We start from the raw sequence: 144,179 nt of genomic DNA on the forward strand, positions 1-144,179 counted from the left end.
ACAAAGCTTGTCATGAGAAAGCAATGAAACCAACAGAGTACGAAAATAAAAATATGTGCTCTGCAGTACATACGGACTGCCAAACAGCTACCTGCAAATGACTGTGATTCACAATTCGAGGATGACAGTAAACAACCATATGAGAGCACTGCATTTCACACATCCAGCCTCACTACTGCCACCTACAGGGGAGTGACTGCGGAAGAACTGTAAGAAACACCTCAAACTTAACTTGTGTGTTTTCGAAGCAGATCTGAGCAGAAAGCTATTGAAGGGGACCAGGTGGGAAGAAAGACAGAAAGATACAGACAGAGAGAGAAAAGAGAGAAAGCTACAGAATGAGAGAGAAAAGTCAAAGGAGGAGGCCCAAGGCTCCATGTGAAAGAGCTCGCAATGATCAGAGGCACAAGTTCTCAAAGGAGACTCGCTCCCTTTAGAGTGATTCTTGAAAGGTGGCTACATGGTATTACAGCATGCTTGTTTACAGCTTGTTTTCATCTGCACACGTTCTAGGAGTTTTATAAATCTTACAAACATCTTTCCTAGAGTAACAGCAGTTGTTAGTCAGGAACCACCCATACATACTTTTGTGTTGTTTTTGAGTTCAGCCAACATCATTACAATACAAGCGTCACATTTGCATGGGGATATTATGGGCGATCGAGTAGCGGTTATTGAGGCGAAACACTCTTTTCAAGCGCATGTATTGTAATTGCAGCACCTTAACAAACCATAACGCCCGCAGCAAGCCTTGATTGACGTGTTCAGCGTAGCGCTGCATTGCAATCGACTGGGAGCCCGTGTACTAAACACACTGGAAATCACTCAATGTCTTGGTGGCATGAATTCAATGAGACAATAGAGGAAAAACTGGTCCCTTACGTTCTCAAAATTTCATGACAGCGGGTATCCTCCTCCTGAAACTTCAAAAGTAATGTGATTGAAACAAATGAGAGCACACAAAGACGGATGCATTCAAGCAAACTTTCTCTTGTGTTCTGCCACATAATAACTCCTCATTAGCCATCATGTTCTGTGTGGGATCTTAGAGACTTAATCTAAAATAAAAATTAAAAAAAGGTTTTGCTAAACATGAGAACTGATAAGCAGAAAATTAATTGTAAATCAAATTCACCTCACGACCTAAATCTGGTCGATTAAGTAAAGGTGATTAAGTAAAAAAAAAAAAAAAAAAAAAAAACGCATGCATTTTCTATATTTTAGATTTTCTAAGTGTGTGGCAAATGTATTATATACTATAATATCAAAAGTTTGTGTTCAGTCAACATTTTTTTAAAGAAATTAATGTTTATTCAGCAAGGATGCATTAAATTGATCAGAAGTGACAGTAAAAACGTTTATAATGTTACAAAACGTTTTCTTTCTATTAAGCAGAAAATCATAAACAAAAACATATATCAAGCTTTCCACAAAAAAATAAGGCAGCACAACTGTTTTCAACATTATTCATTATAAGAAATTGACCACCAAATCAGCATATTAGAATGTTTTTCTGAAGGATCATGTGATACTGAAGACTGGAGTAATGGCTGCTGAATATATATAGAGTGTGTGTGTGTGTGTGTGTGTGTGTGTGTGTGTGTGTGTGTGTGTGTGTGTGTGTGTGTGTGTGTGTGTGTGTGTGTGTGTGTGTGTGTGTGTGTGTGTGTGTAAAAATTGTTATAAATAGTTCATACTAGTTATTTCATATAAAACATATGATAAATTCTGAGATAATGCACAATTATCAGTTCAAAAATATTTAAGGGAAACTGAAGAGGTGCCAGTGAATCATTTCCCAGAATTAATCTAAAAGTCCAAATGATCTTTGCATGGTTTCTTGAAAGATTAGTGATTTAGAAGCATAAAAGATCAAGAGTTCACTAATGGTTCTGGGAAAAATTCGAGTAAGAAATGCAAATGTTACAAGCGGCACCCCTAGAGGACAACCTTTATTTTTTTGTCACACCTTTGCTGGCCTTTGATCAAATGAAAGAAAAGCGTTCATGTGAGCTTAATTACTCAAGCTATTTTTAATAACTCATACCCTTACATCAAATAATGAAACTTATAAAAGGTAAATTTCTGGCCATGCATAAACGTACAAACAATATCAGCCATTCTGACATCTTAAAGGGGTCATCGGATGCCCATTTTCCACAAGTTGGTATGATTGTTTGGGGTCTTCATATAAAGTTTGTAACATACTTTGGTTAAAATTCCTCAATGGTTGTGTAAAACAACACCCTTTTACCTCCTCAAAAACCGCTCCGTTCACAGCGACTCATTTCAGTGCATGTCTCTTTAAATGATAATGAGCAACTGCTAACCCCACCCCTCTTGTGGGGGGTGTCAACACAAGACACAAAGTGCTGCCTTGGTGGACAGTATACAAATGGCTGAGGGCAGAAATATGCTAATACGGGACAGACCGTCAGTGGTCGTGGGCGGAGTATGAGCAATATGACATCACATTGCTCATAAAATTCAAACGGCTTGATTATTGAGAGTGTTTAGGCTTTTTGAGGATAAAAAAAAGGAGGGAATGGATTTTTTTCATTGTATGGTGATTGTGTCCCCACACTGCAAACACACACTTATATGCAAACACCATATAAAAGTTAATTTTGCATCAGATGACCGCTTTACGGAGACACCAATTATAGAAATTATGCTTCCGACTCAGAACTCAGGATGTTGCACAATGCGCCAGTTAATTGAGAACATTTCCGCTATAATATAAGGAATGCTTCTGCTAATGCCACAATAATAACCCCAGCCTAAAACTAATCACCTAATCATCTTTAGAAAAGCCTTCTATAGCGTTTCAACTTTTCATTATCTGTTACAACTGAGCCGGCACAATACAGCCGTCCAATCAAAACAAACACGTCTTACAAGCATCGGAAGGAAGGAAGGAAGGAAGGAAGGAAGGAAGGAGAGAGAGAGAGAGAGAGAGAGAGAGAGAGAGAGAGAGAGAGAGAGAGAGAGAGAGAGAGAGAGAGAGAGAGAGAGAGAGAGAGAGAGAGAGAGAGAGAGAGAGAGAGAGAGAGAGAGAGAGAGAGAGATTAAGGAACACTATGAAGGATAGTCTTCAGGCTAGCACATCTCATTATCACCATGTTCTTGGGATGGAGGCCACAGCAGTTCGGTCCAGAAATAGATCAACGAAATGGCACAACCCATCTGTCCCACCTACAATGCAATGCTCAGGATTATATTCTACAATTTCCTCTGGCTTTAGAGTTTAACATGTAACTAACCATGACTGTGCAGAGGAAAGGGATAATGATTTGATTCCCTCACCAGCTTTGATATTGTTCCCCCCCTCCATCTATTCTCTTCAGTTGCGCAATAAAAGTCATACACTACATTACAAAGAAGCTTCAGCCAGACTGAAAACACACACACACACACTGTCAGTGGAGAGTATTGTGATATCCCCTAAGAGCCCCAGACGTGCTCTCAATATGTCAAATCTTCCTGAGAATGAGGGCGATCCATACCATTAAAACTGTCACAGACAAAATCTAGTCCAAGCTCAACATCTATTGTGAACGTAGACAGCGGTGAGTAGACTTCATCCGAATGAAATGGGTACTGCAAGATTTATACTGTGCGCCCAACCAATTAGACATCTGAAATATGCATCTGAGAAAATAAATATTAATATTACATGTCTCTTTAAGGGATGTCTCTATATGGCTGAAACACAAAATGAAGAATGCAAATATCTTACAAAAAGCATAGATGAGCAAAGAGTAACCTAGCACAGGGGTCTACAACAGGGGGTCTGCTGTTGGTGCGGCAGGGGGTCTGCCAATTATCGTTTGATCTCAAAATAACTTGAAGTAAAATACATTTTTAATGTTAGAGCTCAAACAATAATTGGTATATAATTTATAAATTATGAGCAACTTTTAACAATATATGTGACAATGGGTCACTAAGGGACCTGAAAAAGTTTAATACTCTTGAAGAATTTAAAGTTTGGGACGAGCATCACAGCCACTAGATGATAGAAAAAATGGATTGATTGATAATAATAAAGGGTTAGTTAGTTTACCCAAAAATTAAAATTCTGTCATCATTTACTCACTCTCAAGTTGTTCAAAATCTATGTGGAGTTTCTTTCTTCTGCTGAACACAAAGGAAACATTTTTTAAGAACGTTTGTAATCAAACCGTTGCAGGACACCAAGCATCACCATTGACTTAGTATTTCTTTCCATACTATGGAAGTCAATGGTCCCCCACAACTGTTTGGTTCCTGACATTCCTAAAATATCATCATTTGTGTTCAGCAGAAGAAAGACATTCATACAGGTTTGGAACAACTTCCGGGTTCACTAAATGACGACTGAATTTTCATTTTTGGGTGAACTATCCCTTTAAGGACTAGTGGCCAAAGCAAACCAAACGTTTCTACTAGTGTTGTGATACAGTAATTACCTAATCACCAGTCTCTAGGATGGAACCAACTTCGAAGCTGGACTATGCCGTCTCCTGGCACTTCTTGGTCGGCACTAAAGGGCGCATTTGGAGATGCACCCGCATACTGCTGGACACTCTGGGCTCTCCACACACATAAATCACTGTGACTCTCTCAATGGGCTCCTAAAGGAGCTGCAGCATTGCGATGCAGCGCACGGCGCGCGAGATACTTCTCCTGGTGTGCACATCATTAGAAGGCTCCTCTGCAATCAAGGAAAGCGCGTGAGATAAAATGCCTTCATCAGTCGTCTCGCCGAAAAGAAACGACGTCACGTTTTCACTTGAGGTATTGCAGAGGACCGATTAGGAGGGAATTACTATTGACAAGCAAAACTGTCTAAGCTATACTTAGAGTCCCTCTGAAACACGCAAAAGCATTGTAGGCTACGGTGGTGGAGGCGTAGCCTAAACGTATATTAATTTGTTTCTGTATGCTTTTAATCTTATTTATTGTTTCATATTAAGGTAGACCGCTGTGCAAAGAACCGTACGTGGCGAAAAGCATTTCTGGATTGAGATGAAATATCTTGAATGTCTTGTAGACCACCTGTTTGCTGTGGTAGACAGCTTATGCACCACTCGCCCCCCCCCCCCATCCCCTCCCTATTAAATTATTACAACTTGCATCGATCAAATAAGTAAAATACGAACACAGTAAAAAAAAAAAAGAACGAAAAAAAAGTAGACTAGGCTACTGTAAAACTGGCAACTGTATTTGGCGGATAAATAGTAGGATAATAATAGGCCTACTACATAAATAAATGAAAAATACAGCCTATTTAGTTTAGCCTACATGTCTTAACTGTATACTATATCATTAAATTGTATGTGTGTTAAATTGAATGGAAGGTCACATGATGACTAAGATAACACAACACAACTGGCCAATCCAACTGTGACCAATAACAAATACAAAGCACAGTGCAAATAACACTAAAACAAAGACGTAAAATTACCATAGAATACATAACTTTTATAAATACAATTCAAACAACCATCAAATTCCATTTCAAATTATGCAATAATTCAAACTTTTAATTAAACAATATATTGCCTCTAACATAGATCACTACAAATTATAGCCCTATTGTTTAGTGTATTTTGCAGAATATTATATATAGCCTATAATATTCTGCATAATACACTAAACAATATGGCTATAATTTGTAGTGATCTATTTATAAACTATGTTAGAGGCAATACACATATATCGTTTATATATATATATATATATATATATATATATATATATATATATATATATATATATAGCTATATATACAACTCTCCCATTAGAGTCATATGTAAATGGATCATTTGGGGATGTTTTATTCATTAAATGGAAAACGCGTGATTTATTTAACTAAACTTTCAGGCATGCACCACTCCATCTCGCCAACACATGCGCTACAATATTTATTTGTTTGGTGCATCAAGCTTTAATTAAATTAAACACGCGCATGCTCCCACGCCAAATTCCCTCCTGCCAAATCCCCAGAACCCTGGCCTCCACCTCCACACAGTGGCCCCTCGGAGGAACCCTTTTTTACAGCTCTGATTTAAGACCTCTCTTGGACCCTATCCGATCTCGCGCGCAGTGCCAATCCTCGTACCCATCGCTAACATGCACGCGCACATGCGCGTTCGCTCAATTCCAAAGAGTATCCCATTACCAACACTTGATCTTTCCAAATACAAGTTTTTTTTAACGATGTCATAATGATGCGTGCATACAATGCGGCGTCGCGAGGAATAATTTCCAGTCAAACCACCTGTTCTCACCCACCGTATAGACTACATAATGGACGCATTGATGAGGACAGATGGAGATGTTCATCTCTCTAACCTGATATTGCACCCACAACCTTTTTCAACGTTAGTCTGGCCTCAGTATCTCAAGGAATTGCACGACAATGCATAGCTTTTCTCAACGTGGGTTGAGTGAGGAATTACCGTCATTGATGGTGGATCAGAGATCTGAACTTACCAATGTGAATAATTGAATCGGGAAGCACGGGTTCCCACTCCAGACTCCAAAATGTGATCAGAAACAATACTGCCGGAAAAACTTTCATCTCTCCTCTGTCAAAATCTATCCTCTATAGGTTCAGAAAGATGTCGAAGCGACGGTAGTTTTAAATCCTGTGCAGAAAGGCAGCTTGTCCTCCTTTCAAACTGTCAGCCGATGCTTTTTTTTTCTGTTGAAGGCGAATTCTTCAGTAACCCGGTTTGGAGAGCACCCATCAAAACATCCTGATGCTCAAGATCTCCAAGCAAATCCGAATCAATACCAGGCAAAGTTAAAATGTGCCTCATTAATTGTAGGGGTTTCTATTCTCCCGTCTAGGCGAATAAATCGGGGTTCCGTGCGCTAAACACGACGCATCTCACAGCATCACTCACCCACCGCACGACTGAACAGAACTTCCTTTTGCGCTGATGCAGAAAAGCGCCACACTCACAAGCATGAATACAGTTGAAGATTTGTTTGCACTGAGCCCTTATTCCAATGCAGTACTGCGGAGACTTTTCTGCGACAGAGACCGAACGGCTCTACATGCGGTTTCTCAAGCTGTGATGAGTGGGAGGAAGCCCCCAGGATACATGCGACTACACGGGCAGCAGCATCAGTACCCGGCGCTGTCCAGAACTGAATTAACAGAGGAAAGAGAGACGAGGAGAGAGAGAGAGAGATCCACAGTGGGGTGGGCGGAGGTAGTTTATGATAATGGAGAGAGGACTCATCTGTGAGACTGTGGCTCCTCCCCTGTCCAGCAATTGCCAATCATCTAGTCTGCAACAACCGGTTTTCTAAAACAACATTTTACTGATAGAGATAATGGTTAGTTGTGTCTAAAAGATGAAAAAGAGTAGAATAGTTTTTAATAGTTTTGATCAGTCCTCTTAAAAACTGCAATCAATGTAAGCCCCCTAAAAAAATCTGTGATTATGCAACAGGACTCCAGACAAAAAAGAAAAAAAACGAATATGCAGCTATTGGCTCCTAAAATGAAATAGAAAGAAGATTTAGGCTATAAGAAAGAAGATTTAGGCTATCAAAAAAAAAAAAAAGACAATTTAACTTTTTGTCCTACTGATTGTAATTGTGTTGTATAAATTGCACGTAATTAAAACCAATATACACATTTCGAAATGTTTATGGTTTCAACATGTCACTTAAACAAAGTTACAACCAAGTCGAAGTGTACATATCAGAATAACGGTCCCTGGTCATTTTGAATCAGACATACTGTAACTGAAAAATGATTTGTGATTCATTGAATGATTCACTTACTGAGGCTGATTTGGGATTTTTTTGTTTTTTTACTAATTCTTTGAAGAATCAGACATCAATGCGCTGTTTTCATTGCTGCGTGAAAGAAGCACTGGCGGTCACCCTAACGAAATTACATTGATGAAACTCCACAAAAACAAATAATGATTCCCTAACTAGATCGTAAATCATTCGTAAATGTACTCTTTGTTGTAGTTGGAACCGTTTAGTGGAGCCCTGCGTTCAGTAGCTCATATTTGGATTCAGGGTTGAGCCCCCCAAAGACTGAAAACCTAGAATCACTGCTGATGACAGCCACAAACTGGATTTGCACTGCTCATTGAGCACAGAGGTATAAAGACTACCCTCCATATCCATCAAACGCTCCCTGCTCCGTTGGGATAATTTGTGTCTGCTTAATAGCACTGTGTCATGGGCCGTCTCCACTTTGCAAGATAAAACAGTTCAGATAAAAGTAGTTCAGAGTTCAATTTGTACTAGTAGTCACCACATTAAATCCTCTTGTTTATTTATCCGTGACCTTCAGGTGACGTGCCGACTGTTCTACCTCAAAGAGACTTCCTTGAGCTTTCAGTCCTGAAGACAAAAGTAAAGATGAGACAGGCAAACAACGCTATATACAAAGTCAACATCCTAAAAGATTGTTTTATCAAGTGACATTCAACATTTTGTCAGACTTGTCACAACCTATAAAATGACGACTTTGTGTAGTTTGACTCCAATGACCCGTTTATCCATTCAATGACACTGTTGATTTTGGTGTGACCCGGGGAACCCAGAGGATTATGGGAGACAGGAACACATAGCTGTTGTCTGTACGCTTCAAAATCCAGAGAGTGAGAGCAATGGCTCATTAAACACGGAGATTGGATCAGGCGTGTGACAAAAGGGGAGGAGCAGAATATCAATGTACCCCAGTAGAACAGTACAGAGGTCAACCGTAGCAAGACTTCAGTCTAAAACTGCACAGATACAAGCAGTCAGCCACTTGATATGCCATTTACTTAATTCATACTAAGGCACCACAGCTTTCCATTAGAGAAGCATGTAATGGCATGAGGGATTGTACTTGATGGGTGTCGATTCACCTTTGACTAGCCATCCTCTCTTCTTTTAGCCCCAGACATGTATAAATATTGATAAGCCACTTAATAGATGCCACGTAAACTGCATGGGAATGAAAGTGGTCCTGTGAAGGCTACATTGTCAACCCTACACTGAACAGGTGCAGCATTCTGTCAAATCTTTCTTCACCAACTACAAAATGTCTTATTGTATGCAAAAAATAAACAAATAAATACCCAGAGTAACTCATTTCCATTCTTTTAGACTTTCCACCTGGGCTCATTTCTAAAACACAGCTCTTGCAGCCACAGCTCACCAACACAGTGTTTTCTGGAAATGAATTATGCATTAGCAAGCAAACAGAACGAGCACGAGGTTATCTGTGCGCAATGTCACGGCCCAAGTTTGACGGAGCAAAGTTCGGGTTGAGAGTCAGATGTGGGGCACTTCAGAAGATGTTGTGTAGCTTGTTTTGGCATCGGTGGCTGTCCTGATATCCTCACCAAAATATTTATAGGTCTCCCGGCATCAGAGGATTCATTTTTAGATTTGTGCATAAGAGAAGAGACCCAAAGTTTCCAAAGTTTCATTAATAATAAAACACCTTTTAACTCGGAAAAATATTGCAAAGCTCCAGGGAACTTCCGGAACCGATTCAAACAACAGCCGGAGCGAATAAGGTGGGAACGGCGTAAGATAATTAAACATGATAGTTCCTTTAAACACTAGCTTTATGGTAACAAGCTAGTCAGTAGATTTACTTTGCCATTCATAATAAGTGACACAGACTTTAATATTTGAAGTGAAACCCAGAGCTGGCTATAGCATGCACTATGAATACTAATTTAGAAACAGATTATTGTAACATTAAGTTGAGAACTTCAAGTTTGATAGACTGCATGAAAATCAGTTTCAAAAGCCACAGTGTCAGAATGAAAAGAGAGCACTTCAACTTCTATATGTTACAGTCCATGCATTATTTATAGCTCCACCTGTGTGAGAAACCCTGCGAGCCGTCAGGCCGCCTAATAGCTGATCACTGGCTCAAATAAAGGCCAAGAAATAAAACACACAATTGCAACTTTTTATTCTGCACACTTGGCTGAAATTCGTTCCCATTACTAAATAGCATTAACTGCTCATAAATGGAGCGAAATAGCTTTGTGATTTGTGGCTGTTATGTGTAATTTGCTGCCTGGGCATTAAAGTTGGTGGATCAATTTTTAGCTAGTCGCTCCCTCCAGAAAATGTGATTTCATTGACAAAACCTGCAAGCTAGAGCCTGGTCTTTGCTGGACTACGATGACTAGTGTTTCGAAAGACACCATAAAGTAAGCTGTGCTCTATAAATAAGAGGCTATTCACTCACGGTGGTAAAGGAGCCGTGTGCTGGACAAGGGGAGGGCCGCTGAAAGACAGTGCTGATCTGCTGCACACGACTCAGGGAGCTGTTCTTTTTATGATGGTGCTGAATTCCAGGAAGTCAGTTTAGATGGTATAGCCTGTTAAAAGTCAATGCTTTGGTCAAGACCTGCATCTGCTGAATCATATATCCATTTTTACGTGATGCCTGACACTGAATTGTGTAGCTGACTAACTATTGTTGTCTTTTGTGCAAAGAGAAAACTCAAACACAAAGCAGTACCTCTTGACAAACAGCAGAGGGCTCCCTTCTATTTGAGCAGCCTGACACTTCACTTGAATAAAAGGCTTTGAAGTGAAGATTTGCAGAGGAAAATGAAAGGATGCAATGCTTAGATTTGCTGATTTGAAACAAAAAAATATGACTGCTCTACACATAAAAGCATGCTGTCTAAACGTATATGATTTCCTGGTAATTGACTCCCCATGGGAAGAGAGGTAACATTTTAGATAATGACATTACTAAAATATCGACAGGTTTGCTCGTACAGGGACTCAGCATGTCCATAAAGGGACGGCGTTGCAGTGCTCGGTTTTGTGCTGCGCTTGGGTCAATGCGTAGGTGGAGAGGACTGAATAAAGATGAGTTTCGGGTTATTTACAGTTGCCGCACCAGAACTCAGACACGCTTTAGATCAATCACTCTCTGTCCTCAGAGAACGAGAGAGAAAGACCCCAATCACACAATGTCACGCCAGCTTCGGTGTCCGTCTATTGTTACCTCACACGCACAGGCGCACATCCTCAGGTCAAAAAAAAAAAAAAAAAAGAATCTGTGCAAGCCAATGATAAGTTATGGCCTGTGACACAAAAGAAAGACTTTTGTTTCACTGGAAACAACAGCATTGGTTTAGTTTCCTCAAGCGCATGATCAATCTAAGCTCTTATATTTACCCTTCCCGCCATAAATTAAACCAAATGTCTCCAGTCAAAAAGTTGGCTTGCATTTTTCAAGGGCACCAAGAAGTGTGTTTAAGTGCTGAGCTAGGACACAACGCAGCCCCTTTGTGACAGACTCGTTTCCCCCATGGGGTCCGCCAACCGCCGGGCCAAAGGGGGCCAACAGACGCAATACACCTCCTTGGCACTGCCCTTCAGTGGAGTTTGTGTCGTATGATTAATGGAACACCTTGCTATGGTGGACTCCGGTCCTTGCGCAAGCTGCCTGGAGTTAGGCTCCGACTCAGTGCGGGAGAACCAACTAATCTCGCACGCATGTTGTGGAAGCCCGGGATAATGAAGCTGGCGAGACTCAAATCCAAAAATAAAAGTACACTACCAAACTAGCAACAAGCAAAAGATGGCAATTTCTTGTCATCTCGAAGATGCGGGAGGGAAAGTCACTATGTCCAATTTCCATTTCACCCATGAGAATAATTGACTATTCCTGCTCTGAGTGTATAAATCCATCAATCCCCTCGTGATCTTGGATCTGAGGCAGGCTTTTCGCTGAGCTGTTTTCTCCGAATTTGTTCGTGAATTGTGTCTTGCCACTGTGTCTCTCACAGTCAAAACGTTCCACCCTCCCCATCAGCAGGGTGACAGAGTACTTGGAGAAATTGGGTCACTCATTCCCGTATCCCGAAATTGCAGCATTTTTTGAGGATAAAGACGCAAATACCATGATAATTTATTTTGGCTCTTCGACAAGATGAAGACAGTAAGCGATAAAGCGAGGCCATTGCAGGAGGTGAGGTCTGATGCGCGTTACCAAAAAAAAAAAAAAAAGGCTCTAGGGTTGCTGGAGTGAGACTATAGTATCACTGCAGGCCTTAACCCCTCTCCCTTTCATTCAGGTGATAAAGGGAGGCTGAATAATTGGTTTTCTGGCTGACTGACCCTGAAAACAGAAAAAAAGTGAGTTGAAATGAAGTGAACTGTCTGGGGGTGGATGGATTGAAATGCTGAGTACTCGAGAGTTGATAAGAGCCATTTGCATGGACAAAATGTCCATGGAGGATTGAAGTGAGACAGCAGAGCAAGAAAGAGAGAAAGGGGCCTGAAACGGGAAGAAAGAGCTTGGAGTCTTCAGGCTTCCAGAAGGCCTCTGGTATCGCGAGGGTGGCAGAGAAGAAAGCGGACGCCGGATTCACCAAACTCACGGAAGTTCTCTGTTTCCGGAAGGCTGGAAAGAGTTAGACGTGTTTGTTACTAGAGAAAACAAGTTTAAGAGGAGAGGCTGAGGGACCTTCTCAGAGAAATGATTAGCAGTAGGGACTTAATTGAAGCAGGTGGGCGTCAGCGTGATGCCATTTGCTCTGTATATCACAGCAATGCAGATTACGAGTAAACACAAGAGTCCACGGGTCATCACTATCACTAGGCACAGGTGCTCTCTGCCGTAATGTTTCTCTGGAAATACGGCAACTGCTTGACACCTGAGAGGCACTGTGCTGCACAAGTAGCACTGAAAAATAATGCTGGCAAACATATTATATATTGTGTTGGCAAAAAGTAATTTTCAGCAGATATTGCTCGAGTCTTCAGTGTCATATCATCCTTCAGAAATCATTCTAATATGCGTATTTGGTGCTAAAGAAACAATTTTTTTTCAATTTTGAAAACTTTTTTCCCGCTTAATATTTTCATGGAAACTGTGATGCAGTTTTTTTTCAGGTTCTTTTGATGAACAAAGTTCAAAAGAACAGCGTTTATTTGAAATCGAAATATTTTGTAACTTTAAAATGATCTTTACTGTCATTTGATAACTGAATGCATTTTTGCTAAATAAACGTTTTCATTTTTATTAATAAAATAAAGTACTGAACGGTAGAGTACATCTGCACATAATGAACAAGTGAACCAAGTGATGTGCTAGCCAGAAATATAGGGAGTTATGTAACACACTAAAACCTGAACAATGAATAATGCATTCAAATTATACAATATTGTATTATAATAGTGCACTCAACAATAGTTTTATCTCAAGAGATAACATTTTCACAGTACAGGGGCCCGTACCATGATCGTAGTTGAACAATTTCAGGGTTACAGGATTAGTTTCGAGTTGACAAAATCATCAGGGTTTGTTGGTACCATGACACTGATCATCAACTTTCACTGTCAACTCAGGCTTTGATCCTGAGCTAAGGAGTTTAGGTGTGACATCAGTAGCGAACAGCCAATCACATGCTATGGAACAGTAAAACTGCGATTCACTTCTCTCTTCTGCAGAATATTATGAGATTGAAAAATATTAAGAATTTAAACTAATTTACACAACAAGAAGAAAAGAGCAATGAAAGGACAACTAAAATAAAAAAAAATCTTGCTATATCAGTGGAAGTAAAAGTTGTGTTTATATTAAATACAGGTATAGAGAGAATTGAAAATTAAGCTCACATGTATTCATTTTTATAGCTTTATCCATTGATTCTACAGCTTATACTACCCTTATATATTAAGTGCTTAATAATAATAAACTAAAGTTGTAAATTTTTGTGTAATGGATTAAAGGTATAATAAATAGTATCTACATCATTAAAAAATATTATTATAAATAAGCATTGCTATAAGATACCATTTTGTCTTTAAAGATTATTTGCTATGTAGTGACCTTTAATTTGGAGTAGAAACCGGGGAAGTGACTATTGCAACACTTTGCACACAGCTGATTGGTTCGATTTCGGTTTGAGATATCTTACCGGGAACAATAACCTGTTGCAGAGCAGGTTAGCCATGGAGCACAAGTTACTATGCCGATAAACATTGCCAAAAGCCAAATCACTTTCATGGCGCCTAAAACCCAGGGTTGGCAGTGGCACAAACTAAACGGATTCATGGCATAGGCCCCAGATTTCACGTTTTTATTAAATAAAAAATTTCGCACTTTATCAACAACATTTACGTTATTTTTGTTGACCAAAATCAGATGTAATTTAGTAAGATGTATTGGCCCGTATCTCTCCCAACAACACCACAGTGCCCTGCGGTCTACAGTTTTGGGTAATATGCAATGCAGCTTTGCAGGTGTTAAGAATGTTGCCGAATCAATGTGTTGGTGTTGCTGCAGGCAATGATTTTTCACTGAGTCCTCAATGTGAGCAAAACCAAGAAAAGCATATTCACAGCTGTAGCATGTTGCTGATGGAAGATGCAAATGAATGCGGCGCCACGGGAGGGAAAACAATTCACGAATGTATCCCAACATGCACCTCTACGCATAAGCACGCTCATACTTTCAGAGTTCGACATGCTTCTCCTATGCTGTTATCTGATATAAGAATGCTTTAGCACTCAGTCTGACAAGGCCCTGGACCGAAAAATTGATAAACACAAAGTAAATTAATGGGGGCAACTGGAGAAAGAAAAAACGGCAGCTGCACATCGGGGAAGGAGTGAAAGATAGATAGAGAATAAGAGTCATTTGACTCTCTTGCTCTCTATGAGAAACCTGCTGATAATCGCTGAGAGCAAATGAGCCCCAAGTCCCTGCTGTCCTCCCATGACGGAACAGTGGCGGCTGTGCCGGTGCTATACGTCTGATTATTCCTTATATCCCTGGGTCATTTCCAATTTAAGAAGCACGCTATCAAAGCAAGTCGATATTACATGCCGTACCCCCATGAAAATCACTGAATTCCTGTTAGAGGAAGAAGCTGACGATAACAAGAATCTTTATTCGCTCTCTTTGCCTCATCCGGGAAGGAAAGGAATAATAACCCCATTTATCCATCATTACCGGCACCCTCCATTTGTTTTAGATGAGTTTGTGCAGAGAGCTGTTGGAACATGGAGCGAATGAGGGATTGTAGACCAGCAGAGGTGACTGTGAAAAGGAAAGAAAAAGAACATTTGATCAACAAACCACACGATGCGTCATAGCAGATGACGCTAATAATGATTGAGAAGCTGCTCGCCAACTATGGCAACATATCGTAGAAAGAAACAACACTGTCTTTACCACCCAGGAGCTGTGTGGGCTGCTCTCGCTCATCTCCCACTGCTTTGTTTCATTCCACAGTTGTTGGAGAGAAAGCAACACCCTGTGGGAAAAGTAAGCTGGCAAGCATGTCTCTTCTTGCTTCCAAGAATGGCTCAGCATGCCAGTGTGTCTGGGCAGGGTGAGAGTAGAGGGCATCGCTCCGGGCACCATAGGGAGATGGGCATGCCAGTGGGGTGCAGCGGGCAGCAGTCACAGTTGTTGGCCCACTACGACCTTCCGTGAGTTTGGGGGGCATCAACTCAGCGCGAGTACTCTCATTGGCAGGCCACAGGCCGGAAGCGTTTTAGACATAGACAAGTTCAGCGATATCAGAAGTAGCATCTGGTGATTCCCAGCCCAACACTTATGACGTTCTTTCTTCCATGGAATACAAAAGGAGAAATTGAGAGGAATGTAGGTCGCTCTTTTCCACACAACAAACGTGAATAGAAATGTGAAACCTCGTCTTCTAAAGGGTACCTATTCTGCTTTAAGAGTTTGAACATAAATGTGTGTTGGCAGTGACCCCATAAATCATAAGCACCGTCTCAGAACAAGCCGCTCACAGATTCTGGGCGAAGTGATGTCACTTTGCACAGGCCCCTGCCATAACTGTTGATGGACACTGCCGTATTAGCATAGACCCGCCCTGAGTGAGTGTACACAGTCCGCCATAGTTTCAACGCCGGAGCAGCTGTTGACAAGAATGTCTCCTAAGCGATTGAGGTGTTTTGTTGTTGGATGTAAGAGTGAACAGCAGTCGTCATTTAATCCCGACATCTGAGCCACTGAAGACGCAGTGGATTGCTTCGTTTTTTGAAGGGAATGCACCACCCAATCTACATAAATGGTTTATGTTTGCTCATTTTACATCAGACTGCTTTGTGAACGAGGGTCAGTACAAAGCAGGTTTTGCTACAAAGTTGTTACTCGAGGATGGAACTGTTCGTGATCCCGCTTAGTCTCCGGAGTGAACTTGGTCAGGCAGTAATGAAGGGGAGAACGCGCACTTTATTACAGTTCAAGTAAAGTCATCTTCATTTATATAGCGCTTTAAACAATGTAGATTGTTTCAAAGCAGCTTTAGAGTAATAAACGGATAATTTAAGGTAACAGAGATTGTTTTGGCTTTATAACGGTTCTTGAATAAAAAGTCAAGTCATCTTCATGTATATAGTTCATCAGAGTGTATCAGAGTTGTTTTATGGATATAAAGTTTACCAGTTTGTTAAGCACCCCCTGAAAAGGTCTGTATATATTTGTTTACTGTTAGTTGTAACGAGTGTTTTTGTGTACATACACAGCGTATGTTAATAATGAAAGGGAGAGAGAGAGTTTATGGATAAGACTTTAATACGCACTTCTTGTACTGTATTTATTCAGCTCTTATGGTGATTTTCTGGAGTAAAATGGACGCTTCATCTTTTGTGTGAAGTACAATAAATTTCTTAAAACGCATCAGTAAATTGTTGGCCATCATTCGGACAAGGTCCACTACAGCAGGCTTGTACTAATAGTGGATAAGAGCAAGATGACAAATAAATTATAACTGTAATTAAACAAACTATACCAGTTCTATCTCCATACAGCATATATTCTTTGGCATTATTGTCCTACGTCGGGTCAAAACGAACACCGCTACTGACAGTTTCTGTTCTGCCATTTTCATTCCGTGAGATGAGATTGTCCCGCCACTGTAGCGCGAGCTCTTGAAGCTCCGCCCTCTTCTTAAAAGGGGGCCGAAGGAAGCAGCTCATTTGCTTTTAAAGGGACACACACAAAAATGTCACGTTTTTGCTCAACCCCCAAAATTTAAACATTCTGTAAAAAATTATCTGTGGGGTATTTTGAGCTAAAACGTAATAGTATACTGTGTGTATATGCCTACATGAAAACACACCAGGTTCTGAATCAACTGCTCAAATGTATGAAAACACTAAAAAAATGTATTGGGCAAACTATCCCTTTAAGTTACACCTTAAAGAAATTAAGAACTATTGACCAAAAAAAAAATAAACATGAAAAAAGAGGAACTTTCAAAAAGAAAACATGGAAAATCAGCCCTGGAAACAGTGGAAACAATTTTGAGGAATTTCACACGCAGATGTCATACATAACTGCGTCAAATTTATGAAGACACAGATGAGCAGTGACAGAAAAATACACATCTGTGCATCAAAGTCAGCCCACTCCCACATCAAGACAAAAAAAACACTTGTCATGCAGAGTTCTACAGTACCGGCTTTCCTCCCTGCGGAGCAGTGCAATTACTTTTGCCCAGAAGTTGACGGTCTCCCTCTGCCCTCTTTTTTAGCTGGGGAAAACTTGTTATGGATGACTAAGGAGCAACGATATGTGCTGTGAAACCTGGACAGTTGAATTGGACTGTGAAGCCTGAACAGAAATCAGACAAAGGGAGTGATTTAGACAGGGACCATGTGAAGTTCACACAGCCTTTTGAGCCATATAATCTGATGCAATACACTAAAGCAAACACAGTAAGCAATTTCCAGAGGACGTTTTGAGAAGGATGACATCCATTTTACCTTTTCACCAAGAAGCAAGGGCAGGCCAGAGAAAGGGCTCGCTTTAGACCGCTGCAGGCCATCAAAGCAATAGCATTTTCCTGCCTAGTTTCCTGAGATGATGATTGTACACAGTAATATTGCTTACAGTGTACTCTCCTCTTCCATTAAAAATGATGTCAAACATCAAGGAGCATGTGTACTGATGGTGCAGTGCTGGCAAAACAGTTGACGAAAAGCATAGAAGTGAAAAACATCCTACTAATGATAAAAACTAGGCCTTACATGCATCACAACTTTTTTCTTTTAAATATCTGTCTTTAATGAGTGAATATATTACATTCAGTGAAAATCAGAACTTTATAATGAAAGTTACCAGCGAGAGAAAAGACAGATAAAAGTTATTTCAAATCTTACTATGGTTTAAATCTCTTGAAAGTGCCATTGTTATGCGAACCCTGTACATATGTAAGAAATTATGTAAGAGATGATTTCGGCATATCATCAGAATCCGTAACAAAGACAATTTTATACGCATCGATACAGACAGACAGACAAATAAAAGCCTAAGGTGATCGTCGTGTCACAATATCACATAATAAATAAGGCCAAATAAATATCTATTCAACATTAAAGGATTCAGTTCAGAAATGTGATGGCACATATAGTCAAGTTAATGATTGAGTCACTCGAGATCCACGAGTTCCCTCTCTTGCACTGACTCTACCCATGATCTCGCATATTCAAGTCAGTTTAAACGTCCGTCCTTCAAGCATCATGGCTCAAACGTGTGGTTTAAAGTCATGTGTCAAAGACACAAGGGAGGCTCAGGATGGAACAAGGACAATTCCTGCCTCTGGGAACACACATTTAACATTCACCAGTCACAAACGGGCACCCACACAGAATTTAAACCGTATTGCTGACCGCAGTTCTCGAGGACTGAATTGTCTTAAATTGGCTGTCTTACAGCAATCTGCTCTCCTAAGGTCACTCAAATACAGGGTCCAAAATTAACCCAAGGATGAATGAATTAAGCAGATTTACTGGCAATAAACAAATCTTATTGACCTTTTTTGCACTTTTAAAATATATAACGTGTATGTGTGTGTATGCAAACACTTGTTTACTGAATGTTAATTCTGGACCCTGAACACAAACACGTTTCAGTTTTTTGAGTGCCTTTTCAGTATCGGAGCGTGTAATGGTGAGACCACATTAAAGCCTTTCTCTCCCTGAGCCTGATCACATAGAGAGCTGGAAGTAGGTCTGGGAGGAAGAAGGAGATAGAGAGTGATGATGCTCCCAACAGATTGCAGAAATTGGAGCAGTGGACCTCAGGGAGCAGACCTGCTGGATGGATGGGACTGCGTTTCTTCAGGGTTTCCTTCTCCTCCATGCGTCCTTGCTTGAGCTCCTGATCCGCAAAGCCGGGTCAACACTGTCCCAATGTTACCTCAACGTTGTCCCAACGCTGCCAAAATGAGGCCATTCCTCATTTCAACCGCCTCTCCTAAGACTGTGCTCCGTATGAGGCTGTCCATGGCAGTTTTAGATTTATTGAAGTTATCGACATGTTTAATTAAATTTATCTGCCATCTATTTTTAAAAGAAAATTCTAACTCTCACCTATGTCAAATGTAATAATGTAGTTAATTCCTTTGGAAGGAGGTCTCTATTTCTTTTGACAATTAAAGGGCATTTCTTTCTTAAAGTCCAGCTGTGTTTACTACTCGGGGCTTTTGCTAAATTATTCCACTAATGCTGTCAAATCTATTTTATCTTAGATTCAGTGCAGAAAACTTTTCTGGTCTTTTTTTGCAGCAAAAGGATAGTATAAAAAAAGAGAAAGATTAGGTTGCAATTAGAAGAGGCTAATGAGTGCTAAACTCCCTAAAAGGGGTCTGACGTGGGTAATTCTCAACCGGCAGCAAGTGTTTCAATGCCCTCTCTTCGACTGAGGATTGATTTGGCAATATGCGCATGGGTCTTCAGTGTCATGTTTGCGGGTGCAAAACAACGTGCTGGGCTATTTGTGTGACTTATTATTATAAACATCACCACGAATTGGGCGTAATAAAAAAATCCAGTCTTTAATTGTAAGACTAAGAATTGGAGTAAAAATGTTTTTTGAATACTTAAATGTTTAATAAGGAATCTCAGGGTCCAAAATTAACTTTTTGGTGGGTGAATTGAGAAAAAATATTTTGCACCGTCATAAGCTGTATTATCTTCCACAAAAACATGATTTTGTTCAGCATATTTTGATTATGACTGGTTTAATATAAGTAACATTGAAAAAAGATAACCTTAATGACCCCAAACTTTTTATTGGTACATGTGGTTTATTTATATAAATAGATACAAGTGGTTTATGTTTCTCAATGTTACTCGTATTAAACCATATATATATATATATATATATATAAAAACTTTCACTCAGCAAGGATGCATTAAATTGATCAAAAGTGATGATACAGACAGGTATAAATGTTACAAAATATTTCTGTTTCCATTTAAACGAACGCTGTTCTTTTTAATTTTTTATTAAACAAAGAAACCTGAAAAAATGTATCACGTATCCACAAAAATATTAAGCAGCACAACGGTTTTAAACATTGATAATAATAAGAAATGTTACTTGAGCAACAAATCAGCAATTTAGAATAATTTCTGAAGGATCATGTGATCCTGAACACTGGCAATTCAGCTTCGCGATCAATAAATTATATTTTAAAACAGAAAAGAGTTATTTTAAATTGTAATATTTCACTGTTTCCAATTTTTAATAAAATAAATGCAGCCTTGGTGAGCATTCAAGACTTATAAAAATTATTTTTAAAAATCTTTCCAACCCAATAGACCGTTTAATAAACCGTTCGTACAGTATGTCTGTCATTTAAATTGATCATTTAAAGCAGCGAAAGGTCAGATGAGCATTCTTACAATTCAATTTAAAACATGTAATGTTATAGTTCCCAATAGAGTTTCCGGCCAACTGGTTAAATTAACCAATTTGTACATGAATCTGGGGCTTGGCGAGTGTTAATGTTGGACCCTGAATTTCTTTCAAAGATATAAGGGAACGCAAATGGATTTGTGATGGTGTTATGAGTAAAACTCTCACATTAGTGGACCGTCAATCTAAAGTACTTATCGGAGCAGCATTTCTTCAGAAGGTTTAAGTAGTGCAGACAATGGATTGGTTTTGACACTTAATAAAGATGACGAGTTTAACTCCACAAAGGATAATACGAGTCTCGGTGTGCGGTCCAAGTTCGTTTGAGGTTTTAGAGGAAAAATTGCCTTGAAGGTAACTGAGTGCATGTGGGTCTGAAGGTACTCGTTGTCACTGAGGAGCTGCACCAAGAGTTCATATCCATCTGAGGCTCGTGTCACTGTGCGTGTGTGTGTGTGTGTGTGTGTACACGTGTGTGTTTTTAACCTTCTTGCGGAGCAAGAGCCTGCAGATCAGCTGTATGGATAGAGTGCTGTAGGAAGACGTTCTTTCGGCTGTACATGTGTAAAGACAGAGGGCCACGGGGCGGCTGACCCAGACGGCCGGTAAAGGAGGACTGAAGCCTGGGAATAGGCCCCCGCTCGCTCCGCAGCCCCCGCTCGCTGTCCGAGGAAAGGCTGCGTGAGGGACTGGCCTTGCTGGGGAGGCTCACGCTGCTGCCGGCCACCGCCCGTGGGATCTGAGACGGCCCCAGGTGCTCCGTCTTCCGTAGCCCAGGTACCTCAGACATGGACTGCCCACCTTCAGCTCTTCGTACCAGCTCCCGCACGCCTCCTCCCCCATTGCTGCAAGGCCTCTCTTCACATGGTCGACTGAGCTGGTCTGCAGCGAGCGATCGCGACACCCTTCGCTCCCTTGTGAGGCTGCTGTTGCTGTTGCTGCTGGGAATGTTGATGTTTTGGCCTGTAGGTCGACTTGGATGGATTGCCTGTTGAAACAAAAGATGGGAAAGTGAGAGAAAATTAAGCCACTCAATTTGCTGACATTTTGACAAAGCTTCCTTGGCGGTCTAGAACCTTTTCTAATTGTTTCCAGACCAACTGGAACTCTGCCTTTTTTAGGAAGAGGAGGCCAAAGACACACATTGTGGGGAGGTGGCTTGAGAAAAAGCCTGCGCTGAGGAGTTTGAGCCACCTGTTCATTTCTCACACAACACTGCTTCTTCCTTACATAACTGGCCCTCTATTACTCACAATGCTGAATGAGTACAGGGGAAATATTGCGCATGAAAAAGAAATTAGCTGCAAACTCAAGAGTGATTGTTTGATTCACGCTGTAACTCAACGTGTAACTCAGACTGAGCTGGCAGCCAGAAAGTATTACTTGATGCTAATCGGCATTTCACAAAGTGAGAAAACCTAATTAAGTGTGATGTGGCTAATGTGGGAACTTCAGCTGTGACGTGAAATTGAATTTAAAATAGAGTCTGTAATTGAATTCGTACATTATGGGGCAGTTGAAAGGCGTTGAGAGACTCACATGCCAATGCAGGTGAGAAAGGGGACATGTGTCCCACGTGTCCTAATCTTATTTTATCATTTACGGATAAAAATGTCTTTGTTTACCTTCATACTACACTTACACTTCAAAGTAATGCCAGGACGCAACATTGTTTCCTTAAAACAAGCTCACAAACAATTCTGCAGTTCCAGTTCGCGAATAGCACAACCAAATCTGATTTAAACTGTTTTTTAAAGTAACACGCTTTGTATTCCTCCATTTGCAATGTTAAAATAGTGGGATTATAATAGGACATTTTTCTTAATGTTAACTAGTAAGTATTCTTTCAGTTATAAATCATATCGTCTGTCTGAATATATTTTGTCTAAAGCAGTTTATTCCCTTTATTCTGTAATGTTTACTATTATTATTACTGAACATTTTCAAATACATAAATAGTGTGCCTTTTTATTTTTGGTCTTGGCCTTACTGTTATAATTTGTATTTTTACGGGGGGGGGTTTTTTCTGTTATGGAACAGCATGTACGATTTACAAATAATTGACTATTTTGTACAGTTTTTGTTTATACTTTCTAGCCAATTTTCACTTAAAATATTCTGAACCACTCATTTGTACCTACAAAAAAACACACCTTTTCATCTGTCATTGGGCAAGTTTACAGACACCATGATAAGAAGAGTGTTTGGGAATCGCAGCTTGAATTTTCAATGTCTGTGTCCTCTCAAGAACGCGCTGCAGCATTCACAGTACAAATTCAGGCCCTAGCAGACATAAATGCATCAGATGGTGACAGAGAAAGAGAAGTTTGGTACCTGCACTGGAAAAAGGCCAGAAATGCGCACACACACATACACAACTACAGAGTCATCTGGAGGAAAAACAGCAACCGGAGTAAATCAGACTGATTTAACGGTCGTAATCCATTTGGGTCTTTATTAGCCTGTGAAGAAGCTGGTCCTGTGCTAATGGCACGCTTCTGTTAAAAGCCCTCCGGCTGATTATATGCAGTAGGCTGGAAGTAGCAGGATTCAGCCTGCTCATTTTCCACACTTCAGCACACCTACATACACATACGCGCTCACACACACGCCCGCAACACAAGCAACTGTTGCAAAGAGCCACGCCGTCTAAGTCGCAGGCAACGGACAGTAATCCTTGTGTATTATGTATAGTACTGGACTGATAACTGAGCGCAGACTACAGATATCTAGTTATGTATTACATTTAAAAAATCCACTCAAGCAAGCACGGCTCACTCTCGTATTCTCCGAAAAAATTATATGTTTGGGGAGAGAAAACAATTCCACGGCACTTCTTGTCAGTCTCGACAGACAAGAATGTATTTCTTTGTTGTTTTGCTTTATTCTCGCAATCATGTAAAATAAATAGACAATATGAATCTCAGAGGTTTTCTCAAATAAACATGATAAAAAAGGAACACCGCAGTTTCAACTCTGAATTTGTGTGGTGGGATCGTATTTAGAAGAGTATGCTCGTCTATTCATCTTTCAAGAGAAAACTTGCGTTAAATACACCGAGACGCACCTTTGTAATCGCTCTCAGACAACAACACGATGGTAAACAATTAAGCGCATTTTGGAGCACAGCATGCAGCTCTCTTTTGTCACCGTCTTCCAGGCTCTATATTCAGCCAATGAGGGGCACAGGCGCATGTTGTCTGCTTGCACATCCTGAAACTCCATCCGTCTGAGCCCAAGTTAAGATGATAAAGAGTGGCTTTCAGAGAGAGAGAGAGAGAGAGAGAGAGAGAGAAAGTGAGATAGGATGAAGTGCCACAGTCTGAGGGTGCTTAAAGACAAATGGCTGTCCTCCTCGCCAGCGGCTGATTACAAACCGCCCCTGAATGCTTTTAATGAGCTCATGGGCTACCACGACTGCGACTCTTCCTCAGCACCTCACGCCATGCTTTTTTCAGCTCTGAACGGATGTGCAAAAATACTTATTTTCATTATTTAAAACAAATCTATTATTAAAGTCAATGGAGCCGTCTACATGATCTAGTTGTGATTTGGTGTGCTCTTTTGTAGTAAAGAGTATAAATGTAAAAAGTCACAATATTAGTGTTACTAAATTGGCTGTAAGTTTCCAGGATAATTTAATTTGTAAATAAGATTGTCTATTGGTATCAGAATCGTTAAAAAGAAGACCGCAATGTTGTACAGGACACAGCGTCCGAAAAAAACTGCATGTACGCTGCTGTTCAAAAGTTTGGAGTCAGTAAGATTTAAAAAAAATGTTTTTGAAAGAAGTCTCTTATGCTCACCAGGACTGACTTAACCAAAAATACAGTAAAAATAGTAATATTGTGGAAAACCTTTATTATGCTGATTTGATACTCAAAAGACTTGTCGTCTTCTTCAATAATTTCAATAAAAGTAAAAGTAACTTGAAATCGAAATCTTTTGTAACATTGTTAATGTATTTACTGTCACTTTGATCAATTTAATGCATCAGTGCTGAATATATATATATTTTTTTTATCTTAAAAAAAAAATATATATATTCTGATCCAAACGTTTGAATGCAAGTTTATATGGACTAATAGCTAAATGTAAATTAATAATCAAATCAATTATCAGCCATGAATTAATATGGGCACAATATTCTGTGTATCCCCATTGAAAACTGAAGTTTGAATCTAAAAATGGCATGAACTGATAGATATTCAACAAAAACTCAGGCTAAGCAACCTTGTATTGAACAAAACTATCAGAGTTCATTAAAAATGAATTGCCTATGACACAAATATAGTACACAGAAAATGATCTGAATTCTGACAGTATAGCTGCCCTGACAAATCTTGTTCAAGTTGATAGATTTGTTACATAAGCGTTTTTGACAGACTTTTTGACAGCACATTAAAGCATAAGGCACTCTCAGCGTAATACAAATCTCTTCTGAAAAATTACAACTCCTTGCTTATCCTCCAACGAACCAACAGAAAAAAAAAATCTAGATAACCTAGTTGAACTCACAAACCGACTAATCGTTCAGCGGGCGGTTAACAGAGCATCCTGACCCATCCATTGAGCACTGCTCCTCTGCAATGGGTTTAAGAGAAAGAAATGTCAGCTACAAAAAGAGACCACAGATTAATGTGAGCTGAAACTCTTATCGATTGAGAAAGACTGATCGATATTTGAGGGTTAAAAAAAGAGGCTCCCCAAAAATATAAAAACAAAATGGATGGTGGCACAGAAGAAAAAAGAAACAGAGATAGTGAAGATGTGAAAGAGAAACATGAGGAGTTGAAAGACAATGTAAAAGCAGGCGTGCGGGGTGGGGCGCTCTGTTCAGCGAGTTTCGTGTGAGCCTTCTTCCTAGATGATGAGGCATGATGGAGGCTGGATTTGATGTGTGGAGTAACTGAGCACACTTCAAAGACTTTCCCCCCTATTGAGCCCCTCCAACAGCTGTCAGCTTTAGGGAAGATAAGATTCTTTACAGTCCTTGTCTTGTTCTCTCTGACAGCACAGGACCTGGATAAACAATAACGGGAAATATATATCAAGAAGCGGAGGGGAAAAAAATCCAAGTGAGAGCGAAAAGATAAAGGGAGGAAAGAGACCAACAACAAAAAAAAATCATAAATTGAGTTTCTATCAGATATGGTGGCAGATGTCTTCAGAAGCTGATGAGATTGTTGCAACCGCCTGGGTGTCATCGTAAAGCCGCATCTGCCTGTTTAAGGACCGTCAGCTCCATGAAGTAAGTTTGTGTGTGGCTTCCCACAAAAACATGTGTCACATAACTTAAGTGTCATGAGCTGACTTTGAATCAACATGACGAAACACACAAAGCAATTGAGGAAACCTACCAGCACCTCGCGTTCCAGCTGGTTCTATTCAACCAGCCTCTCCAGATCAAAACTTTCGCAGAGATTTGCTGTCCCAGAGTGCAACGGACAAAAATAACAGTCTTTTGTAAGGATCTCTGAACTGAGCATCCCATAAGCAACCTGGCACGATGCATGATTTTCACTCCATCTAGGGCGACGGTGGCGTAAAGGCTGAACATGATTCATGGTGCTAAAGGTTTGAGTGCCCTCAGACTGTATTGCTTTCTGTATCTTGTCCGCTGGCATCCATTTGTTCCGGTGTCACTGTGGAGAGGTGAACTGTCATCATCTCATGGCTGCTAATGTCAGGCCGGGCTGAGGACTCAAGCTAAAATCGATGTGAGGACCTGTTCTGCGTGGCCCAGTCCCAGACTGTTATGTCAGGTGTGAAAGTATATGAGGACACATGCTCAAGCCAAACAAGTCACCTGTGATGACACAGAAGAGGAAGTCCTATCACACTAACAGGATTGTGTGTGTGTGTGTGTGTGTGATTCAGAATTTAGAACGCCTAAATAAAGTCTTGATAAAGCTGTTTAAAAGGTTTGAAAAAGTTTACAATGCCACTTATAGAAAGTTTTTTTCATATTTTAATCAAATTTAATTAAATAACTTTTGCAAACCAGCGAGGAAGAATGCAGTATTTCTCTAAATGAAATACCTAATAATGAATTTCTTTGAACTACGGTTTCCAGAAGTAAAAACTCCCATTCATTCTCTCCATAGGGGAATACATTTTTTTTACGATAACTCAACCCACACTATTTCAACTTATTTCTTAAATAATCATATTTTTAACAGTGGAATTATTGGTGAAAAACATTACCCATGATTAAAAACATAAATAAATCTGCACCAGAGAATCGAACACGTGCAAATCATTAGCACACTCCCACTTTTATGACACATTGCAGATTGACAAGTCAATCTCCCTACAATCTCAAACTACTTCGATGTTTATTTATGCATATTTTGCAATAAACAAAATATATTGTTTTTATATACAGTACATCTTTAAATTTCTCCATTTCTCTATTCCTCCATGAATAATTTGCCGTTCATGCTACTTCATAGGATTGTTGTTCTTTCCCTCATTAAAGCTATTACGTACACAGTCATGCATCTCTGTGTTTTTGTCAGATTTTTATATTCATCCCAAGTTTGTAATGTTGTAATTCACCTCATAGGAGGTTGGTTTGGCTCATGGATTATAACTTAACAAATTCTTTAAAAAAAAAACTTAAATGAAATCCCTATGGGACAAATCAATGGAAAATATTATATACTTCTGGAACCAAGGCCACAGCGTATGAGGGAATGTGTATGGGCACGTGTATGGACACTCTTTAGTCAATTCCTTTCCGGTCATTTAAAATCGCCTGTAGGTCAATTCAAATTCCAAGCCAATTCTTTGAATCTGAATCTTGAATATTTAGTATTGATTTGAATATCAAAGTACATTGAGGTATAGAATGCAAAAGCTTGCTGGTGTGATACGGCTTAATCGAAAGTTTCACAACATCATCAACAGGCTTTACTCGAAAATCTTCTTCCTCAAAGTGGAAGATTTTCAAGTCTGCCAAAGCAGACAACTGTAATTATTTTTTAATGAGGCAATTCAAGTTTGAATATTTCATGAAGAAAGATAAATGTTCTCAGTACCATCTCTATTTACCAATGTTTTTTTTGGATGAGTGCCGTGTTTGGATACAGGATTGAATAAAAGCCACTTCATGGCAAGCATTACTGGAGTGTGGGCTTGTGCTTTCCCCTCTAAAACACCTGTGAAAACTGTTGTCTGACCCACTACATTTCCCTGAGGCCCTCATCTCTTATCAGTTGTACACGGACTGCTGGAGGGCTTGCCTACTTCACAGCACCTCATTTCTCACACCAGTACATCCTACATCCGCGTCAGACACACACACTCATTCGTTCTTTCTCTCTTTAAAGGCCGTAGGGCCATCACAAAGCCTACACTGACTGGACAAAAAATGCATCTTTAAAATCCAGCCTGAATTCAGACTGTCTTGTATTGTTTACTCTTCCTGTGGCAATTTTGAAGAAAGCTTTCCTTCCTGCTCAGCTGCAACGGTGGGTGGGTTGGGACATGCAAAAAGTTTACAGATTTCATTGTGCAGTTTTAGTCATCATTATAGTACCCCGTGAGCTCGCACAACTTTAGCCAAATTTGTTTTTGTTATTGTCACTATAAATGACTAAAAATACCAAAGAGCTGATATTAAGTTTCCATTAAGTAACTTCACAAAAGCAATAGTGCTGTTGGTCTAAATATGAAGAATTAAAGTGAATTAGGAGAGGAAGAATTTTGCAAACTCGTCAAATCATCTAAATCGACAACGTGTATGTTAGACCCTATACCGACTAAGCTGCTGAAAGAGATGCTTCCAGATGTCATAGATCCTCTTCTTAATATCATTCATTCATCTTTGTCTCTAGGATACGTACCAAAAACCTTTAAGCTAGCTATGATTAAACCGCTTGTTAAAAAAACGCAACTTGATCCTACAAAACTAGTCAATTACAGGCCGATCTCTAATCTGCCTTTTCTGTCATAGATATTAAAAAAAACAGTATCCTCACAACTGTGTTCTTTTCTTGAAAGAAATGATATCTGCGAGGATTTTCAGTCCGGATTTAGACCGTACCATAGTACCGAGACAGCTCTCGTTAGAGTCACAAATGATTTGCTCTTATCATCCAATCGTGGTTGTATCTCTCTATTAGTGTTACTGGATCTTAGTGCTGCATTTGACACCATTGACCACAACATCCTTTTAAATAGACTCGAACATTATGTTGGCATAAGTGGAATTGCACTAGCATGGTTTAAATCAGACTTATCTGACCGTTATCAGTTTGTAGCAGTAAATGAAGAGATGTCTTATCAATCACAAGTTCAGTATGGCGTACCACAAGGCTCAGTACTAGGACCGCTGCTGTTCACTCTGTACATGCTACCATTAGGATATATCATTAGGAAACATGGAATTAGCTTTCACTGTTATGCCGACGATACTCAGCTGTATATTTCTTCAAAACCTAACGAAACCTACCAATTCACAAAATAAACGGAATGCATAGCTGATATAAAAAATTGGATGACTAGTAATTTCCTACTACTAAATTCAGAAAAAACAGAGATTCTAATTATTGGACAAAAAAAAACTTCCACACGTAATAACCTAGAGTACTGTCTAACACTTGATGGCTGTTCTGTTAAGTCTTCGTCATCGGTTAGGAACCTGGGTGTGCTCTTTGATACACATCTTTCATTTGAAAGTCATGTGTCTAGTATCTGTAAAACAGCTTTCTTCCATCTTAAAAATATATCTAAATTACGTCATATGCTCTCAATGAATAATGCAGTACAATTAGTTCATGCGTTTATGACCTCAAGGCTAGATTATTGTAATGCTCTACTGGGTGGTTGCCCTGCACGCTTAATAAACAAACTACAGCTGGTCCAAAACGCAGCAGCTAGAGTTCTTACCAAAACCAAGAAGTATGACCATATTAGCCCCGTTCTGTCAACACTGCATTGGCTGCCTATTAAACATCGTATACATTTTTAAATATTGCTGATCACTTACAAAGCACAAAATGGTTTAGCTCCGCAGTACTTGAGCGAGCTCTTAACGCATTATAGTCCTTCACGTCTATTGCGATCTCAAAATTCCGGCCAGTTAATAATACCTAGAATATCAAAATCGACTGCTGGCGGTAGATCCTTTTCCTATTTAGCAGCAAAACTTTGGAACAGTCTTCCTACCATTGTCCGGGAAGCAGACACACTCTGTCAGTTCAAATCTAGACTAAAAACACATCTCTTCGGCCTAGCATACACATAACACATTATAGACTTCTATAATTCAATGTTAGGCTGCATAGTTTAGAACAGCCGGGACCGGGAACACTTTCCGTAAATCCTGATGTACTTGGTACATCATAAGAAGGATGGCGTCTACGCTAATATTAGTCTCTCTGTCTATCCCGAGGTTTACCGCTGTCCACCGGAACCAGGCCGTATAAAGATCTGATGAAGGACCAGCGCCAGGACACGACGACGCCGCTGACCTGAAGTGTCAACCAGTCTCTCCTCCTCTCCACTCCGACTTCAACCAACCGGAACTGGACAAATACTCTGATTAATTCTGAACTTCTGACCTGTAATGCTCCTGAATCATAATCATACACTGTTCACTCATTGGCCAGAGGAGAACTGGCCCCCGACTGAGCCTGGGTTCTCCCAAAGTTTTTTTCTCCATTCTGTCACCTGATGGAGTTTTGGTTCCTTGCCGCTGTTGCCTTACCTTCTGGCTTGCTTAGTTGGGGACATTTAATATTCAACAATATTATAGATCTGCCTTAAAGGTGGACGATGATGAAATTGTTTTTTGTATTATTTTCATGTTATCACTGTGAAGCTGCTTTGATACAATCTGTATTGTAAAAAGCGCTATGACTTGACTTGAAGAGTTAATAACGAGTTCTGGCTATCTATTTTTTCTCTCTCTCCGCCAATAAAAACATTCCATACATAATAAGCCAAAGCATCAATCTTTTGCATGGTGCCAAGCACTCTATATAGGAAAGCAGAGAACACTCTGTCCTTCGTGGCTCTCCTGAGCAGAGCTGTCAAATGTCACTCGCCGTCAGGTGACGGTGAGTGAAAGGAAAGACGACCCTGTGGACTCTATTCTCATATCAAACTCATCTTGAGGGCTCTAAAGTCAGAGCCCCTGCCGCCGGCTACTCACACACACGTCAGTCCGGTTCAACACAAGGCCCTTATTAATTACCACTAGTGTACCTACTGAGAGACCCTTGAGATGAGCAGGACAGAGAAAAAGAAATTAGGACAGGTGTTCCTCATGCATCTGCATGCACTTCACCTTATCTCTGATTCAATTTAAACTGCATTAAATTAAAAGTAGTTCTGCTGAAAATGTCAACAAGTTGGTTCGAAGAAAAAAAATAGAAGTGATAGTTTTTTTTATTTAATTAATTTAAGTTAGAAATATAGTAAATATTTGCAAAAAAAAGTATAAAAAGTACAAATGTAAAACCATTTACACTGGTTCAATGCAATGTACATGAATTTATTATTACATCATATAAGCAACGCAAGCATATACTGTTCAATGGTCTGAAGAATGAATGCTTTGACCAATTAAAAGGACCAATGAATCAATATCGTTGTCAATCCAAAGATTCACAACAGATTACTCAGTGTATAGTACGAGTGTATTGTGAAAGTGTGTGGGTGGCTTGTCTCATTGAAGACGCTCCACATTAAAAACAAAGAAATTTTTTTCTTATCAGATTTTCCTGTTCTGCATATTAATTCTCTGTATTTGTCGGCAAAACATTGCAACGTTGCACCTCGAGGCATTTGTGAATGTGCAGATTGCAAAGGACTTGTTCATTAATATTTATGCTTTAGCTATTTTCATTAACATTGCAGTAAATTGTTATATGAGATTTAGAGGGCTTTGGCCCTCAGTATCTAAGAGCTGATATATTCACAGAACACAGCAGAAGAACCCCAACGCTTATCTGCCGGGGTCCCATCGTATTAAGCTAGAGAGCAGGAAAGACCCTGGCCTTTACAGAAGTGGTGCTTGTGGTGTATGAGTGTGTCACGCCTCACCCTGAGCCTCTAATAGATCCAGGAGAGGCAACTCACAGTGCACCTGCCCTACTTTAGTGTGAATAATGAACCTGAGGTGTCCTGAATCTGTCCACTGGTGGGGGGAGTGGAGGAGAGGTGCAGATCTGCTCTCTCAGCTGGCCATGGCCGCTCACTATAGAGTGGTGATGGATATGCAGTCTCATATCTGGGCACAGAGCCAGGCCGAGCCTGGACACATGAGAGTGCACACACACACACACACACACACAGGTAACAGTCCGCAAGATGCTGTATCAGTTAGCAATGCTGAGTGTGGGATGGGGTGCCACGGATAGGGTGCCACATCTAGCCACAGGAATGAGGCACACAGAAGTCCTTCTCAACACTAAAGTGGTGTTCCTGGAAGCGTGCCGATAGCTTCATTTCCCGTGACGGGAATATGCAAAGTTGATCAAATCATGCCGTATCAAAGGAGGACGTTCTGTTAAAATTCTAATGATTGCCTTCATTTCCCTCATTCCCTCAGAGACCCTCGACTGGTTCTCAAGGACAGATTATGGACTGGGCCGATGGGGCCTCTGACTGCCAGTGGGCTTCGAGCTGAGATAAATGCTGAAACAAGCCACTACAGATGTCAAATTGAGACAGATAGATGAAAGGTGCTCGAACGTGTGCCGGTGAAGGTTGGCAGAATGTGAAAATGAAGAAATTAGAAAATTCCTCACTCCACCACCAGCATTAACACCTTCTGAACACCTTATACTGATTGTGATACACTTAAAGTAATTGCAACTTTATTTTTTGTATTTGTGATATCACACAATTGCCTATTTATTTTTCATATTTGTTATACACTTAAAGTAATTGCAACTTTATTTTTTGTATTTGTGATATCATACAATTGCCTATTTATTTTTCATATTTGTTATACAATTACTCATTACGCGGTCATTACAGAGAGCTTCAGACTTACTTGTGGCAAATGTGATTAAAAATGCCAAAAAACGAATTGTTTTAACAAATAAACATTAATATATATATTTGCTCATTGTGTAGCATAGTGAAGTCGAAAATTTAATGTTGAATTGATTGTAAGGGGAAATTTGTTTGGGAGTAAAAAAGGGGAGTCAAATCAACAAAATATTTGACTATAGGCAGAAATATTCTTGCAAAATAAGAGTGTCAATCAGGGTCACAAAAGCAAGCCTCAATAAGGACCACAACAACGACAACATTAAATAGAAACTAAACTGCTACCAAGCAAAACTGTATTAAGTAATCATGTAGTTTTTGAACCAAGCTGGAGTCCTGATATCTTGCAATTTCAAAAACGGGCCTCCAGTGAGGCTTGTTCTCCAGACCCTCACCTCGCTTGTTCAAAACTGTAAACGTTCTGTCATTTCCTACAGTAAGCAGCAGAGACATCCTGGGGTAAAGAACTTCCTCAGCAGCTCTGCCCACTTCGACAAACAGTGTTCTGCAGTGATATATTGGGCTAATGATGTGCTCGAGGACAATGAATAAAATACTGACGCAATAAAACCTTGCACGTTCATTTACCTTCCTTGTGTGTCTATAATGTGAACTTAATAAGCAACTCTCCGTGAAGAAATAAATCCAAATCTCTGTGGTTGTTTTTTTTTGTTTGTTATTTTACTAGAAACATAATTAGAGGAAGAGTGTATCTAATATAGTCCAGATGAAAATAGGCCCTGAGCAGTTGGAGAATGATGCTGAGAGGAAATGCACAAACATTTTATGTTTCAATGAGCATTGAGATCTTCTCGCATGCGGTGATTAAACATGGTGTAGGTGTATGGTGCAGATATAAACCATTTGTCATTCTGTATCCCCTGACATAATCTCCCATAAACATACCCACCATTAAATGACGATCAAGAATCAGATTTTCCATCTTTCATACTACTTATGCATATACTGTAATGCTCCTTAATCGGTTCTTATCACATATCTTACATAATTACCTGGAATCTCCAAGAGAAAATGTATTTGCTTTATTTCGATATAGGCCAACAATATTTTAATTGCTTTTGAGTATTTGTGCTTTATGGGATACATCATGGCTCGGTTTCAAAACCTTGTGACCCATCTCGCCGAGTATATAGGGAGCTGCCTTCTAAGGGAGCATCTTAAACTGATATGAAGCGATCTATATAATGTATAACTGACTCCCTATTGATTTAAATACAGGCAATGTGAGATTAACATGTGAGATTGGTGCCTTAAATTTTGGCCAAAATAAGGTACCTTAGTAGGGAGCATGATTGCAGTTGCCTGCCTTGAAGTGCCTTTGATGCCTATGGAGGAAACTCACTAGTATTTGAAACGGAAGTTATAATGTACGGTGTACTGCCAGTAAATGTTTATTCTCAGCTACAATCAAATTTAGTCAAGATTGGTCCACAAGTGAATTTAACGATACAACTCTTAATTTAATTTCCAACCAATTTGCCAACTTTTGGCAAAATCGCCTTTTAATTCAATATTCATGTTTACGGTAAAGAAAAATGATGTAATTTCAAACAATATTAAATAACTAAAAAAATTAAGTTACTAACATTTAGTATTCTGAACAGCTGCTTTTAATAAAAAACAACAATTAATCAACTAAGACACATTTTTTGTCCAGAACAACAATCGGAATTGATTTAAAAGTCAAATAGATTTATAGTTGAGCTCTATGTGCAGTTTTTACAATAATCCCAAAAAAAGCCAACTCAAAGGTAACTAGGCCAAGCACAAAGCAGAAAACGCTCCAGGTGTTATCCACAGCTGCAAATCTTTTTCTCCAGCCCAAAGTGTTCAGAGTGCCTAGAGATAAAGCATACTGCAATGCCCTGGACAGGTCAGTAAAAGCAGAGTTCTCACAGAGACACACACTTCGGCCACAATTACAGTTCGCTTCAAGCGTCTCTCTCTCACTCTCCCTCTCTCTCTCATTCAGCCACAGTGCTTTTCTTTGCTCTAGTCTCACTGCAGTCTGCAGTCCAGAAAATAATAGAGTGCTAATTAATTTCTAAATCCATCCTATTCTCAGAGATGAACAAACCTAAAATCTTGCGTTTGATGAATGTGCCGATTGCAGTGGTTTTCAATTACGATCCTCAAAAAAGCCCCATCATCAACGCATTGTCGTCAGTTAATCGGCACGCAAGTACTGTACGACATCTTTGTTCCACATTTCTGATTTAAACTAATGAGTTCTTGATTTTCTGAGTTATAAATAACAATGATTAACTGAATATTTAATAGGAAACCAAAAAAAATCTGATGTTTTCATATTTCATCCCAACATTTCAATTATGCAAATGAGCAGAAAATCATCTACTTTAGCCAACAAGTTTCTGAGGAAACAAACTGGCTTCTGAGAACATCATGTAAAAGCATAACTAACAGAGATTTGTTTATAAGGCTTAGGCAAATCTACACTATTGTAACAGAGGACAATGGGAGTGTACATTTTACAGTTTATTTTTAAGCACAGGGGTGAATAAAAATAGATAAATTAGTTTATACATTTTAAAATATTTGTGGTAATAAATAAATGTTATATAAAACCAATATCTAAAAATAAATGATCAAAAGTGAGAGTAAAGACTTCTACAGTACTTTGTTTCTTAAAAAATAAAAATTCAAAGAATCCTTAAAAAAATTTATTATGTATCCACAAGAATATTAAAGGTACAATATGTAAGAATTTTGTAATAAAATATCCAAAAATCACTTGCACAGTGCGATATATTTCCTGCAGTTGTGTACTTACAATATCCAAAAAGTTTCCAAAGATTTTTTATTTCATAGAAATTCCAACTTAATTAAATTTTCCGTCCCGAAATCCCTGTTCACTTATCGCCTGTCAATGACGTAATATCCACGTTATCCCTGGTTTCCGCTCGTAGAACTGCCATAGTAACCATGGCAACAGACGTGGATAACTGTGTAGTGCGTAACGTCTAGCTCAGTGTTTCTCAACCCTGTCCTGAAGGACCCCCAACACTGCACATGGGTTATCACATGGGTTAATGAGCTGATGAGTTGAAACAGGTGTGTTTGATTAGGGAGACAAAGAAAACGTGCAGTGTTGGGGGTCCTTCAGGACAGGGTTGAGAAACACTGGTCTAGCTGCACGCTGTTGCTGTTTCGTTCAAACATTACGGACCATGGCAAGCAGACTTTGGGAATAAAGGAGAACTAAAACAAGGATCAATATCAGTACATAAAACTAATCAAGGTTATTTAGTTCAACATGATGAAATGTAAGAATATGATCTGTATGTTATTCTAATGTTAATCTAGCTTACTGCTAGTCTCATATAGCCAACAAACTAACACATAGAATAACATTATAACTTTCACTTCACTCAAATGCAGTTTAGTGTGATAGTGTAGACCAAGTGAAACAGTGCTGCGTTTCCTCACAAGTTTAATTCGTCAAATAAACTGACCTGTGTGAGTAGTAGCCTAATTCAGCACTTGTGGGTAGTTCGGTAGAATGAAATGTCCTTATTCCTTTATATCCGCGAGACTCGAGGGACTGCGTTGATGGCGTTGATATGTCTCTTATTAGCAATCGCGCAATGCTTCATACCACAGTCATTCATTCATTAGACTTTACTGTCCACCTTAGTGGAAATTTGTCTTCGACTTCTCCGAACAAATATGTATCAGTGACACGACAGTTAAAATTACATTAAAATATACACAATTAAGAATACAACGCTACCACCATCAACATACACAACAGAAAATGGAAAACAGCGCAGCCAATTGAAATAAGGTAGGTTTCGATCTACACTAGACGCATATAAAAATGATGATAAAAATACAGTCATGATAAAAACAAATGTATTTACTCATCCATAAACATTATTAGATCCATCGGCTTGACGACAAGTTCCATAATTCCGCAGGAAATTTTGCGACATCAAGCTACACCTTTGTTATTGTAAGAGGTCAGTGACCCCTAACAGCGATTTTTTTTTACATATTGTATCTTAAGCAGCACAACCATTTTTATTTGGACAAAATAAATGCAGCCTTGGTGAACATTAAAAACTATGAGGCATACAGTGCGAAAACAATTACAGATGTAACATTTTTCAAAAGCACATCTGGGCACATAAAAAAAAAGTTCAGACTACGCAAATACACTATCCTGAACCGCAATCAAATCGAGCTTCAAAACACCTTGACGTGTATGGGACGGTGTGCTTGGAAGAAAAAAAACGCAGATGCACCGAGAGAAAACGGCGTGTCCATATCAGCAGTTCTTCATACATGACTGCTCTCTGAAGATACTGGCAAGCATTTAGAGCAGTATGGAGCGAGCAGCAGGTCGTGTTCTATAAATGGAAAGACTAGATTATGGTTGAAGGCAGGAACCAAGCACCCACCATAATCCTTTAAACCTGACATGTAAATGTACAGTTCCTTCACAAACTAATCAAAATTAATTCGGGACAGAAGTGTAACAAGCAGCACCTCTCTGCATACAATCTAAACTGCAAAAGGATCACGGCCGAGCTCGGCTGCCAAACTAGAGCAGAGCTGAGGGAAGCGGTTTGGAGACATCACAGCATGGTTAGGCTACAGATGGCTGCGTGAGATTTTAATAGGATCCATATGGAGACAGGTATCCAGCACAGCCGTTTGTTTAAAACTCGGAGATGCACACTACAACTCTGGGTGAGAATGTACTTGGGATTTTGATGGACTAGCGAGGGAAAGAGAGAGATGGCACTGGTGGAAAGGCTCGTTTTTTTCTTGAGGCAGTGTTAATATGCTCCAGGAAGTTAGAAACATGGCTGCGTGGTTTCAAGTATAACCTCACTGTTAAATAAATGAGCTACTCGAGGGACCAACAAGGTGGTCTTGGCAATTTAGAAATAATGATAAAACAGTGCACAAAATGCTGAAGTCATAAATAAGAAGCATTAAAAAGTTTTGTGCAAGGATTGCACAAAGACTAATAACTGAATGTACCGGATTCGTTCCACATGCATGTGATTGCACAAGCAATTTCAGGGATCATCAGTGAGGAGTTATCCCACTTCATTAGTCTTGTGAAGTTAAAGAGATAGTTCAGCTAAATATTAAAATTCAGTCAGAATTTACTCACCTCAAAATGCTGTTATTTTTTTCTAGGCAAATAATGGCATCACTTTCCTTTTGGGGTTTCAATCAAAAGATAATCTAAGATAAGGTCTATATATGGCAAATGTCCAGGGCAAAACGGCTCATTTCAAATTGCCCGTCTCACGAGACTGTAATGGACTTCATTTAAAACAACCAATATGAAATCAATTACATCAATGGCCATCCTTTGAATGATTTATGCAGGGAAACTACAGAGAACCACTTTTTATTAAAGAAAATAAAATCAACGCAGGCCCTTGACGCTTCAATTGAGGGTTATTAAAAGTAATATCCCTGGTAAGACAAAATATGTATAATGTTAGTACAGAGAGTATAGAAACCCATCTGTCACTTGCTTTAATGATAATATTCTCTTTAATTCATCCAACAGCAGCTGCCCAATAAACAGAGGTGCTGGTGGGAAAGATAAATTATTATTATAACGGATTTTTTTTAATACACTGTTTGGTCTCACAGTAATTCTTTTTCATTACTCTTTTCACCTATTTTAAAACTATGAAATAAAATATGCATGGAGCTTATACGCAATAAAAAAAAAAGAAAAAAAAGAAAGAGAAACAAATTCAGTCAAGTGTGCCCAAATGTCCAAACATTTGACTGGTAATGTGTGCGTGCGTCAACAGAAAATAAGCCAATATTTCTGACACTAATATTTCATAACACACCAATCGCACACACAAAAAGAAGCTATTATCGGAGATGACTGACACATGATATTTGATATAATATACATGTATCTGAAACCATTAGACTCAACAAACAGGCATTCATACTTCACTTGTCCAAACTCTTTTAAATATTCATTATGCACGACTGCAAGTCACTTTTCTCCCTTTAAGTCAGCTATTACATCAATGCCACAACCATATTTGTCATGCTTTCACTTGGGTTGACAAAATCTGTCAGTCATCTTCACCAGGGCAACCCTCTGAAACATGGTACAGCATAACTGCAAGATCATAACTCATCTTTTTGCTTCTCTTAGTACAGTACAAAAAACGTTCTACCTATGTAATTCCAAACGCCAAGTTTTTGAAATCATAAACGTAATTCCATTACATGTGCCCTTGAGCTTTGACAGCGGAAGTATCGTAAAAGTCTAAAGATCGTAAAGTATTTTAAGCAGCACTAATTTCACCGGTTTGGTATTTTACCTGTGGAGAAGGGGACATGCAGTGGATCAATACAGGGAAAATATTGGCATCTCTCCTTAAAACACTTCCTGAATTTATGGAACAGTGCCCACATACCTTCAAGCTAACTTTACAATACATCTTTCCATCCAGTGACACTTCATACCTCACCAAAACAACACTGACAGCAGATTTATGCACTTTACTGGTACCACATTACGCCATTAGCTCGATTGTATTACGTGTACAAAATGTTCATATTTTCTCAGACTACCATTAACAGCTAAAACCACACATTAGAGAAATGCAAAAGCAAAGCTGACAGGTCTGACTTTTTCCTGCACCTACTGTGCACCCACTACACGATGCAGATATAGCAGACAGAAATAAATATAGGTGTGATTTGCAGCTTATTGACATTTTTTCCCTGTAACAGCGTTGGAGGTTTGCTCTATAAATATGTATATGCAAGTCCTCCTCGATTTCACCCGTATCGCTCGCAAATCTGGGGTTTAAATGACTGTCCGACGTCTCCATCGGCGGATATTCGCATCCGCCGTTTTTCTATCTGTCATGTTTTACCGCAATGCTCAATGTCAAGCTTACACAGCAGGTTGGTGATTTGCATTTTTTTTGTGACAAACTCAACAAAAGCGAAAGCAGTTCCCACCAAAACGCCACCTGATTTGGGTAAATAGAAAAAAAGAAAAAAGAGAGATGATTCTGCAAGTGTGGATTAAAGTAAAGCAAGCAATCAACATGCCCCCAACAGAGACGATTAGGACAGAGCTGATAAGATTAGTACGCAACAATCACCGTAATTTCATATACAGCTCCACAGCAATTAAGACATTTGCGTGTGATTATTTGTTGATGCAATTTAAAAGCTCTGTGGTTTCCCTCAATTAGCCAAGGTGAGGATTGGTGGATGAAGCCGCTTGCCTTTGATTAGAGACAGAGCAGCTCTACACAGAAATACACCCTACCTGCATTGTGCTGCCGGCGCGGGCTGCTTCTGTTTACTGCACCCATGGGAAGAGAAAGGGGAGAGGGGAGAACAAAACAACATGGAGACAGATGAACATGATGTGTACAAATGACAGAAAGGAAATTCAGTGAAGTGGAGTGAAAAATCAAAAGCTTCACATGCTAAAAAAAAAAACAATGGCTTGTGGGGGTTTGCAGATACGATGCATTAGCGCTTATGTGGGTATAAACAGAAGATGTAAAAATTATTTGGATAAAAATTAGACCGTGATGATGGTAGCGATGGGGTGGGGGGTGAGGAGGGGGTGTAGAATGAGAGCGAAAAGGCTGGAATGGATATAATTCAGTCACGGTGTTTCTCAGTGCATTTAATTTATACACTGAACAAAATGTCAGGTACAAGAGTTCAACAAAAAAAGGCTTGAGCAATTTTCAACAACCAGGCAGTAATTCACGATAAGATATCTGCAACAATGAAAGGTATTGAGTTTGGGAATTGAATTATGATAATTTGAAATGGCAAATATTTTAAAAGGGGACTCCAACAGCACTAATCTGCACTAAATAAAGGCAAATGCATTTTACCAATTTCCGTAGACCTAATTAGATGCTACAGGGAGCAAATTATATTTAAATCTATATGAGAAAGCAAAGAGAGAAAGAAACAAAATTGATAATTCCTACATTCGTTCATCTTGTTATCTAAATTGTTTTACAGGTTAATAAAACAGTAATGAGCAAAGCAGGAGTTTGGGAACGTGTTTGAAAACATGTTACAGGAGTCTGACAGTGAGATGGAGAGGCTGGGAAGTGAGGCAGGAGATGCTAGAGGAGGCCGTGGGTGGGTGACTGTCACATTGTGGTATGGATGGAGAGAGAGAAACTTGAGAGAAAATATCACTGCCAAGAATAACAAGGGAACTTGAAACAACTGCAAAAAATGGTAATCTGTCCCGAGCCTTAATAAAAGAACGCAGAGGTGAGGCTGGTCCATAAATTATTTCCCGTACTATCGCATGAAATCCAGATGAAGATGGTGTGAACCCTGCTACTCCAGTAAATTAATATATTCATTGATTTCTGGAGTCTGTAGGAAATGGTAAGGCCCGTATTGCAGCGTTACATTGCAGGACTGAGTGTCCTTCAACCAATAACATATGCTGAACACAACATGCGTGCAGAAGAATTAATTGAGGGCGTAACTGGTTCAGTCGATCTAGTCTGCAACAATTAAATTGGTAATAACAAACAATGAAAATAACTGCCAGTGAAGTTCACTGATTATTTGTGACACCACTTTAAACTAGCAATTCCATTAGACATACCCCACGATGATATATTTGATGATATTGTAAGAATATAATGATAAAATCTCTTACATTGGACATGGAAGGTGAGTAATCAAAGATTCAAACATTCTGTCATCATTCACTCATCCTTATGTCGCTCCAAACCTGTATGACTTTCTTTGTTCTTTGGAACACAAAGGACGATAAATTAATGAATATCACATTTGTTGAATTCATTGGCAGTACATTGTGACTCACTTTAATGTTTAAAGGACCCAAGTGTGCCAGCAAAAAAGTTCATGTGGTTTCCTGATAATTTTCCAAGTGCTCCAGGTGGTTTCAATTCTACTCAAAATATTTATCCTCAAATGGCAATTTTAGTGAAAAACAACCCGGTATATAGAAGATTTTTATAGTGGCCACCATGGTTATCCTATTCGGAATCCAGAACACTCCAGGCCAATAGGTGGCAGAAATGGGTCTTCTATGTTGGTTTGCCATTTACCATTAAAACAACAGAATATACAAATCAATGTTAATTACATTATTTATCTTTGTGTTCCACAGAAAGTAAGTAAGTTTGGGACGACTTGTTCATAAATCATTTACTCGTAATTAGAGTGAGTGAGTGAGCGAGTAAGAAAGAACGAAATCATAACTCAACTATTAAATCACGTCATTCAATTAAACCCCCCCCCCAGTGGTTGAGGTTTGGTAACTTTGGTTACTTAAAAGGTTCTGCAGCTTTCAAACTGTGAATTTTATTTTTAAATCGATCAAAATAGTTGTTAGCTGCAGCCCTAAACATATCCTCAAATCAGCACACAATGAAGAGACTGCAAATCAGCCGTGTCATATTCATATTGCAAAGGGTTGGACATATAACCAGAGACTCATAAATATTCTGAAGGGTATTCGCACAAAATCAAATCTGTTTCCTGGGCAGCCAGAGCTGAGGAATGTGACTTTTCTTCCTCTGGCAGACGAAATCAACGGCATGGTTGGAGAGCAACTTTGATGAAAATAAATGTGCTTTTCTAATCCCTATTACTGCTGAATGTCACTGTTTATATAATTATGTATTAACTTCTTTATTGTGCCGCAACGTTCCTGCCTCTCCCGGCCATCTGTCCATAGTGAGGTGTTGCATGTGCATTCTATTATAGCAACCCTGAAGGGGGCCGAATAGGCTGGGCCTGCACTCACCTTCTGCTAATGGTGGAGAACACCCTGCGGGCAGTCTCCAGTCGGCCCTGTCCACAGGGACTCAGACCTTCTGTCAGGGCTTAGGATCACAGTTTTTACCTTGACAAAGTTATCATGGACATGTTTATACAGCCCAGCGGAGCAAAAAACAACAAACTAAGAGGTCTGCAGAAAGGACGGAAAAGGTGGCCTCCTTTCCACAGAAAGCCAGTGAGTATTTATAAATAAGAGTGACATTTAAAACAAAGCTGCACGATTCTGGATATATTGAGAAACAAGATTTTTTTGTTTCAAATAAAGATTGCGATTCTACCATGACTCTGAACAGACAACTAAACAAAATAACATGTAATTTACTAGGTTTTCTGTCAAAAAGTGAATTGCTGTAGTCAATTTACAAATGTTTAATTAATTTGAATGAATAATAAAAAATTCATAAAAAATCAGTTTAAATGAATGATTCAATGACTCACTTGTTTCATGACTGGATTAATCAGCATTTTTTAACGAATCTCTTGAATGAATGATTCAATGACAAATAAAAAATTTTAACAGTCACTTGTTGCCACCTACTGTAATCGATACAATTGGTTTTTGAAGCGCCGAGTTTCTTTCAAAAGGTTATTTGCTCTATTTTGATCGCTATAGTAAACATCAGTGTTTATATCCAAACTATAAACTTTTATCCCAGTACTTCACAGAAATAATGTTACTATGTGGTTGAAAAGACTGTTTGTGAAGCTGTTTAATACCCATACATGACAACTGCTCTCGCTGGCTCAGCGGCAACACAGATCTGAATGTTCCGATGTGATTTTGTCAAAGGATTAATAGACACAGGAGAATTTTTGTCAATTAGGAATAAGATCGTGTGGGTGTTTGTATCGAGATCGCAATCTTTTAACAATTAATCGTGCATCTCTAACGTTACGCAATTCGGACTTGCCTTGATGCCCTCTTGAAACTTACTTTCTAACATTTCGGACACACCCACGGCGTTCGTGAGCTCCAACTACTTCCCACTGGTGAATGTTCTCACGCTACAGAAGCACCCACACACTCTCACTCTCACTCCACCTGATGCTTCTTCAACAGAAAGCCCAGATGGAGAGCCATTCTAATGACTCTCTCTCTCTATTAACCTCACCAGAACTCTAAATCTATATATCCCTTTTGTGTTACACCTAATCTATTCTCTTTTTGGCTGACTTTCAAGAGAACGTCTCTTGCTCTCCCACCATCCCTTCCCCCCCAACTCTTTCTTTTTCACACGATCCCACTGTGACTACTGTATTGGTTCTCTAGAGTTGATACTCAAGATGTGGTTATTTATTTATTTATTTGTTGGTCATATTCAACCCTAAATAAACTGTAACTGCCTTATGTTGTACTTGGGTTTATGAGAGGTTGTCTACTCAAAAAATTATAATTTGGTTATAATTTACTAACCTTCATGATGGCTTAAGCCTGTATGATTTTTTCTGTATCTTTTTTCCATGAAATAAAAAAGGTGTCAAATCATTCTGCCTAACATCTTATTTTAACCTCCAAGTTTAAAATAAGTTTAAAATATCATGAGGGTGAATAAAATAAGACAAAATCTAATATTTGGGGGATAAACTATCTCTTTAAATCATTTGTTCATATGGCAATGCGTGTTATACATGCAGTGCAGTAAATATGCACAAAACATTTTTTGTAATGAATGGAACTTTTAAAAAAATGTCACCAAAAGTATTATTGTTTTGGTTTAGTACATTAGTATTGATGAAATATATGTATAATTTAATAAACCAAGATCTGTCATTCAAAAATAATATCTAAAAAAAATCAACAACATGTGGAAAAATAACAACACCCATGTAGTATTTAGCTATAAATGAAAGGGGTGTACAATTTTTTTTCTATCAAACAATACATGGACACTTTTGTATATTTAAGCTACAAATTGTAAAATTTGTAGCAAGTAGCATTTGTTCAATTATATAAATAATAAGACTATTATATGAATAAATAATAATAAGATCTACATTAATGAAAAGACTATCACAATACATGTATGTGTTCGTCATCATTTATAATATAAAATATAATGTAGTTACTGTAAAAACGGTCATGGAATCTGAAACAAAACCATTAAATCCCTTACAATTCTCTACAATTCTCATCCTAGTCTTCTCTTCGTCACTGAATTCACATCTCTCTACTTTCCCCCCGCAGGTGAGTTGAGTCTGGATACAGGATGTGACTAGCAACAAAGCTTCTCTGAGACTGTGATTCCTTCTGAAAGATGAGATCTCATTAGTCCGCACGAGAACCAGCAGAGAACAAGACATGGGACCTTGGCCCACCTGACTACGTCCTGGCCTCCGTCCAGCTCACTAATCTCAATCTCATTCTGCGCGTAACGCCACAGAGAGGCACTTAATTACGAGTCGAATCGCGCTTCAAATGCTCGCCCGCCATCGCATGAACGCAAACTCCCAGGGGTGTTTATCACTGAAAGGAAACTACAACGCATCGGTCTAGACGCCACACACTACAGATGATGATCGGACTAATGGCTAACACAAACGAAAGCATGCTGAACTCGTTAATAAAAGAAACGAACAAACAAGGGAAGGGTTTGGCACTAACATAAAAGACCAAACTGGTAAGGGACAGTGTTCTGCTAATTAAACACTAACGCCAGAACAAAAGCATGAAACAACTCATTCCATGGCCTGCGGATCTCACGCAGCCCGCGTTCGCTGGAACATCGTCAGTCGTATCCCAGGAGTTTCTATTCCTGTTAACAAATAGGTCAATATTGCCTGGTAATTCAGAACAGATACTCTCTTTTTGTGCCATTTTTTTTTTGTTCGCTCTGTACGACTGACACAATTGTACACATCAATATAAACAGACAAAGAGGATCAAAGCGTCAGAGGCTCGTTGCTTCTCTGCAGAAAGCTTCTCCACCTGAGTAAACACAGAGCTTTCATCTTCCTATTCCGGTAGCCCTGGGCACATGGAGTGCCGGGTACAGTTCTTTCCACCGTCTAGGTGGATTACAATGCTGCACACACAGTCCACGTACGCTCTGCGTGCTTCCTCGACTGTTACTTTAAAGCTTTGCGATTTAATAAGTTATGGATATCGAACAGACAGACACAATAGGTTGAATTTGAAGTGCTGGCGCTGGCTGAGAACGGAGATGAGTAATGCGTGATGGACAGTTAGAGAACTCCAACTAAAAAACACAAAGAGATAATATGCAAAACAAGTGTCAGTCGTACAGATGGTGTTTCAAAGCAATCTTCAAGTGGCATTTGTGAGCGTGGCCATCCAAAAGGGACGGTTGGTGCATTTCCAAGAGTAGAAAATCCAGTCGTGCACAATGATAACCTGTGTTGATTTTTTTGGGGGGGAAGAAAAGGAACTCAGATAAACAGACAACGGGATAAAACAAAGGGAGAGAGTGGCTGGTTACAGAGTTACAGAGAGAAGGACCAGTTGTCCAAACCCTGGGTGGCAGAACAGCATGCCATGCTTCAGTGGAAACACCACGAACAACCACAACACACAGTGAGAAAACTCACATGGTCTCCTGCAAGAGGAAACGGCGGCGGTGAGGACTCGAGCATTGCCCTGAAAGCAAAACATATATCTTTGAAATCATACACACGGACAACAGGCAACTTCTATCTGGGATCATTAATTCAGCTCACCTACTTACCGTGCCTCATTAATGCACTGGCACGGGGTTTATCTGTTTATCTAACTCCTCACCAGGTCACTAAATACACTGAAGATGCTTTACACCACGGACAAAATCAGAGACAGATAAGGCAGTAAAAGTTGGCAGGTCAAGGTAAAACCATCATGAGGAATGACATCCGCTTTTCGGAAGTCTAATAACCCCTGGCCATTTCCGCTCGGAGAGATGAGGGCAGGCCCAGACTGCAGGGTTCCCACAGTTCACATTTGCCTCAGCCATCAGCGTAACGTTCCTGGCCGGTGGCACTACTTCAGACAGAGTTATGAGAGCTGCGGACTGGAAGTGGAAGATATTTCATGCAACTAAGCATGGATTCAGAAACCCAAAAATGACCATGAGAACCAAGGTCTGCACTGCATCAAATGATGAAATGGAAGCCAGAATGTTTGTAGCAGTTTTGTTGAAAATATATTAATGCAGTAAGTGTTTCGTCATTCAATGTCTAAAAGAAGGACGTAGATTCTGGCTGTCATTCAAAATTTTTATCAAATCAATTGATATAGTCAGTAGGGTTGGATATCAATAAACATTCAATTTGATTCAAATTCACAAGCTGTTGATTTGATTTCAGATTTTAATTTGATCAATTATGGTATTATTTTTCTTACGTGATATGATATTCTTTCCCAGCTAATGCAGTAAAATATTATAAAACATTAACTTGTTATTTTTATTTATTATTATTATAAATGACAATATAAGTGTACATTATTTTTTTTAAATAACAAAAGGGCCCAAACTATTCAGTTCAATTGTTCATTATTTGTTATTATAATTCAGAGAAAACTAATTTGAACGCTGACTATTGAGTTTCTGAGTTTTTTCAAACGATTCATTAAACAGACAAGAGTCAGTCTGTTCCAATTATTGGAAAACATGAATAACATGATTAATTGTGTTAATTGTTTTATCGGCTTGTTTTTTTCCCAATCAAATCAAATTGAAACAAAAAAGCCAGCAACAAATGGCAAACAATATCTCTTCAAACTTCATTGATCACTTACAAAAGAAAGGTAACGATTACTGCTCAGCTGGTGTGTCGTTCTATGAGGCTCAGTGCTCACACTCTGACCCATGCAGAGAGAAAAGCAAGCAGGCTTGAGCAATGAAGTTGGGAGTTTAGCATAACAGGTCCCCCACACAGTGTGATCAGATGGGCCGCAGCATGACTCTGAGAGACAGGGCGACCCCCTCATGCGCAAATGAAGTAAATAAATAAGCATACCAAAATGAATTGGAAAAATAAAGAGATGCCTGAAACGTTTTCGGTGCTCATGAAACAGGCTTGAAATGCAAAAAGCCTCTCAGCAGGGTTGGCTGGAGAGCTGAAAAACAGAGCAGTGGGAGATGTCCGGTATGTTCCATTAACAGGTGTCCTCCAGCTATACGGAGCTGACCACTGATCAATCTCCCTCGCTGTTATAGATCCAACTGTTTGGGCAAGCATCAAAAACGACTTATTCTGGCTGCAAGGGTTTCCATTTGGCTAAATATTCAAGCAATTTAATAAGAACTGTCACTTCAATAAAAAAGATTTATGACTGGAAGGGAAATAACACAAAACAGAAGCTAATCCATAAAACTTCATATCTCGGCTACGGAAGGGAGGAATGCCAGAGTAAATGAGCTCTTAAGTGCTTTTTCATTTAAATGGCTGAACGGCAGTGTGGAGGGCAGAGCTTAATATTAACAGGCTTAGACTGGCATAATAAAGCAAAGTAAACAGACATAACGACGCAGTCAGGCTTTGTACAGACGGGGAAAGAATGGGCCTTTCATCAGGTTTCGATGTGACGATGACATGGGCTTATGAACAACAAAAACAAAAACATTCTGAAGTGTTGCATTAAAAACCTACACTGAAAAAAATGTTTGAAATCATAATGGGAAAAAAAAGAAAAGTATAATAATATGCTACCATCATAAGAACTTTTAAATGGGCCATGAACTGCAATTTTTTAATAGTGCTTCCTGAGGTCCACTTATAATGTTACTATGATTTTTACATCAAACATTGTCATAATTTAGAAATAAAAGGCCATCTTTTCACCTGATTTTAGCCTCGATTCAAGCATTGCTCTGTTTGAAGGGGTGTGTGTCTGCTGTGAGACTTCAATGTAAACTGCTATGATAAGTATTACAGTACATGTGGAACCAGTGTACTTTTTTACTATTACAACTGTCAAGATGAACTAATCGTGAAAAGTGCTGATTATAGCATTATATTTAGATCTACTCCCCTGGCATGAAAGGTTGCAGCTGAGAGCCAAGCCGATGTCAGACATGTCTGTTGAGTGCATGAATACTGTGATATTGGCTTAATTTCTGCTCTCTCACAAATGCTTTCATCATAAAACAATTCAAACATGATGTAAATAAGAGTGTAGACCGCGTCATTGATTATAACGGGAGTTTTGGGGAGAGTCCAGAACTCAGTCATTGATAAAATGGCGCTGTATGATTGACAGCTCCAGTGATTATAAAGGGAGCGTTCTTTGATTGCTTTCTGTATATTATTTAATCACAATTTAAATAACAGATTATTTTTATGCTACTAAAAGAAACAATATGAAGATAATTTAGTCACTGGCTTGATTTACTGACGTATAAACAGCAATAAACGATTTTGAGACAAATAATGTGAATCTTACATTAAAAGACTATTTGCAAAAGCCTGCGCCAAATGCGCCTAATTTACCAAAGATCTACAGTGAAATGTACCGAGAAAACAAATAATGCTCTACTGAGACATTCACATAGTTGAAAATAAATAACCACTTTGCTAGCATTGGGATCCTTTGGAAGGTGATGTTATTTTTTTTATTTTTTTGTCCAGTGACTCCTGTATCTCTCTTCTCATCAAATTATAAGTGCCAGTGGGCGGGGCCTAAGACATAATGATGTAGAAGTAGGCGTTGATTTGATGTTTCAAAGGTGGTCTTTCGCCGCACTATTACGTCATAATGTGGCAATTCCAAACGAGTCGGTTTCTGAGCTTGAATTCAATAAAAGCGTTTTTTGGACTAACAAGAAAGTTTTAAGGTCTGACACTTACAGGATATTTTTAGACTACAATGACCTCTTACGTCAAGATCAAGGACATTTTGATTTCCCCTTTAAATTAATTGACAATTTAACTTTTTCAAAATATATATTTTCATATAAATATGGCGCAGCTAATAGTGAGTAGCTGTCAAACCTCACAAAGACAAAAAAAGCCTTTCATGACTATCAAAGTTTGTATGGACTTCAAAAAATTGACAATTTGATATCAATGGTGTTTGGTCACACAAAAGCATTATGAGTTTAGAATTAAAAAAATAAAAATTATGGATACGTAACAGAATAAACATAATTTTACTGTGGAAATTTCAAAGTATTTTATAATTTTATCAGCCATTTCCTTTAGTGCGTTTAATGTAACATTTTATGTTGTTTAGTTAATGTTTATGCCATTGAATTTGTGTAATGTGTAGGCAACGTTATCTAGCCAATGATCATGGAATATGTGCTTCACATGAGCATTATACATCACTCTGCCATATTACACATCATTTCTCATGCTCTTTGGACAGATGAGCAGGCTGGCTCCTGTCCATCTACCCGCCTCTCTTTGTCCTGACAGGAGCCCCTCCACACGAACCTGCCCCTTCCTGTTGCGCATCAGGCCAACAGTGGCGGAGAGGACTTTGAGAAGTTAGTGGCCGTGAGAACCACGTAGGAACGGTGTCCGGTGCTACCGAAAGAGGCCAGTCTGGCCCCCCTGGTGCACTGTGACTCAACAGAGGGCACTCTTCCTCTCACTTTAAGCTAATTAGCTCAGCTGGAGAGAGAAGCAGGGTGCTCCAGAAAAAAAAAGAGAGAGAAAGAACGAGGGTAAAAAAAGGAAACAGATGACCTCCTCCAGTTGAACAGCCTTCGAAATAGCTGACCCACTTGTAGACACACTTTCGGATATTTGCGTGTCCTCAATGCAGTAACCCATATAGCGGTGTAGTCTACATAGGACAGGGTGGAAATGCAGAACTCATCTCTGGTTGAGCGGGAGGAAAGAATGATGGTGTGCGTTGCGTTCAGAAAGCCTGAGGGTCTCGTGCTCGTGCATGTGCAGTTCCTCTCTGTGCTCATCCATTGCCGGCACATCTGAGGTAGACAGGAAGATTCTCCCACATCCTCCCACGCGACCATTTCCACGCTGATTTTGGCACCGCAGCAAAAAGACGCAGGCCTACCGCGAAAATGCCGCTTATCTGATGCAACAGCTCAATAATGAGCACTCTTTCTAACATTTCAGCTTTTTTACAGCACTTTTCATCAACGCCGAATGGATGGAGCTGTGACGCATTAGCGCCGCAATAGCTGTGGAATGGATTGTCAAGCAATTTGAAAAAGCCGTCTGAATTCACATCACATATGCATATTAACGGTAATACAAAGCACAATGTCTGGAGAGATGTTAAATGCCAGGGGGAAAATGGACCATGTCTCCACAGGAGACCAACTGAAAGCTATTTCAGTGTAAAGGGACTAAAGGCATACTGATGCGGGCACTGCGAGGGCACAGAATACATGACAGAAATCTGTAAAGAAAATCTCGGTCATGCTTCTGAACTATCATTGAGCGATAACATGCTCATCACAAATGCTGAAAAAACACAAACAGATTTGTAACTAGAAGGGCATCTCTTAAAAATGTGCCAACAGCTTTTCATAATCGATCAAACGTCGTTTGCTCTTGGTTTGATTAAATGTTGCAAGTGAAAGGGAGAAGACTCTTTAAAGGCTGGGTTTTGTCTCCAATGCTTTAATATCTCTGGTGCATTAATCTCTGTTAATGAGTCATTTAAAGTTTGCAGCACTTGAACACAGTTTGCTGACTCACTGCAATATAGCATCATCGTTTGTTTTGTGTGTCTGAGCCATTAAAAGGTGCCTGTGGGAACAAGCAAACACCTAGATTTCATCTAAAATTAATAATAAAAACAAATAAAAACGAGGATGGCAATTACTCGATGGGTGGGGCGAAAGGAGGGCAGTCAACCTATCAAAAAGGGCAGCGGACAGCATGATTAAGCAAATTGTTAGCTAAAGTGTTGTTGAAATCTGAAACCACATTCTCACTATAAGGGTTCAAAACTTTCAGTGCCCTTTACCATTAAAAGTCAGTGAAATAAAAAGACAGATGTGGGGACCTGTATTCAATTAGAAAAACCAGACACAGCTCAATGACCTCAGAACATTAGCAGTGTCGTCAGGAGCTTTCATACGGTGCTTTAATGGGTACTCACCTCTGAGAGTAAGAAATCTGTCTGAGTGCTTTTGTCAGCTTTTTGGCAAAGAGATTTCTGAGCAGCACGGGTAGATTCCTGTTAAAAAGATGTATTTATCAGAAAAGAGTGCCATAACATTAAAGTTACAACATAAAACAGTTATCTGGAATACTTCCTGATTGGTCTCAGTCAAGTTATACAGTATATTGAATTCTTAACTGTATGGAGGACTAGGAGTGCCACTTAAAAATAAAATGAAGTCAAATTCAAAATCAAATCAAAAAGTCAAATTCAAAATCAAATATTCAATTTATTCATAAAAAAAAGTAAAATGACAAAGTACATTTAAAATGTCATTTTTTAATTCAAAATGATAGTTAAACAATAGAATACTTATTTATTTGTTTATTTATAAATACTTATTTATTTGATTTATAAACATGAATTAATAAAAGGTCTATTTGTAACCAAAAATATTATGAATTATTATCAAAAAAATATAGAATAAATAATTCATTAATTCAAAAAAGTGATTTATATATAAAGTGAATATAAAAAAAAAAAAATATACACTGATAACTGATTTTAAAACGTAACAACAACTACATAAAGTACTGTACATTTGGATGAAATATATATAAAAAAGTTATTTTATGCCCTCTATACATTTCTTCAGTAGCCATGTGGAAATATTGTACAGTCAGTCGGTCATTATTATGCAATATTTTTAATAAGCCCTGGCTTATTGCATGATAATGACCCTCTGATTGTACATTCAGTCTTGACTGGGAATATCAAACACCCACCCTCTCGAACGTGGCAGAATGGCAGACTAATAAAATAAGAAATATGGTGCAGCAAAATTTAGGGCAGCCATACTTCATTAATGACATTCAATAAAGACAGTAAAAATTGACAAAGACGAGCTAAGCCAGCAGGCTGCCAGTTTCACCAGTGAGTATTATTTTACGAGCTTTTTGCCATGATTTATTAAGCCATTGTGGCCGCAGGTTCTTTTCCCACTAAAAATAGAGTGGAGGTCTCTGGGACGCAGAATCCGTAAAGTGATGACGTCAATGGCCAAGAATTTTGCTTATTCCGATTTCGTCATCTGGATGCCACATTATGCATGCGTTTACATCTGTTCAGTACACATGCTTTACTGGAGATAAAACAACCACTGCAGTTCTCAGGTCGAAACTCACATCACACAAAGTTTGAGTCACTGGGCTCTTATGGAGCAGAGAAACTTCAGTGAGCACAGTGATATTTACCAACAGACTGTTTTCTCGGAGAAAAAGACTGTGACCTTCAGAGACGTGCTTTACACTATTGGGAGCACATTTTCTCAATTCAGTTCTCGAAGAGAAGACAGATAAGGACAACATCAATTCAAACCTCTGCAGACTGAGTGAAAGTCAAACTTGCAATCTTTTCATTGAACATCTAGACAGCGATCAGCAAGTATGGAGAACGTTTAAACTAGTAATGCAGTGCTGCAGCTGAAAGAATAAAGGTGTATTAACTTCACACAATCTCACACTGAGATTAGCAGCTCCAAAGCGTCCTGAAGTCATTAGTTTTCAGAGAGCTGGCGATTTCCTGAACTCGACTTAATGCGATGCGGTGACTACAAATGGCAGTGTGGACAGGGTTTAGGGAGGCCTTTGGGACCAGTGTTATTTTAGTACTGCTAACATGATCCGTTTTTATTCACATTTTTAATTAGAAAAGACTGCTAGAAATGACACACAAAATAAATCAGTCATGGATTGTTTGAAACATCATGTGCTTTGTTTGTCCTTTTGCTTTTACAGCCTCTTTACTGCCCTCTATTGTTTTTATTCGTCCTACCCCCTCCTCTGTGCATATCACGCCATCCCATCCCTCTTTTCAGGACCACTAGTCTATAAATCTGAGATGGACCTGTCATATTTCTCCTTCACTCGTCTCCGCTCTAGCTGCTGGGACCGTGAACGTTATGCGTCTCACAGTGCATGTAAAGCATGCGACGAGCTGTTTACTGCACGTTAAGTGAGTCTATCAAATATCGTCCCAGTTCAAAAGGAAACTGCCGAGCGGCATCTCCATAACTTCCTAACACGAGCCTTGGGAGAGGGTAAGGACATGAAACCAACAGCATGTTAACGCAAACGCTCAAATAAACGAACGAAATTAGGGTGTTCCAAAGAAAATGGAGCAATAGAACCTGTTTTTGCAATTGTGACACTTGGTTATGAAACTTGCAGTTATGAAAGGTTACATTGAACTCGTCAGGTTCTCTCACCAATTCAGTCTGGAGTCGTACAATGAGCTCGTCTCGCTCCTTCAGCTGCTGTTGCAGGAACTGGTTCTCTTCTCTCACAGGATCCTGCACACAAAGCACACACAAACACGGTTTAAAAAAAGAAAAGAAAAAAAAAGTCAGTCTGTGTTATTCAAGCCATCGCCCCCAGTTTGAATCTGCAGCCTCGTGTGTGGGTGTAAAACTGCCGCGGTTGAGAGGTGGAGGTGTGTTTTCTATGCCGTGGTTTCACTCTCCTCCATAAACTTCACCTGAACTAGCAGGCACTTTCCCACGACCTTGTGCTGTCAGCATCCATTATGTGAGGCTGGGGGAGGGGAGGGAGGGACTGAAGCTTCAAGGGCAGCAGAGGAGGACCGAGAGGCCCAGGAGCCGAGGATGGCCTCCACGAACGACCGAAAAGAACCGCCACCCCCAAAAATGACAGCACTCCTCTAAAAGAAGCACTCGGTGGAGATTAGACTGCGCTGGCATGAGGAAGCCGGACATGATATGCATGAGTCGGAGCCCTTCATGAGAGATCAAGGAAGGGGATTATGAGCTTCAATGTCACGTACTTGGAGACATCGTTGTTCAAAGCTCTTTGGCTTTGGTTTGAATGCACTCCTTTTGTTGACATTACATAAACATCTCAAGGGAGCTGTTGTCAATCTTTGATGCTCCTCTGTAAAGGAGGCTAATTTCTGCCTGGAGATGATGATGACATACACAGCGACTAACTAGAATCGCTCGCTTTGTACCTACAAGACTTTTTTTTTTGCTTGTCTTATGAACTGCTACGACCCCATCAGTCAGGCTCAAGTATATCTTCATCGCTACTAAACAAGAATGTGTTCCTTTGAACTCAAAATTATACTGGATTTCATTTAGCTTTGTAGTAATGGCCATTAATTGTCATTAATATGATTACAATATTATTAAAATGGCCATTATTACCATGAGTCACTTACTACTACCTAGGCTACCATTCAAAGGTCTGGAATCACTACGAAACTAGTTTTATTTGAATTTTATGCTTTTATTCGGTATGCTTTTATTCCTCAAGGATTCATTAGGACATTTCTTAAGATCAATTCTAATAAGTTTGTAGTAATGTTCATAAGTGCAATTTTTGAAAAAATGTCTCGGCATTCACAAATATTTGTCTTTTCTTGCCAAAGATTAATAAATTCCATGAACAACATCTGAAAGCCAATCTTTTCCTGCTGCCTGCAGATTATCGTGATAACATAATAAGAGCACACATTATTTTCATCACGACTGACTTGGAGTTCAGCACTCAGTCTGTTTTTATAATGTGCTGCTGTGTATATATATTTCTTCAAAGAAAGTCGTGTCTTTAGAACAATCTTAAGAAAAAGATAAGAGCATTCTTAAGAATAAAGTTACAGATATTTTGTTCTTCAAAAAAAAAAAAAAAAGTTAAAAAAAGAAAAAGAAAATAGCAGTTAAGGCAAAATATATTCTTAAGAATGTTTTATGAATCAAAGAATCTTCATTGTGTTGCAATGGCAGACCTTCTGCCTTCTAACACTCAGTTTGATAAGACTTTGAGGTGAAGTTTCAAACTTTTGTTTGTTTCTTCCCACAGAACGTAACATTCATTTCTAACTGTTTACTATTGAATCTTTTCTTTCTTTTGCCCATTCTACTTTTTCTTCTTATTTGCCAGTTTCAGATGTATCTTTTTCTTTGAAACTGTGGCTAAAGGCCAGCAGCATCTAAGAGTCTTGCCTTCACTGTTCCAATTGAAGCTGGTGTTTAGTGAGCACTGTTCAATGAAGCATCCAGCTGAGCACCAGTGAGGGGCTTGTTTCCCAAACTAGAGGCTCTGATGTACTTGTCCTCTTGTTGTTGTGGAGCAGGGCTGTTCACTTCTATCTCTGTCCTGGTTAGATACGGTCTGCTTTCTTCTGCCGAGACCATTGTGCATGAAACAGCATTCATCTCTCAAATTAATGGGATATTCTTAGTTTTTGTGTAGACATTTTGAAACCAACATTTGACTTACACTTTCGAGTTGGTGTACACTTGCAAGAAAGAGTTAGGCAACTAAAGTCATTGTATTGCAATTTCTACACTCCATTGAGCAGTGTCTTAAATACCAAAATGCACTTTTGACTGATTTCTGATCAATGAAATGCTACATTGGCAAAACAGAAGCATCAGTTTCTGAATAAAAATGTCTATATGATTCCAAACTTCTGAATGACAGTCTACGAATATACACTTCCGTTTAAAAGTTTGAGGTTGGTAAAACAAAAAACAATATATATATATATTATTATTATTATTATTTTTTTTTAAGAAGTCTCTTAAGCTGAACCAAGACTAGTTATTTGATAAAAAAATGCAGTAAAACCAGTAATACTGTGAAATATGATTACAATTTAAAATAATTGTTTTCTATTTGAACATATTTTAAAATGTAATTTATTTCTGTGATGCCAAAGCTGAATTTTCAGCATCAATACTTCAGTGTCATGATCCTTCAGAAATCATTATGATATGCTGATTTGGTTCTCCAAAAACATTTCTCATTATTACCAATGTTAAAAATAACTGTGCTGCTTAATATTTTTGAAGAAACCACAATAAAAAATTTCAGGATTCTATAATGAATGGAAAGTTTAAAAAAAAAGAACAGTATTTATTTAAAAGTAACTACTATCAGTTTTGATCGATTTAATGCATCCTTGCGGATTACAAAAGTATTCATTTCTTACTGACAATAATAAAGTAGGCTATTTAAAAACTAATTATTTATTTAAAAAAATTAATGCATAAAAGGTCATGCACTGAGCAGCGTATGCAGCAAACGGGCAGAATGTAACATCCCCTAAATCCCTGCCTGTGGGGAATATTTAATTATATCTTAATTATAGAGGTTTAACAAGAGGCACTTTATCTGTGCAGTGCCATGGAGGACCTCTAGAGAGGCGTTTGGTCACAGTTGCATACACATACACAAACACACACTCACAGATACACAAAACACACAGTACCGAGAGCTGGGTCTCTACCCCGTGCAGTAAAATGCATTTGAGTGGCTCCTCCATATGTCTGTCCTAGATTAAATACTTGAGGCAAGAAGGGGACGAAGGACCTAATAAATGAGAACGTCCTACCATCACAGAGCCCTGATCATAAAAGGCAACACTTAACATCACTGCAATCGATACAATCAAAAGTTTTGCCATCCTTCCCAAGACAGAGAAGTTTCAATAACATCTCATTTAAACTTCAGTAAGAGCAATTACTGCATGTTCAATTCATTACTTTGAATTCATTCAAATTAAATGCTTTAGTATATATATATTTATAAAATAAATATTAGGTAAATATTGCAGTTGTTACAATTCTCCCATCCTTGCTGGGATGCTGAAGCCATACATGTTTTATACTGGTTCTAAATAAATGAAAAGCTTCCTTAATTTAATTGAAAAAGTGAGGAAAACTTGGCTTGATTATTTTCAACAATGTATGGTTTTAAAAACAGCATTTTACCTTATTCTGAATTACTCACTAAAGAAGTCAATTCAAGATAACACGCTACAGTTCAACCCCCGTGTGGGGTTTTTTTTTGGAAAGAAATTAATACTTCAGTAATTATGCATTAAATTGCACAAAGTTGAAAGTAAATAGTTTTAAAATGTTACAAAAGATCCCCAATTCAAATAAATGCTCTTTTTTTTCAACTTTCTATTCATTGAATTATCCTGACATTTATTTTTAGCATGCTTTCTTACTAAATATTAAGTGGCACAAATGTTTTCAACATAATGCAAATCATTAATGCAAATCAGAGAATTAGAATATTCTGAAGGATCATGTGACACCGAAGACTGGAGAAAAAGCTGCTGAAAATTCAATTTGCCATCATAGGAATATAATAAAATATATAATAAATATATATTAAAATAGAAAATATTTATATTAAAAGGTAATATTTCTCAATATTACTATTTGTACTGTATCATTGTCATTAAAAGGCTGAAGAGTAAAAGAAAAAAAGAAAAAGAAAACACCCAAGATAAAAAAATGTTTTGCTATATTGCCTGGTCCTACCTGGCAGTTTCATTACCAAGAATGGTACAAGTTTAGAGAAGCACAGAGTATTTCACTCATGTACTTTGAAGGAAGGCATAAAAAGGAGTAAATGTGATAGATGTCCTCAATTATTTCTGTCTAAGGAGGTTTGTGATGTTATAAACTTCAAACAGGACACCCTCAGAGTGGCGGGCACACCTACACTCACTTACCAAGGGGTTATTAATGCGCAGCTGACAGGGACACCAGGACGAATGAGTTTGGTACCCCAGTCCGAGCTCATTTTACCAAGATGCGGAGCAAGAGGCTCCATTATTCCCTTAACCGACGCCATGCTCTCGCCGCAGGAGAACTCTTTCCGCAGGCTCTAATTATTAAGAAGGTGGGGATAACAAATGTTTGGTGAGAGAAGTTTTCTGTTCAAAGTAGGACGAAAAGTGACACGGTTCCGTCTCAGGTGGGTGCTAGGGCTTTATTTTTAAAATCGGGATATTTTTTTTCCTTTTTTTTCCCTTTTTTTTTTTACGGAATGAATCAGGACAAGTCCCACCCCTCTGCTGTCAGTTGAACACAATGTCAGAATGCATGGCGTCCTATTCTAAGCATCTCCCTCTCCCGCTGCGTGGCGCTAGGCTACGGATGAGCCGGAATGTCACGTGATTCGCTGCCGCAACCGCCGCTTCTGTTAGCACTCCATGTAGGTCAGTAAGGAGGACAGAGAAAGACACAGACCTCATTTCCACTTCGCAGTATTTTTGAGCCATTCGAAAAAAAAAAAGTCCTGATGAAAAACAAAATCCTCTTCTACCAAGCAAAAGCTCTTCAAACAAAATCAAACACCTCTCCCACTATCAGCTCAAGCCCATCTCCACAAGATCAGCACATGTGATCAAATAATCTCATCACGATAGTGGGAAAATGTCATTGATGGTGGAGAAAAATGTAACTCAAATTGTATCAAAGAGAGAGGCCAGAATGAAAAGAGTAGAGTGTTTAGAAGAAGCACAATGGAGTAGGGAAATTAACAGCATAAAACGGAGAGACCTCTGTCTCTATGCAGTCGTTTAGCACAGTCATTATGTTTTATCTACGGGCTTTGAAATCTTCAGGGAAGAAAAAAAAAATGAAAGTGAGCCTTTTAAATCAAAATGTGAACCACCAATGATACCTCTGCAGCAAAGAACGTGTTCATCCACATTATTAATATAAAAGAAACACATTCCAACAACACTGAATGCAGACAGTTACCTTAAAGGGGAGTGATTTCTCACTGCAGGGGCTTATGGGTAGAGAGTGAAGACTGCTGGCAGGACTGGTCTCAGTGCTCTGAAAGGCAAAGATCATGCATCTTAATATTTATTGAGCACATGAAAAGAAAACTATTAAAACAGACTGTAAATAATATTCTGCTCATCTGACTCTAAATGAGTTGCTTCTGAGGTTAATACACTTGCCAGTATTATAATGTCTGTTTTTAAATTTCTGACCAAGACTACAAGTATACAGTAAGTTATCCAAAGCCTTCAAAATATACAAATAAAGTGTATACTGTATGAAGAAATGACTATTAATCAAGATCAATAAATGCTTTAAAAATGTTTTTCATTGTTAGCTCTTGATACCCAATAAACAAATTGAACCACACTGTTATTACTCTAAAACTTACTAAAGAAACTCACTGGGAAATTAGCCAGTGTCGCACATATGATGTAATTATATCATCCAAACATGGGAACTAGCCTCAAGCCCTTCTCCCCTTAACCACACTACTGCCATATTAATATGTGAGAAAGAGAGCTGTGACACTGTCAGTGACATGGAACACGTTAGTCTGTGTAGAGTGTCCTGCAGACAATATATTGAGAGAAAATAAGGATATCAGGTTAGTAGGGATGCACCTAAATGAAAATTTTGGGTCGAAACCAAAACCGAAAATCCTGGATGCACTTGGCCGAAAATGGGTTTTAATAATTATTTATTTATTATTTTAAATGAGCTTTTTGTATTAATATTAGACTTTTTAAATAAATTAAATCATTTTAAAATGATAGTGAGTTTACAAAATACAAACCAATAAAATTAAAATAAAATAACCACACTTTATTGAAAGAAACACTAGTTGGACAGAAAATGTATTAATATTAACATAGTATAAATTATTATTAAATATCAATATATTATTCTTTATTCGGTACTACACAACAGAACCAGATTTAACAGATACATTTTTTTGGACCAATTATCCAAATAATGTATGGTCCAACAAAGCTATAATCGGAGCATTTGAGCAAGGAGCGGAGGATCAGTGAACAAGAGGGTGGCGTCATTTTACCAGAATGGTTTTGTTTTGTCTCTTTTGGACAAAACAAAATTTCGGCGGCCGAATTTGTGTATCCCTATGCACTGAAAAAAACATAAAATGTACTTAACTTTTCTTTGTTTTTTCTCTCAAGTTTTTGCACGCATATTTTAAGTTAATTTTACATATGGAATTAAGGTAACTCTACTTAGCCAAGTTAAGTAAAATTAACAAAGAGAATTAGTCATTTTAACTTGGCCAGTAAAAGGTTGAGTAATATCTTTAGTTAAACTTTCCTTTGCAATACATTTCACTCAAACAATATAAAATTTAATTAAACCACACTTTTAAAGTGTATGCTTTACTTAGAAACATCTAAGTAAATAATACAACAGATATTGTGTGAGAAACCATATCTACATAACATATCAGCAGTAACACATTGACTGAACGCAGAGCACTCAATACTTGGTCAACAATACACAATGACGACGGTAACATTTGATGGATCGCTTGTGTATGAATGTGTCATTTTGAGTAGAAAATGAATTCCAAATGTCACAAAATGTCAAGTTACAAATCCTAACAACAAAAGCAATGATAAAACAGTGTAAATACTAGAAAACAAATCAACCAACTGAGGGAAAACAACAACAACAACAACCCAATTGATTATTCAAGGCCCAGCGCATGATGGGAACACCAGTATTAGAAAAGTTGAGTAATTTTACTTGATATTTGATATTTACGCTTTAATTTCTAGACACTTGAATTGAGTACTAATATAGAATTTACTTTTTGGGTAACGCTTTAGATTACAGCCCGGAAAGTACTGCGTAATTACAATGAAATTACAGTGTAACTTTCGGTAATTACAGTGTACCTATAAAGTACTTATGTGTAAGTATAGGGGAACAATATGTAAAGTCTTGGGAATAAAGGGGTAACAACCAGGAAAATACTGCGTAATTAAAACTAAATTACAGTGTAACTTTCGGTAATTACAGTGTACCTATAAAGTACGTACGTGTAATTATATAGGGGAACAATGTAAAGTTTTGGAATAAAGGGGTAACAACCAGGAAAAAAAAAAATTTATTTAGGCAAATTATTTATACTGTAAGTATTTTAGAACTACGGGGTACTTATACTATAATACAATCTTACTTTTGGGAGCAATTTAGCGAGTAGGCTACATACACCTTTTTGTAATAATAGTGTATACAAATACATAAAGGCTTTTTTCAAATTACGGGGTAGCCTATATATCAGTGCATTTATAAAGTAGGCTAATTTGTTTTTATTGCAAAGGTGCACTGAATAAGTTGTTTCAAGGCAAGTAAAACTACAACTTTTTTTTTTTTTTTAAATGCTGGGGAAATATACTCTTGTTTCTTGTAGTTACAGGGTAAGTATGACATTGCGGGCCGTAAATTAAAGTGGTGCTTCTTACCCTCTTGTTTCATGTAGTTACAGGGTAAGTACAATAAAAACACATGTAAACACACAATCTGATATCACTTGGAAAACTTTATTTGAAAAACAACTTATTTCAAAAAAGGACTTTATTCCTTTTTTAAAATCAACTTTTCATTTCAAATACTAAAGTCCTGACAGAAAGTATACATTTTTGCATGGCTTCCTACTTCCTCCTCCTCCTCTTGTTCCTCTTCTTCTTTTTCTATCATTCCACTGATTAGCCTAATCTTAAGAATGAGTCTTTTGCTATTCTGTATTATGTATTAAAAGAAAATACAGTACACCCAGAAATGTTCTCGTAATTTACTCATCTTTTCGCTACCGACCAACTGTCACCAGCGTCCAGCGAGTGCATGAGAGTCGGCTTGGCTTCGTGTTAGGTGAAGCTTCACGCGTTCATTACGTTCTCGCGGGAGTTAGATGTGAAACTCGCGCGAGAACTGCCATCTCTGTTCTTCTGTATTGTTTGTTTTTCATTATTATTATGTGTTATTGTTTGTATTTTGTTGTGAGCATTAATAAAAAATAAAAAAATAAAAAAATCGACATTCGGTTTCTCGGCGCGCTTACGTCACGCGTGTCAAGCGTGAACTCAACCCTCTCATGCACGCGCAAGTGACAGTTGGTCGGAACGGAAGCGATAGTCTTTAAAATGTTTAAATAGTATTTTTCTTACAAACACTTATCGTCTCACTTCAGAAGACATTGATTCATCCATTGGGGTCGTATGGATTACTTTAGTTATTGCTGTATGTGCTGTTTGATGTCAACTTTTAGGAACACATGGGCTTGCATTATGCATTCACAGAGATTATATATTTTTCTAAAAAAAAAATTGTGTTAATCTGAAGAAGGAAATTCATATACATCTCGGATGACATGAGAGTAAAAGATGAGTAAATGGTGAGGACATTTCTGTACTGTATTTTCTTTTAACACATAATACAGAATAGCAAGAGACATGGGATTCCTTCTTAAGATTTATCAGTGGAAAGAAAGAAGAAGAGGAACAAGAGGAGGAGGAAACCAAGCAAGAGAAAGTGTTGTAAATCCGTTTTAAAATAAGTTGTTTTTCAAATAAAGTTTTCCAAGTGATATCAGATTGTGTGTTTACATGTGTTTTTATTGTACTTACCCTGTAACTACATGAAACAAGAGGGTAAGAAGCACCACTTTAATTTACGGCCCGCAATGTCATACTTACACTGTAACTACAAGAAACAAGAGGGTAAGAAGCACCACTTTAATTTACGGCCCGCAATGTCATACTTACACTGTAACTACAAGAAACAAGAGGGTAAGAAGCACCACTTTAATTTACGGCCCGCAATGTCATACTTACCCTGTAACTACATGAAACAAGAGTATATTTCCCCAGCATTTAAAAAAAAAAAAAAGTTGCAATAGTTTTACTTGCCTTGAAACAACTTAATCAGTGCACCTTTGCAATAAAAACAAATTAGCCTACTTTATAAATGCACTGATATATAGGCTACCCCGTAATTTGAAAAAAGCCTTGTATTTGTATACACTATTATTACAAAAAGGTGCAGTGTATGTAGCCTACTCGCTAAATTGCTCCCAAAAGTAAGATTGTATTATAGTATAAGTACCCCGTAGTTCTAAAATACTTAATAATTTGCCTAAATAATTTTTTTTTTTCCCCCTGGTTGTTACCCCTTTATTCCAAAACTTTAAATTGTTTCCCTATATACTTACACGTACGTACTTTATAGGTACACTGTAATTACCGAAAGTTACACTGTAATTTAGTTTTAATTACGCAGTATTTTCCTGGTTGTTACCCCTTTATTCCAAAACTTTACATTATGTCCCCCTATACTTACACGTACATACTTTATAGGTACACTGTAATTACCGAAAGTTACACTGTAATTTAGTTTTAATTACGCAGTATTTTCCTGGTTGCTACCCCTTTATTCCCAAGACTTTACATATTGTTCCCCTATACTTACACATAAGTACTTTATAGGTACACTGTAATTACCGAAAGTTACACTGTAATTTCATTGTAATTACGCAGTACTTTCCGGGCTGTAATCTAAAGCGTTACCACTTTTTTTTGTGTGTGTGCCTGAACTAACTTTTTCATGTAGAAATTACATTGTTTTTTTTCTGTAGTATTTACTTTACCACAAAATAATATGTATCAGTGTGGGTTAGTTTAAAGAAACTTACACTGTACTGCACTGCTAAAGGGGATGAAAAAAAAATTCCTTCACATTTTGGCCAAATCAAAACAAAAAAACACACAAAAGTGTCAGTTCTCCGTAATGTGCATCTCCGTAGCAATAGTTGTGGGTGGAAGTGGAGAGGGACCATGACATGCAGCTACTCGACTGACAAAAAAAAAAAAAGGGAACGAGGAGACTAATATAAAGTAGTTTGACCGGGTCTATACATTTCAAACAAGGTACAATAGCACAACCATTACAATGTCATTTTGGTAAATGTTTCACAGCAAACATGAATGAATTTTAAGCAGAATTTCAGACTCATAATTACTAAAGGATTCAAGACTGATCCGGCATGTGCTGCTTTTGATTAATGCGTTTTCTACGCCTGCATTTTAAGTGCAAGGAGAGGACAAGAAAACTGTAATGAAAACTGCAAACGTATTGAGGTAATCGAGAAGGTATAAAAGCAAAAGCAAGACAAACGTTTCACTAAAGCTGATTCTTCCCAGTGCATTCAAACAATAACTACTAAATGACAGAACAACACAAGTAGAGCCAAAATGATTTTCTGAAAAATGCAAAACCGTAATTTAAGAATTTAACCTGTTCAGTATTAAAATCTCTGCTCTGAATATAAAGTACCGGTAATTATCTAAATGTTTATGTATGCACATGGCTACATCTGAACTGTTTTTGCTGGCGGGAAATGCAATAGTTATGTAAATGAACCAGGCAGGACGCCCCCAAAAAAATAAAAATAATAATAACACAACAAATAAAGCCAGTTTAATCCACGAAGGATGTATTGCCAGGTTCTGAATGCCAATAGGCAATACAGTACATAAATGTTCAAAGGTATAAGAGCAATTTGATTCAAGCCTAGGTAACATTCAAAAATGTCTGAGGTTAGATGGTCTTAACTCAAGTTCTGAAACCAGTATAGAGCTTTTCTATTATAGGAACTAAGTGTCATCAGACAATCTATGGTATTTTGACATTTACTATTTTACATTTGACTGAATAAAAAAAACTCGGAACATTTTGAACTCACTACTTACTGCACTGCCCTGAATGAGTCAGAAACGAGGTATCAAATGACCACACAAAGAAAGAAAGAACATGCTATGTTTAATCTGTGGTCAAGAAAAAAAAATGCACTAGTCGTTGTGATTCTTATTACGTTGTAGTTTACAATAGCTGAAGGAAGATAGCTAATTTGCATGTTAATGAGAAGAGTCAGTAAAGAGGCCAAAGAACATCCTCTTCAATATTCATGTTCCTCTGTTGTGCACTGTTCTCTGGACCTTCACAAAGTAATTGTTATTTTGAGGAAATGTAAAACAGAGTTCATGCAGCTACGAGTTGGATGAAGGTGGAATGGAAATGTGGGTGTTCTGGTCAATAAATTAAGTTGGGTGAGCAATACTATAAGTAACAGTAAGGGATGACACCAATCGTTTTTTTTTATTATTGTTGTTACCTAAAATCATTCAATAAATGTGCATATTACTACCTCAACAGAAATAAAACACGTCATCACTGTTCTGAAAGAGTAGGGGCACCGTTTTAAAGTTCTGTACTATTTTGTCTAACTTTTGGCACTCTAGGGGTTAAAAAAACAAAACTGCATGCATTTTGTGGAAGAATATTGTTTTGGCTGTGCTTTGTCTCTGCGTAAATCTGCAAATAAATATGACCCTTTACAATACATCAGTGGTTCTCAATGGCGTTCCTGGGATTCATTATATAGACTACACCTGCATACTAAACGGAAGTATGGTAAGGTTTATTGTATTTATTTACAGAAGTATATTGTCATACCTCAAACTTCTCTAATAAACACTACTGGAGTCTGTGTGTGATGACGTTGCAGGCAGTGGCATAGCGCAAATTATTAAAATAAAATCAAAATTAAGTTATCTAAATCTAAAAAGGGGGAATTTCCATGTACAATTAAATTCACAATAAACCAATACTGATCAAAAATATAAATATCAATAAAATATAGGCCTGTAACCAATACATTTCTATCAAAACCTTCAAATTTACAAAAAATATAAAAAATGCATCCACAACATACATAGCAACAAACAAAAAATTCTGCAAACAAATAATACTACCTGTACAGAAGTACTTACTGTAATGTGTCACTGGCTGAACAAATCAACACTGGCACATTTTTCTACCCCTCACAGCCTTGTTTTCATTCGTGTCACACCAAGTATGGCGTCTACTCTACTCGAAGGTCTACTTACTGACTGAATGTGGCTCTTTTGAGTGTGATATTCTGCTGGTGTTGGCCCTGAATGATGAGGCATGAAACTGGCAGGGCACGGAGAGCTATTCTACCTGTTCTAATGTACCCGTGATGAAGGCCATAGCAGCTTCATGAATCAACTGTCAGTGTGGAACATTACCTCCTGCAGGGTCCTGCGTAACCGCAGCAGAAGAGTCTTTACCGCTGTGCAGTCCTGCTGCATCAGCCTGAACGGCAACGCTTCCAGCCCGGCCAAAGTTTCATCATCACGAGACAGACAGAGAGACATCGGTCGCTGCTCCCTGGAAGGATCATAAGAAAACAATTTCTGTGAGCAAGAAACAGTCTGAGTTTTGGGGTAATGATACAAGAAAATCCACAGAAAAAATGGATTTCCAACATATATTGGGAAATGAATGTGCAGAGAAATGCAATACATCAGCATTTAATGCAATACAAATATCAATTCCAAACGTAATTCAAACTAGAATCAAATGTAAATAACTTCGTTTTAGTCTATTGATTGCATCCAGATTTCTGGGTAAATGAACAGATCGATCATTTATGTAGACAATGGGATCAAATTAAACTTGATTAGGAGTGCTTTTTGACAAGACAGAAAGGCAAAGGTTCAGAGTGGAGAAAAGACCCTCGAGAGATAATGGAGCGGATAGTCATACCCTCTTCATCAGGCCTTTCATTCAGTCCAAGTGGATACTAATCTATATATAAACTCAGACAATTAGACCGTTAAGAGGTTTCAAAACATTATTTTTTCCAACCTACTAAGATCTTGACTGAACTATATACTGGAATTTCCGAATTCGATATGATAACTTGAAAAATATTGATATTTGATACAAATTTCGATACCAACTGTCATGTATACCACCATACAGATTATTTGTCATCTAGTTTTTTTATAATTTGCGTAATTTTGTTGTAATAGCTTACACACAGCACAGGGAGGCTTTATTTAAATCGTTGAACTAGCTTCCTCTTTTTTTAAAGACAAGTAACAAATTAGTAATAAAATAAGAACAAAAACAAACAATAGCACAAATAAATCAAATAGAATAAAGAAACAAATGAAATAAACATGGCTTTAAGTTTTTCAGGAGGGTTTTTACAGTATATTCGGGTAAAAGAATACTACATAAATGAAAGTAATCAAATGTAACATAACCCTAGATAATTTTCATTATAAAAATTAAATACAAATTACTGCTTACAAATAAAATTAATAAAGTTATTCAGTCAAGAGCGGCAAGTGATTTTCTCTTTGTCTTTTGTTCTTTGATTAACATGACAGACAGCAGCAGGAATATTAGGCTGCGGTCACTTTAAAGGCTTATGCACAGATCCAATATACTGTCACACAACATGCGTTTTCTCTAAACTATTTACGTTCCAGAACTGACTCTATTTATCTGAATGCTTAGACAGGACAGACATTTTGACATAATTTTGAACCGTTTAAGCATTTACCGTTTAAGCATGATAAGTCATGAAAAAAGAAGTCAATTTGTTCCTCGCGAGCTGTTTGAGAGGCGGCTTTAAAAGAGTGGCACTTGATGTATATAGATCTGTGGTGCACGCACTTTAGGTGTGAGCGCGGAACCTGTGATAATGACTAAAATGATGCGCAATACAAGCACTATTCAACGGGAGTACGTCTTTTCCAAGGATGACGTACACAAAATCAAAGACTTCCCACCCATGGGTAATGCAATATCTTTTTTTCAAGACAAAATCTATTTCATTCTCTCTTAATTTTTAAAAGAAAAAAAGCCCACAGTTTATCAATACCGTATACATCAAAGATATCTTCAAAGGAAGCACATAGTATTTGGACCAATAGAAATCTCTTATTGAGAGTTCTACACAAAACACTCTTGGAGACCTCTTGTTAATTACGACACTTTGATTCAGCTCCAGACTTGTCTTTATACATTTCTGGGCTTAGGATCGAACTTATTTCAAGTGCGTCATAAATAATCAAGTATTTATGCTTTTTAAAAGTACAACAATAACAGAAGATCAAAAGGAACCTCTGAGTTTTCGATTAGAATTAAGCATCGATTCCCTGGAACCCCTCCAACAGGAGAGTCGCAGAGTCCGTAAACACAGTGAGTCTTCCAGACAAACAACTGACACTTTTGTTGTCGTTTTTCATTACCACGCTGTTTATTTCAGGGCCTTTGTGGTGAGTGTCCTTGGAGCTGAACGAAGAAAGTGAAATTTCACTTTTCTACTCCATGACAGGTTACAAGCTTTCCATCTCACACTTGTCAATTAATATCACCTTCTAAAACATCCTCCCAGAAAAATGGGAATGTTTTCTTTTTCCTCAATCCATAGCATCGACTGGTAAAAACATACTATCCATGCTGAAGTACAGATTCAATTGTTTCTACTTAAGTCATTTATGAAATCTTTCGTAAATTCACTTGTGTTGTTAAATGCCTCAGAAAGCAGACAGAATCCTGACTTATTCATGATCCTCACGCTGAGAAATGGCATAGGAGAGGACGTGCTCATTCAACATACTCATTAAAATATTAGAGCCTGTATAACTTCGTGTCTGCCCAGAAAGCCAGCAGCAAAAGCACGCTTCATTCTTTGTTTTTTGCGTGTGAGAACAGACTACGCCACCTAACAGATTCCTCTAATATTGTCTTTAACTGTGACACGAGTCAACGGACGAATTTGTCAAAGCACGGTATGGAAAATCGATCACTGCACAAACGAATTACAAAAGCAGAAGTGTGAAAAAACACAGTGTTTATTTCTTTAAAAAAGGAAATCAGAGTGAGCACTGCAGGAGTGATTGTATATTGTGCCTTAACAACTCTAGATTCCCTTTAGCTTGGACGCCCGAGGCATTCAACACCATTCTGAAATGTTTTCCGGAAAAAGAGACTCAATTTTGCCACTTTCAAGCAATTTCCAGTCACATTAAAAACACAGACCTGGTGTTAAATGCTGCCTCTTATAAGCAGAACTGTCAGTGTTATTGTTCTGTCTGAAAAGGGATGTTATTTACTTGACAGAAGCTATGTATCAGATAATTATATAGATTCAATCATTAATAAAAAAAAATTGATGTCAGGGCCTCTAAGATTCGGTTTAACAGCCATTGTGTTTGGCTACAATAACTAGAGTAATCTAAAGATGTGAGGTGAAGGTCACACTGAGACAACGCTTAGCCGATGAACATGCTAACAGAAATTGAGCCTTGTGATTGATTTGAAGCAGTTTTATGTAGGCAGTTTGTCATTCAAATAGATATGCTCAGACTCGAATTGATTTCAATAGTTTGGCGTTAACATGTAGCCAAGTTAAAAACGCAAGTCAAGTAAACATACAATTACATGGCATACACATGTGAGGTAAAACTGTCCAGTTTTAACTACATCGAACTGTTTGTTACGCTTGTTTGATTACAAGAGCAATGTTGTTTAAAAGTTTAGGGTCAGTAAGATTTATTTTTTAAAGAAAGAAATTGATACTTCTTATTCAGCAAGGATGCATTAAATTGATCAAGAGTAAATATATTTATGATGTTAAAAATGATTTCCATTTCAAATATAAGCCGTTCCTTTGAACTTTCTATTCATAAAAGAATCCTGAACAAATGTATCATCTTTTTCACAATATTTACATTTACATTTAGTCATTTGGCAGACGCTTTTATCCAAAGCGACTTACAACTGAGGACTACAGCAAGCGAGTCATCGTGAAGAGGCAAAAATAACGCAAGAAGTGCTCAAAATACAAAGTTCAGGCATTGCTCAGAGTAGCATAAGCCAAACAAGGGAGGATAAAAAGGTTTTTATTTTTATTTTTTATTTTTTTATGTCAAGTGCTCACGGAAGAGATGAGTTTTCAGTTGTCTTTTGAATGTAGTCAGGGATTCTGCATTCCGGACGAGGGTAGGGAGATCATTCCACCAGCAAGGAACCGTGAATGAGAATGTTCTGGAGAGTGATTTTGTGGTTCTCTGTGATGGTACCACGAGCCGTCGCTCATTGACCGATCGCAGGCTTCTGGTAGGGATGTAGACTCGTAGGAGCGAGTGAAAGTACGAGGGAGCTGAGCCTGTGGTCGTTCTGTAAGCAAGTGTCAATGCCTTGATAGTTGTTAGTTACCTTGATAGTTATCTTAAAATGTAAAAATATTTCACAATATTACTGTTTAAATGCATTTTTGTGAATCAAATAAATGCCTTGGTCAGCATAAGAGACTTTTTTCAACAAAAATTTTTTTTACTGACCAACAATACACTTTTAAACTGTAGCGCATATTTATTATCAAAAATTCCTTTGGAGAAGTAGGTCTTCTCGGCACCCAACTTCATAATACTTCCAGGTGTGCTATTTCTAGTCATACAAGTTCAGCCCAATTTAGACATGCCTGTATGTTTATGTTAGTTCAAATTATATTACAATACATATTTAAAATAAAATAAAATTCTTTTGACCTTTAGACAATAATTGCAATCCCACAGCCCCCCTATTGAGTATTGCCACATGATCCTCTGTGAAAATATAATTAGCTCATAAGCCATCTACCATATTTAGTGTTATATTTTCTTCCAATCATCTATTTACAAGTGGACGACCTTTGTTAATTTATAATAAACAAGCCTACAATGTCTTAAAATTGCTGCATATGTAGGTAGCTCACCAAGTTTTGGAACAAAGCCTAAAGATAATTTATGAGATAACACAGGCCATTTACATTTAGAAGAGGCAATACCGTTATTAATCAAGTCTTGGGAAACACTTTGTCCCAAGATGTACCTAAAAGCTGCTGACCTCAGGGTGTTTTCATTATGCTTTCATTATGCTCAACATTTACACTCAGAGTAACACCTACATATTCCACTTTGATCATTAAGTCACCTGCATCATCTCACTACATAATATCCATTATCACCTCATTTCTGGCCATGATCTGATTATGCCACTGAAACACTGTCACCTAGTTTGTTCTTTTATGCATATGACCTCTGCTTAGCAGGATGACATCCTCCCTGCATGAGCTCTCATTTAGAGGCTGTATGTTATTTAAAGTTGTTGAGAGGCAGAGCACTGGAGTTCTGTACTGGCATCTGTCAGATGTAAAAGACTCCCTCAGGTGAGTCAATGTTCTGTATTACATCTATTAGCACCGTTTTCTCATTAGTCCATTAGCATCCTCATTAGCATTAGGCAAGACTGGCCCTTTGTTCTTTTAATCACATATTAACTTCGCACTAGAGGAGCAGAATCCCGCCCATGTTCAGAGTTGCATACACGTGTTGGAAATTTAACAAGTGATATGAATGCTTGGCTCTAGGAGCAGTGTTCAGATCAGAGAAACGCTCACTGCCCTTGCTAAACAGTTAGTTATCAGGCGGATCCAAAAACTGTTGCCTTTTTTTCTGCTGTGGAAACAAGGAAGATGCAGAGAGTGACAGCTATATAAATTGAGCCTACAAGATGCATTCATGTTTGATTGAGAGCATGAATGAGAGAGAAACAGAGAGTGAAAAGTGGTATTAAATGAATTTGCATGATCCTCCCTGCCAGCCAAAGACAAATTTTCACACTAGGGGATCACACACATACCGATTTTGGCGGTATGACCATAATCGTATATCACAGTGCGAGTAATTTTACATCATGGTAACAGTATAGTTACAATATCGTTTTGATCAACTTAAAGCATCCTTATAAAGCTGAATAAAAGTATTACTTTCTTAAAGTACTCACTGACCCCAATGTGCAAACAACTTTTTAAAGATTATTCATAACATATAAACAAATAAAGCAAACAAGCAAGCATTATATCCTGCCCTCTAAATATTATTTTGGTATCGGTCATTAAGGACAACCTACATTGGTTGACTACTAGCATTGCATATTTCGAGACCATTCTTCCTATGCTCATTTCTTTATGCCACCGGCCACTTTGTTTATCTAAGCAAAATTATTTGACAAACACAACAGACTGCAACAAATTGCCCAAGTCCTATGAATGCAAGGATTTCTGCAAGCAATGGTAAAAGTCAACCGTTTTCACACTGCCATCAACCATCTCCCTCAAACTCATTTTTGCACTTTGACTCATTTCTATTACAACGACTAGCTTCAGGCCAGGATCAGCAACCTCAGCGATGACATCATCTCTGTTTGTTTGTTGATTCTGAACTTTTCAACCCCAAACATCTCAAACGCTTGAATGTGTTGATTCCGCTCATTATGTGACGTCCCTTGTGGCTTAATTGTGGTTTATTTATTTCTAGCAGAGAATTAAACGATGATGTCAGAGAGGACGCGGTAGTGGTTGTGGGCGGTTTTTCAACATTAAAGCAATTTTTCTGGTTGATCAAATATGTATGCGTTTGAAGGGGTTCATTTAAAAATTTACAAATTCCATGGACATTTAACGTTAAATCTTTGTTTCTCCTCTTAAAAATATTAATAGCTCAAAGCTTTCTACTTAAGGTAATGACTTTTAATTTTCTATTAGAGTAACTTGGTGTAGAGGACAATTACAGACAACACGTCAAAGACCTCAAAATAATTTATTCACCATTTATGTCTAAGAACCACACAAGTGGTTTGTGGATGCACATCAGTCGAGGAGGCGGTTGGCCTCACAAAGACTGTGTCCAATCAGTGATGTCACAAGCTTCCTTGCTACATGTGACAATGGATTCTGCCGCTGTGACTCAGCCAGATCCCCTGGAGACTTTCCCCGAGCCAGATCTCACACACACATGCTGACTGCGGAGAAATCGAAATGACGCCACAACCGCGAGCGTGATCAAAGGTTAGGAATAAATCACACCCCCAACTCCACGCTTCAGAAATAAAAATCCCCACATCTGACTGGTTCACAGTAATTAGTAAAGCTAAAACCAAAAGTCTCCCGCACCTTTTGTCACACCTGAGTTTTCTTGAACGTCCCCCTCTCGCTCTCTTTATTCGAATCACCTTGACAGACTTGGGTAAGGAGACTGGGGAAAGTAGCACAAGGCCAGACATGCTGCCTTCTGTTGTAGAAGACCACAGCTTGCGGAGAGCTGAGGATTCTGCCCCCTGCTGAAGCAAACCTGCTCCTGAAGGACACAAGGAAGAGAGAGGGAGCGAGAGCCCAGCTGGTCCTGAGTTTTGAGTCTCTGTGATCGTGCGCTCTCTCTGTGGGCTAAAGGTGCACTTAGTATTATTATTTTTGTACGTTTTTTTTTTTAGTAATGATAAAGTAGTAGTTTTTGCAGGCTCTTCATCTCAGTGTACTTTTATATATTTATGCTTTACATTTTTAAAATAGTTTTTCAAGAGTTTAAACAATTATTACTATTAATATATTAACATGTACATATGTACAAATGAAATAAATAATAATTATTATTCAATACATTAATTATTCAATACAATATCAATTACAATTTAAAAAATATGAATTATAATTTATTTAAAATTAACCATTTATATAAATGCATTTATGATGACAAATCATGATATAAATTATATTATTCGCAGTAGTACAGGTAGCAGAAGTATCTTTATTTAGAGCTGTTCAGTTTAGTCCTAAATCTGGTAAAGAAATTGCATGTTCTCTAAGAAATATGGTTTAATGCATGAGTAAAATAAAATGAGATTTAAATGACTTGAAGAGATGTTCACATTTAGATCCACAACATGAACTACAACATTGTCACACCTCAAATGGAATTTTCTTTGTGTGTGTGCTTAAAAAAGATGCAAACAACGGCAATGATTGTTTAATTCACTGAGCACTCAATCAAAAAATGCTATTCTAACCTATTATTACTAACTTATTCTGTTATATTCTGTTGGGGACGAATTAGCATTCTATTTGGCCTACAAATCGACATCATGGCAGCAAACATACCTGTTCATGGCGGCCATGGCAGAGATTTTCTAGGTCTGACTGAGTCTTCTAGTCATATTTAAAAAAAAAATAATAATAAAAAAATATATATATTTCTTTAAGTGTGAAACTTTAGAGGAGGAAACCTGGGCGCACCTTTAAAAAAAAGACGACCAAAATATGATTTAGAGAAAGTGTACAAGAAAACTAAATTGGTCTCATGACCAATTAGATTTCTTTCTTCCTCAGACGACCTTGCTGAGTTTGACTAAATCAGATCAAACTGCAATAAAGACTTGGTCATTTTGTTCCACACAAAATGGAAGACATTTTTTTTTAGTTTGATTTGGGTTTCCTTTAATTTGAAACTGTGACTCTCTCTGTGTGAAAGCTATATAAGAGAAAACTCATCATAAACCTTTACACCGTCTATGGCAGAACTGTTAAGATGAACGGAGTTCTTTCTATAGCTTTATTTTTTCTGCCTCTCTTCACAGAGCAAAACACTTCCTTCTGCCTCTCTTCAGAGCTGTAAAATGGGCTAGCGCTGCGTCGCTGAGCGAGAAAAACATAACATGAGCTGCCGTGCATCAGTCTAGTTGACGGTTGATGCGTTTTCCACACCAACAGCCCAGATTTCGCCTTGGGATAATATATCTTGTCACTTAGTCAGGGTGTAGGATTATAGCCCATCAAACAGTGCATCCTCAACTCTAGCTGAGCTGACTCACAGCAGAAAACAGGCCTCCCAGCCACTGTCCATTAAAGACATCTATACTAGCTGACACCTCCCCACCATAATGACACTATACCGCAATCCAATGCATCGTTCAAGACCCCTGAATGATGAATTTGACAAATATGAGAAAAAGCCAACTTCTTTACTTCTTTTGGGTTTCATTATTTTCAAGGCTGGGTGAATTATTAGATTCTAAGAGCAAGAGAGAGCAAAGATTGTTCACCCAAAAATGAAAGTTTTGTGATTATTTACTCACACTCATGTTGTTCCAAAGCAGTATGCTGCCTTTTTATGGAATACATTATTTTTCCATACAACAATAGTTCATGCAGATTATGGCTGGCAGAGCTCCACTAAATAAAAGAAAAAACCATGACTGGTGCTCTATATTCTTCAGAAGCCATATCATAGCTTTGTGCGAGGAACAGATTGAATTTTAAGTCATTATTCACACGTTCAGATGTGTGACATTCCCAAATATGAAATCCCAAAGGCACTACTGTTTAAAGTTTCAGATTTTTTGTTTTGTTTTTTAAAGAAGCCTTTGCATTTATTTGATCAAACGTTCAGCAAAAATAGTAATATTGTGAAATATTATTATTTTAAAATAACTTAGTCTTCAGTGTCACATGAGCCTAAAGAATTCGTTCTAATATGCTAATTTGCTGTTCAGGAAACATTTCTTATTATTATGAATGTTGAAAACAGTTGTGCTGCATAATATTTTTTGTGGAAACTGTGTGGTGAATTTTTGATGAAAGAACATAAAAAAATTCATTTATTTGAAATGGAGACATTAATAAATTGAAAAAAAACAACCACATCTTTTGATCAATAGAATACATCATTGCGTAAAGTATTAAATTCTTTCAAAATGTCTCACTTTTAAACTGTATTGTGTATGGAATGAGATGTGAGAGAAAGTTGTGGGGAAGTTTCAGTAAATAACTGTGAAAGGAAAAACTCAAATTTAGGTTATCATATGGCTTCATAAAACTCAAAATATCATGTACGAGTCATTTTATCATTGTGTCAGGGTTTTTTTGGCCTTTTTTAACACTGTAAACTGTTGTTTATGGTGGGATTAAAAAAAAGAAAAAAAGTTTAAAAGACTTTCTACAAAATATTAATTTAGTTTTCCACACAAAAGTAACATCAGGGTTATACATTTAAAACGGCATGAGGTTAAGTAAATATATACAGAATTTATTTTTATTTTTGATTGAACTATCATTTTAAATGCTGTTAATATACCATGTCAAGTCACAAATAAGAACTAATGAAATTAAGCACAGCATAAAAAAACAGCCTGGCTGACGATGAAAAAGAAAAACAAGGTCGGACAATCATAGCACAAATTGTGAGATCTTTAACATGATGAGAACAGAACACTGGGGTGCCATCAATTCGGAAAATAAATACAGAACTTCATCAGATGCAACATAAACCCAAAATAAAACTGGCTTGCAGGGCTACTCAGTAAGAAATCTCATTCAAAACTGTGTCAAAGATATCAAGACAAGGTCATTCAATCACCACCTGCTGACAAGGCGAAAATACGTTTTCTAGAGGCAGCATGCCTTTTATGAGGCATACGGTAGCTCAAATACACTATAAAATGTCATATAATAGTGTAGGTCTGGAAAAGTACTTTTCGTAACCTTTCAGCATTATAAGATAATATTTGCCACTGTGGTGTTGCATTTAAAATGAAATCTACTTAATTAGAAAACAAATACAGAACTTATTACAAGTAGTTGACATGTAGTGGTTCGGGTATATTCTGTAATAATCTCAAAAACTCAACTCTATTTTGGGGCACGCTCTAAAAACTGTACAAATAATTATAAGGTCAGGAAATGTATTCAATTTTCTAGGCTAATTTTCATGCTAATATAATTTGCTCTGTGTCCACATGGGATTCATCCAGTTTTGAAATGACTCTGCTGTCATTACGCACAAGGATGAAACTGCCAGTCAGAGTACTGAGAGTTTGAGAGAACGTTATCAAATCAAACAAACTGTCGGTGCAGTCAATGCCCTTGTCAATGGATCAGAGAAAGTTTGATAGTTTAGGGAACAAGATGCAAAACAGTGGAGGAAGTAGGACTAACATCCGCTGAGAACCTAACTGCATAAATTAGTTTAATCTCACATCAACATAAGGATTTTATTTCTTGGCATGCTAGTTAGCGATCGCTGTAGTTCACTTGGTACTCTGTTCATTTAATCAAAATGCATCAAATCTGACTAAAGCTGTGCTTCTGTTTAACATAGTAGGACAATCCCTCAAATCAGTAGTGATGCTCTAAAATCAAAATACTCAGAATTGCACAATAGACTTAACACACATTAAGAAAGGGTGCAAATCACAATTGTAAACAAAAACTTCTTTCCATAAATATATCATCCATTACGATTTACATCATTCTGTAAATGTTCAAGTTTCTGTTCACATTATTTATAAACATTATTGCATTTCCTTGCATATATCTGTAACATAATAAATAGAAGCACAGACGACCTGTACACTAAAAAAAATATATGATCAATACGTTATGACAGCAGCATATGTTTTTATATTGCTTTAACTCATCAAAATAGGTTTCAACTTTTAATAGTATACAAGATTCAACCCGTTTTTTTAAGTCAGTTTAATGCAATTTAAGCTGAAATGACTTAAACATCCAAGTTGATTGTACTTAATTTAAGGTAGCAACTATTTTTTACATTTCCTCCTGTCAAACACAAAAGATATTTTGAAAGTGTTTTAGTTTTAATCAAGTTTTAACATTTCATCTTTTGTGTTTCACAGAAGAAACAGTCAGAGGTTTGGAACGACATGAGGGTGAGTAAAGAATGACATGTTCATTTTTGGTTTAACTGTCCCTTCACACTAAATGTTTCCTATAAAAGGGCTGACTTAGAAAATACTGCATGAATTTAATAATGTCTCAACACAGCAGTGCTGACTAATTGTTTTCTGTTATTTTATGACCACATCAAGTCTTCTATTAATTTGAGGGATTAACAATAAGAACGTCCCAACGGTTCAGGCCAAAGCTGAGAGATACTCGGATCTGTCACTTGCCCTTTTGCGCCAGTGCATATCATTTTCAGCTTACTGCAATGCAGCTTACTACAAATTAATTAAATTGTTAAATACTAAATATTTGTTTAGTATTACATTGCTTATAAAAATGTAAATTAACTCTAAATAAGAAAAAAAAGCAATTTAGTTTGTTTACTGACACACAATATATTTAAAAGTTTTTTTCAGAAAGACGTTACATTTATCAAAAGAAATGCTCCATGCCCTAAACCAGTGTTACGACCTGCATTACTTGTATTTGTGTTGTTGAGCTGTGTTTTTTCTCTCTCTCCTTTTTCTTTCTTGTTCTGTCTTTGACTTCTGATAGGTTGTCAGATGATGGGGTGCACAACCGTCATTGGCTGTTCAGTCGAGGCGTGGTCTTTATAAGGATGCAGCTGGCACTCGATGGAGAGCTCATTTCTGGTTGTGTGTTTTTTGGGGGACTTCACTACCCCAACCGTTTTTTTCATAGGTCGTTTAAAGCGTTTTCCCCTTTACACTGTGCGTAATAACCAGGGTTCCTCAAATCCGGCCCTGTATTAACTAACCATAATCACCCTAACCCTCATAAAAGACACATGAAAAAGCTAATCAATGGCTGCATCCCAAAAGGCATACTTCCCTACTATATAGTATGCGAAAAACAGTATGTGACAAAAGTAGTATGTCCAAATTCACAGTACTCATGAAAGAATAGGCAAAAAGTACCCAGATGACCTACTACTTCCGGTGAGATTCTGAAGTGTGAATACGATGGACACTTTACTATCCCATGAATGGCAGTGAAGCGACTTAAAAAGATGCTGGTAGGTCACATGATAATGACAACACGGCGAATGTAGTACGTCCAGATTTCCTTCATACTACACACATTAATACTAGAACATACTTCTTTAGTGGTCGGAAAGTAAGTACTTCAAAATAAGTACCTACTACCTACTCAAGAGAGTATGCGGTTTGGGACGCAGCCACTGTCTTTCAGAGTAACGGGTAGGTGAGTTTAATCAGAGTTTGAGCTAAACACAGCAGGGCAGCAGCCCTTTAGGGCCAGATTTGAGAAACCCTGTTCCATCATGGTTTCTATTTGTCATTACTGATAATAATAAGAAAAATGTTACTTGTGCTGCAAATCAGCATATTAGAATGATTTTTAAAGGAACACTGAAGACTGGAGTAATGGCTGCTAAAAAATTCAAATAAATGCAGCCATGGAGAGATTAAGAGACTTTGACAGGTAAATAACAATCTGAACTACAAATCTGACTGGGCCAGCAGAAAAATCCTTATTGTTGAGCTCTGCAATTCTATTCAGTTTATGAAGCAATTGGACTATCATTGTGTGGTTTGCAACAAGGTAAACCCCATTACAGAGTCATTACAGCGGGCATGTTACATTATCCCCCCTATCGAAGCATTTATGTTCACAGAGTGTCTGTGAAATTGAAAGGTTCGCAGTGAAGCTCCAGTGAGGAAACGGTACCTGAGTGGGGGCTCCCTGGGCTCTCTTCCAGGGGTCCGGTCGGTGGAGGCCTCCAGGGGTGAGGGCAGCAGGTTGAGGCATGATGCAAGGGATTGACTGGAATCTTCTTGTGAGGCTGTAATAGCAAATCAAGGAGAAAAAAGCCTCTGTATAATAACAAGCTTCAACTTTCTTTATTTCCTTGAAATAAAGGGTTTATTTTGTTTATACAAACAAAATGTAGTACTTTTTCAGGTTGCCACTTGTGTAAATTTGTAAATCTGTGTCCTGAAGCAAAACCAGATGAGAACCACTATTCATGCCAAAATGACTTCATGCACAAGCGCTGCGATATTTACTTCTCTTGCAAAAAAATAAATGCCTTAGCAAATATTAGCAATGACATCCGCAGAGTTTATCTGTCTAGAGGCTTTGCCTGTAGTGCATGTTAACGTGTAGCGTTATATGTGCTGATGTAACTCCTCCAGAAAACTATCAGAACATTTTGTAAAATTAAGATGACTACATGACTAATCCACAACTGCATGCATGCATAACTTAATGGTGTAATATTTTACAAGATATTCAAATCTGAAGACTAGCCCAAGTCTTCTTCGGCTAAAATTGGGGGCACGGGGAGGGGTGGGCGAATAAGGTCTCATCTTTTTTTATCTACGGCAAAAATCATTTCTTCAAGCAACGTAGCAATTATAAGAACGTGTAATTTCTATAACAAGACATTCAGAGATTTAAAAGCATGAATATGAATGAGAATTAAATGTCATAATACATGTTGCAGAGTCTGAAGTAAAAGGAGAGAGCAACTGGAGTCTGGTAAAAACATACCATGGTGAGCTCGCTGGTCATCAGAGAGGTCAAGATCCAGCATCAGGTCATCCTCATCCAACTCAGACGAGCCAAGGTTATTCAAAACATCCTAGAAAAAGAGAAGAAGAAAAAAACTATGATGTAAGGGTCAAAATAAAAGATTTAGCTTATAAGGGCTCAATGAGGATGGTCCAGTATCCCATTTTACATTGAATGTAGTTACAAACATATTCATATATGTAATTAATTATACAAGACTATAGTACATATTATTTTGGAATACATTATTTCATTTTTAAAAACATTTTTATAAACAGATTAAAATACATTTATAAAATATTACATACATTTCAAATTTTATACATTAATTTAAATCTGTTAATAAAAATGTTTTTAATTTGCAATAAGAGCAGAAAATAATTCACAATTAAAAATTTTCATGGTGCAGCCGTCATTAGATCAAAATGACGTGCAGTCATTAGATCAAAAATCGAATGACCAAAATGTTTTACTGTTGAGACTTTACTAGACTTTTACTAGTTATGACATATTTAATGTATCTAGTTTGCAGTAAGCAGTGACTAATGACTTTCTTAAATTCAGCCCAAAACTCCAGCTGTGTGTCATGGTCTGTTTGTTTAAGACTGATGACAAAAGAGGATTGGATCTGATTCAAAGATGCCTCCACGGAAACCCTTCCTCACATCTGACTACACGGCACAACTCCACTATTGCACACAAGCAGCAGAAAACCTGGATATCACACAATCCAAACTAGGCCTTTGAGTGCTGCTTTTCAAAGTGTCACACTGCCATCTTGTGCCCAATATGAAAAAAAACATCTTAAGATTAAAAGCCAAAAAAAAAAAAAAAAGTATATTAAAAGAAACAAGGTCCTTTATTCCAGCAAACAAGCCAGACTCAGCAAAGCTCTAATATAGAGTATTTGAGGGTAATCTTATTTAAAAGTGAACGTAAAAGACAAAAAGGCAAAAGAGCAGCTATTATGTTCTATTAAAGTGGTGAAGAGGAGCTCTTCGGCTAATTAAGCAGGACAGAGCAAAGGACTGGATAGTGCATCAGAACAGAAATGCCTTAACTTTGACTTTGTTAGAAATTAAAGGGTCGCTGGGCACCTAATTAAGACTCTCAGGATATGAAATGGTGTGGCCTTTACCTCTTTGAAATATTACGATGCCAAATGACAAAATGAACATAATACATCACTACTGTAACAATCTCAGTAAGAGTGTAATACTGATGAAGTGAACCGCCTTAATCGGCGACCTGTTCAGACACCTTATCCTGTTCAGACACCTTATTTAGAAATATTAAAGAAGAACAGTGTCATGGTTCATAAAATGTCCTTGTGAACATAAATGGCCAAACAGGTTGTTTTTGTGGATAATCATGTAGTCTCAACCAACAAAATCACTAGCCATAGACACGGATATGACAAAAACTGTCAGTGCTCGATAAAATGTTTGTGTTGCAGGGGGTGGGGTGGGGGGTGGGTGGGATGATGAGATGGTCTTTTTTTTCTTCAAGCATTTTTTCTAAGGGATTGAAAAGGTGACAGAGAGCTGACATTTGGCGTGACTCACTCTCAATTTCCTGATGTTCAGATTGATTTTTCTGATCTTTTCATGTCAATGTCAGGAGAAAACATGCTTTACTCATTAATGAAATATCCTGCGGCTCTTGACAAAAGGTCAAAACAGTTCAATGCCAATGTAAACAACTTTTCCTCCCTTAGAATTTCAGAAATCACTTAAACAACAACAGAAACACTATTTCAGGAGACAGTCCATCAGGTTACACATTGGCAGGTTACACAAGGATACTCTCTATCACTCAAACACATTCAGAATCAATCTGTGCTGCTACCAAAAATGATGAGGTGTCAAATGTATCCTATGGATTAGGAAATGACCCGAGCAGACCTCCGGGTCACCCGCACGTAAAATCCATTGTAAGACCTGATAAGACCATGCGCATCTTGATACAGTGATACGATGATAGGGAGAAATGATAAGAATGATACTGAGACATGACGTGAGACAGCTTCAAACCTATTTTTCCAACATGAGCACCAAAGCTCAATGTGTTGGGTCATGGCTCCAACGAGGGTTATTTGTGTCAAGATACAGCACGAGTTTATCAAATGGTTAAAAAACAAAAACTGGGCATGCGTGATAACCAGTATACTGTTAAAAATGCCTATTATGAATGCACTTTAATTCAGTACTTCAGAAGTGTGAATGCTAATTATCGTTTATGGAAGCGTTTAAGCTACAGGTGAAACTCGAAAAATTAGAATATCGTGCTAAAGTTAATTTATTTCAGTAATTCAACTTAAAATTTGAAACTAATATATTATATAGACTCATGACATGCAAAGTGAGATATTTCAAGCCTTTGTTATAATTTTGATGATGATGATGGCTTACAGCTAAGAAAACTTACATCATCATCAAAATGATAACAAATAAAGGCTTGAAATATCTCACTTTGCATGTCATGAGTCTATATAATATATTAGTTTCACCTTTTAAAGTTAAATTACAGAAAATAAATTAACTTTTGCACGATATTCTAATTTTTCGAGTTTAACCTGTATATTTAGTACTGTGTATCCATTTAGTTAGTGGGTTTATTCCAATTCTTTGTTATATTCTATTATTGTTAATTATATCTATTATATACTCTGTTTCAGACCACACTCACATTCCAATCTAATTGTTTTTTCCTCATGTGCTCAAACTATTGAAGCTAAGGCGGAAACTAATGGAAAAATCTAAAGTTAGCTATAGTTGTACAGCAGGTTTGTACATGCAATTTCAATGAGACAACCTTGAGACGACCTCAATTAAACAAATAATGGCTCATTTCAAGTCTAGGCCACAATGTATTGAGCAAAATAAGAACTGATTCAATAAGACAGCTTTCTTGTAAGTAAAACCCATACAACGGCATAACTCTCTGCTTAATCGGCATAGTACGACGCATCAGTGGAGAAATGTCACTCCGGGACATCCGACACTACTAGAGCACGTACGCACTCTTCAAAAACAGCGCTTTAAATCTTTTGAGAAACTAAAGTTGTAGAATGGAATTTGTATATATTTGGAATAAAACATACAGAATGTACTGCATGTTGCTTGTTTATTTTGCTCAAGAGCAGGATCTATGCAAGTCCACATCATGCTAACAAGAAACTATTCTTCTAACCACAGGTCGAGAGCTGTAGTTAACCAACCACACAAATTTGCGATGCTGTTTGCCAATGTTCGTTGGAACTATGGTTTTAGGAAACACCAAATCTTTGAACTATGCTGCTAACAATGGAACTTGTGGCCATAGTTGGCTAAAGATGCTTTGGGGAAACGCACTCAAACACAGTTTCATTCATCAGTAAGACCAAGTTCCCCTGCTATATACATGAAAGTTGATATAAAATAATAAGGCAATATCAAACAATCACCATCTTGATGCAAATTAAGCTGCAGAAGGCAACGCAAAATTACTGAACAATGCTTATGTGATTTACAATCATGCTGGCTAAAGATTACAGAAATTGGAAACTACTGTAGTTCCTCAAATGTTAATGTTTGAAGAACATTAGAATAGTAAATGGCACGCTTCCCTTCAGAGCAGTGAGCATGACCACAAATTCTCACTATGACAATGGAACACTTCCCTTTTCCTGCATGTCTGTGTTTACACACACACACAAAAATCTGTGTCTGTCTCATAAAAAAAGTATGTTAATGAGCATTTACATTCTTTAGTGATCACAGAGTTAGCTTACAAAAGAAATACATACAGATTTTTTTTAAATGCAGTTGTTAATGGGGAACAATAAAAGTTTATGCTTAAGTTCATTTTGAAAATGACTCACAGATCAGTGAGTGTCTCTCTCATATAAATAACTTGTGAGTTTAAGATTCAAGACGGATTCATTAAAAAGATTCAACTCATTCATTTACCAATCGGACATCACGGATTACAATGTTCATTCTTCCATGCAGCGAGCAAAAAGCTGCCCTTTCTCTGAACTTTGACTGGAGCCGTCGATTGCAGAACGATTGCACCGTAGGAGGGGATTTTCCTTCAACAAATCCGTTTCATCCTGCAATTAAAATGTGGGCTTATATATCTCTTTATCTTTATCAGGCACAGCATCAAAAATACAAGAACCAGGATCCTCAAAGTCAACCAAAACAGGCGGCATGTTCCCTAAGATTTCCGACGTCTGTTGGCAAACCCTTGATCAGACACACTGCTTCAGGACGCAAGCCTCGTCCAAGAACAACTGGCAAACAGGAGAATGTAAATGAAAAGGTCAGGTCAGCCCACAGCCACAGTGAAGGTAAACTTCACTCACAAATTTTGCACAGCACATGACTTGATGACAAGTTAGCAGTGGCACCTTAGCAAGCATTAAAGAACAATAAGACAGGATGTGGCGTTTTCCTCCACTGCGCTGGAAAACAAGAGCAATTAGTTTGGCCTCAAGCTGTGCAGGTGCAGTCTACAGTATTCAGAAACAAAACAAAGGCTTTATGACTTTGTGGGAACTAGCCAAAAGTATGAGCAATTGTTTCATGTTACTGATTGAAACTATGTTTTCCTGTAAGGGTTTTGTCCATACAACATAAAATCTCTCTGAAGGTTAATTGTTTTGATTTATCTGCTAGCCCTATGACACCAATGACCGGCACCAACTAAAAATAGTCACTTCTAACTTAACTGCACTACCATTCAAGATTTTGGGGTCAGTACGTTTTATTTTTGGAAAGAAATTAATACTTTTATTAATCAAGGATTAAACTAATCAAAAGGGACAGAAAAGACATTTAAATGTTACAAAAGATTTCCATTTCATGAAGCAGCACAACTGTTCAACAAAAATCAGCATATTATAATGATTTCTGAAGTATTATGTGACAAAGATAGAAGTAATGGATGCAGAAAATTCTGTTTTATTATCAGAAGAATAAATTAAAAAAAAAAAAAAATTCTACAATAGAAAAAAATCTTCGGGATGTCCCCATTTTAGAGTGAATAGGCATGGGCCAGTATGGTTGACTATCCTATTAGACATTTAATAACCAACTAGTTAAGTCAACTAATGAATGTTTTCAGAATTGGTTTTTAAATATTAAAAAGACACAATTTATTAAAAAAGTGGTTTAGCATGCTCAAAGTGTGCTGTGCTTCAGCATGCTAACAGTTAGCAGAGTATTTGTTCTCAGTGAAAACCTCACCACTACAGGCTTTTAGTTTCTTCAACACAATCTCTGTTGGACTTCAAATGGCCTGCTGTGAGCATTGCTCATGTTATTATGCATAATCCACAGGTTTATTGTGAGGTCTTGTGAAAAGATTAAAGGATAGGAATTTTCTGGTGTCTGCTTTTAATAAACAGATGGTGGCTTTAATAAGCTTGCAGCAGACAAAAGGTTCAAACTGTTGGACAATGTGAACTATATGTTTTACAACCATAACGTTTCTATTCAAACTGGTTAAACTTTTGAATGAGGAATGAGAATCCATGAGACCAAGTTATTAGGTTACAATGAAGGATCACACAAGACTTCTCGCATGGTCGCTCAGTTTTTTGAGGACAGTCTGTTCTAGGTAGATTCACAGCAGTGCCATACTTTCCCATTTCGTAATTATTGATTTAACTGTACTTCAAAGCATATTCAACGATTTGGAAATGTTCTTATATCCATCTTCTGCTTTGGGCTTTTTAATTACTTCTCAGAGTTGATTCAATTGTTCTTTTTCTTCAGGTCCAAGTTCTGACACAATACTGCCTCAATGCAGGAAGATGAGTGATGAGGTATTTTGCACACTAATTTTTTTTTCTAATAGTGTTTATCATGCATAAATTGCATTTGTGTCTGTGTGTGTGTGTAAGTACAGGTATGCTAATAGTTAAATGACTGGTTGTCAGTGTAGCTGGCTAATAAACCATAATTACGTGTCATCGTAAAAACGAAATTACAATGCCTAGAATGCCTATCTGTTGAGTCACAGAATGCAGTCAATAAGGCAATAGCAATATTAGCGAATTGTTTTTGTGTAGGGACAAGAGAATTTAGCAGAGTTTTCAGAGCTTCAGACACAGATGAAAAAGTCCTGCCCTCAGTTGCGCAGCGCGTCATTATTGGCCAATGGCTGCAGCCCAGAAACATCCCGACAGCCATTCAAGAAGAATATAACAAAATGCAGGCACAGGGCAGTCTCTCTGTGGACAGAAACACCACCACACACTTCTAGTGGATCATAAGTAATGATTGGGCGGGTTTATTTTTGCTTGAGTCTACAGAACATAACACGAACATGCAGATGGTTGAATACATTTAGGTGTCGCTCTACACGGTCAGATGAAAGTGGCCAATGGATACTGGCCTTACTGACCTGCTGGCTAAAATGGTGTGAGAGGATTTGTCTGTTTAATTAAGCACTGTGATTATATCGCTGGGTGGGAATTTAATCCCTCGAAAGACGCAGTGAGAGTCTACATCGTTGGTTTTCAAAGACACACATTTAGATCAAATAAACCAATTCAACTACAGCCAATTCTTGAAAATGTGAGTTTGAGCAGTTAAACCGCATTCATACTTACCAAGCTGCCTAATTTAGAAGATGAGGAACTGGTTCTCTGCTTGTATAAAGTGTGGCCCTCCATGCAGTGAGGATCCCTGAGATTGAGGTGAAGTGTGGGTTCTCCTGCGCCCTCAGAGGCCGACCGTAGACGTCTCTCCATGCGCATCACCTCATGGTATGGGCTCACGCTGCTGCACATGGACACTGCGAAGGATACAACACATATATTAGAGATGGCGATTACTATATAGGCCTACATCAAAACAAAAAGATAAATGGCCAACAATACTGAGTTATGAAGCAGTTCTGGAATGTGTACAATAACAATGACAATACATAATTTACTACAAATCTCATTAGGCACCAGGGGAGTAACAATTCACTCGTTTTGTTAATGCATGAATTACGTAACATTACGATGCATATGCATCGATCTTGAAACACGGATTTTTGAATCGTATATTTCAGGCAATAATCATTGAAATGCAAAGAACCGAAGGAATCGCAATTCGATAACGATTCAAACATTAAACTCCTACATGCGTGAATGTTACGTAGTCTGACAAAGCTGCTCCATCACAGCTTCCTGCAAGTAAGACGCAGGTTTAGAAAGTAAGCACCACAACCCCGCAAACAAGACAGAGGTGACCGTAGTCTCATCTCACACTCCAAAACTTAAAATAAACCTCAGGTCAGGGGATATAATTAAAGAATGATTTAATTTAAACATAACTTAACTAAGAGACCGGGAGGGGGAAAAGTAAACAAAAAATTGTTTTACCTCTCTTACCTACACATTGAAAATGACAAAATAATCAAAATAATCTTACCTCCCTGGCTAACCACAAAACAGGAGAAAAATGCCCTAGATGAGCCTCCATTCAGTAAGCAGGAAGACTAGCTGTCAATGTTTACTTGATATGGAACACACAGAGCATGAGTTGGCAACACAAAGTCAATTTATCACTTGAGCTAGGAGAAGAAGAGAACTCGTGGAGTGAACTTCCAGACCGCTTAAATACGCTCCGCGGGAACACCACCATCACTCCACCTCTGGCGACCGTGACTTACTGCACCTGTGCGCTACAACAGGCGAAGAGACAGATGGAAGAACAAAACAAAACTAAAACACGTGCACAACACAGCACTAAGTAAGCAACATCACATACATAAATGAAAATGTTACGTAACAGTGAATTAATGGAGATGTTGTGCGGCTTTGTTCACGCCCACTGGTCCATATTGGATAAACTGGAGGTGGACATCAAAATATTAGGATGAAATAGTCCAAGCCAAGGCACTTATGTGAACTAAAAAGCCTTTAATTAACTGGGCTAAATCATTAAAAACAGTTAAAAGTGTAGATATACACATTTCAAATACACAGCCTTCTTCAGGATAACAAATGTATTGCTCATTGGCTATTAGCCTACTTCATGGTAGTTAATACATTCATTTTAACAAATGAGACCTTATTGTAAAGTGTTACCAATAAAATATTTAAAGATCTTATAATATAAATACTATATTTAACATTAGTATCTACTATAAGCAAATATCAGTAAAAAATAAAAAAAATAGATATGTTTTATTTATATTTAAATAATAGCCTATAATTAATAATGTTATGTACACATAAATATTAGTAGTCTATATTCTACCATTCAAAAGTTTGTAATACTTTTGCTGAGCTTTTATTCAGCAAGAATGCATAGAATTGATAAAAACGTGACACTAAAGGCATTTGCAATGTTACAAAAGTTTCTTGAGCACCAAAATTAGCATATTAAAATGATTTCTGATGGATCATGTGACAGACAGACTGGAGTAATGGCTTCTGAAGACTCAGTAAAATATATTACATGAGTTATACATTTTATATATGCAAGTTATTATAAGTGTTCCAGAAAATACTTATGAATGGCTTTAAATTGCACTTCTATGGAAAACAATATTCAAGTCCAGTGGGGAAAAAAAAGAAAACAACTGTTGCCAAGTTTCCTCCAAATTATTAAAATGTCTTCAGTATCTTGTTGTGTACAGAGACAGAACTCAAATAGGTTGTAGGTCACAATCTGAAGAATACGTAATGCATCTAGCTAAAAAAAAAAGTGTTAAGCCTGGGGCACAAACTACAATTCACCAACCTATACTGCACCAGATTTGCATACAATTAATGTATCTCTTAAAGGGGTCATGACATGTTTTTATTTTATTTTATTATTATGTTCCATTAGGTGCAATTATAGTATTACTATAGTTTTTTTTGCAAAAAACTTTTAAAATGTAGTGATTTATGACCTTTTCCCACCCTGTTTCTCATCCTCTGATTCAAACAGTCTGTTTTGGGGGTGTTTCCCCTTTAAGAGTTCTGTGTTAACGCCCACTGTTATGATTGGCTAACGTCAGTGCCTATGCATAAATTATTAACGCCCCCAGCCAGAACATTTGCGGATTTAAAAAGTAGTTTAAAGTTTTAAATACATTACTTACAGTTTGCGTCGTCGTTGTTGAGCCCAGAATAGTCGGCACGGACTTATCTTTGAACAACAGTTTTCTGGCAATGCCAGCATCATTTTGGGATTTGTTCTCAAAACAGTCATCCTTCAAATGTATAGAACAAACGCTTAAACTAACACTGCCGTGACTGAGACGTCCGCAAAAAGAAAAGTGCATCCATTTTTCCCTGACGACTGGATCTTTCGCAGCGTATTCAAAGATGTTGTTTGTCCACAGCCAGGAACAGCACATCTGCGTGGCATCATAATTTCCCTGTACACAGACCCGCTCGGCTCGCTGTCCGTCGACTGAACACTTGTGAGGATGATACAACAATGATACGAAATGAGCGTAGTTGCCTTGGGCTGGAGGCGGTCTATATGCAAACGCTGGTACGTCACTTCGTACCGTGACGTCACTTCTTACCCTGGATCCCGAACGAGCTGTATTTAGAGCTTGATTAAATAAATTATTCGTTTATAATGGGGAGGAAGTCTTAAGCTATGAAACTTGCAGGACGTTTTAATGGTACAAAGACCTCTTATATACCAAAAGATCAAGGCAAATTTGGTTTCTCATGTCATGACCCCTTTAAACGAGATATCAAAAGCTAAACAACACGGATGGGTGAAAAAGTTCAGCAAAACATCAATAGTTATGTTTTTAGTACAGTATCAAACAATTAAAAGACTGGATCCTATTGACACAAATACACACTGCAAAGAAAATACAGTGATGTTCAGTTAAAAAGCCCAAAACCTACACAAGTCACAAGAAAAGCTACAGAACAGACCCAATAATACTGATTACTCTAAATATATTCACAAGGAAACAACATGCAAAACACAAACTAAAAATTCGAGCAAATTAACCCAAGAACCAAAATAATCTGCTGTCAACATGGTAAACAGATTTAACTGCATCTTTCCACCTATATACGAGAGTATGAATAAAACATCTTAATATCCTTAAAAATAGCTTAATCATTGACATGAATATTAATGAATCACCCCAAGCCAATAATTGTAAATGAACACAGAGTGTAGAGTTCACTCTCTCCTGCAAGAGGATCCGTAGTAAAGCCAATATCAAGTCACCACTAGAGGAAATTCAATACTGTGGAGCTGGTTAGTTTCCCATAAACCTTCTTAGCCACAGGCACTCTGGAGTGAAAGCACTCGCAACGTTAAAGTATAATTTACGGAAAAGGGAAAATATGGGTCATAAGAAAAATGCAGCCAAACTGAAGCATAATACATTGTTATAGGAGCAGGGGTCCCAGTCTTTGTGTGCGTTAATAAAAATAATAGTTTAAGCTTTCAGTAGTTCTCAGAACTGATCAGTTACACATTCAGTTTAAGGCTAGGCCTACATGTTATACAGTGCCTTTATAGCTCAATACATGAGGGTGTAAATGTCATTTGTAAATCACAAATTGATTCATTGTATCTGATGTTTAATATTTCTCAGCAGTAACAGACTCTTCTTAATTAGCATATTACACAGCTCTCTGGAATACTTCATGCTGATTGGACAATCGTGGCATTTTTTATATAATATATTTTCTATAAACACTGAAACCATGTATATTTGACAATAACTGAATTTCTATATATAGCTGTGCTAGATTCATCCATATGTGGTCCCTTCTCATATAGTAAATACATTTCAAATCACAACAATATTTCAGGCCCTTTTTTATTTATTTGGAAAGTAGCCGACCCATGTGCAGGGAAATGTCCAGATAGCTGATGATGTCACTTTGCCCTACAATGTGCTACCAACAATCATGAAGACTATTAATTTGGATGTTGTTTTTACAACCAATTTAACCACAGGGAATAACTGTTTGGCTGCCAGTAGTATCCAACACTTATGCTTTTCAGTCATTTTTTATTTTCCATATTAAGCTGACAGCTCTTCAACACCCATGGTCTCATGAGATATTAAAGTGTCCATCAGATGAGCACTTCATAATCTTTGTAAAAGCAGCAAGTCATCTAGGAAGCTCCGAGTCCGAGGACATAATATCTAGATGTGAAATCTTCTAGATTAATCAAACTGGTTTGGAGATCAAAGATTAACTTGTTTTTGTCATGGAACAAGCATGTGAATAATTTCCCTCAAAAGTCTTTCTTAAAACAGAAAATAGCCTCTATAAAAACTCCAAACAGCAACTGAGTTCACTGACATTACCTGTGTGTGGCTTTCTCAGGTGGCTTGGCCTGGTCTCCAGTCTGCTCAGGCCCGATGACCTTCCTGCCTGCTGGATGAGAACAGCGTACCTGGACCTCCTCTCACGGGTGTCTGGATTGGAGCTGCTTTCCTCACTCAATTCTAGAGCTTGCTCAATGTCACTGGCCTCTGACTGGTCAGGGTTAGCATTTGCATTAGGATTAGTGTTAGGGCTCAACTCTTTCACTGTCTGCAGCGTCACTGGTTCCGTACGGGCAGTTGTGCTCTCGCACTGTGTGTTGGCTGTGTGGCTGGTATCTGGCAGTAAGGGCTTTTCCGTGGTGGCCTGGGCTGGGGTGATGGACACCTGCGAGGTAGAAACAGCTTGGCTAAAGTTTTCGGGTGGAGCAGCTGGACTCGGAGCCGGCAAAGCGTCCACTTCCGAGACAGAGTCTTCGGTGGCGTGAACGAAATCTGATGGCGTGATTGCTGTGGTGCGGTCTTCTGAGATCATTGGCGACTGTAGAGAACTCTCAGCCAATTCTCCAGGCCAGGAACCTGGGGTACCAGTCTTAGGAGGCTCTTCTGTACTATCCTGACCTTTGCCCTGGTCCAGAACATTGGACCGTTGGTGAGCTGACAAGGACTTAGGCAGCATCTTCTTATGCTTAGAAGACCTCTTGCTGCTCACGTCATCGAGGAACCCTGAATCATCTCCCTCGTTCGTCCGTGAGCTGATGCAGTTAATGAACACACTGCGGTTGGCCGACGTTTTCTCAAGGTTTTCCGTCTGAGATCGGGGGATCTTCTTCTTGTGTCCGCCGAATCCGAACGAATGCCGTGTCTTTGAGATACAACTCTCTCGAAAGATGACTTCAGACCCCTGGCTGCTATTGTCCAGGCTGAGCTGGGTCGGGTCGCTGTTCCTCTTGCAGTGGAAGCTGAGTGACGGAGTGCGGAATAGGCTGCGCCGTTTGCCTGTGCTGCTGGAGCTGGAGTTCGTGCTGGAGGGAGAGGAAGTGTGGACGCCATTGCCGACACCACCAGAGGAGGGCGAGGACGGGAGCGAGTCCTGTCTCTTTCCCACACTACGTCTGAAGATGGGAAGCCTGGAGACCAGGGTGGAGCGCCGTGACCCTGATTCGCCCATGAAGATCAAGCACCAAATCAGATACTCTGCAGACAAGAAAAAAATATATATTAGCATGATGGCCTGAATAAACAGACACAATTAGAAATGGAAGTTACCACCAGCCAAATAATTTTGGTCATTTTGGATTCTTTACCAGGCAGGCAGCCACTAAGGCAGGCACTATGTCTCATTTGACAAAAACGTTGTTGTTTAGAAACAAAAACTAGTTCTTGATGAACTAACCAATTTGTTTATAGATTGATGAACAGGCTCTGGCAAAGTTGGCAAAAGGGCATGATCTTTAGTACCGCTGGTTTCTCAGAGCAGAATTTTGTCTTAATAGTAAATACTGTAAAACCCTGCACTGTAAGATATCAGCTCAGCCATTTTTAAAAACCTACTGTATATCGAATGACTACCATAATAAATGCAAAAGCACCCCAGGTTCTCTTGATTTTGAAATTTGCACAATTCCAGATAATTTCAAATGATTTAAAATGTCTAATATGTCTAAAGCAAATAAAGAAAAAAAGAAAAGTGAGAAAACAATGTTTTGTTAATCATTGTTCTTGTATTATTCTTGTATTTTGGGGGGAAAGTGAAAGGTAAGACAATTAGGCTAACCTAAAATGGGTTCCAGAAACAACAGCGGACACAGACCCATCATGAAAAATAGGTCAGCATCCATGTATAAGGTCTGCCACAGTGTCACTTTTTGTTCCTCAAATGTGGAAATAAATCTGAATTAAAATACTGTATAAGTTAATTGGTTAATTTTACAAATAAACGGCTAGTAAAACTCCCCTGCTATTATTTAGCATTGCATTTTCAACCTCAAACAAAACAATGATTCTGATGGAATTTCTACATTTAAACAATGTCACCTTGCTATCTGGGTCTGCATTCACTGTATCTGGTACGCAAAAAAAGTCCCACCTTAAACACAAGGATTTAGATTCACAAGGGAAAAAATCCAGGAGGGCTGCATTACTGTTTGCTGAGCACAATTAATGTCAGCACATTAAGCACACTGTGCTGACCTACTGCCAGTATTGTCATACTGAAAATCACAGTAAAGGTAAAGTGAAGGTGTTCCCTCTGACATATTTACTAAATATGTAGGCCTACACACCCCATAATACAGTAGTGACGGTTGGAGATACACCCTTGACAGCATTACTTAGCTTGATTGACGGTCTGATGGGTTTTAATGGATAATGATGACAAAGACTAGAGCACACTTAATCATTTTTAGATAACATAATCATGACAATGCCAATGTAATAAACAACAGACCAATTCAGTGAACTTTTATGTAATTAAAACGTAATAATAATGACACAAAACCTAGAATAATCAAGGTTGTGTGGAGAGACAGGTGCATAACGTTATTGCCATTTAGAGGCGTTATATACGCTAGAAAAATAATAATAATAAGTAGTTTAACTGAAATAAAATCTGAGAAACGATGCGAAGAATGCAAGAATATCTATAAAGTGCGATAATCAGTGGATCAAAGCAAAAAGGGCCCATAACCTACAACAAGCTGATGCGAGCTGACACTCAAAACAGCATTTTCAGCGCGTTGATCATATTTGGGAATCTTAGCACTTCTACGGAGTCCAAAAATGCTTCCTATTTAGGTAACTCGCTATGCTTTAGACTCAGCAATAGCGAACTACAGACCTATTCTTCTTATAAATAGCCATCATATCATCCTCACTGATGATGGACACGTACGGCGTCAGGAAACACTGAATAACCAATAAAACAGCCACATTCAGCAGCCGCATGCTGCAAGAGCTCTGACTGCAGTACAGCTCCGCACACAAACATTACCTTGAGACGAATCCTCTGTTTACAACCCGCAGATATTCCTTTCGCTGTCGGTTTGAGCGTAAAGCCTAAATGCTTGTGGCATCACATCCGGCGAGTTTCACGTCAAAGCAAGCGCTAAGATCTCCTGTCAGAATCCTGGCTCGCTCGCGCTAAATCCACCTCAAGTGACGTGGAATGTTGCTTCCGCGTTTCCGCGTCTGCGCGTGACGCAAGATACCTGCGTGAGCGTCATTCAAAGACGGCACACAGGTGCAGTGGCCCTGCTGGGATATTATAGGCCTATACAGTAAAATACAACAAAAGAAGTGTGTTATAAAATTATGTATCGGTGCTATCCTACAAAATGTTTTAACAATGGTTTATTTCTGACGACTTTGATGTAAATTGCTCCTTCTGTGGTAGCTGTTATTTCTGTTTTGGGATTGTGAGTTTAATAGAATATGGAAAAACATTTCAATTTTTTGTGGTAGCCTATAATTCTTTATATCTCGTTGAAATATGAAAATGTTATTCTTGGATTCGGATATTTTATTTATTTATTCAGTAGCCTATTATTTTGATCTTGGCTAAATATTTTCTATGTGTAACCTAAATTTAGTAAGAATAAGCCTTTCTTCAGCCTTTTTCTTGACGATTTAAAACTCTGGGCTATATGTGCCTATCTGATTTCTGATTTTTCTAATAAGAAAGCTGTGAATCTTTTTAAAAGGTATCTTTTCTTCCACCCTGGCATAATACTGTGTCATTCTGTATATTTTTGTTCAATAAAAAATAAGCACTGATAGGGAACGAATTACAGAATTATCATAAATATCATTATGTAATTTTCATATAAATAATCAATTTTTAAATACCTTTACACAATATAGTTGAATTTTGTGAAGGCTAAATTGTATCGATTGATAGGCTAAGTGGCATCATTTTCCTCTTTATTTTTTATTTATTTTATTTTATTATTTTTTATTATGCCTAGGCAATAAGCACGTTTTTAGTGTATGCTGCTTTATTGTTTGCAGAAATTATGTCGCGTGAATTTTTTTCTGTAGCCTAATGAATCGGTAAAACTATAGGAGTAGCCTATTAGGCTACATATTTTTTTATAAAATCATCAAAATTGTCTGTTAATACGAAGCTAAGCCTACTAGTCGAGCAAGATATAGCCTCACATTCGTTAGCTGGTCGAGTCCGGAAATACAAAAGAGCATGAGTAAATCCGTTTATATACTGTCTATGGTTAAATCACGCCTAGTTTAGCTTACAACAACAAATTATGTGTTTATCCTCTCAACCCCAACAACATCACTGAGCTGATATTCCCTCATAGCCGTAATTCTTCTGAATTCCACGTGGTGTCCCTGTTGCCACAAAATTGAGCTTCTTGGAGGGCATGTTAATGGAAAAGTAAACAAGTTATGTTTTAGAAGCAGCTAATGTTTGTCATTTTCATTTGAGACTTCACTGGCTATTCATTTATCATAACAGCCTTAAAGGAATACTTCAGCTAAAAATGAAAGGTCACTCATCGTTTGTATAGGCAGAATGACGGACTTAGTCACTGTATGGGGCGGGGGGGGGGGGGGGGGGGAAACGTGCTTTTAATTCTTATGAAGGAACTAATCATTGTTCTGAGTAAGCTGCGTATAAGCAAGCACACTGTGTAGGTGTCAGTGTGTAATTAGTGCAAATTGCTTGTGCATAGAGGGAAGGCATTTATTTAAATATAGCCTAACTTAAGATACGAAATGCCATCCATATAAATAAAATATGGTATATAAACATCTTGAAATAAATCTTTAAATAATTAATATATTTCTGAATTTATGATGGTGTCATCACCAGTCTGTGTCACTGCCTGTCAGTCACTCACACTAACAAACCCCATCTGAATCAAGACAACTTCTGTGTCTGAGGGCTGATTCATTTAAATTACACACTGATATGTGCATAATAACAAGCTCTTCCCTCTCTCTATCCACTCATCATCACATAAAATAAATTCAATAATGTTCTTGTTTTGTATTTAATGCATTTCTGATGATGTATGATTCAAATGTACCAAAATAACTAGGCTATTTATTGGCTACAGAACAGCTTGTTGGGGTGTATTGTTTGAGGATAAGGAAGTGGGTTGCGGATAAATCTCAGAAACAATAAATACTGTGCAATTTGTCAGTTATTTTTAAAAGACAAAACAGTTGAGTCGCTTCATGATTGATGTACAGTATAATGAGGTCAAGTATAATTTGTTTTACATTATCAGATAGAATTCTATATAAAATACTATAACATTTAAAAAAAAAAAATTACTTGAAAATAATTGCACACCGTAGAACGTTCGTAAACCAATCAAGCATTCAACAGCCCCGTAATAGGCTATAATGTTCTCTATTGTCCTGAAAGTAGTTTTCAGAATCAGCTTCTTCATTCATCTCCTCTTCCTATGGACCTCATCCTCATAATCACCATCTTCTGGAAGCCTTTTCTTTTCTTTTCTTTTCTTTTCTTTTCTTTTCTGCCTTTCATTTCTTGTTTTTGGTCTTCACTGAGATGCTACACATTTCCATTATCATTTAAGGGCTCTCGATGGCTTTTCTCCTAAACATTGTAATGCTATAATTACCTTTTAAAGATCTGCCTTTGATTTTATTTCTGTAGTTTCTTTGACTAATGCTTGCACTTTCTTTCCTTGAATATGGTTTGATCAGTGTATCAGCTTTAAAATGTCATGGTGATGTGGACAGCACAAAGAGGCAGTTGCTATGAGACAGGTGATAGTGCTTCTGCAGCAGAGCTTTATAAGTGTGCCGGAATATGCTAAGTTTAAAGTGAACACTGAAGTAAGCCCCCGATGGAGTTGGATAAAGGAACAAAGTAAGGCTATACCTTTCCCACTCTGCACTCTTTGATGGACTTGAATAAACAGTTTATAAAAGTCCAGTTAAAGTGGCAGCCAGTGTAGCCATAAATCTTTATGACAAGTCCACCTCCTCAGATGTACAAGGGCTATAGTGATCACCTTGAAGTTTCCATCAGTCATGTAGACAAAGAGTGATATTTATTGTGATATTTTGTCAGGCTCCCCCCAAAAAAACAATGCAACAGAAAATTAAAATCATCATTCTTTTGACACCTTGACACTTGCTCTCTGTTACTGAGTTTGTTTAAAGGGGACCGATTATGCCCCCTTTTTTATAAGATAATATAAATCTCAGTTGTCCCCAGAATATGTCTGTGAAGTTTCAGCTCAAAATACCCCACAGATCATTTATTCGTGAGATTTTGTAAATGTCTATTTTTGAGTGTAAGGAAAAACATGCTGTTTTCGTGCATCTTTAAATGCAAATAGCCTTTACAGCTCGTGCTATATAGTGAGAAATGTTGTGTAGCTTTTAAGTTGCTGAACTAATTTACTTATAAACTTGTCAGAGCAGTGCTGACAACTGCAAGTGTATGTCTGTACTACTGTATCTGTGTGCGTTTGTAATAATTTGTCGTTTTTATCATATTGTGATACATTTATTTGCTGGGTCGTTGTGGGTTTTTGGTAATAGAATCTTTGAAATAACTGAAATCATTTGACCAAGAGATATGGACATGTAATGTGGTCAAGACTTGCCTGGAAGTACTTTAGCCGTGTGTTTCCCTGAAAATAATTGCACACCTTTAAACGTTCGACTACCAGTCAGAATCAGGCATTCAACAGTCCCGTATAGAAAAGTCATTTAATCAGCAAACCGTGAATTATAAAATTTGTGTAAACCCTGATATGTGGTTTAAAGTGGTCATATTTAAAATAATTTCCCCTTTTAGATCCGCTTTTAATGTTAATAAAGAATTGATTTGCCAAAACAATCATAATTTAGCGTATGACAATTTTCACCCTATTTGTCTTGTCTTATCATTTTCACTGCACAAACTGCTAAAATCAGACTGAAATAATCAGCGATCTATTAAAAATTAACCTCATTGTGAGATCACATATTCAGATGTAGGCCTACCTGTTCATCTGTTTGACATCAGTAAGATGTGAGAGGAAAAATGTATTCCCTCTGGTATCCTAACCCTTTATTATCTACAAGTTATTTAACATAGGCTACCAGGCAGTCACATGATAAACCACTGATGCTGATACACACACTGCAGCCCCCTAAACATTTATTTTTCTGTGCTGTAAGACCTTTTGATTTCTTGTCCATTGTCATGTTTCCATCATCCAGTCCCTCCAGGCCGAGCTCTGTGCTGCACTAACATGGTGCCTTAATGGATTGTGAACATTTAGGTAAAAGCAGAAAGCTGTGTTCACTCTGTTAAACACTGAGGTCGTTTTACCTTTTTAAAATGCCATAGGTCAATTTACAGCAAGTAAACAAGAATTAAATATAAATTAAAAACATCAAAAGACAAAATAATAATAATTTAAAGTCAGCATAAAACAGAAGTTGCAATGGTCTTTTTTCCCTATTGTGACGTATATCTGAGTGAAATGGCTTCTCGAACAAAATGTAGGGTGGGACTTGATTTTGGGTGCGTCTCAATCAGCTCTCTAGTTCAGTATTCAGGGCAGGAAGTCAGCCATTTTAAGTTCTGTCTCAAGCGCAAAATCCTTCCAGCACTGGAACGTTCATTCCCTAAAAAATCCCACAATGCACCACAAAAACCAGGGAGTGTCGATGCTCTGGAGAGCGAAACATAAAACGCATGAGCCAACTTAATAAATATAATGACGAGATAGAGGATTTGAAAAGACAAACCGTTTTGTTTTGTTTTTATCAGGCTATAGCCTATATGTCAGCATAAACAAACACACATCGCTAGACAGGTAGTAAACATATCTAGTACATTTAGAATTACTATTTGGCTGAAATGTTGTAAGTATATGTAACAGAACAATGTGTTTAAACAGCATTAAAAATAATATAAAAAAGATACCTGTTGTTGATTAATACCAGCGGTGACGTTCTACAACAATGAACTTTGACGTTGAACATAGTCATACCAGAAATCCTCAGTAAACGAAACCCTTTAGATCAAATCATCACTAATGAAGAGACAACTGCAGACCTTTTGTGTGAGATGTGATGTTAAATCCCTCACGTCGAATGTTGTGTATCCACTTTCTACGTGTTTCTTCGTCCACATGAAAAGTGTGGAAACTCAATATAAAGTTGAACTTTGAGAAGGTCTCACATAACGGGACACAACAATGTTCGGCCGAACTACTGTCTTCCCTCCGTTTACTTTCTGGAAGCCATTACTTGCTTAACTAAAGGAAGATATTTGGAAGAATGTTTGTAACCAAGCAGATCCCGGGGCCCATTGACTAGCCTAGTATTTTCTTCCCTATATGGTAGTCAATGGGGCCTGATATCTGCTAGGTTACAATTTAAACATTCTTCAAAATATTGTCCTTTGTGTACAGCAGAAAAAAGAAATGTATATATGTTTGGAACAACTTGAGGGTGAGAAAATGATGACAGAATAAATGTTTTGGGGTGAACTATCCCTTAAAATAATGAATCATTGTAAATTGAATAACAGAGTTTTTCCATAGTATATTTCGCTATTGAACACACTATGCAGAAGTAAAGTCGCTGGCTGAGACTCACTGGAAATATCCAAGCAGCGTTCGTGCATAGAGAAGTGCAGGTAGGACGTCACTTTAGGCCGGCAGTTCACACATCACACTAGTCCCCTAACCCAACAGTTAACTGGTCCCATTGACTGCCATAGTATTCTTTTTTTCCTATTATGGAAGTCAATGGGACCAGTTAACTGTTGGTTTACTGACATTCTTCAAAATATCGTCCTTTGTGTTCAGCAGAAGAAAGAAATTCATACTTGAAACAACTTGAGGTGAGTATATGATGACAGAATTTAAATTTTAAAGTGAACTATTCCTTTAAATAACAATTGACTTCGAAATGATTTGGCCTACAAATTTACATCATACCTGCACCACTCTATTGGATGGTTGTGGTGCTGTGTTCTGATGTAAGTGACAGGTTATCCCACCCTCGTGCCAGAAGAGAATATATGTTGTTGCAAGAGGGAGGGAAATTATTTTGATTAAATATTATGAGCACATATATTTAAAAAAAAAGATGTGCACAGATAAATGATTTATAATGAATATTGAAATTTTCCATAAAATATAAAAATGCAACTTTAATAGCCTATTTTGTACATGAGAACTGCGGAGTCTATGAAAAAAATTTCAACAAAATATTTGATTCACTAATGTAGGTATTAATATTATAATATACAGTATCTACGAGTCAGTAAAAATGTAGGCTAGACCTATACTGCCCTACAAAGCAAAAAGGCAGTAACTACGCAGAGTGTAGAACTGAGAAAAATTACTTTAAAGTTAACCTGTCATCCAGCCTAAGTTGTAGGTATAATTGGACATGTGGCTGTTTTGTTACTTTATATTAGCTTATTCTTTGTACATAGGCCTATCAATCCTCATATTTAATTTGATATTTTACCCCTATTTTGCAGTTACTGTATTCTTGCTTTGTATTACTTACCAAAAACGTGGAAAAAAAAAGGCAGAACTACAGATTTGTACAGACAACTACCAACTTGGGCTCTGAGTGTGTTAAATACACTGTATTTGAAATAATTGGAACCATTTGTTTTCCTGAACATGGATATACCAAACCCAAACTAATTAGACCATTTTAGGTAAATATTTTCCACCCGGAAGCTGTTCTGAAACGGCTGCTTAAAGTCTCACATTGCTAAGTTGTATCAAGGCCCAAATGGGGACAATTTATTTTGAATAGGACCACATTATTATGTGTGAGTTTTAGATTAATGTGTGTCTGTATCTGTAATGTAGTATCTGCTACCTACAAATCACATTAATGTTAAAGCACTGCAAAACAATTTTTCTTTGGAGCAATATAGGCAAGTTAAACTCCAATTCAACAGAGGAAAACAAAATAATGTTGCCTAAGTGTTTCTAAGGCTTTTCAAACTCTTATGATGATAACTAAGATAAACAAGTTGATGATTTTATATGGTGTACTAGTATCTGTTTCAGTAGCCTAGGTTTATAAACACAAAGTAGCCTACTGAATGAAATGAATAAATGGGACAGATATTTCAAATTAGTAAACATACATTTAATAATAGATTGTGTGTATATATATATATATATATATATAAAATAATGATAATAATAATAATATTAATCAGCTGTGTGAGTTCACCATGGAAACAGTAACTTCACTGGGGGTTATTTCGAAACACGGTTACAGGGGGTCATTTCGCGAATGACTTTGAAATGCGACTGGATTATTTTTGCCGCGGTAGTTTCCGCGGCGGTAATAGGCATTCTGGTTGAGTACCATCTGTATATAGGTAAAACATAACAAGAATACAGTAATGGATGTTACTGTAGGCTACTCATGCTTTGTTTCACTAGGGCTTTTTGCAGTTACTGTACAAACGACTACCATTTTTCTCCAAAACGACACACATTTGAGATAAGATGTTTTGTCACATAAAGGATGCCTGAATGTCATGAAAATGACAATAACTCATTTTTTACCAAAAATGCAGTTACTGCCTTTTTGTTTTGTAGGGCAGTATAATTTATGTAACTGATCTGTCATCCCAGAGACATATTCATTTTGATGTTTGGTTTCTATAAAGAAAACATTTTGTGTTTCTTTCTGTTTACTTAGAATTTTCTTCATAAGGAATTCAACCCTTCTCTCCTCCTGCTGCTGGAAAAAAGAAGCCGCTACTTTCCTCCGAAGGCGTCGAGCGTAAACCTCTAGCGGCAGAAGGGTGTAGCTGAACAGATAGAGGAACACCAGCGCCATCACTACACTTGGGTTCAGCTTACTGGATTGGGCCTCACACAAGTTTGGATCAGAGTGAATGAGGGCTGGGTAAAGTCTGTTGAAGTTGACAATTTCTAACCGACAGTTTGAGGTAAATAACTGACAAAGTTCCACCGTTGTTCCAACCTGAGATGATTAGAAATAAAGGGGAAGAGAAGAGAAACGGGTTATTGTTTTTCAAAATAGTGAACATTATACTTACTTTCTTTATTGGAGTCTTTTCATTTTGGGAAACGTGTAGGCCTACTTCAATTTGGATTCATACAATGTGATATTTACTGAATTTAGCTTATAAATTACATGCAAGATGTTAATGCGCAAAATTAGTTAATGTCTCATAATAATGAATAAACATGACAGACTAAGCTCAAATCTTCTAAAGCTCTATATATGCGAGAGATCTTAAAATATGTCTTTTGTGCAGGAGCCTGGATATCTAAATGCAATAAGTAACAATGCACAATAGTGTCTTTAGTACTTCATCAATTTTTGTACATTTACATTGGTAGAAATTGAAAAGGAATACAAATTCTTTTTTATTTGAATTATATTTCATCAGTTTATTCATATTTTAAGGAGAAACTGGTGGAGTGGATTACCTTGAAGTTGACGTTGATGCTGATGCTGGTGGATGGCATGTTTGAAATCCAAGGACCACCTGAGTTCACCAAGTAATACAAGAAATGGTCCAGCACTATCAAAAAGACTGTCATTAACAGATACAAAGTGATCCCCAGGGCAGGAACCAGACATTTGAAAAGTTCCCTTTTAGTTATTCTGAAACTGGTGGAGTTTACACCATTTTTCACATCCTTTACATCAACCGCGATCCCTTTTTTGACTGCTTTCCTCCTGAGCCCTCCTGTGATATACGTGTTGTCAAATCTTACAGACGTCAAATAAGAGCGAAGGTACATGACAGACTCTGTCAACAAATACAGAACAAAAACAGCTGCAAAGATTCTGCTGAATAGCAGCTTCAGATCCTGTACTTGACTTTTAACTTCAGAGAAATCCTCCTGCACTCGCTGACTCAAGAAATGCAACCGTCCCTTCACTTCTGAGACATTGATATTTGTGGTGTGATCAAAATCGCATAGTGTTCTGAAAATACTGCCTATCTCTTGCACTGAGCTCCTGACTAAATCATTCTTGATGGTGTTGATGAGCTCTGAGCTGCTTAAAATACTTTGAGAGAGTTTTTCTGATGCACATTTCACAACATGTGTTAGAGTTGCAATGTTGGCAGCCATGTTGGGTAGAACGTAGAGCACTACAATCATCACAGATGCGGACAAGAGCAGTTTACGGCCCTGTCGGGTAAACAGTGTCGGGAAGATTAGTGTGAAGGCACATCGGAACGGATGGATGAGAGATGACAGGATAAACACAGCTGTGGCATAGATACCAACTGCAACAAATGCCGTCTGGATGTCATATTTCAAAAGGTCTGTGAGCCAGTGGAGAAGTAGTGAGGCAGTCACAGCAGCCATTAAGAGACAGAGAACCAGTAGAGCGAGCAGATGACCTGAACTCTGAGGAGTTGGGGAAGAGTAGCACAACCAGAGCATCTCCATAACGCTCCTCACTGAGGCTCTATACACACACACACACACACACACACACACACACACACACACACACACACACACACACACACACACACACACACACACACACACACACACACACACACACACACACACACACACACGAATAGGAATAGGAAAAGAGATGAGAAATTAGACGACGGGAAAATATTTGTCTCTATATGAGAAAGAGTCGGTATAGCCTGAAGGTGGTGTAAACGATTTTTATGGAATGGTATGCAGAAAGAATACTAATTTTGCTTGGAAATTTCTGATTAAAGCGGTACTGGATATAATAATTCAAAAATAAAGACAAAGTAGCAACTTTGATACTCATTTCACAGCTTTAGACATGTTACACGGTATTTTAATGAATTGCTATAGCAAAATCAACATCTACACGTATGTAACTAAATGTAGTGCAATAATACTGTAGCCTATATTACACACTAAGTGTGACAGAAAATATTGACATACCTGAGGGAAAACGAAGAGAGACTTCGGCGTTTTCTTAAGGGCATCATTATTGTCGGTTAAAAGGAGGCTTGAAGAAGATCATGGATTTATCTTAACATTAAAAGGTCAGTCATCATCAAAGCAAAACTGGTCCGCTCATATTGAGCTTGGCACCAAATACACCCATATATATACTGTAGGCTACACCCAATCCTATGACTCTGAGCTGGATGCTGAACACACATGTACACTGACTCATTGTTGCTCAAATTCACATGAGACCCAATCACAGATGACACCACAACGCCTATCACATCACATGACACTCTTTTAATGAACCTTAAAAGGAAGATAAAAACAACATTTTAAAAAGGAAGTCTGTAAGTGCTGTGCTTGTTGGTTTCAAATAGTTTTCATGTAACGTGTATTAAAACTGTGTTCCCATAGTGTTCTAAAAAAACCTTTTTGGTTGGTCCCACAATCCCACTATATTTTCTTATGTACTGGCAATTTTCATATTTTCTTTCTATGGATTTGAGTGTTAAGTCTGTAAAAAAAAATTGTGTAAACAACTCGACAATTTTGTTGGATCCAAGTTTTAATTAGGATTCCGATTTATGGATGATGAACACAAGATTATAAACATAGAAATGATACATAATTATGAATTAATTGCATACTTTACATAAATACAATAAAATTTACATTAATACATTTGACATTAATACAACAAATCTAAAACATATGCAGAAGATTATTTATTAAATTTTTTGAGATTTTCATTGAGAACATGTTGAATTTCAAACATGCTTCCTATTAGTTTAAAACTACATATATAAATATAATATTTTTTTCCTGCCCCTAAATGGTGAAGTGGCATCAAGACACAAGAGAGCAGTGCTGAGAAGGAAGTGAGGTTGTGATAGTGTTGATCCATCCACTGTGGGAATCCCTCAGTTAAGTTTATTCAAGTGTACTATTAGTATACTTCTTTTAAACTAAAAATAAGATGGTATACTTTGTCTTTTTATGTACTTCTCAGAAACTTAAAACTTTAAGTATACTTGACTTATTCTCAGAAATGTCTAAGTATATTTGGCCTATACTTGAACTCAATTAAAATATTAATTAAGTATTCTAAGTACACATTGTAGTTGTGTTTACTCTTTTTATTGAGGAGTAAATACTATAAATATTTTTTTTTCACATAGTTGAGCATACTGTCTTATAAACTTACATTGTTTGAAAATATTGATTTGTAAAGAAAACAGATGTGTTCCTATTTCTGAGTATGTGAATTGTCGTGCAGTCCACTGGTAGTGTAAGTAGGAATTTACTTAAAATCTACTTAAAGTACAGTTAAAAGTACATTTCAAGTATAAAAATTGCCTAAATAGGAACATAGAACTATACTTAAAGTGCAAAAATAATATATAAATAGTAAACTATAAGTTTGATGTTAAGTTCACATAAAGAAAACTTGCAGGTATACTTGCAGTTTAAAACTACTAAACTAGTTGTTTACTGAGAGTATACTTCAAAGTGTACTTTCATAAACTAAAAAATGCACTACAAGTATTTAACTAGCTGTATACCTATAAGTTCACTTGTAGTATAGTTGCAGTACAAACACAAAACGTTTTTGTGAACTAGTTGTGTACTCAAAGTTTACTACTGATACACTTAAAATATACATAAAAGTGTACTTTTATATACTAAAAAGTGGGCCAATTTAGTCCCAAGTAGTATTGAAATAGTACACTTACAAGTATACTACTAGTACATCGATATTACTTACTACAGTACATAAAGTATACCTAAAATTAACTTGAAGTATAATTATTTTTGTAAGAGGTGTCCATATTCATCTCTGTAGTTGTTCTCTAGCCTGTCATATTCATAGCTGATACAGTATGTGCAGCCACAGTTGCTGAGGAAGCATTCAAAGGTCTTGCCCAATCAGGATACACGTGTAGATTGAACATTTGAAGACCCCATGTGTTCATGGCAAGAGACACGCACAGAATTCCTAGGATGTTCATCACAAACCCTGTCTTCACCTGTAAACATCACACATCTTATTTTGCAACTGAAAACAAAATTTGTGTGCTATGAAATGATTTTAATGTGTTTTTGTAGTTGTCTTCTTACCATATCCTTGACCATAAGGTGTCCGGAGGCAAATGCAATTGAGTTAGGAGGTGTGGACACTGGAAGCATGAAAGCGTAAGAGCAACCAGTTGTTGCTGGAATCATGAAGTACAGTGGGTTGACTTTCACACGGATGGCCTGAAAATAAAGTATTTGGTTGATGTAATGTCACAATGTAATACTACAGTACAGTATCTACAGTACTACAGTACAGTATCAAATTCATCACAATTAGGCAGCATATATGTTTGGGTCAGTAAGATTTATTTTGTATTACATTTATTAATTATTTAATTTAAAGCAACACCTAGGAACTTTTCCTCTTCGGTCACCCTACAGGTTTGAAGCGGAATTGTCCATTACCACTGTCGAAATTATTTAGCCTACCGCAGCCTACTGTCGCACGCACGCTCGCTGTTTATCCAGCACCGTCTTTGGAATGAATGAGGTCCAGAGACAAGGTAGAGTATGTTGCATGATTTCATGAAAGTATGATGTATTGCGACATCAGAAACGAAGAAAAACTAAATAATGACTATTGTAACGCTTGACGTAAAGCAAGTAAAATTTTTAGTTTTCTTATGTCTCATTAGAACTACAGAAACGCGACCCAATCTGGCAAACTTACATAGTGTGGTTATAGCAGATAAAGAACTGCAAAGCGGAGGCATAAGTGCCTTTCACCCTGTTACGACTTGATGAACCACTGAAACGATTTTGGAAACATTTTAAGGTAAAAAATCTTCTTTAGTGTTGCTTTAAAAAGGCTGAATTAAATTGACCAAAAGTGAAAGTAAAGACATTTAGAAAAATAAAAATGTTACTGTTTTCTGTATACTGAAATCAGTATAAAATAATACATTTGAAGGATCATGTCACATTGAATATTTAGTTTTGCCATCACATGAATAATTTACATTGTAAAATAAGAAAATACATTTAATAATTTATGATAATATTTATATTTTTACTGTTTTTATGAAATATTAAAAAATACATACATAAATACACAGTGTACTGTAAGTCACACATAGCAAACTGAACTAGTTGTTTACACACATAGTAAACAACTAGTTCAGTAGTTTTATACTGCAAGTATACTTGCAAGTTTTCTTTACTATGTTCCTATTCTGGTATAAATTTTTATGCTTGAAATATACCTTTACAAGTACTTTAAGTAGATTTGAAGTAAATTCCTACATTCCAGCTTGTTATTAAATATTATATATACATACACAGTGTAAATCACACATAGCAACAAACTGGTAACACAAAGTTGTGCTTTAAGTTTGTCTGTACCAGTTCAGCGATGACAGGGAGAAAGATGATGATGGTGGCGGTGTTACTGGCAAATTCAGTGAAGCAGGCGATGAAGGCTGTGATGAGCATGACTGCGACTGCGGGAGGGACCTGGGCGAGAGGCTGCAAGTGGTTTCCTATCCATACTGCTAACCCTGACTCCTATTGCCAAAAAAAGTCTTCATGGTTTACATCAAAGTAAGGTTGTTTTGTTCAATTATATTTTTTTTTTATAATTTCAACATTGCCTTCCAGCGAATTATCAACAATACGACTGCATTAAAAGAACCTTTTATGCGTTAATTACAATTTTAACTTTTAGCTATGTAATGTCAAGTTCCAGCTTGTATTTCAGCGAAAAGCAGATAATGAGGTACCTCACAGCCTTTGGCCATTGCAAATCCACCACCCAACAGCAAAATAATATTCCATGGCACACACTCTTGAGCTCTTCTCCATGACAACAGGGGCACATAAGGAGTATTTGAGGCTGGAGACAAAGATAGAAATTAAAATGACCAAGCCGACTGACGATCTCTGCCACTGATCAAATGAAATGTTTACTATATATATATATATATATATATATATATATATATATATATATATATATATATATATATATATATATGTTTAAAACTACATTGATTTTAAGACGGTTACATTCTACAACTTGCTTAACATTCAAAACCTCTGTGTTTGATTTCTGACTTTGATTACACCTTTTGAACTGCACAAGGAAAGAAAATTGATTGCATGACAGCAGATGAAATGAAGACATTATCCTCATTGGAATGAATTAATACATTTGACATTATCAGAATGTCTGATGGTTGCCACTTTTCACAGCCTTTAATATAAAATGCAGCCTATGACCAGCATATTTACTTCTTACTATACAGAGAATAATACTATCACAATATTCATGCTTTACATGTGGTGTAAACTTAACTTCAAGTACATAGTAGTACTATACTGAATCAACCTCTAAAGTTCAGCACAAAAACCTATTATAGGTAAACAACAGGGAACATGTTGAATGGGCTCAGCCAAAAAAATATGACGTTACAAAACACTTTACAAATTCACACTTCAGACAGCAAATGACCAGAAAGCCATAAGACATCTCAGCAAAGCTGGTGACAATAATAATGCTGCAGCTACAGGGTTTTTTTCTGTTGCTCAACAGGCCAAACAATAACAAGGTCATGGGTTCAGTTGGGTTTACAAGAAAACTAGTTTAAAGATAAAACTTAAACATTGAATGTAACTTGCTCTGGATAACAGCCTCTGGCAAATGTATAAATGTACAATTTACAATGCTGTTCCACCTCCAGAAACAGTTTAAAGTTGCAGAGATACATATATGTCATTTGAGCAAACACAATTTATCACTAATACTCAAATGTATAATTTTACAGAATTTTTAATAAGCCAACTAGATTTTAGAAGCAACCAGCCACTAAAAATATGCAACTAGAGAGGGATTTGTTTTGCAAAGTGGATTATTGAAAACGAGGAAACTGATTTTCCCAATATAGACTATAGAAATGTACACAGTGTAAAAGACACGTAATAACTTGGGAGATTTGTGTAAGATTAAAATAATCTCTCTGCACACAGTTCTCTGCTGGATCTCTCTAGACTCACTAATCTGAATCATTAACATTCCTCGTCTTATTCAACATTAACCACACTCGCACTCGCTAGAAACCTTTTTGACTGGCAGAATAAACTGTGCTACTGGAAAGTTACTGAGGTAACTGAATGTAGCAACGATGTTTGTGCCTACTAGAAATTCACAACAGAAAACCGTTCATTTTACAAAATTCAAGCCTAATATAGACCTATGATGTCTTAGGGGCATGATTTATTATATACATATTAATAATATTGATTTATTGCTGAGTTTCCTCAATTTAAAGTTTTATAATTTCAAAGTCCAAGCTCAATCTCACAGCTGACAAAACAGAAAAATCAATAAACCACCCACTGACCTCTTGAATCAAACCACCAGCGGAGAGATGGACGCTGGGATGGAAAGAAAAAGAGGATGGAGATGATGATGACTCCAGTAACAGCGTCAGATACATAGCTGAGGGGAAATAAACACACAGACATTCAGGGAGAAGCAGTTATCATTCAGTGTTGCTTATTTCAAGCTCCAATTAGCAACATTGGGGCAAAGTGAAATTATTCAGTGTGAACTTAAGATAAAAAAGCTGTTCTGTTTTGAAATGTTCTACTGAGAATTAAGTCATGGACCACTGATGCTATTAGGGTGAATACTTACTGACTACACCTTTAATACTAGCTTCATATTGGCTGCATCCAACATGGATGATCATCAAATGTTCATTGTGGATTATAAAAAGACATTACAGACAACATGAATTCTTCCTTTTACAAATGTATAATCAACCTCTTTCCCCTTTAAATAATTTACAGCTCGAAATATGATATGCTGTCAAATGTCGAAACAATGTTACAGACAAGACATTAATGCCAGCAGCAATCCTGATTTCACATCTCAGCACATTAATATGAACCACTGAATCAATGTAATTGCCATAACCCAGCTAACCAATTCATCATCTCATGTTTAGAAACAGCGTGCTTTCAGTCATGTTCCTCTCATATAGGTGTTGAATAACGCATGCACACATTATTATGTTCTCTCGGTTTCTATTTCTCTTTAAGTTGTGGGATTATCTTGGGTCTTAACTATAGGGATGACTCAAGATGAACTGACATCCTGCAGATAGAGAAAGGTTAGCTCAGTGGAGGGAGCAGATCAACTGGTCTGTATTTTTGAACCTCTCTGTCCAAGTGCATTAGTGTGATGGACCACGAAAGAAAAAAACACACAAAAAAAAAAATGGTGATAGGTGGTGGAAACATGCTTAAACATTACAGAAAATGTATGTGTGTGTATATTATATCACATGTATATATTAAAATAAAAATTCTAAAATGTATATAAAATAGTGCTATTTACATTAGTCTAATTAGACGATTGACTTATTTCAATGATTGACTAATATAAACAGCACTATTTTTTTTTTAGAATTTTTATTTCCCTCCCCAAAAATAAAAACAATTAAAGCAGTATAACTCCTAATTGCATTAATTTTTCATCATGAACAATAGACCAAATCCTAATGGCACAGGTTAGCACACATTAAATGCATTTGACCTTTACATAATGGAGGATGGAATAAATATGTTTAATATGTCTAAATGTATTAGATAATAAATAATGACAACCAGCATTCAAACATTGTCTCAATTTAGGTGACAGTAGACATAATATAATGATTATTAGTTTAGCAAATTATGTTGTTAAAAGAATGACATGCTATTAAGCTGTTTGTATTAATGGTCTTAAAACGGAAGGGGAAAATAGTCCCTCAGGAATTGTACATGTTTTTAGTGATAGAATTCTAAAAAGGATATCTTTGAGGGTCAGCCTATTCAAAACCTATGAACAGACACCCTATTCAACCTGAAAAACGCTATTCTAAAACCCCATTTGTATATGACTTTAACAAAATGCTCACATATGGTTCATGCTTTTACCTGATAGTTTCAGAATATTAGTTTTGATATTGCATTCATCTTACATGCATCTCCATGTTAAAATGTCATTACTCTCACCTGTGCATGATTATCGTTTCTATTTATGCTGTTCTCCATCTTGTAAGAAATAATATCTTGACAAAGGCTACTTGTACCAAAATGCAAATGTGCTTAAGAGAGTGTACAGTTATATACTTTTGCATTAAGGTTTCCCTTTTAATTTGCACTTCTTAAGGTTTGCGTTTGCTTTTATTTTGACTCATAATGAGTCCATAATTTATCAGTACCTGCCTGTCACTGAGATATGTCTTACCCTTTGGTGAAGAAAACCGACCATCCTGTTACAAACTTCGGATCTCGCGTGAACAGAAGGATGGCAAAAATAATGAAGAAAAAAGCGATAGATCCTTCTGCAAACCTAGGAGAGGGGAAGAATATATCTTAATTTAATTCATGTCAGTAAGCACAACAGAGGGAAGTGTTTAGGATGTTCAAATGCTCCACAACCTACTTTATTGGGCCCAGTTTCTTATAGTCCTCATCAATAACAGCTTGTGCTTTTGCTTCTGCGGCTGCACGTTCATCATGTTTGCTAACACAAAGTCTGTGTAGAAAAAAAACAGGCAGTAGTACATGTACATGGGCATGGAACGTTTTCAAACTGGGGTCCTGGGACCCCCAGGGGGCCCAAGAGAGTACTACGGGGTCTGTGGACAAGTTCAGAAAACATATTAAAATATTAAACTGAGTAATTTAACTCAAATAAAATAAATAGATAAATACATCTAACAGAACAGTACTATAATTAATAGGGGGAAAAACATAATAATGTAATGTAATAGAAATAATAATATAGTATTTTACACATTTATACATACAAATATATAGCTGCCTTATAATTTTAGGATTTGAGGATGCATGAGGATGATCATATTTTTGGCTATGTGGCATATAAAAGATTGAAAAGCCCTAATATAGTATATGTGTGTCATTTTATAAATTTAGACTGCGTATTTACCGTGTGTTGATCCCGCCATAGAGGAAAGCGATCCAGATCCAGCCCAGAAAGAGGAAGACGAGCATGAGCGGGAAGGCGAAGATAAACCATGAGCCGAAGTTTATGAGGTCACATTCAGGGAAGTAGCTACAGACACAAACATACAAGACACTGGAATTAGCTTGACTGTTTTTTGCTCCGCCCATGAAAATAGTTTGAACTATTTTCCACAGACTCCCTAGTACTCCCTTGGGGCCCTCTGGGGGTCCCCGGACACCACAGCAGAATCGCTAGTATCAAATAAACATCCAGGCGTTTCGTTCCTGAATTAATCACTTTCGGTTTCGAATGACTCCTTTAAGTAAATTATTCAATGACTCATTCATAAAGACGGTCGTGCCACATACTGGCATATCAAAGTAACCTGTAGAAAGAGTAGCTGAAAAAAACATCACTAATGCGCCATACTTAGCGTTTATAAGTAGGCCTTTATACATAAATTATATAAATCTTTTTTGCTTCACTTTTTGTCCTTATCACAACTTTAAGATAAGGCTGTCTAGAGAACATGAAAACAGGAGTTTTAATTAGCTAGATATTCAGTGTCATTTTTAAACTAAGGAGGAATAATTGAGTGTCAGCTGTTTTGTATCTATGTATTAAGTGCTTTCTTGATCGATTTTTTCTTACAGAGCCAGATAATTTTTTTATTTTTTAATTCTAATTCATTCTAATACATTTTGTCATTTAAAGGCCAAAGCAGAAGTAAAAAGAAATGTTGATCATATCAGCTGTAAAGCGTGTTTTTGTGTAACCTCAGCTCTTCTTTTGTCTCTCCTTTTTGTCTAGTCATTATGAGACATGTTCTTAGCCGATTAAACATCAGTGATGAAATATGGTAAATGATTGGAGGCTGTAGCCAAATGAGTTACTGCATTACATTCACAAAACCTAATCTAATCACATCTGAAGTATGCAAGAAAGTAAAACAAATATACACTGCATTAATCTCTCAGTAAGTAAGTTTCCATTCGAGATATACTGTATAAAGCTCACTGCATTGCATTGTTTTTATTTCAACAAAACAGTACATACCTTTGATCTCTCACTTCATGTAAGCCAATAAGTTAAACCAAGAAAAGTTAAATGTCTATTTGGTATAGTCTGATAGACTCGCAATTTTGGTTTACAATGCATCATTTACATGCAAGTCATGAACAAACTAGCTCAAGAGCTACAATAAACTGCATCCACTAAACTAGCTCTCAGTCTTTCCCCACAGCAGGTGGTACACTTTCAGATCTTTATGTCCTGATGGCAGCACTTTTAGACTCTTTAGCTACGGTTTCTATATCACAAAATCCGGATTTTCCCCCCCCCCTTTTAAACCCCTTTTAAATTTGAATAAATAGAATGATTTTGAAAAAAAGTTATGACAATGACAAAGAACTGAAAGATTCAATACTATTTCTTAGGTTACTTGGGTAAATCTGTGACACTGATCATGTGAACGCCTTTGTAGAAAAGGTCAAACCAAAGCACACATGATGTTCTTTGACCATTCTCAAATCATGATAGTTAAGATGGGTTCTTAGGTTTTTCATGAAATTTTGTAGTGTTGGCATTTTGCATCAAATTAGAACATTACTAAATATAAGCACCTTCACTTGTGGTCTCTAAATTATTGAACCCACTGTACATCTATTTTTAAAAGTTCCTTTATGAACATTGCAGATTTGATCCTAGAATAATTTTTAATTTAATTTAATAAAAAAAAGACAACAAATATGTTCATTAAAATGTTTTCAATTTGATCTAAAAAGCTAATAGTGTCACATCTCATGCTTACTACAAAAGTATTACTCTGGAAACTCAAATCATTTGTCTTGCCTGGGAAAACTGAAGCTGGGATTTCGGCCATCTCAAACTCTGTGGTAATCCTGAGTGGAAAACAAACTAGGTTCCATTCTGGCTTGTTGTTGGTGACCTAATTACTTGGATAAACAGCTTTTTCAAAGGCATGTGCACCCAAAATTCTTGTTGGTACATTAGTTGAAAGAGTATTTTATTTTATTTACTTAAGTCCAAGATTGTGTGTCACACAGTAATCATCATATGAAGGCAGACTACAAGAAATGCTAGATTAAAAGTGAGCCAAGAAAATAAACTGACAAATGAAGTCCATGGCACTAAGAAATGTATTCATATTAGCGTTAATTAAAGCTAATGTACTCATTTGGATAGCGCTGATTTAATTCTGTAAACTGAAGCCTGGCCTAAATAAAGATTCTCATCTTTGACATTGTTTCGTTGAGAGAGTTAATGGAGATAACTGCAGATAATAACGGAGTGTCTTCCAGCACTGATATTGAAAAAATCATATAGCCATTGCGCTGTCAAAAGACTAATTTTCTGCCAATTAAGTATTTTAGAGCTGGACATATTCATTATAGACATTTCCATAAAATAACCACAACTCTTCCATGAGCACTTATAGTTTTTCTTCTTTGTTCTTTCACTGTGCCTCTGTGTCTCGCCTGCACTTTTTTTTCATGAGCACTTTTAACTTTTAGGTTGAATTTCTCATGTTGTATTCCTCTTATGCAAGTCAACTTGAATATATGCGTCTGGTAAATTAATATATAGATGAATAAAACGATGAATGCAAAACTATTACTATGGTAATTTACCATGGCATCCATGGAAAAATGGTATACCTTTTGAGCTGACCCACCAGGATCAGGTTGGGGGCTGTGCCAGTGAGGGTTGCAGTTCCTCCGATGCTTGCAGCATAAGGTATACAAATCAGAAATCCCTTCCACACTTTCATCTGGTATTCCGACTCTCTTCTGACCACTTCCAGATTCGTTTGCTCTGATCCGTCTGTCCAGTCAGGTCTGTGAGGTTACAGAGGGGACTGAATCTCTTAGTAATGACTCAGACTTTAATATTTAAGGTTATGAAAGGATGTTCTAACAAGTTTTCATATTCACGTGAGAACATTTATATGCTTAAAAACTCCAGACTATTATTACACTCATTTTGTTGGACTGCAATAACTGCAAGTCACATTATACTGATGATGTTACCATGAATGGTACATTTATTTCAATTATAACAACTCTTGTAATATTTTTTGCATGTTATTAAATGACTAAATGTGACTAAATGTGAAGACTAAATGTGAGACTAAATGTGAAGACGAAGTGTGCATAATACACTAATCTATATAAATGATATATAGATCAGATCAGTATAGCATCAAACAGCCAAAGTCATGTGATTTCAGTAGTTTGCTGTGATCTCTTTGAACCCATTAACTAGTGTCTATATCATTTTAACCTGATCTCAGATCAGTTTTATACATTTGTAGACATTTAATGGCATGATAAATAAAATAAAAATGAAGAGTTGTAGTTAAGTCTCTTACTGGTCTGATTAACCAAGCTCTACATAAATCAAACAAAACAAGCCCTACAATTTAATAAAATAAAACAAACATATTATAGAGACACATCATGTGGTATTAGATGATTTGTTAATTACATTAAGTAGATTACACCTACAATAAAACATTTGCAGTTGGTTTGTAAAAGGTGCTTTTATGGATATTTGGGCTGGGTTTTCATTGCATTTACACTGTTCTGACCAGCAGGGGTCACCCGTGTGTAGCATTTTGAGCACGAATCATTTTGCGAAGCAATTGGTTAAATTAATTAAAAGTTTCGAAACACTACGTTTCTCGCATCACTACTGCTAATAGACGCACAGACACGCAAAATATGTTGCTACTGCATAAATAGAAACATAATTCCTGTAGCAGATGTAGGCAGGTGGAGCTGGGGGAGGTGGAGGGTTTCAGAGGAACTCTGCTAGCAAGCTGAAGGACTAGCCTACAGCAAACACTGAACCAGACTATTTAAATGTTTAAAAATCTAAATGATCAGCAGAGGCCAATCAGCTTGTGCTACGAAGTAATGATGTAATTGCTTGCAGATTGCATGTAAATTACCTATCAGACCCTCTAGAGTTTCATGACTGAACTAGATATATCAAATCTTCAAGTTCTTGTGTTTGATATTTAAGTTTGCTTGTTCAAAGAAAGTCACAAATAAATGATTCTCACTTACCTGTCATCTGTGGTTAGTATCTGTTTTTCAAAAGGAAGCACATGCATCTTCACCTGAGAATCACCTGCAATGGAATGTTTTATTTTTATAACTTAGAATAAAATAAAATAAATATTTTTTAAATAAAAGGCGGCCTCTCAGTATCTTTACACATTAAAGAAATCTTGACTGACAAAAAAAAAAAAAACTTTGTTCAGTTCAAAATTATCCATTCAGATTGTAGGGCCTATATCATGTTGTCATGTGTGCAGGTTGATTCCACACACAAATAATAAAATAAATATTCTCAGACCAAATAAATCTAAATAGTATGCTGATGTCATGATTACATTCAATAAAAACGTGAAGGACTTAAAAATGAAGGACTTTTCATTTCCTAACACACAGAATATGAATTTCTCCCTGCTCTACCAACCCTCTGGATCCCGCTTGACCTTGCAGTTCTCTTTTAGAGTCTCAAGATTTCCAAACAGACTTTCCAGTATGGCGTTAGCAATGGGCAGCATCATGGCTGTTGTGGCTGTATTACTCAACCACATTGACAGGAAAGAGGAAGTGATCATCATGCCTAAAATCAGCCTGGATAGGAAAGAAAGACAAGTTGAGTCACACCTAACTAATATACTATTACGCAACCATTCCTACAATAGTTAGTGCAATAAAATGTGACCACACAGTACACACTGTGTACATAGTAAAACTGTGTCAAATGGTGAAGCTTAAAAGTTATTTTATTGCCTATAAAACTGACAGTAGAATTTATATTCTATCAAAACTACTTTTCTGTCTGCACATACTGTCCAATAAATAAAGATAAACAACTCCACAATCAATAGAGTATAAAAAAATATGTTATGTATCAAAAAAACATAGTCAAAAGAATATCACGCTGTGAAATAATACCATTTATCCGCAGAAACACATTCAGTATTAAATTACATGTTTTACTTCTTTCTTTTAGTTTTTGTGATAAAATATGTGGGATAAGAAAAGCTATAAAAATAAGCAGAAATACTTTTGTTGCATTGTATCCTATTTATCAAATGTTGTACCGACTAATAAGATTGATTTCTGACACAGATATTTGAGTAAATTACCAGATTTTATATGTAAGTAAAAGACAAAATTTCAGTGTTTACCATCTACAATTGCTAAAACTTAAAGACAACCTATTATGCGCTTTTTTGTTTTTAGGATCAACAAGAATAGGTTTTCATGCTTGAATGTAAAAAAAAACACATTATTTTTCACATATTACATTGTTTTAGCACCTCTTTCCCCAGTCTGTCTGTAACACCAGGAGCTGCGTTTCTCAAAAGCATCATGAGCCTAAGCAGATCGCAGAATCATTAGCACCAATGGTCTCCACGATCAACTTAGCTCACGATGCTTTTAAAAAACGCAGCCCTGTTTAGTTCCTTTCTTTATGAAGCCCCTCATTTTGAAAAGCGCATTGTGCTCTCATTGGTCAGCTGGATTAGTGTGTTGCGATTGGTCAACCACTTCGAATTTCAACACAATACTAACGCAACTCAACCAGGCCTCGCCTCCTTTTTTTCATATGCCTTGGGCAGGAATGATTTAATTTTAAATCAAAATGCATCAGTACAGGCGCGCCTCAGGGTTGTGTAAGTTCACCCGTCCTGTTCACCATTTATACTAACGACTGCACCAATAGTTTCCCGGGCAACTTGTTTTTTAAATTTTCTGATGACACTGCCATTCTTAGTCTACTTCATACATACTCAGATCCATCGCTGTACTTTACGGAAGTTAACCAATTTGTTTTGTGGTGTGACAAAAACTATCTTACAATTAACACAAAAAAAAAAACAGAGGAGATGTTGTTTGACCCTCGGTCTGTGGGGGATCATACCCCCTTGACCATTCACAGAGAGGATATAAAACAGGTCACTTCATACAGGTATCTGGGCATCCACCTGGATAACCAGTTAAGCTGGAGGGACCATGTGGATTATGTATGTTCCCGTTTACAGCAGAGACTGTATTTTTTACGCAGACTAAGGGTGTTTGGTGTCAGTCAGAACATTATGTTTTTATTTTATCAGGCAGTGATAGAAAGTGTCATCAGGTATGGGATGACAGCGTGGTTCGGTAACCTCTCTACACAGTCAAAATCAAAGTTGCAGCGCCTGGTACAGACCGCTATGAAGGTGATGGGGAGGACTGAAAAGCTCTCCCTTCAGTCCATCTATGAGCAGTCTGCACTTAGGCAGGCGCAGAGAATTTTGTCGGACCCGTTCCACATTCTCCGAACAGAATATGAGCTCCTGCCTTCTGGTAGAAGGTACAGAATACCTAAAACTAGATTGAATCGGTATAAATACTCCTTCGTACCAGTTTCCACCAAAATTTTAAATCAAAATCTAAATTAGAAGTTGTGTGATGATTTGTATGAGATAGGCCTGAGGTATGTGCAATAACGCTGTGTGCTGTATTTTATCATTTTTAGCTATTATATTTATGTATGTGTAGTTGTGTATTTATTCTATTTCTATGTGTATTTATTGTCTGTAACGGCAGCGATGGCACTTAGCACTTTTGAGTCCACAACAAATTTCCCCCAGGGGACAATAAAAGTATATTCTATTCTATTCTATTCTAATTTTCATGCTCAAACAGCAACATTAGACACTAAAGAAAGTTGAAAATGTAAAAAAAGACAGAATCTTTCTCACCAGGCAGGTTTCACTCCTACAATCTTCAGCACCTTAAGGGCTATACGGCGATGGAGACCCCACTCCTCTATAGCAGATGCCATCACTAAACCACTCAGGAACAGGAAGTTAGTCTCCAGGAAGTACTGCGGACAGACCTTCCAAGAAGGCAGTATTCCCATGGTGGGGAAGAGGCACACGGGAAGCATGGCAGTCACTGCCAGCGGGAGCGCTTCGGTACACCAGTACACCGCCATCAGAAGCACCACATACAAACATTTGCCCTCCTGGACAAAGAAACAGATGGATGTGTAGATGCAGGGATGAGTTAATAAGGATTACTGTGACTGAATGGAAATTCATTTTCTGTAGGCAAGCAGATGTGTGCAAATATTCGTCAGCAAAATTTTCACTAGACATTCTCAGAGCAGAGAGCAGCACTTTCAATTTAGAGTAAACCTGTTTAAGAGTTAAAGTTCTTAGGCGTATATTAAATATTTTAAATTAAGTTTAAATTGTATTACAGATACATCATATACACTTTTTGACACCTTTAGAAGGCACTATGAAATATGGCATTGGCATGATGCTAGACCTTTTCTCACAACTAATTTCACTTTTTTCAGCCATTTTAAATTACTTTTAACCAACTCATTCTTGGTTCATTATTAATCAGATCATTCTTGGAGGATGAAGTGTACAGTGGCTTGTTAATAATCTCATAAATTATGAACATATTCAAACCAGTATTACAAACAGAAAGTTTTTGCCTTCATTTTGGACAATATATCGCTTCATAATTCAAAACATAAACTTATTTTTGTTCTTTCTGCTTCAATAGTGCCCTTCAATAACAAATGATTTTCACCTTTTGTCAAAGGTCTAAGACGTTTAGGCATTTTTGTATGCCTAAGTGTTAAAATTATTTTGGGGCAAAAAAAAATAATACATTCTATAATTCAAACATGTTTTTTTTGCAATGGAAGCTTGTCACTAGAGCAGTACCTTTAAAGGGTTAGTTCAACCAAAAATGAAAATTCTGTCATTAATTACTCCCCCTCATGTCGTTCCAAACCTGTAAGACCTTCGTTTATATTTGGAACACAAATGAAGGTATTTTTGAAGAAATACAAGAGCTTTCTGACCCCCCATAGACTGCAACATGATTGAAACTTTCAAGGCCCAGAAAGGTAGTAAAGATATTGTTAAAATAGCCCATGTGTCTACAGTGGTTCAACCTTAATTTTATGAAGCGACGAGAATACTTTTTGTGCGAAAAACAAACAAACAAAAAACAAAAAAAACGACGACAATTTCTTCTCTTCCGTGTCAGTCTCTGATGCTGTTCAGGTGAGCACCACAATGCATGCGTGTGATGCTGGCGCAGGAGCCGGCCAATACGGAGCTGGCGATCTGACGTAGAACCCGGAAAAGACTTTTATGTTCAAACCGTAGTCAGACAATGATGGAGAGACTCAAGAAGAAGTGACATGCAACAGGACATTTCTGATTGGTTAGTTGATGAATTTATGTAGCTTATGTGTAGTTATCTTCTAGTCATTGATTAGCATAGCCTGTCATGATCTAGCATAGCCTGTCTGATAATCTATAAATTGTGTTCCGGGGGGAGGGGTTTATGTAAATTTGAGGGTTGGTGATGTCACTATCCCGGGAAGAATGTCATGTAGTCCCTACCAACCGTTTGTTGTAGTCCTTAAAAAGCTATTTCTTTGAAAGCAAACATATTTGCTTTTAACTTTGAGCATTGCAACTTTGCAGATGTTGTTCGCGCTTAAACAGCAACATTACACTAGCTAAAGTTAGAAAAGTGATATCATAATCAACCATCCCTTTAAAGTCCGCGTGAACCGGAAGTTGCAAACGACTTTTCTCAAGTGTTGTGACACATTTCCGAGTGAAACGGAATATTGAACAGAGGGCAGGGTTTTACTTCAGCGCTCCTCCTCTCCATCTCTTGCCCATAGCAGAGTAAAGGTTTGAGGGGAGTGGTTAAGCGATTAACCAACCCAAGCCGCCTATGTCATCAGAAAAAGAACCATTCCAGACCCGGAAGTAACTTTTCAGACTTTGATTAAAGATAACCACGGCAAACAATTTTGTTCTGTGTATTAACTTGCACGTATTAATTGTTCACCACAAGACTAGTAATATCTGCTAACAAAGTAAATAGGGGCAATTTTGATTTCATGCCGACTTTAAGGTTAACTGTTAGTAGTACTATACGAAACTAATATGCACTTTTTAGGTGTAAAAATAAATTACAAAGATGTCATTTTAAGGGTACTGCGCAGTGACAAGATATTGTACCTAAATATAACGTTACCATTTTTGAAAGTTTGGAACAACATAAGCTTGAGATTTTACATTTTTGGGTGAACTATCCCTTTAAGAAACTTGTAATCATGCTCTTTTTCGTCTACTGATAGAAAATTATATTTTCTGAAATAGGTCGATATCTGCGAATATTTACACTATTTTAATCAACTGTGTGACAATTCTGCTGCTGTAATGTATAATTAACAATCCTCTGTGTTCAAAAGGCCATAGCAGAAGGTGACTGATTTGAACAACACTTTACCTTTGGTGGCACAACGAAGAGCAGCGGGAGCAGCAGTAGCGGGGCGAGTATCAGAATGAGCTCTTTGCGCGCGCACCAGAGCTTCCTTGAAAACTTTGCAGAGTCCATTGCGGCATACAACCTTTTTTCCTTTCCTTGTCTTTGCACTGGGACAGGCTGAGGCTCAGGCGCTTGGTCTCCAACTTTATTACTTTTCCTTTATTATTTTTTAGCACAGCGGGAGAAGATTAACTATTGGCTTACTCGTTAACTCCCTAAAGACCCCTCGACTTTAGCCTTCAACGTGAGTCGGTCTACAGCGCCAAGAAAGATGAAGAGCAAAGTGTTCTGCTTCACACAGACTACAAAGAGAGAGTAAGCATTACATGAATACTCTGTGTGAACTCAAGAAGTGTTTGTAAAGCGTTGACATTAGCAGTTACGGTTATAGGTCCCGCGTGCGGATGATTATTTTGACCTCACGTGTTTCTTAAGATGTTTGCTGTAGGCTAATTCAGAGTCACTCACTATACTTTTGAATACCAGTATTATTTAGATATTTGTATATTGGTTTCCACTTAGTTATAATAGTAGGCTGCATATAAATCAGATGGCCTAAATTATTACTTTTACTCAGCTTATATGCTATTTTGATAATACTCAAAACCATGCCTGTTTGGCCACTTATATTTCTGGAATGCATTGCTATTGCTAGACTGGGCCTGTGTGCCATGAATTTAAAATATACCAACGGCATTTCAGATGTTATGCGATAGCATTTTAGTGACTGCGCACTTAAAGGATTAGTTCACTTTTAAAATGAAAATTCTGTCATCATATACCCTTAAGTTGTTTCTAAATATATTTAGAAGAATGTCAGTAACCAGACAGTTTCTGGTTCCCATTGACTTCCATAGTATATATTTTTCCTACTATGGAAGTCAATGGGAACCAGAAATTGTCTGGTTACTGATATTCTTCTAAATACCTTCCTTTGTGTTCAGCAGAGGAAAGATATTCATACAGGTTTGAAACAACTTAAGGGTGAGTATATGATGACAGAATTTTAATTTTAAAAGTGAACTAATCCTTTAATTCAACTGATAAAACATACTATGTGGTGTACTTAACTAAACCAAAATGTTTTGGACCTTAAAATATACTTATAGCTATCAGAAGGTGCTTAGGGCCATGTGATGAATCAAAGTTCATCATAAGTGACCAAATACATTAACAGTATGTGACTAATATTTGTATATAGACTGTAAATAGTGTACAAAAAAATTATGTTATAGCCTACATGACACTAAATTGTTGCAGTAAACAATAACTAAAAGCATAAAATGCAACCTAAAACACCCTAATGTACAAACTAAGGCCCTGTTTACACGAGAACGCTCGCGGGTAAAAACGTAAAAATATTTTATCGGATGTGCCTTTCGTATACACGGCGACAACGTTTTTGGGGCTTAAAAACGCAAAAAAGTGAAACCACCCTCCAGAGTGGAAATCTTAAAAACGCTCCACCATCGCGTTCCCGTCTAAAGGGTAAAAACGCAAAAGTCTGCTAGACAGTGAAGGCGTTGCGTACGCGTTTACGCCAGTACAGGAAAATAACAAAATATTATCAAACTAAAATATAGCATTAATTTCATTGACAAAAAAAATAATAATAATTGAGCGACACGCGAAGAGCACCAAGGGTTAAAACAGCAGCTTTACCGTATGAACCACATGAAAAACTGTGTCAGCGGCTCTTTCACTTTCAGTGCTTCACGTTGCCACCTAGCCGCCTGGAGTGCACACTACATCGAATTTCACACACTTTTGTGTCACCATATGCACACAGATTTCCCCCTCATAACGCTCGTCTAAACGCGCAGAATAAAAAGTGATAACGCAACGCCACTTTTGCGTTTTCTCTTCAGATCGTTTCCGTGTAAACATAGCCTAAATGTATAACTCAAGCCCTGCCCTACATTTTTTCTTGTTCAAGAAGCCACTCCTACTCGGACACAATATGGCACAATATGGCAAAGAAAAGACTATCGCAACTTCCTTGTCATGTCAACCCTAAAGCAATAACAATTTAATTTGAATAAAATGTGATAAAATACACAAGGACTTCTGGGAAATATTTTTCCATTTTATTTTTTTTATTGTGCAGCACATTAAGGGAAAGAGATTAGCTATGTATTTTCCTTCCAAAACCTCACATTTTGTTTTGATTTCATTTAGCTAAAATATTTTTTTGATTGCTTGAGGTTTTTATGTTTGTGAGTTTTATTTTCATTAATGATAAAAGCCTTGATGCACTCTGTTTCGTTGACAAATAATTTTTATCAGTGAATGAAACTTGTATTTTTTAATTTAATACTCTTTCCCTGGAAACGCACTGAGCCACACTATTCTGCTATACCGGGATCACACGTCATTCTTATAATACACACTGTTTTTAATGCTGCGTTCACTTATGGTGCACTGTCTGACCCTGCAGTTTAGATTATTACTCATTGCGGCTGACTCAGATCCTGTTAGCAGCAGCAGCAGTATTGCAAAAAGAAGATTCAGATTTTGTTTGTGCCATAGTTCTGTACAGTTCAGCTATTATCTAGGTTACTTAAAGGGGCTGTAGCATGTGTTTCCAAACAAATAATTGATTATTGACTTTCTCAGCTACATTGATTATTGACTATAGACGTATTTATTAGCTAAAAAGGTTGATCCCCTGGGAATTTATCATTAACTGCTGTCCGGTGCATTTTTTCTTGCATCTTTTGAAACATCTTTTGAGGCTTAGTGTGGAGTGGAACTAAATCAAACAGGCAGCGCTCAATGATGTGCCCTTTCAATTATAGTCCAGAAACCCACACAGCCTCAGCGGGACCAGGACTTAGCCAGGGCAACAGAATAAACTCTTATACTGTATTCAAATATATATATATAAAAAGCTATATCTGATAATGCATGTGTTCAAGAATGCCCACCCCAAACTCCATTGGTTGAAGCACATCAAGATGTTCAGCAAGTTTCAAAAGTGCCACGTTGTTTTCACTTTTTAGGGGAATTAACCTATAGAGCTGACTTAAAGGTTGTCTAGGTAAGAATTGTCTAAAGAACTTTTTTTCAAATTGGCTTAAACTGTCTTTATATACCAATACATAATTAAAATGTAAGTACTTTGAAAAAGAGAGTATAAAAATTGAGTGACTATAGTGTATTTAATCTTCAAAAAACATTGCTCATTAATTCCTACCGGGACGAAACAAGTGATTGGCTTGCGCGACTGTCACTCTCCGTCGCCATGACTACCGCCGCTATTACTGGCTCTGCCCACGTGCGCGTACTCGCGCACCCGTTTTTAGGTGGGACTGAATGGAATTAATGAGCTTTGTTTATTGAAGATTAAATACACTAGAGTCACTCAGTTTTTTATACTCTCTATTTCAGAGTACTTGCATTTTAATTATGTATTGGTATATAAAGACAGTTTAAACAAATTTGAATAAAAGTTTTTTTTAGACAATTCTGACCCTACCCTACCTTTAAAGGCAGGGTAGGTAGGATTTATATAAAAACTTTTTTCCAAATTTGTTTAAACTGTTAGTATATACCAATACATAATTAAAATGTAAGTACTCTGAAATAGAGAGTATAAAAAACTGAGTGACTCTAGTGTATTAAAACCGAGTGTCTGTAGTCCTCTCAGGGCTGCAATAAACAAGGGGGTAATCCATCCGCCGGAAACTGAAGCCTCCGCGGGCGCCGCCATTGTAGCAGAACTTCACCTGCTGTTAGCATTCCATTGACTCCCATTCATTTTTGCGTCACTTTGACAGCGAATAACTTCACATCTGAGGCGTCCAAAGACTCCATTTGTCCATTATTTATTTCTAAAGAAACTCGACAATGTATAAAAGGCTCCGTTACCTTGTACCTTACGTTATGGCCCCGTAGAAGCCGTTTTTGTAAAAATAGGCTAACGATTGCGTCATAACTCGCGCGACTCTCTGTCGCACTGTAGAGAAATTACCGTATAGACCGGGGGAGAAGCTCGCAGGCAATCGGGGGGACGTGGAGGCATAAAGTCCGATAAAGTGAAGGGAGAAGCCCACAGAGAGTGATAAAGTTGCTCCTGCTGCTAGCTCATGGACAGCTAATGCTCACGCTCTCCGTCTCTGCGAGATTCGGAAGGGAATGATTCAGATTTCTCTCCGCACAGCTACTAGAAGACTGACAGCTGTCAGACACGTTGCTCACGTGTTCAAGCTCAGTTTGAGCCTGCGCAGTTCGCCTGGCGATCAGGAAGTGAGTGCTTCAAATGGGCTTCACTTTTCTCCGTTGAAGTCTATGGGGTCGCTGTGTCCATCTTATATACTGTCTATGGCAATAAACACAGCTACTTATTTCCATTCGGGACGAATGAAATGATTGGCTGGGCAACTGTCACTCTCCCTCGCTACCATGGCTACCACCCCTGCCGCTACAGGATCTGCCCACGTGCGCGCACCCGTTTGACTCGAGGAGGGGAAGAGGCACGAAAGCTAGGAATAATCACAATGATGGCAGAGAAAGAGCAGTCAAAACTCCCAGTACCTGCATACACAGTCAGCGAAGGCAAAAAAAGGAAGACCGTATTCGCCCTCGACCCCGGACCTGTCCTTGAGCGACGATACGGTACTTGTCTCCGGAGTGTAGTCCTCATCAGAGCCAACAGTGCTTTCATCGTGGAAGCTCTTACATGCAAAACACCGTAGGCTAGGCTATATGTTATGAATCTTACACGAAATGCACATTCATCACAGTGTTACTGATGGTAATGTATGGGATTAATATCCTGCCATGATTCAAAACTGAAAATAAAGTTCTGAAAGGTTGAAACTAAGTGTTCGAAAACTCAAAATCTTAAAAAAAAAAGTTTTGCAAGATCGAAAAATAAGATTTGCAAGCTTGCAAAATGTAAAAAAATAAGAATATCTCTGCAAACATTATGTTGTTTTTGAGATTTCCTTCTTCAGAACTGCAAAACATTTTTTATGATGTTGCGCAATTTTTTTTCCAGAGTTTCAAATTTGTCAGTGTTCTCCCACTGTATAGTTTGTTTTCCAGATTTGAAACCTTGAAACCCGTGATCTGAAAACTGGTGTGCGAATAGGTGAAAAAAAGTTTTGAAACTCTGAAAACTGAGGTTCGAAAGGGCGAAACTTATTACATTAAATTTGCACTCCTATTGCAGACTATTTTTTCAGAGCTGAGTTTACAACACCCACTTTGCGGAGATACGCGCACACAGTTGCGAGCTTGCGACTCGCGTGATTGTTGGCAGTGTTGTCACGCAGCTCTGCTCTGAAACTCAGACTGAGCGAAAATGAAGCTTCGCAACCTCGCAACTTAAAAAAAAAGCCTTTCTGCTCTTGGCCAATGCTTTGCTGTCTGCTGACGTACAGTCCAATCACAAGTCGTATTTACTGGAAAGGTGGCTTCTGCACTGGTTCTTTGCATGCGTCCGGCAGATTGACCGTGACGATTGCTTCTGTAAAGAGTGCAAATCCTTCCTCTCATTACCATGATGTACCTTTTTCTAGTATGATTTATCATGATTTACCATGACTTACCATGTTCCAGTATGATTTACCATGAATCTAGCATGATTTACCATAGTTTACCATGATATACCAAGTTCTAGTATGATTCAGCATGCTTTACCCTGTTCTAGCATGGTTTACAACAATTGAACACATTCTAGTATAATTTAATATGATTCTAGCATGATTTACCAGGATTCTAGCATGATTTACCTTATTTACTATGATTTACCATGTTTCTAGCGTTATTTACCATGATTTACCACGTTGTTAGCAATTATGTGATGCATCAGAACAAATGAAGTGATAAACTCTGACAAAATATGATTGTGTTATAATAGTAATTGTTATGTAAGGAATTTTTAGTGTCTAAATATATGAATGCAAAAGCACATGTGAAAAGACTATTAAATTGTAGATTGTCCAGCAGAGGGCAGTAGAAGACCACTTATTGGCTCACTTTCATTTTACAAGTCTTGATTTTTACCAGTATTTTAAGTGGTCTTCTACTGCCCCCTGCTGTCTCTTCATCATACTACTCCCTAATATTGTTATATAATTCATATTTAGACTTTATAAAATCATTATTTTAACATTTACAATCACATTTTGTCAAAATTCATCTATTGGAGTATTACTATTGACAATTGTCACATTGAGAAATGGGAATCCTGAAAATGAAAGTAAAAAAAAATCCATTTAAGAGCAGCAGGATTATATTTGTAATCTTTTTATCAGCTTTCAGCATTGGCTAATAAACAAATGATTAAAGCTATATATTTGTTATTATGACATACGTGTAATATGTGTGTAAGCATGAATAATGGAGTTAACATGGAGAAACCGGTTTGCTTTAGTGCAAAAAAAAAAAAACTGGTGAAAATCAAGACTTGTAACATGCTGAATCATACTAGAACTTGGTATATCATGGTAAACTATGGTAAATCATGCTAGATTCATGGTAAATCATACTGGAACATGGTAAGTCATGGTAAATCATGGTGAATCATATACTAGAACATAGTAAATTATTATACATCATCCTAGAACAGGGTAAATCATGGTAAACTTTGATAAATAATGGTAAACTATGGTAAATCATGCTAAATGTATGGTCAACTGTGGTAATTTGTACTAGAACGTGGTAAATCATGGTAAACCATCCTAGTACATGGTAAATCATACTAATCATGGTAAATCATACTGGAACATGGTAAGTCATGGTAAATCATGATAAATCATACTAGAAAAAGGTACATCATGGTAATGAGAGGAAGGATTTGCACTCTTTACAGAAGCAATCGTCACGGTCAATCTGCCGGACGCATGCAAAGAACCAGTGCAGAAGCCACCTTTCCAGTAAATACGACTTGTGATTGGACTGTACGTCAGCAGACAGCAAAGCATTGGCCAAGAGCAGAAAGGCTTTTTTTTTAAGTTGCGAGGTTGCGAAGCTTCATTTTCGCTCAGTCTGAGTTTCAGAGCAGAGCTGCGTGACAACGCTGCCAACAATCACGCGAGTCGCAAGCTCACAACTGTGTGCGCGTATCTCCGCAAAGTGGGTGTTGTAAACTCAGCTCTGAAAAAATAGTCTGCAATAGGAGTGCAAATTTAATGTAATGTAATAAGTTTCGCCCTTTCGAACCTCAGTTTTCAGAGTTTCAAAACTTTTTTTCACCTATTCGCACACCAGTTTTCAGATCACGGGTTTCAAGGTTTTAAATCTGGAAAACAAACTATACAGTGGGAGAACACTGACAAATTTGAAACTCTGGAAAAAAAATTGCACAACATCCTAAAAAATGTTTTGCAGTTCTGAAGAAGGAAATCTCAAAAACAACATAATGTTTGCAGAGATATTTTTTATTTTTTTTACATTTTGCAAGCTTGCAAATCTTATTTTTCGATCTTGCAAAACTTTTTTTTTTAAGATTTTGAGTTTTCGAACACTTAGATTCAACCTTTCAGAACTTTATTTTCAGTTTTGAATCATGGCAGGATATTAATCCCATAGTAATGGGAAAACGTGTATCAATGGAACCTGTTTTTAGCTTTGCCTTATGTTACTAGCTCGTTACCGAATCAAACTCCATATATTTTAAACTTTACTTGTATCGATATGCTAGCTTGATATGAGTACTAACAGCCATGTTAGTTGTTTATATTCATAATGATAAAGTTAGGTATTTTATTACACTGCGTCCTCTTCCAGCTGAGCGGTCGGCATCGTGCGTTCATGTGTTTTGGTGGCGTGGCTTTGAAAGGAGCCCAGAAGGGAGGGGTTGGGAGTGAATGGAATAAGTAGCTGTGTTTATTGCAGCCCTGAGAGGACTACAGACACTCGATTTATATACTCTCTTTTTCAGAATACTTACATTTTAATTATGTATTGGTATATAAAGACAGTTTAAACAAATTTGGGAAAACGTTTTTTTTTTATAAAAATTCTACCTACCCTGCCTTTAAGGTTATCTGTGCATATTGAGCTGAAATCGGCTTTAAGGTTACAAAAACCAAAACCTGATATGGCTCCTGGCCCTGTAGCCCATAAGACTGGTTGCCCTGAAGCTAAGCAGGGCTGAGCCTGGTTAGTCCCTGGATGGGAGACCTTCTGGGAAAACCAGGTTGCTTCTGGAAGAGGAGTTAGTTAGGCCAGCAGGGGGCGCTCACCCTGTGGTTTGTGTGGGTCCTAACGCCCCAGTGTAGTGACGGAGACACTATACTGTCAAAAAGCACCGTCCTTCGGATGAGACGTTAAAAAAAGGTCCTGACTCTGTGGTCATTAAAAATCTCAGGATGTCCTTCGAATCATCCCCATATACTGATTGGCTTCATCACTGTCTCCTCTCCACCAGTAAGCTGGTGTGTGGTGGGTGTTCTGGCGCAATATGGCTGCCGTCGCATCATCCAAGTGGATGCTGCACATTGGTGGTGGTTGAGGAGATTCCCCCCTTCCATATGTGAAGCGCTTTGATGGACCCAGAAAAGCGCTATATATAAATGTAACAAATTATTATTATTAAACCTTCCCCTGCCATATTCTTAAACCAAAATCTCTCAAACTGGCCAATGAACGCAGAGTGAGTTCTCAAGCACTGGGATGTCTGCTGAACCTCAAGGCTATGCCAGTCTGTCTGTTTTTTTGGGGTTTTTTTAATTTTTTTTTATTGTATTGTATTTTCTCTTGGTATAACATTACTAAATGAATGATAAATGTTGTTGTGTGGAATTACAAGAAATGTTTGCTTACCAGATAACAATCGTAATGGTATAATCTAATTTTCCATCTCTCAACCTTATTTTTGCCTATAGGGAGCAAAACAGCAGCAACAAGAATATAGTTAAACAATAGACAGTACAAAATATGACAAAACAGCACATATAAGGTAGATGTACATTAGAAGTACATTAATTATTTATGCAACTTGTGAGTGTGAAAAACCTACGTGTGCTGACTTTAGACCTGAATGGACTGAATCAGACAGTAAATTGGGGCGGAGTGGGGGGGGGGGGGATTCACTTCTTTGAACATAAACGTGGGAGCAAAGGTGTTCCAAGAAAGACCTCGATGAAGAGGATGTGACAAATCTGTGATCATGGACCCCAATTTTACCATCATTATATTCTCTTATTATGCTACAAAGACCCTTTTAGCCAGTATCATTTGTTTGATTAAGAATACAAATCCTTATACTCCTGCATAAAAGCCCAGTGCAAAGAAAAATAGACCAGAAGAGGAGGCGAAGCATGGCTCAATATCATGTTCAGCTTGCTTTCCTTGAAAAACAATGACATTTTCTTTAAATGTCACTGACATGGCTCTCTTCATACATTTACCAACATCTATTTAGCTCTAAAGGGCACAAACGAGAATGAATCTCCTATATGAAAATAGGTCATATTTAAGATCAGGTTATGCGTCCTCGAGCGTTAATATGATGGTATCTGGAACATTTATGTGGTCTTTTATTAACTAAAACTAAAGCCATATAAAAACATTATTTGAAATCAAATAAACCAGACTCTTTAACTGTTTTTAACTGTTCGTTTTAGAAACCAGTTTTATTTTTTTATTTTTCTAGTTTGAATGTCTATAGTTTTTTTATTATGGTTTAGCTATTATAGTACTTCAACTTAAACTAAATTTAAAATAAGAAATGGAACTAGCTGTAATAAGTTTTTTTTTTTTTTTTTTTTTATTCAGTTAATCCCAAATTCTCATTTTGCCCCATGTACTGCTCTAACACCCTCTAGTGGACAAAATGATCAACTCTCCCAAAAGTGATATGTGCTCATTAAAAATAAAACTGGCTAAATGGTAGGTTGTGTAAGTATGAGAGTAAACATAAAAAAATGATTGTAGATTTTATGGTTGAATAGTTCATAACCATAATCATTTGAAAATATTGAACTGGGCAAGTCAGTTGTACTGTCTTTAAAGGCTCTGGGAAATAAAGCACATGCACTGCTGCTTAAACTACTTAAAGTATTTTAAAGAAAAGGCGATTTGTGCGAGAGAAATGTCTCAAGCGGCTTTAATTCAGAAAGAACATTTAGTCTTTCTGGATCTCTATGTTTGTGTGTGGATACTGGGCAAGGGTCATCGAACTAACAAATAATGTGAAGAGAATTAAATACACCCACATACATTTTAGACTTTATGCAAAAACCTTTTTAAAGTCAGTCTTTCTGGGTTTGATAACTGTGTTTTAGCAAACACACTTAACACAAACATAATTTTATTCATTCCCAGGCTCAAAATAGCCAAAATAGAGTAAATGTGATTAAATTGCTGAATGATGTAGAAATTGCAAGTGAACAACGCATCAAATTTCTTATTTCTTATTATATTATGCGACAGCTGTCAGAGGGTTTTAATATCGTGAAATTGTGTAATATGGGTAATGTCAGAAGGGCCTTACCTATCCTTTAAACCTATCCTTGTTAAACCTATCCTTTATGAAATAGTGCCTCTAGGGTGCCATCAAATCTGCACAGTGATTCGCAATAGCTTGCAAAAATATGAAATCAAGAAACAATTGCTCTCACATGACGAAGCCATTCCACTTCAAGAACAAAAACACTCGATGATAGAACAAAAATGAGCCACACACACAGCCAAAAAGTTATTTTGCAAGAGACCTTAACTCCGAAACCTTGCTGTAATTCCAAAGTAGCAGTTACAAAAACATCCACCTCTGTAGAGACTGAATATACTGTTGTATGTAATTACAACATATCAGTAAAACCCTCAAAGATGTTCTGTCCGTTAAATATTACATGTCCCCAGGACACGAAAGCTGTTTTGTGCTCCATGAGTCGGAGAGAGGTGCAAGTCAGGGGGGATTTGATTAAGACACGAGTGGACTCCTGAGCAAAGGTTATATTCCTCCCCACAGCTACACGTTCTGACAGGTGTGCAATGACGAACAGGAATTTAGATGGCTGAGAATTAGAGTACCAGTCTATTATGAGGATTGTAAGAAATAATGTCCAGGCAGTCGTGATGTTGTATGGTTGATGGTTGTCTTTATTGCAAAGTGTGACAAAGTATACTTTGGTTTTATACAATCCTATCCGTAATGTGTCTGTTTTAATTGATTCTCGTCACCAGTGTATCACAATTATTTTACAATTATTTAATTTAAAAAGATGTGATTAACCCTTAAATGCTTGAATGTTTTGCCAATCATTACAATTAATTACATTCTGGTCTTTAGCAACCCAAATCTATATCTAACACAGGTAGATGGATCTCTACCTATTGCGATTAATATACAACGCTCTTAGCAATTGCAGAAGAATAAAATAAAGCATATTTTGTTACCTTTTGGAGCTTGGACGGGTTCAGTTTGAGCAGATGTTTTATACCATCATCATCATAACCGTCCTCGTCAGAGCTCATTTCCCAGTACATTCAGCATCTGGCTCATATTCGTGATCTCAAACATATTCTCAAAACTATCATTTTCAACATCTTCAAATCAATGTTTTTATCGCTGACAGCTTCTTCACCAGATCCAAGTGACAGTGACACTAATATTGTGTGTACTTGCTCTGCAGTAAATCGCTGAGCCATTTCAAGTTTTGCTGATATTTTTCCTATTCTTTTGTTTTCTGCCTGTGGTAACTATGAGTGAAATGTCACTTTATGATTGTGTATCAGACATTGCCACCTTGTGGAATAAAGGTGAATTGCATTTATTCAGTCATCAAAGATGAAATTAAACAATTAAATTGAATTAATTAATAAATACATTTAAATAAGTTAAAAACAATTAAATTAATACAATTATTTAATTATACAATTCAATTATTGTTGTGCAATAAAAATATACTTGCACTGTAACACACCTCAAAACTTTAATGGGAAAATGCAGTTTTTTATACTTTTATTATTTTTCTTCTTGTTATATTGTTTATAATGAATTGATTGAGGAATACTAAGAAGGTTGATGTCAAGCTTTAAATAATGAATGAGGAGGAGGGTAGTGAATGACGTCCCAAGTCACTAAAGACCCACGGTATGCGTTTAAAGGCAGTGTAACAAAGGCTTTTTCTTGTTACAGTAATGAGAATAAAACTGCATTTTGGCGGTAAAATAAAAACTGCATTGTAGGGATAAAATTAGCTTAAAGGCACAGTATGTAAGTTTTGCTGCTAGAGGTCGCTTATTCAAAACAACAAAGGTGTAGCTTGATGAAGCCGTAAATGAGCATGGTCGTCTTCACCTCCACAGCCGATGGAAAGCAGACTGACGGGACTGGGGCAGTGCCCAGGATGAGCAAATGTATTCTAGTTTTATTGACGTTACTGTGGTATGAAGCAGGGCCGGGCTGAGAGCCTGCATAGGACATTTTACATCTTTGTTTTAAATGTTGGCCGCTGCATGCCGCTCTTTTGCTTTGTTGTTTATTACGATTAAAGTTACAAACTTAACTTGAAGTTTGTTACAGTTGCGTTTGATCACTTAAATCCACATTATTTTATTTCATTCCAATGAAACAGCCGCAATGCTGGAGGTCACTTTATTAGACTAATTAAAATTGTGGGGTAACGCAGCAGTTTTACTTGGTCAAAACAATCATACTAAAAAAACGTTTGAGCGTGTGAAAGTTATGTTATAAAGTTACTTGCGTATGAGACGCACGCATACGCTGCTGCTGTTGGTTATTGCTGTTGAGCAAGTAAGTCATGCTGCGGTTGTACAATATAGCGTACATGAATTACCCGTAGCAGATCTATACAGGTGGAGCTGGAGAAGGTAGATGTTTCTGAAGGCGTGCTGCACTGCTGCTAAGGCAATGCTACCCAAGTATTTGAAGGTTGAGCAGCGATCTTATTGGCTACTGATCCAATCAGCTGCGCCCTATAGATAATGATGTGATTATGAACCGATAAGTTAAAGGACCTATTAGCCTGCGCCATCTAGAGGACAAACATTACTCGCGGACAAACACTAGAGGACAAACATTACTTGTTTTCTATCTATCCAAATAGTTCTATATAATAAAACACATAATATATTAAAGCCTCTTTCTTTGGTATTTACATGGTTTCTACTGAAGTAAAACCGGAAATGACGTTAACACGGATATGACGTCATTGACAGGCTACATAATGACACGGTGACTTTACAATGGTTAAAATAGCTGATTTATCTGGATTAATTAATTGTTGGAAACATTTGTGATAATGTAAATTTAATCCAAAAATCTTATATTTTGCCCTTAATTGTCCTGAACAATTTTAAAATTAACAATCCTAATAATAGACATTATTTTTCGTAATGAAAAATATGATTTAGCCCATTATTATTTTTGGGGTAAAATGTGACCTGGAAACCTCATCGTGCTTCGCACACCCACCTGTTAAGCTGGTGTGCCAAAAACTATGGATTTTTATTCCACAGGCAATGTGAACGCTCAGACTTGAGTTTAAGCATCATTAGTATTTTTTAACCCTGACCTTGCTGTACCTCTAGTTAGTAACATATTCAGTTTAAATATTCAAATGTTGCCGAGGCTGGTTTGTCCTTGATGGATTTATACAGTGGAGAGGTACTAAAAGATAATAAAAAATGTCTAAAAAACAAATTCACTTCTCAAAACAAAGCTCCATTCATTCTGACTGAATCACTGTTAAGTTTAATGGTCAGGTTCATTTATTCACTTCAATTTAACACGCTACATCTCTCCTGTCAATAATTTGGCAGATGAACTGATACATTTAGCTTATGTTTTCTTCCTGTTTTTTTCCTGATAAGGCACCAATCAGAGTCAGTATTGATAAATGATTATCTGCTGGACTGTGAACTGTGCACCATGTGAAACAGTCTGGTCTATAACTTGTCATGAAGTCATTGAAGCAGGTGATGAGGTGTGAAAAAAATCAATCAATATCCTGTGGGAATATGACTCATCACATGGACCCACACTAAAAAACACAGGAATATTTGCTCAAACTTAATTTATTCACTTAAAATAGGCTACTGTATCTCTTAATGTGTAGGCTCAATGTGTCTCTCCTCAAGGTTTCACAAGTAAAAGCTTTTGTCAGTAAAATAAATACCATACAATTACCTGGATACTGCTGCACAGTTATGCAAGGACATATTTCTATCAACAGCTGTGCATGCATAAACAAATCTGAAAAATCAAGCTATTACAAAATCACTTCCATGCAAGAGCTCAAAACACATTTTATCCCTCTGATATATAAATGATCAAATCGCAAAAAAAAAAAAAATTGTTACAAAAAATAACTTGTTTGTGTGTGTTTCCAGTGCACTGCATGCTATGTAATTTTTTTTCTGTGTAAAAATGCACTGGGCTGATTAATTTGACTGTTTTAGTGTTAGTCAGAATGAATCCGATGTCGTGTGATTGTCTTTTCTTCCCTATTGTGACGTATATCCGAGTGAAATGGCTTCTCTAACTTGATTTTGTCCATCGGGAATTGATTGTATTTTTGCTAAGTGATCTCATGTGAGTGACAGGTTGTCTTGTCCTCACACCGAAAAACACATCATCAGAGAAGAGACTTGAAGTTACAAGAACTGCAACCTTTAGAAACTCCTCTCGTTCCTTTATGTTTCCTATACAGTTAAAAGTAGTGTGTTATTTTACAACGGACTGATTCCTAAACGCGCTTCGGGACTCTCTAGGTACTTGGTGCTTTCATTAGCCATTTTCAATGTATATTGTCATTATTAATAACACACACACAATTACATATAAATATGAAGTGTATTAGAGGGTTAATATAACACATAAACATTAATACGCCAGTTCTTGTGTGTTTGTCCTGAAATATAGCTTTGGAAAATAAATGAATGATTGGTCATTTGGATCAAAGAACGCACATACCTGCCTGTTGCCATGCACTATGAATGTGTGTCTGTACCCACATCTTTCATTTAAAGTCTTAAGCAATCACACAAAGAGCAGGCGGAGGCTGCATCTGCTGACGTACAGCCAGTGGCTGTGAGAGAGTCGGTTTGCTCCGAGCCGCTGAATCACAGAGCATCTCTTCAGGAGCATCTCCAACAAACAAGCAGCAGAGGATTTTCGAAGAAACTGCAACATCTGATTCTTCAACTACATCTGCGGCTCTCAGCTTCTTTTATTGTTATTCTTCCCATCATCTGAACCAGTTTTGTTCTTTATTAGCCTTTTCTTTTACTGCTTCAAATTTTAGTTTCCTCTCTAATTTCCATCTCTCATCTGTTGTCTGTTCTTCGCAGTCTCTTTATCTTCACAAATCATGATGAACGACTCAAACCTGCAGTTTATTAAAGGGCAGAAACCTGCAAACAGCACGTCTTTGCCTCCTAATGGCAGTACTGTGTATCCTCCAGCAGGGGCGCTGTGCGAGCAGGTCCAGATCCAGGCGGTGGTTTTTCTCACCTTGGGTATTGTGAGTCTCCTGGAGAACATCCTCGTCATCTCGGCTGTGGTCAAAAACAAAAACCTTCACTCTCCAATGTACTTTTTCCTGTGCAGCCTGGCTGCTGCGGACATGTTGGTAAGTGTATCGAACTCTCTGGAGACCATTTTCATCGCAGTACTAAACAGTCGCCTTTTGGTGGCCAGTGACTATTTTGTGCGTTTGATGGACAATGTGTTTGACTCAATGATCTGCATTTCTCTTGTGGCATCCATCTGCAACCTTCTGGCCATTGCCGTCGACCGCTACGTCACGATTTTCTACGCCTTACGCTACCACAGCATAGTGACCGTACGCAAAGCGCTGGTCGCCATCAGCGCGATCTGGCTGGTGTGTGTGGTTTGTGGGATCGTCTTTATAGTGTACTCGGAGAGCAAGACCGTGATCGTGTGTCTAATCACAATGTTCTTTGCCATGCTGGTTCTCATGGCAACTCTCTACGTACACATGTTTCTTCTCGCCAGACTTCATGTCCAGAGAATCGCAGCATTGCCCCCAGCAGCAGCTGCCGCTGGCAACCCGGCCCCACGTCAACACAGCTGCATGAAGGGAGCCGTGACCATCTCCATCCTCCTCGGAGTGTTTGTGTGTTGCTGGGCGCCCTTTTTCCTACACCTCATTCTGCTGGTGTCCTGTCCGCACCATCCGATCTGCCTCTGCTACATGTCTCACTTCACCACGTACCTGGTCCTCATTATGTGCAACTCTGTGATTGACCCCCTCATCTACGCCTGCCGCAGCCTGGAAATGAGGAAGACCTTTAAGGAGATACTCTGCTGTTTTGGCTACCAGTCTCCAATTTAGACATCAGCGAAGATTGTCTGATTTGAAACAAAGACTGGATGTGTCAAGATGTGTTGTTTACCTTGTAAGATGCCAAAAGCTTGGTGGTCAGAATCATTTTGCACATCCTGAGATTAGGGTATGAAAGGAAAGCTTTAAACCTGGAAGGTTCAGGTGCTGTAAGAACATCAGAGAGCTTGAGGGTAGATTGAATGTCTTGCTGAAAAGAGCAGATCAATTATTTGTTACACTCTTAGAAGAAAAGATTATATGGAATCTTAAAGGGTTCTGTTGGGCACTTTATATATAAGGGTTCCCATCATGGGATCATTTGATGGATTTAATTTTAATTTGTTATTTTTCATTTTAATTCTATAAATTCTATAAATGGCTACAGTACACTCTAAAAAATGCTGGGTTGTTTTAACCCAATGGTGGGTCAAATATGGACAAACCCAGCCATTGGGTTAAATTTTTAAATTGCATTTTTGATCCAACATTTGGGTTTGTCCATATTTGACCCAAAATGGGGTTAAAACAACCCAGCATTTTTTAGTGTATATACATAACTATAAATAAATACTTCATGTCACATCATGTGAGACTACATGTTCTTTCATTAAAGCCAAGGCACTCTCATATCAATACATGCATTTTTTGCGTTTTGGCACATTTTTGGGGCGAATTTGTATGATCTTGAACCTTTTACTTAATTTTTCCTATAAATCAAAAGATTTTGTACTAATCAAATAGTCAAGAATTCGCCAAAAAATTAAATAGTAATGTGTTCTCATGAGAACGGGTTGTTGAAGCACAAGATGCCCTTTGGATCATCTCAATTTATGCTGGATAACATGATCCTTTTTTAACAAACTTGTGGCGTTCATGCAGCTTGAGTGCAAAAGAAGGACAAACCAAATAAAAAAAATTATAATAAAGATTTAGAATAACCTTTTCTCAAGTGGTATCGCACTTTTAGACCCGACAGTATGTTTAAAATGTGTAAATAGTATATTTTAGGTGTCTGTGACAATGTTTGGACCATTCTGTCTGATAACGGTGTGTAAATGGCAATGCTTGTGTTCAAAGTTGCTGAAGTGAAATCTTAACAGTCCTGTGGTGGAACTTGCTTTTGGGACATTAAATAAATCAGGGCACATCCTAAACGTATGACTAGATCTGTGCATCTTTGAGGTGTCCAACGTTGTTGCTTATAGTTGTCAGAATCAGACTTGGACTTTCTCCCATCAGCATCAATATGCAGTCAAACTCAGCCCAACTGCTGCAGTCAGCTTGTGTGGATCAATTAGTCTCAAATTTCTCTGTTTTTGCCTTTCAGCGATGGAATGTAACTGGGAACTGAGCCAACTAAACATGTCAGTTCCAACACCAAATATCCCTCATTTTTGGTGTTTTTGCCTTTAATTCTGAAGGGGAAGAGATAGAGAGAGAAACAGGATCAGAAATGCATGATTTAAACTCAGGTTGCCAAAAGCACAACTGCACTGTGTGACAGAATGCTGCCCACAAAACTCTAACCAAATATTTCTCTTATTCCACTAAACCGCTTTATAGTTTCGCTTTGTATGGTTACAAAGTGGTTTAAGTTTAATATTCTGCTTATTTAGCTGACCTTTTTGTATTGAGTCTCACTGCAATGCTATTTGGACTGTGCTTGCCACTCTATTAACACTTTTAGCGCATGAGTTTTAGCACTCGACTTGTAACTGGCCACAAGCTTCAGCAAATATCTGCAAAAAAAGTCAAATAAAAAGGATAAGCATATAGCATGTGTTCTCTGTTCCTTCTTGTGAGAAACATGAAGCTGTGTGTGTGTGTGTGGTTCTGGAACTGCCATAAGATATTACAGTTTTTCTCAATTGTTTACACACAAATACTGGTACTTGAGACACAATGACCACAACATGTAACTCATTCACCAACCCCCTGAACCAATTCTGCTAAACTACAAGCACAATTCCTGCTTTACACTCAATTTGCAGTTCTAAAACACACTTTTTTTCAAAACACTACACAATTCTTTGCATTTGGCACAATTTTCATGCAGAAAATCTTTTGTTTTCACAAGGAACACACTGCCATTCAAATATGCACACAATATGCCATTCAAAAAGGCAACAGGTGAGCTCTTCTGTTTTGGAGCAATGAATGCCAACATTGGATTTTTTTCTTTTTTTTTACTGTAACTATACAGTAAATTCTTCTGTTGTTTTGTATGTATGTGCAACTTTGTGTTGGTTGGGATGTACACGTGTACACTGTTTTTGTGGGAAAAATAAAATATATTTGTTACCGTGTATTTGTCTGTTCTCAGTATAAAAACAATATTCTCAAATATTTTACAACACACTTATTTATGTACTGTCTGTAGTAAGTGTAAAGGCCATTGCAGAAATTCGCATCCGAAATTTTCGCACGTTAAAAAATAAATACGACCTCACGTTATGTCAATCACGCTTGCACACTGCCTCCGAAACTTTCGTCCGTCATAAAAAAAATCGAAACGTGTTCGATTTTCTGCGTTTTTCGCATCCGTAACAAGCAGTTTGAATAGTGGTTTGACAATTCAGAGCCACCGAATCACGAATACGAAAAAACGCATACGAAAATTTCGGACTCAGTGTGCAATGGCCTTAACACTGAACAAAAAAAGGGCTAAGTTATGATGAATGGAGATGTTTTACATTGAGCACATTAGTGTTCAACTGGTTCTTATAAATGTCTCTTCATGATGGTTTGTGTGTGTCATTTGAAAACAAAATACCATTTTGAGAAGAAATAACATTGTTTTGAATGTACAGTTTCATTATAACTTGAACTCAAAGTCATTCTCAGTCACTTCAGAAACTCTTTTTTTTATCTGCTTAGGCTAAACTTCAAATATCAATATATATATATATATATATATATTCAATTCAATTCAATTCAAGTTTATTTGTATAGCGCTTTTCACAATACATATTGTTTCAAAGCAGCTTTACAGAAAATGCATTTCAAAAATATACATACAAAAATACAGTTAGTTAATCATAAAATTTAGGGCATAACATATCGCCGGCGTTGGGTCGTCTCTTCACAGGCGTCGAGTCGTCTCATCACAGGCATTGGGGCATCTGAAGTCTCCATGAGGGGCTGGATACATAACTGGAGCTGACGAACTCTATTTGAGTTATCTCGGGACAGGCGTCCCGAGATAACAACAAAAAAAGGCAGATGGGAAATAATTAGCGTAGCTGCTGTTCATAATATGAATGCATTTGATCTGATTTAACTGTAGTATAAAAGGTATGAGATGCATCATGTGAATGCTTGGCTAAAGAGATGCGTCTTTAATCTAGTTTTAAACTGGGAGAGCGAGTCTGAACCTCGGACAATATCAGGAAGGCTATTCCAGAGTTTAGGAGCTAGATGTGAAAACGCCCTCCCTCCTTTAGTGGACTTAGTTATCCTAGGTACGACCAGAAGCCTCGAATTTAGCGATCTTAAAGAGCGCGATGGATTATATGGCGATAGAAGATCTCTTAAATACACAGGAGCTAAACCATTTAGGGCTTTATAGGTCAGTAACAATACTTTGTAATTGATACGGAACTTAATAGGTAACCAGTGTAGAGATGATAAAATTGGTGTTATATGATCATATTTTCTTGACCTAGTAAGAACTCTAGCAGCTGCATTTTGGACTAACTGTAGCTTGTTTACGGAGGATGCAGGACAACCAGCTAATAAAGCATTACAGTAATCTAGTCTCGAGGTCATGAATGCATGAACTAACTTTTCTGCATCAGAAACTGATAGCATATTACGTAGCTTAGCAATGTTTCTAAGGTGGAAAAAGGCTGTTCTTGTGACATTTGAAATATGATTTTCAAAAGACAAGTTGTGGTCTAGTATAACACCCAGGTCTTTTACTGTAGAGGATAAAGTAACAGGACGTCCATCTAGATTAAGGTTGTATTGTAAGAGGTTTTGTGGGCAGTTTTTTGGACCAATCAGTAATACCTCCGTTTTATCTGAATTTAATAGAAGAAAATTACACGTCATCCAATATTTTATATCTTTAACACACTCTGTCATTTTAGATAATTTAGTGTTATCATCTGGTCTTGATGAAATATATAATTGAGTGTCATCAGCATAACAGTGTAAACTTATTCCATGTTTTCTTATAATATTACCAAGTGGCAGCATATAAATTGAGAATAGCAGGGGGCCTAATACAGATCCCTGCGGCACTCCATAATTTACTGACGTTATCTTTGATTTTTCCCCATTTAAATGGACAAAATGGTAACGGTCTGATAGGTACGATCTAAACCAGCTTAATGCCTGTCCCTGAACACCAGTGTAATTTTGAAGTCGATCTAAGAGTATTTTATGATCTATAGTGTCAAAACGCAGCACTAAGATCGAGTAAAACTAGTATTGAGATACAGCCTTGGTCAGAAGCTAAAAGTAAATCATTTGTAATTTTAACCAGCACAGTTTCTGTGCTATGATGTGGCCTGAATCCAGACTGAAACTTTTCATAGATATCGTTTTCTTGCAAGAAAGAGCACAGTTGAGCGGACACAACTTTTTCTAGTATTTTAGACATAAATGGAAGATTTGAGATGGGTCTGTAATTTGCCAGGTTATTTGGATCTAATTGTGGTTTCTTAATAAGAGGTTTTATAACTGCCAGCTTGAATGTTTTTGGAACATGTCCTAAAGATAGAGACGAGTTAATAATATTGAGAAGAGGCTCTTCCACTACAGGTAACACTTCTTTCAGTAGTTTAGTGTGTATTGGATCTAATAAACATGTTGTTGGTTTAGATGCAGTGATAAGTTTATTTAGCTATTCCTGTCCTATAGTTGTAAAGCGCTGTAGTTGTTCTTGAGGGGCAATAATTGAGGCTGAATCATAAGACGCTGTCAAAGATTGTACATTTACAATTGTGTTTCTGATGCTTTCTATTTTCTCAGTGAAGAAATTCATGAAATCATTACTATTAAAATGTAACGGAATATTTTGTTCAGGTGATGTCTGTTTATTTGTTAATCTAGCCACAGTGTTAAATAAAAACCTTGGATTGTTTTGGTTATTTTCTATTAGTTTGCGGAGATGCTCAGCCCTGGCTGCTTTTAGAGCCTTTTTATAACGTGACATACTGTCTTTCCACGCGATTCTAAAGACCTCTAAATTTGTTTGTTTCCATTTGCGCTCTAAGTTACGAGTTTCTCTCTTGATAACATGCGTAGCACTGTTGTACCATGGTGCTTTAGTTTTCTCTCTAACCTTTTTTATATACAGTATATATACATATATACAGTATCTCACAAAAGTGAGTACATCCCTCACATTCCGGCAACCGTTTTAGTATCTTCTCAAGGGACAAAACTATGGAAATGGAACTTGGATATATTTTACGGTAGTCAGTGTGCTGCTTGTATAGCAGTATAGATTTACCATCCTCTGAAAATAACTCGCTAATAAATAGCTGGCAACAAAAGTGAGTACACCCAAAGTGAACACGTCAAAACTGTGCCCAAAGTGTCGATATTTTGTGTGAGCACCATTGTTATCTAGCACTGCCCTAATCCTCCCTGGCATGGAGTTCTCCAGCGCTGCACAGGTTATTGCTGGGATCCTCTTCCACTCCACCATAATGACATCACAGAGCTGCTGGCTGTTAGACACATGACGGGTGCTCAAAAGGATTCAGGTCTGGAGACATACTTGGCCACTCCATCTTCTTCAGCTTCCTCAGCAAGGCAGATGTCATCTTGGCGGTGTGTTTGGGGTCGTTATCATGCCGTTCTGCCCAGTTTCTGAAGGGAGGGCATCATGTTCTGCTTCAGAATGTCGCAGTACATGTTGGAATCCATGTTTCCCTCAATGAAGCTCCCCAGTACCACCAGCACTCATGCAGCCCCAGATGCAACCACCACCATGCTTGACTGTAGGCAAGACACAATTTTCTTTGTACTCCTTACCAGGGCGTCGGCACTCATGCTGGACACCATCTGAGCCAAACAAGTTTATCTTAGTCTCATCAGACCACAGGACATGGTTCCAGTAATTCATGCTTTTGGACAGGTTGTCTTCAGAAAATTGTTTGCGGGCTTTCTTGTAAACCAGCT

General features: G+C 37.5%; 5 protein-coding genes across 7 annotated transcripts in view; 1 reads left to right on the forward strand and 4 right to left on the reverse strand.

Annotated features, from left to right (window-relative positions):
• The window catches only part of grid2 (glutamate receptor, ionotropic, delta 2), a 394,784-nt gene extending 387,709 nt beyond the window's left edge, over nucleotides 1-7,075 (reverse strand). For both annotated transcript variants that reach the window (XM_079637090.1, XM_079637093.1), the window contains exon 1: nucleotides 6,481-7,075. In XM_079637090.1, the coding sequence (XP_079493216.1) occupies nucleotides 6,481-6,568 (88 nt within the window). In that variant the 5' untranslated portion in view covers nucleotides 6,569-7,075. The remainder of the gene's footprint in view (nucleotides 1-6,480) is intronic.
• A 13,161-nt stretch (nucleotides 7,076-20,236) lies between these two features.
• ccser1 (coiled-coil serine-rich protein 1) lies at nucleotides 20,237-94,659 on the reverse strand. Of its 2 annotated transcripts, XM_079637098.1 has the most exons (11): nucleotides 94,404-94,659; nucleotides 91,454-92,608; nucleotides 86,778-86,962; nucleotides 80,156-80,246; nucleotides 79,331-79,445; nucleotides 66,291-66,432; nucleotides 59,146-59,223; nucleotides 53,830-53,913; nucleotides 51,561-51,638; nucleotides 40,017-40,052; nucleotides 21,538-21,671 (listed from the first exon to the last, which is right to left on the reverse strand). In XM_079637098.1, exons 2-10 carry the CDS (start codon nucleotides 92,580-92,582, stop codon nucleotides 40,050-40,052), a joined length of 1,905 nt encoding a protein of 634 aa, XP_079493224.1. In that variant the 5' UTR covers nucleotides 92,583-92,608; nucleotides 94,404-94,659; the 3' UTR covers nucleotides 21,538-21,671; nucleotides 40,017-40,049. The 2 variants fall into 2 exon arrangements, with proteins under 2 accessions (XP_079493223.1, XP_079493224.1); XM_079637097.1 differs by lacking the exon at nucleotides 40,017-40,052 and having other exon boundaries at nucleotides 20,237-21,671.
• Nucleotides 94,660-101,807: 7,148 nt separating this feature from the next.
• Nucleotides 101,808-104,532, reverse strand: ocstamp (osteoclast stimulatory transmembrane protein). Its single transcript, XM_079638134.1, has 3 exons — nucleotides 104,326-104,532; nucleotides 102,859-103,855; nucleotides 101,808-102,385 (listed from the first exon to the last, which is right to left on the reverse strand). The coding sequence occupies exons 1-3, from the start codon at nucleotides 104,370-104,372 to the stop codon at nucleotides 101,951-101,953; spliced, it is 1,479 nt and encodes a 492-aa protein (XP_079494260.1). The 5' UTR covers nucleotides 104,373-104,532; the 3' UTR covers nucleotides 101,808-101,950.
• A 558-nt stretch (nucleotides 104,533-105,090) lies between these two features.
• On the reverse strand, nucleotides 105,091-122,123 carry slc13a3 (solute carrier family 13 member 3). Its single transcript, XM_079638847.1, has 13 exons — nucleotides 121,738-122,123; nucleotides 119,160-119,425; nucleotides 116,876-117,039; nucleotides 116,461-116,524; nucleotides 115,048-115,227; nucleotides 112,352-112,477; nucleotides 111,845-111,937; nucleotides 111,647-111,751; nucleotides 109,752-109,849; nucleotides 108,132-108,244; nucleotides 107,755-107,916; nucleotides 106,456-106,593; nucleotides 105,091-106,364 (listed from the first exon to the last, which is right to left on the reverse strand). The coding sequence occupies exons 1-13, from the start codon at nucleotides 121,843-121,845 to the stop codon at nucleotides 106,188-106,190; spliced, it is 1,794 nt and encodes a 597-aa protein (XP_079494973.1). The 5' UTR covers nucleotides 121,846-122,123; the 3' UTR covers nucleotides 105,091-106,187.
• mc3r (melanocortin 3 receptor) lies at nucleotides 121,767-138,948 on the forward strand. The gene is made up of 2 exons (XM_079638848.1): nucleotides 121,767-122,091; nucleotides 137,047-138,948. The coding sequence occupies exon 2, from the start codon at nucleotides 137,067-137,069 to the stop codon at nucleotides 138,051-138,053; it is 987 nt and encodes a 328-aa protein (XP_079494974.1). The 5' UTR covers nucleotides 121,767-122,091; nucleotides 137,047-137,066; the 3' UTR covers nucleotides 138,054-138,948.
• Nucleotides 138,949-144,179: the final 5,231 nt, after the last annotated feature.

This window comes from Phoxinus phoxinus, assembly GCF_949152265.1.
Source record: "Phoxinus phoxinus genome assembly, chromosome: 15".
NCBI lineage: Eukaryota > Metazoa > Chordata > Actinopteri > Cypriniformes > Leuciscidae > Phoxinus > Phoxinus phoxinus.

What these genes read in the sequence shown, in the direction of transcription:
- ccser1 (XM_079637097.1), bottom strand. Translation starts at nt 92,582, where the DNA reads ATGGGCGAATCAGGGTCACGGCGCTCCACCCTGGTCTCCAGGCTTCCC. An exon ending in CTTCTAAATTAGGCAGCTTG is followed by an intron (nt 80,247 to 86,777) that starts GTAAGTATGAAT and finishes CTCTTTTTCTAG; the next exon opens with GATGTTTTGAATAACCTTGG. An exon ending in AGAAATCACTCCCCTTTAAG is followed by an intron (nt 53,914 to 59,145) that starts GTAACTGTCTGC and finishes CTTTGTGTGCAG; the next exon opens with GATCCTGTGAGAGAAGAGAA.
- ocstamp (XM_079638134.1), bottom strand. Translation starts at nt 104,372, where the DNA reads ATGATGCCCTTAAGAAAACGCCGAAGTCTCTCTTCGTTTTCCCTCAG. An exon ending in CTCTCTTCGTTTTCCCTCAG is followed by an intron (nt 103,856 to 104,325) that starts GTATGTCAATAT and finishes GTGTGTGTATAG; the next exon opens with AGCCTCAGTGAGGAGCGTTA. An exon ending in GCATCAACGTCAACTTCAAG is followed by an intron (nt 102,386 to 102,858) that starts GTAATCCACTCC and finishes TAATCATCTCAG; the next exon opens with GTTGGAACAACGGTGGAACT.
- slc13a3 (XM_079638847.1), bottom strand. Translation starts at nt 121,845, where the DNA reads ATGGACTCTGCAAAGTTTTCAAGGAAGCTCTGGTGCGCGCGCAAAGAG. An exon ending in GTAGGAGTGAAACCTGCCTG is followed by an intron (nt 117,040 to 119,159) that starts GTGAGAAAGATT and finishes TTTCCTATCCAG; the next exon opens with GCTGATTTTAGGCATGATGA. An exon ending in CTGGTGGTTTGATTCAAGAG is followed by an intron (nt 108,245 to 109,751) that starts GTCAGTGGGTGG and finishes CTTTGTCTCCAG; the next exon opens with CCTCAAATACTCCTTATGTG.
- mc3r (XM_079638848.1), top strand. Translation starts at nt 137,067, where the DNA reads ATGATGAACGACTCAAACCTGCAGTTTATTAAAGGGCAGAAACCTGCA.